The sequence below is a fragment of the Perna viridis genome, chromosome 1 (assembly GCF_037379345.1).
Source record: "Perna viridis isolate PV_CMFRI_1.1 ecotype Kerala chromosome 1, ASM3737934v1, whole genome shotgun sequence".
Classification (NCBI taxonomy): domain Eukaryota; kingdom Metazoa; phylum Mollusca; class Bivalvia; order Mytilida; family Mytilidae; genus Perna; species Perna viridis.
Window position 1 is genome coordinate 46,895,174 of NC_142445.1, and position 142,974 is coordinate 47,038,147.

General features: G+C 31.9%; 4 protein-coding genes across 10 annotated transcripts; 1 reads left to right on the plus strand and 3 right to left on the minus strand.

Annotated features, from left to right (window-relative positions):
- Positions 1-16,329: 16,329 nt before the first annotated feature.
- LOC148629049 (uncharacterized) lies at positions 16,330-20,742 on the minus strand. Of its 4 annotated transcripts, none has more exons than XM_088543026.1 (2): positions 20,503-20,742; positions 16,330-17,662 (listed from the first exon to the last, which is right to left on the minus strand). In XM_088543026.1, the coding sequence occupies exon 2, from the start codon at positions 17,648-17,650 to the stop codon at positions 16,712-16,714; it is 939 nt and encodes a 312-aa protein (XP_088399152.1). In that variant the 5' UTR covers positions 17,651-17,662; positions 20,503-20,742; the 3' UTR covers positions 16,330-16,711. The 4 variants fall into 4 exon arrangements, with proteins under 4 accessions (XP_088399152.1, XP_088399123.1, XP_088399143.1 ...); XM_088542997.1 differs by lacking the exon at positions 20,503-20,742 and adding an exon at positions 20,271-20,461; XM_088543017.1 differs by lacking the exon at positions 20,503-20,742 and adding an exon at positions 18,190-18,313.
- Positions 20,743-23,141: 2,399 nt separating this feature from the next.
- On the minus strand, positions 23,142-51,002 carry LOC148629050 (protein arginine N-methyltransferase 6-like). 3 transcript variants are annotated; one of them, XM_088543091.1, is made up of 13 exons: positions 50,849-51,002; positions 43,916-43,999; positions 38,435-38,500; positions 35,584-35,693; positions 33,490-33,590; positions 29,273-29,320; positions 28,708-28,776; positions 28,399-28,469; positions 27,620-27,702; positions 26,616-26,725; positions 25,232-25,341; positions 24,504-24,614; positions 23,142-23,248 (listed from the first exon to the last, which is right to left on the minus strand). In XM_088543091.1, exons 1-13 carry the CDS (start codon positions 50,878-50,880, stop codon positions 23,164-23,166), a joined length of 1,080 nt encoding a protein of 359 aa, XP_088399217.1. In that variant the 5' UTR covers positions 50,881-51,002; the 3' UTR covers positions 23,142-23,163. The 3 variants fall into 3 exon arrangements, with proteins under 3 accessions (XP_088399217.1, XP_088399228.1, XP_088399206.1); XM_088543102.1 differs by lacking the exon at positions 50,849-51,002 and adding an exon at positions 41,877-41,923 and having other exon boundaries at positions 43,916-44,317; XM_088543080.1 differs by lacking the exon at positions 50,849-51,002 and having other exon boundaries at positions 43,916-44,317.
- Positions 51,003-51,122: 120 nt separating this feature from the next.
- On the plus strand, positions 51,123-67,452 carry LOC148629051 (serine/threonine-protein kinase TBK1-like). The gene is made up of 19 exons (XM_088543065.1): positions 51,123-51,379; positions 52,676-52,821; positions 53,408-53,539; positions 53,884-54,013; positions 54,968-55,058; positions 55,706-55,805; positions 56,148-56,308; positions 57,473-57,583; positions 58,428-58,607; positions 60,356-60,561; positions 61,771-61,921; positions 63,275-63,503; positions 63,740-63,852; positions 64,096-64,212; positions 64,543-64,644; positions 64,975-65,059; positions 65,713-65,768; positions 66,126-66,194; positions 67,082-67,452. The coding sequence occupies exons 2-19, from the start codon at positions 52,726-52,728 to the stop codon at positions 67,143-67,145; spliced, it is 2,193 nt and encodes a 730-aa protein (XP_088399191.1). The 5' UTR covers positions 51,123-51,379; positions 52,676-52,725; the 3' UTR covers positions 67,146-67,452.
- A 2,151-nt stretch (positions 67,453-69,603) lies between these two features.
- LOC148629052 (uncharacterized) lies at positions 69,604-117,288 on the minus strand. Of its 2 annotated transcripts, XM_088543039.1 has the most exons (34): positions 117,169-117,288; positions 116,300-116,527; positions 115,770-115,796; positions 102,805-102,903; positions 102,136-102,450; positions 101,691-101,878; positions 99,655-99,829; positions 98,436-98,669; positions 97,703-97,807; positions 97,412-97,519; positions 94,106-94,354; positions 91,957-92,123; positions 90,730-90,882; positions 88,208-88,352; positions 87,688-87,984; positions 86,752-86,951; positions 84,861-85,071; positions 83,623-84,036; positions 82,741-82,944; positions 82,218-82,296; positions 81,599-81,768; positions 80,717-80,866; positions 80,268-80,381; positions 79,883-79,999; positions 79,366-79,572; positions 78,878-79,193; positions 78,359-78,528; positions 76,154-76,288; positions 74,873-74,989; positions 71,707-73,263; positions 71,221-71,345; positions 70,971-71,037; positions 70,247-70,428; positions 69,604-69,845 (listed from the first exon to the last, which is right to left on the minus strand). In XM_088543039.1, exons 1-34 carry the CDS (start codon positions 117,272-117,274, stop codon positions 69,786-69,788), a joined length of 7,191 nt encoding a protein of 2,396 aa, XP_088399165.1. In that variant the 5' UTR covers positions 117,275-117,288; the 3' UTR covers positions 69,604-69,785. The 2 variants fall into 2 exon arrangements, with proteins under 2 accessions (XP_088399165.1, XP_088399176.1); XM_088543050.1 differs by lacking the exons at positions 69,604-69,845; positions 70,247-70,428; positions 70,971-71,037; positions 71,221-71,345; positions 71,707-73,263 and having other exon boundaries at positions 76,154-76,251.
- Between the last annotated feature and the right edge of the window lie 25,686 nt (positions 117,289-142,974).

A 142,974-nucleotide genomic window follows, 5' to 3' on the forward strand; every position in this document is an offset into this window, starting at 1 on the left:
TGCTATTTATAGACCCTTCACTTCCGGTGACCAGTAATGCATTGCAAGTCTGCTAACCCCACATGCCATTCTGAGGATTGTGAGCTGACATATGTAGAATCATGCTGATATATAGTCCTCTGCAGAAAGTTAAGGTAAAGTCCAGAGAAGCCATTGAATATTGTGACATTAGCATAGAAACCTATGGAAAGTGGAATTAGTGGTTTTTAGTCTTGTAGGCAAAATTACGGCAGGGGGTCTGGGGCTTTAGGCCCCCAGCAGCTCCAGGGCGGAGACCTGTTAGGGGGTCCAGGGAAGCAAAGCCCCCCCCCCCCGAAACTCCGCGGAGACAGAGTTTTAGAGCATCATTTATGCCTCTCCTGGATGTATTTTATCTAAAAAAAAATTGGCAAAATTAAGTGCAGGTAAAAGCTTTTTTGCCTAACGGCAGCTACGCGCCTGAAATGACATTTAATTAGATATTAAGTAGTTCTCAATTCTGACTCAGAAAACTAGCAGTAGGGTTGCTCTGGTTGTCAGTGTAATTTGTGTAAGCAAAGAAGTACAACATAAATATATTTTTATTAATAAGTGCGTATAATATTTGTACTGATAATTTCATTTCGCAAAATGAGCAGCGTTTATATGGGGAGAGGGATTTTCTTTACAAGCGTTTGCTAAAAGCTCAATTCACTTATGTATTTCTAGCCGAACTTTGTAATTATGTAGCCGTCATAAACTATTATTTTTGTTGATATCCTTAAATGAATTTATAAAATTGTTACAGTACGTATTCACAGGTAATCTACGCGATGTTAGATTTGACTAATTGTATGACCCCGGAGTCTTGTCAAGTGTCATGCGTCTTTGTTTCCCAAATAAACGAACGATCTAAGATTAATTCATGAAATGGCCTTAATAAAGTTACGCCATCGATGGAAGTACCATCAAAGGTACCTATTCAACTCTACCTTAGTAGGAAGTCAATTTTTTGATCTGATGTGAGTTTTTTTTAAAGTGTTCTTTCCATGTTGTTAATATTTATTTTAGGGTCAGTTCCCAAACTTGACTATAAATTCATTGACAGTCGAAAACTGTGAATGCAAACGTTTTATCAATAGTTAAACCTTCTATTTCAACTTGTATACTTTGACCACTTTCTAGCCTTGGATGCTGAATTATGTAGATGCTATGATACTTCTTATCGTAAGTACATATAGGATACATTTGTACTAGATGTACTTACGATGTTTAGCCTTTAAAAAAGTGTTTTATTCTTACGACTACAAGAAGGAACAGGAATTGAAAAGCCAAAATAAGCAAATTAGTAGAAAAAGTGTTTATTTATTTATGTTGATTTATAAAGCATTAATTATTCAAAATTTCTCTTCCTATTTCTATATGATATAGCTCGTATCTGGATATTTTGCAATAATGAGAAAAATCTGGACTTGCTTTAATACTTTATTGCGTCGTACGTTTTTTTATCTACAGAAAATGTTCCTTATCATATTCTTGACTTACATTGGAATTTGAGAGACAACAATGATAATGGCAAAACAAAATGAATAATCACATAATACACGTAACCTATTGCCATTTGAAGGAGATCGTTTTAAAGAGTTATTCACTAACATTAAAAACGAACCTCTATTGAACACCATCAATAAGTCCCCTACTTTGTGAAGTCATGCCGAATCATGAGAAAAAAAAACCATATATATATATATATATATATAACGTCTCAGATTGTGACGACTCTATTCGCTACACTGCTCCATCGGATCAAATTGATACAGGGAAGATAACGTAAACTTATAGAAGGGTCTGAAAAATTCCCAACGATGTTGGAACTGTCAAATTTGTGAAGCAAATTTTTGGTCGTTCCCTCCGCGGGACTCGAACTCGTACCGCTGTGACATCTATGGCAACACCGCCTGCACTAAGTCCAGCGCCCTAGACCACTCGGCCAGTTAGGCTATAAAATATAGCTTTCGCTGGCCGGACCATTCCTCCTCGTAGGATTAATCTAGAGCTGTAACTTAGTACACGATGTATGGTAGTACGAGACAGGTCATCTAGGTGTTATTATGTAGGATAGAGGATCAAATTAATGATGCATGTTCTAACAAATCAATATCGTACAACGTCTCAGAATATGACGACTCTATTCGCTACACTGCTCCATCGGATCAAATTGATACAGGGAAGATAATGTAAACTTATAGAAGGTTCTGAAAAATTCCCAACGATGTTAGAACGATGTCACAGCGGTACGAGTTCGAGTCCCGCGGAGGGAACGACCAAAAATGTGCTTCACAGATTTGACAGTTCTAACATCGTTGGGAATTTTTCAGACCCTTCTATAAGTATATCTCATGTACTTAATTGGAAATGATACTTAAACGAATTGGTCGTTGATTGAAATTTTAATTATTGGTCAAAAGCAAAACGATCATGGCTTATTTTGTCCGTTTGACTGTCATTTACTACAAGTGAGAAAGGAAATGAAAGCAAATGATGAAATATTAAAGATGCACACGATTTCAGAATTCCATGCATTTTAACTGATAAAGATGCGCCCTTATAAATCCAGTATCAGGTGCTTTGGATATTATAAAGACTAAATGAGTGTCCAATTTCTGTTTTGTGAAACAAATTGGGTATTTATTATTTTAAACATAAGCAATGTCTTCTTTGACTATACACAAGAAGGGTTTGGGTTTAATGATTTTAATTAATCTAACATATAGACAAAACACACATCCTTTCAAGCATTTTTAATAAGAACATTTGTGTTTTGATGTTACATTACAGTAAAATTCCACAGCAATTCCTGGTCCTGAAGTCGATCGAAATTAACATATAGAAAACACATGATTTCGCAAAATGTTAATTGCATTTTAGTATGACGAAGCTTTAGGGCGAAATGTTATGTTTTACTACCTACTGCACTGAGTATCTTTCCATCTTTTACTCCCCACGTCATCTTTTCTCACTTCTTCAAAATCAAATAGGTCGGATATATATGTAACGAAGGAGGGATGTTATTACAAATTACGCTTAGGGACGTGTGTGTCCAACCGTGATCTATGTAATCGTCGTTTTCATCTTCGTCTACTTCAGATATTGCTTCATCTTCATTTGATGCCAAATCTTCATTTTCCTTTATTCAAAAGAAAATAGATTTATATCTATATCAACATTAAGATTTTCCGACTATGGACAGATATTGTCACATATGAAAGAATTATATAACTTTCACCCGTGTAATACTGTTCATTGATTATCTTAAAGTATGTCTGGGATTACATCTGCTTAAAATAATTGAGTCATACCATTTATAATCGTTGATCCATCAACCTTTCGACTGGGTTTTAGATTCAATTTAATAACGCATAGAAAGACCAGCTTGAGTGTAAATTAAGGCTTTGTTTTAAGGATTCTTAAACGCCAAATAGATTATACATAATTGCTAATGTATGTCGATGTATAAAGTGTACTCAAAATTTTACTTCTGCCTATAGTTATCTTATTTTCGAAAGCTATTGAAATGTTTAATATTTTTTGGTATTTGAAAATACAAGTTCAGCAACTTTACCTTCAAATCAGTTACTACACCAGCAATCATGCTAATAATTATTTTTAACACTGTTGCTAATGATGCCAGCATTGCAGTTATCACCATAACCACGCCAGCATACACACCTTCAAGAAAAAGGCGCGGAGATAAGAACAGAGATGATGTTGCCAATTCTTGACAACTTTGTTTGAAATAGTATGTTTTAACATAGCTAAACATAGTGAGGTTTTTTTTGTTAGCACATTTCATTTTTTTTATGTTGCCTGCATTACCGCAATTTCATGTACAAATATAGTTTGTCCTTACGCTTTGAAGAGGCTGTCCATGTGAAAATCAGACAGATCCTATGATATAGGTGACACAGGGTGAACTGTATCTGCACTCTTAATTTTTGTTCCAATGCAATGTATATATCCAATTTTTGTCAAATAGTATAAATTTTGTTTTAAATCTACAACGGGTGGCTCAGAAATTTACTTAAAAATTCTACAACAAGCAATAATGCAGCAAAAGTTTGTTCAAATTAAAAAGTTATCTCCTTTTTTTAATGAATATCAAAGCTTTCTATGTAAATTTTTTCGATGAAGCTAATAAAAAAAACAACTTTCAACTTTGAGAAAGGATGTATTTGTGATATGAAAATTTTTTTTGAAACAAAATTTGTCATGTGCCACTCACTTCCTGGTTTTTGTAGGACTTCCTCTTACTTTTTGTAGGAAATTGAATTCATGAACATTTTGTTTCAAAACAGCAGTAAAAAATTAAACCCAACATATTTTCTTTTATATACCTTCGGAGGAAAAAGGAACCGATGTTTTGATATTTTGTTTTAAAGGCGTCATTTGGACATATGTAGTTGAGTTATCTGTTCCAAAATTAGATGTCATGGCTTCTGAAAAGCGTTCACTTTTTTCCAATGGCTTCCAACATGGAAGTTGATTTCCCGCTGTCGTCGAAAATTGTTCAACGGCACCTTGAAGTAGCAATGAAATCAATATAAATATCGTACAGTTGAAGTTTAGTTCTAGTAGTTGTTTTTTTTTACAAATCAACTGATTTAGTTTAATTTTTGTTTTTTTATGAAATCATACAAGAATTAATACAAAATTGTTAGATAGATGAAATATCATACTTAATGATGTTAACTCTACCCATAATTTAATTTTATTTTAAAATGTACATGATATCACACTAGTTGTGTTCCATATTATAACAAATTGTTAAGAAATTCAATTTGAAGATTTTGAACAATAAGGACAGAATATGTATTTATTATAGATACTTGCAGCGTTAGTATGTCTGGTACTGAAATATCTTACAAAATATTAAATAAGGATTAAGTCAAATCTATTTTTAAAAAAATATGAATATATAATAAAAAGGACGTCGTCGCATTAAACCCACAACTCATTTCTCGAACAAAAATGGTATTTTGCTGACCTTTGACATGTTAATTAACAGATATGAAGCACATAGACGTGAGTGGAGAATAAACGTCATGAATATGCAAGAGCAGGTGCCATTCTTACTTAACTTGAAATAATAAATAAAATTAAGAGTTATATATTTCAATATATGTAAATAAATCTAACAGCCAGTTTAATTTACATTTATACGAATTACATTGTTTCAAAATGATTTCTTGATGATACTCCAGTTGCTATGCTTCATTCATGTTTACTATTTTAGTAATTATGTATTACGTATTAAAATTTCAGTAGTTATATATAGTTTCTAAAAAGGCAGTGGTATAATATTACTGAAATCGGCAGTTATGCTTAATTCCAAATTAAACACTTCTACTGAATAAATATGAATTTGAATGAATAGGATAAATAAAATCTAAGTTTTAGGAAGACATATACGTCGTAGAACAACGAAAATAAGATATGATGTTATCGAGGTGATGCCTTATTAGATTTATGGATAAATCAACTACCACAACAATGTAATCCTTGCTTATTAATATTTTGTGTTGTCGTCGTATTAACTATATCACAAAATATCCACGGAAATCATAACATTTCCTTTAAATGGCTGTATATATCTTTTTCATATTGTAATCTCAATAGTGTCATCATAGCGATTTACTCAGTAATCAGTATCCTACTTACCGAAATTTTCGTTAAAAGAAACAATATTATACTCTTCATTGTCATAAATATCTCCATTATTTGTAAAAGAGTTGCCATAAAACATGCATGTTGAGTTAGTTTTATGATAATTAAATCCTGGTATCAAATGTCCTTCTTGAATCAGTCTTTTCAGTTCAGATTTGCACTGGGTGATTGTAAATGGTCCTTCATTTTTAAAACTATACCCCTGCCAATATTTATTGACAAGCTCTATAATGAAAAGTGAGTCTGAAATGAAAGCGAGGAGAAAAAATATTTTATTTAGTCGGCATACACAAAGTCCTCATCTAGCAATACAAAAAATAGACTTAAATCACGTAGGTTAAGAGCCGGAATGAGTATATCAATAATTACAGTGTTCCGGTTCTCTTGGACATAAGACATATCAGTATACTAATTTACTGTTCCTGAAATCAAGCATGTTCTTATTTAAAATTCATTTAAAAAATCATTGCAGTATAATTGTACATAATACAGTACTAAACCATACAGAGTGAATTGGTCTTGTGCAATATAGCAGTGAAAACATTTCATACTGTAACTGTTCTATTTGAGCAGTCACAAAGCACACCGAACATTTACAAGTAATTTACAATCACTGACTGAATATTTATAAGTGATTTAGAGTCACTGACTGAATATAACTTTTTGTTGTGACAATACAAACGTTACATTGTTTTGAAGTTGTCAGATTTCGAATCAAAACATTGTTTTTCTTGCTTTAAATGACTTTTGTTTTTACATTTTTATTACAGTATAACGACAATAACAATGCACTCGCACTGACTTGACAAAAAATTTATAAACGAATTAGGCTCGAATAGGTGAAATTGCTTAGCCTCATCTGTATATAAGTTTTATGTCAAGTTAGTGCACTGTTTTTGTTTATTTAATCGTTCAATGTGCATCCTGTAAAAATATATATACTCTGAATGAAAATTCTCGATCAATATCATTTTTAAAGTTAAAAAAAATATATTGGCCTCATCAAAAGTCATCACTGATATTTTTACATATGACATAGCATCATTGTCTTCAATCAAACGATTTACCTGTTTCGGATCGACATTTACATATAAATGGAATCTTTGAAGTGCAATCACTAGAGGTCCATGTTAAATCTGCATATCCCCAGCCTGGATATTTCACATCAACAAATGCACAGTAAATTTCGTTACCATTAGAGGTATTTGGTATCTCCGAGAGTGTTTTATACTGATTTGTTGAATGCAGCGTTTTTTGTCCAACCCAGAAACGGGATACGCTAAAAATAAATATTCAGATTTACATTTTATTTTTAGAAACTGATTTTGTGTTTTTATTTGGTTTGCGATACATTATGATTCTAAGAATATATATTCATCAATTCCATGACAATATTGAGTTTAGAAGGTAATTTTTATCACAGAAATTATTCTTGTAAGGGCACTCAATGGAACAACGATTCGGACGGTAAAAAATGATCCAAAAATAAGAATCTAGAGAAGAAAAATAGAACCAAAGAACAAAGGCCATGAAATAACACATACGCCATTACAAATGTAAATGATGAGCACACTTGGTCTCCAATAAAAACTTGGAGAACAAACCAGGTACGCCTTTAGGGTGAGGAACATCTGCTTTTCTAGAAACACCAACCGAGTGCTACAAAATATCCTATAATATATAATAATATAATAAATATATAAAAAAAACTCTAAAACTATGACATAAATCAGTTATCATGGTGAAGAAGGATGCACCATTATGTCGACCATGATGATTTAATACATATTGAAGAAAAAACGCCCTGTTCTAATAGCCTATATTCGTAGGTAGTATAGTGCGGTATTAAAGTCCGTAAATTTCAGTAGGTATGAAATCCTCTAATCTAGGATTTTTAAAGACAACAGTCATATATCTGGCATAAACTGACATCAAATGACCTCACTTAACCATGTTCTTATTTTTGAATAAGATCAGCAATAAAACCAGCCTCGTAAGATTAGAGAAATAGGTCAACGAATACAAGAGCACAATTTTCCCCATTAAAATGCAGATTGTAGAAAAGAACGTCAATCATACTAGACAAAAATATTATCGATAAAAAATTCCAGCTTCTTTAACATGTTCAGTATATGTAGAAGGTGTTTCGGAATCTGTTTTACACGTAAAGGAAATCTTATGAAGTAATACACAGTTGTATCTAGGTGTCCGATCTTTTATAGAGTGATATCGGTGCATAATACTTTTGTGTTGTAAGGACAGCTGAGTATTCAGAATAGTAGTACAAAGAATCATAAATCAGAGGTCTTTATGCTATTATATTTCGATCATTATCTAGCATTGCGAGTTTTCAGAATATCTTTCGAATTTTGCAAAATCCAATTAGATTTAACCACTAAAGTAGTCACAAAGGGACTAATAAGCCTGAAGACCCCCTTTGACACCTGTTAGAATGGAATTTTATAGTTTTGAAAGAAGCTTGATAGTATGTTTTGATTTCCAGCTATGAAGCGTTGTTTACAATCATTGTCTGTTGTAGAGAGACCGAAAGAGGATAGAACAGATTTATTTTTTTTAAATAATTTCTTCTTTGGAGAGTGTGATTGCAGCATAAGTCTTATTATTGTTAGTATTTTCTACATCGGTCCTAACTTAAGCTAAATGGATGAAATGCGTCTCACAGTTTTGGACTTTGTGTGCAGGTACACACACACTTGTCGTGTATCGTGGACAAATTGATGTAACATTGACGCTCATTGTCCTAACTAGAACTCTGATAAGTTTTAAGATTAATGACCACACAGCTTTCACTCACTCTGACAGCGATTTCTCGGTCTCCTTGTCCTCGTTTTATCCAATTTCTGACCGAGTCCTTTAAAGCATTCATATATTGTAAAGGTATATTTCCAATATATGGTGCGTTGTTCACGGTATTTGGGACCTTAAGCAAGGATTTTACTGAGAAATTTAAATACTGGATTATTGGCCCAATAATAAAACATAATCTGATTTTTACTTTGAACAAAAGACATAAATTTCTTTGGAATTGAATATGATAATTGCTATTGCTATCTGTAAAAGACTTACGACTGTTCTAACCAGGTCTTGGTGTGTAGAAGTTTAAGAAGGTCTACCTCATATACCGATTTATGGTCAATTTCTATTAGTTTAGCGCCTTGCCTTTCGCAATAATTCTGTGCTTCATCCCACGTCACTGCTTCCATAAAAAGGGTAGCAATCCACCTCTCTGATTTCCCTGCAATTTGATGAAAAAATAAAAGTGAAAAGTAAAAGGTTATTCTTAGTTATATAACGAGATGCCTTTTATGGGGTTGCGGGAACCAAGATTCTGGCAGAAATAATTGTGGTTATAAAAAAAATAAAAACATTATCCAATGACAAAGACCAGACAGACAGAAAAAAAAACAGACACACATTACAAAGGACATAAAATAACGAAAATTACACGTACAAAGATGAGTATCGCGAAATCCACTAAAACAGGGAGCATGGACCAGGTGCACCGGTAAGGTAAGGGTCTTTTGCTTTTATAAAGATGGATATAAGAACCAACATTACTCAAAAGTATATTCTCGTAAAGTGCATCAGTCATTAGGTTTTAGAAGCAGAAAATTTCAGGACTTACCTCCACGGTCCAGATTCGCATTATCTACAAAAAGACAGAAAACACCTGAGTCGTCTAGTTGGTAATCACAATTTACAGGTAGCCACGTGACAGTTTCTGTCCAAAGCCAAAGTGTGGCATATATGCATAAAGTATTCTGATTAAAATCTTTGTCGTCATCTTCAAGAGGCAATGTTCCGTTATACTGCTTGTCTTGTTGGAATTTTTCTTTGCTCACACGATGCCTCGTCCACAACTTCATTTGACTAAAATGAAAGTGCAAAATGCATTAACTAATGCACAAATTATGCTTATTTTCTTATATCATATTGGGATCAGTTTCCGTTTTTCATTTGTAAACAAAAGCCGAAAGCTAACAATAATAATTACAATGAAGTAAACAAATATCCAAAACAACCAAGAAAGCGTATTTAAGTAGATTGCTTTTCCAATTCAATCATGACTTCGACGACGTTTTGAATGTAAAATCATCCTAATAATAGATCGGTCACATCTTTATTCTTAATATCGTCATCTGCTTACACTATTCAATGGAGTAATACCAACATTATACTAACTCTGTAGTCTTGTTTATATCTACTGCTATTAAGCGCTGCATAAGATCATCCTTCGTGTACTCTGTCAAGTAAAGTAAACTACCATTTATATCCCTACAGAATGCTTCTGCTTCAAGTCCACTTATTGACTCTGAATAGTATGCAGCAAATTTAAAAATGTACATGTCAACTCCTGAAATTCACAAAATATGTTATCCCATTTCATAAAAATTCAGTTCAGTCTAGAATTTATATATTTAGATCTTAAAGAAGATCTATCTAATTACCCGGAACATCTTTTTGGAACGTCTTGCAAAGTTTTATAGAAGTAAGTATTTTCAGCAGACAAATTTTGTTCGATACTATGAAAGATTTTAATTTTGATCGACAATAACACACTTTTTAGGAAAAGTCAAGATTGTTGACGAGAAAACGATCAGTAGAAACGTTATTAAAAATTTTACTTATATTGCAAATATACACAAGTCCGATTCAGTAAAATTTTTTCTAACATATGAAACATGTATTCTACATGTAATCTTTAAAAAATCACCGGGATTATCTCGAAGTCATGTTTAATGACCTTTGTGTTTTTTAATTAGAATTTCAAGTAAAACACCCTCCCCACCCCCACCCCACCCCAAAAAAAACCAAACAATAAAACTACAACTTCATTGATGTACTGATCTGTTTATTTTCACCTAAGACCACTGTAACACGTAAAAGTAAGTATAGTTGCTATTCAAATATTGTAGGTATAATCCCCTTCAACGGTTATGATATAATACGTGTTTGATACTTTTGAAATATGTTTTTAAGTGTAGGTTAATCCTCAAATATTGATCATTCAAATTCCATTGTTATGTCGAGAGAATCTTGTAGAAGCATCTATAATATATATTGTATCAGTATGCACTAACAACGACCTTTATATAAAGAAGAGCAAATTAACCGATGTTTGCTGTGTATTGTAATGATCGCAGTAGGATTAATGCTTTGGTATATTTTTTGTAATAGTACGATAATGTTTTTGATGTATTCTCTTACCAGTTATATTCAATACTAAACACACGAAGACTATGCTTATCATCTTCTTTAAGACACACCTCAAGAAAATAGGGCATGCTAAAAGGAAATGATTAAGAAGCATTAGTTGACGATTTAAGCTAAGAGTTTGATTTTACTTTTAGATTCATGTAAACATATACCAGTATATTACAAAGAAACCAACATATATACAGCCAACATTTTTGTAGAAAAAAAAATACCACGTGACGGCAAAAAATGTTCTCAAGTTATAGATTTTGAATTAGACATTTAATAAATTGAAGGAGTTATATATTTCGAGATGTCGTAGTGGTTTTAAATTACTCGTGCATACTTATTCGTTCACCTTGTAAAATCTTGGAGAAAATATATGATGTAAAACTTTACTGATCCACCAGCATAGACATTGACCTAGTGGCTATGAATAAAAAAATACCATCCAAATACATTGCAAATCACAGTAATGCAATAGGAATCATTTTTTTTTTCGGAATAACAAGACAAGAGTTCGGTGACTTTTAATATTTTTTGAATATAAAAAAAATAAAATGTCAGATAAGTATTGCTATTACAAATTCTTTACTTTTTTCTAAATTGTAGGCGGAAATGGGAAATTTCTCTGCATAATCTTTAAGAATTCTTTTAATACTAAGGTTCAAGTATCTTCAAATCAAGTCTATTGACCCATGTTAAGTGTAAAAACAGAATTCTCAAGCATGATCATGGAACTTTATCATTTTCGAGAAACATTTTGAAACTCTAAAAACAAACTTTATGACATATGACTATTTTAAATGCAATTTGGTCAACTTTTACAATAATTCGACATTGGAGGAGTATTAGATAATAATTGAAGCAAGAAGAATTGTTGTTTGTACTATATACAGCAAACAAATGCCTATTTTGAATAATATTGTAATATAATGCGCATCATTTGCGGGGAAAAAAATGGGTATATGGATACGTAATGGAAGAATAATTGTTATTGTTTTATTAACGGGAAAATTCATTGGGAAAATTGTGGCGGTGCCGATGAACGTCTATATTTAACGAGTGTGTGGAACTTGGTTCCATGCACGTGTTTTAATCTTATTGCGTTCTTGGCACGAAAGGTTATATCTAAGTTATTCACAAAAATATTGAGTACCCTATTAATTGTATAGATCTAGATTTTTTGCGATTTTCAACATAAATTTTACATTTTGTGATCGGCAGATTGATAATCATGTTGTGACGTCTTGGCGGGTGAAAGTCCGAGAGTTTAATTGCCGAATACATTACACAGTGTGGATTATCGAAACTATTTACACAAGTAACATTCGAAAGCCATTGCTATCTTTACAATAAAAGGTAATTAACCATTGCAAATATAAAAACAGCCGATGTGGTATGGTTGCCAATGAGACAGTCATCACCCAAAAGGCAAGCAACGAACAATTTAACTTCTACAAGTCATCACACGGTCTTCAATAATGGTCAAAACCCATACCTTAAATAAAGCTGTTAAAGATCCCGCAATAAATGAAGTGAAATTGTTCATAAAGGACGAAAATCGTTTTCATAGGTAAAAAACCGCAAAAACGAATAACAATGAACACAAAAACCACTAGACTGCAGGTTCCTGGCCGGATAAAACATTCTTGTGAGTGCTCATTTTTCCCACCACTTCGAACAGTGGTGGGAAAATAAAACAAGAAAACGAAAGTTGTTCCAATAATAGAAGACTCATGAACTTTATTTTTATTTTAAGTTCAAACGCATTAATGTTTATTTTCACCTAAGTCCACTGTAACACGTAGTGGAAAGTAAGTATAGTTGTTATTCTATTCACATAAGGAATTTCCTAAAACATATGTACACTATACTATTTTCCATGTATTAAAATATGGGACAAATATTTTATTTCAGTAATATATAATGGAAGAATATTAAGCGCCACTACCTGGTCTAAGATCGTTATGGTTTACAAAACCATACATTATAAAGTGTAAGGTCTCCAAAACTAAATCTACAATATTCTGTTTTAGTGAAAATGAATAAGAAAACGCATGCATTGTACATACCTAAGGAACAAAAAATATGAATCAACATTGTTGTACTGATCTGTTGCTAAATAATGTCAAGCTTATTGAATTACATTTAGAAAACACTTGTATAAGTTAAAAGTGTGTTTTATACTTAATGAAATGTAATTTTTATTTTTTATGACAACAGAGTACGATGCAACAGTATTTAGTAAAAGTCTTCAGGTCTTAATTTATACAACTTAAATTATTCACCTTGAAAATATTTAGATAAATCCAATAACACAGTATTATTGTTGTATGAGGAAGTTTGCTGTGTCGTTTTATGAGTATGTTTAATGTATCGTTCTATGAGTTTGAGCATGTTTTTTTTCCTAGAAATATTTTTATATCTGTATGAATTTTGTTATTTATACTGTTTACTTTTAAGATAGAAATGAACAAATTAATTTCAATCGCTCTTTTCAGGTCAGGAAATATTGATCCATATACAAAATAAATGGTTGCAAGTCTCTAGTTTTATTTTGACTTTAACGTGTTGTAAGGGAGATGCAGTCCAAGCTAATTTATTCATAAGTTTGGTAAATTGATTTAATCTTTTACTGGTTGTATTACGCTATCTTAACATGTACGTAAAAGCAGACTTTTAAAGACTTTAACAGCTGAAAATAAATATATTCATTGCAAGAAGATTTATAAAAAATGAACTTGAAATTTAAGAGACCACTGATACATCTGTGTCTGCACATTACTTAGACATAAACCTATATATATATACTTAAGATGGCACAGTACGTTTGAAATGGACACTTTAATACAAACGTTTTACTTTTGACTTTCAAACTGTAAAAATCCCCATAGATTACTAGATAGAGGTATGTTGAGAATTTTCGAATTTTAATGATAGCCATCACCGATAAATAGTTTTTATCTACTTAATAAGACAAGAAAACATGCAAAATTTTACTATTCTACGTGGGGATTTTTTTTCTGATCTCCAAACAGTTCTCAAAAAAAGAGATTCATATTGTCAATTATATCTCCTATATATTTTACTAAAAATATTGTATTTATTAATAAAATGATAATTTTAATGATTTCCATAGGTATCCAACCTGACAATTTACACGGGAATATTAAAGCACTGTCAATAAAAGTTAGAATGGATTAGAACAAAAAATGTCGTGGTCACATAGGAAATTTGCTTTCCGGTTGATTATTGCTCACAATGTTTAGAAAAATATTTCATAAAACAAAGTGTTTATTTTTATGTTAAATTATTCTTTATGAAACAATATGGAGACTACTTTTTCTACAGACTCCAGAATCAAGGGTATGAGGAAATGAGTCTTAAAAGGTCTCTTACCAAATCCTTTTTTACCAGTCCTTGGTTGAAAAATACTCAGTTTCTTTTAAAGCAATGAGTAATGGTTGCAATTGGAAATTATTCTTTGTGCTGATATGACCACTAATTTACCGATTATGACACTATCGCATATACTAAATCAATAACGGTATATTCACGCAGAGGGGGTTAGGCGTGCTGTAAAACCTAGATTTAACCCACCACTTCGTTTCAAATACCAGTACCATGTCATGACCTTTGCAACACCAGCTACTCCGGTAATGTATTATCTATATTGTCAGATTTATTTTGGACTTTACTTGACTATGGATCAGCTTAGTTTTCGGTATTATTGTTAATACCCTTATTTATATTTAATTTCATTATCGGTTATTTATTTTCCATTTATATATGATACAAACCTTTGTATAATGTTTTCATCTCAACTCAAATAAATTAAGAGCTAACCACAGCGAGATGAGATCATAAGAATCTAACAGATGTACGAGTACAAGATAGGGAAATCTCAGACGCCCGATGGGAAAATTTTAAATGAGGCTCCGCGCAGTTAAAGAACTATTACATTTTACCTAGCGGGGTGACTAAGATTTCCAAATTTTTCATGGGAAAAACAGGTGTTTAATTTTTTTTCTTACTTTGAGTTAGTGTTGTATTGAAACAATTGATCGTGGCGTATCAGGCTAGTGATACGTCACGATCAGGTATAAAATATAGGTCACTTCAAAACAGTATAAACAAACTGCAGAAAATCACTAGTTATTCTTGGTAAAATTATTAATTTGAAGGAAATTTCAAACAAAAATTGCTGAGACATGATAGTTCATCAATTCCTTATTCAATTAATTCATTTTTACAGGGGAAACGTACGTTTTTTTGTCTCAACCCGTAGATAAGATAAGGGAATCTCGCACGGCAAAAATAGAAATTTTGTAGTCTATTTAGTGATAAATATGTTATTTCAAAACCCGTCTAATCCAAGGATCTAAGATTTACAACGTGTCCCTGTCATCACTTTGAGAACATTTTTGACATCCTTTATTTTATATTATTTCTGCCGATTGTCATCGAGTAATCATGTAAAACTATTTGCACGTAGCATTGGTTCCAAGTATAAATGAACCTCGTGTAGTTTCTAGACTTAATACATTTCTGTTACTTCCTTAGATGTTAAAAATAATTAATTTGAAATGTATTCCCTACATTCAAATTCGAATGGTACTGTAACATGAATGTGACTTTTGTATCTTTTTTTCTAAAAGATAAAAAAAAAGTAATGATATATGTATACTGTTTTCAGTTTATCTTCTGACTGGTGACGTTGAGCAAGCATATCAAATAAATACTTTACATGTAGTAATTGTATGTCCCATCTAAGACATTTGTACTTACGGTTGTTTATCTACACAGATGCAGTAGATGCACTTTTTGTTGCAATTATTCTTTACTCCTACATCTAGTTACAAAATTCCAAGTCAAACAAATAGTAATGTTATAAGAAGTGTTTAAAATTTATATGACATAGTTAGCATCAATAATTCAGTTTCTAGTCCTATCTAATTATACATTAAACATTTATCTATTAAAATATTGAATCTGTGTTCATTGTATCAGTGTCCTTAATATATTGGATTTTTGTAGCTGACTTAGTTATAGTGATCTTCAAGGGAATAAGTTAATCTCGTTTGGTTTTGCAAGGGAGTTTTAAGTCTTTGAAATTTTAGTATAATAACAACATTTTTTTTCGAAGTTTAATTGATAAAACAATTTTAAAAACATGTTGCGATTAAAATGTCAATTGCCCCATGTACGTAAACTAGTATGAACTTCCTTTTTAAAATGCGATACAATGATACAATATTAAGGAATTTTAAATTAGAAATGTGTTACTGAAACTAAAATTTCTCACGGGAATTCAAGTTAATCGGTATCCACTTAGTACTTGAATGTATTATTAAAAAGTTTCATTATTCATTTGATTAAAAAAAATCGGATTATGATGAGTACAAGAACAGATAACAATAACGTGTGTTGTAAAAAAGGATGTATTTCTCTATTGACGTATAAACATATATAGCTGTTTCAAACGTCATTTTTTAAGTTTGACCACAAACTATGTAGTATTTGTTTACTTTCTCGTAATCACAATGTTAAAACTGCACTTTACATGCAGTGATTTAGAGTATATACATACATGTATATAGTATTATTATTAAAATTACACATAACGGTGCTGCTTTGATTTAAACATATATTAATACCCATAGTTGTCACATACATTGTTAAATACAGCAGTGAAATTATATTTAATGTCATTGAAAACAGAGTTGGTCCTGACATTCATTTTGATACAATGTTCATGCTATTACATTGACACTGAAAGAAAATCTAGAGTGCGAACTAATTGGGGAACTCACAGTGCAGTATTTTGATGGAAATGTCGTGTGATATAGTCTATCATTTTCTTGTGCTTTCGCTCTTGTTTTTCCTCTTTATATGACTTGAATTCCCTCACAATGGCGGAGAATGTTCTGTCTCTGCGAATAAGGTTTGGAAGTTGAGCTTTATCTACCATTTTACGAAATTTGTCGTCTTTCTTGTGTTTTGGAGCTGTCATTTCTTGTAAAACAAGCTCCGTCTCATGTTCCATAAACTTTTTTAGGGCTGCAGGGCTTTTACATTCACCGGGAAAAATATTTTTTCTTACTGGTCGTTCAACAGTCAACTTTGCTTTTGCTTTCCTCGTAAGAAGCTCATCTTTTTTTCTTTCCTTCTTTTTCTGCTTTTCCTTATTGAAAAGTTTATGTGCAGCACTTTTCCACAACACAAGCGCATTGAAGTTTGAATTTGCAACACTTTTATTTTCTGTTTCTCTGTCTTTCGATTCCCGAGAAGCGATTTGTGGAAAACTCTTGTTTAAAGCAGCCAATGTTAACGGTTGAGGTAATGAATTAACTAAGGTATCTGGATCGTCCATTTCTGGTATTTGTACTGTTTTGAATGTATCGGGTCTATAATTTATAATTTTTTTCTTTTTCTTCTTTGATCTCCTTAATGATGTATCTAAAGGTTCGCCTTTGAAGGGATCGTATTTCTCAAATTTATGATTCTGACAAGCTTTTCCGTACGCGACAGTTTTGAGGTATTCATCTTTCGCTTGTTCTACATTCCGAGAACAAGCCTCTTCTGCTAATTTCCATCTCAAATTTATTTTGTTTAGATTGTGTTCGTATTTCCAACGTTCTAGATCCATTTTAAGTTTAGTAGCAGCGGCTGTTTCAGGGTTTATGAATTTTACTCCTTCAGAAAATGATGGTACACACGGTGCTATCTCACTTAGCCCATCTGGCATGTTTCAAACAGCCTGTAACATTCAATAAAGAATATATTTTAAAATTATAATTAATCTATAAACTTATTTCTCAACTTTTTATGGTATTTTATATGGTAATGACATTTCAAATTGAACTGAGTGCAACAACAATTCCAAAATAAACACGAACCACCTAAAACACCTTTAGAATAAAATGTTGAACGACGTACAAATTAATCATTTTCAGCTCTTTTTTACATGTAAAAAAAATAAATAAATAAAAACAATCACATGTAAATACACAACGACATATGCAGCAAAACAACGATGTATATAATCTTAAAATATTGAACCTACTGTTAAAAATCATATCTTTCATTTCATCAGATAGACGTTGCTTCTCAGGACGTATCGTAATTGTGAAATTAAATTCTTTCAATCTTGAGTAACAATACTAACAGATTAAATCGTTTTTAGTTTTATTAGTTAATGAAGTAAAATTGCAGTGAATCGTTTCACAACTCGAACTTATCAATTCACAATTCTAGGTTAAAACGTTCAGCATATTATAAGTTTACCTGATTGTACAATACATTCTTCTTTCACGAATGTTAAGAAGAAAAACAAACATCATAAAATTTACTCCACATGGTGACTAATTCTTTCAAATGTAGAGTTTAAATGTAGATAATTTTAGTGTTTAATTGTGAAATCTTATATGTAAATAGGTTTTGAAATAGCTTTTTCAAAGTAAAGTGTCATCGACAATAATTCACATCGGGCACTTTAAAATTACAAAACGTTCAATAAAAGTATCAATTAACACTAGCAATTATGAGTTTGTTGGATCCACGTACTTTGCAAATTTCCTGCACTTCCTAAATGAACAGATGGCGTGTATTGAACGATATGCAATGCAAGCTATCTAAGCACAAACCTTAACTGTCGATTGTATTTCTTATTTGGATGATTTTATTCCGATGAAAAGGGAGTTACACAATCTTATTTTATGGCTCTCCCAATTGACTACCGAAGATTCACAAGTGTCCTTACAGCGATCTATTGCTGAGTAAACCCCTATCCCTATCGAAACACTCAAGGCAGTCAAAGATGGATTAAGTGTTATTATGATAAAGCGTACTCTACAATTGGCTTGAATCAGATGTGGATTCTCAAGCATTCAAGGCAATTATTTCAGTAGCCTTATTTGTTGTAGCATTTTACAAACTTTTCTACCTTCTTCACCGCACTGCTACATGACAAGCTAAAATCGGTTTTTCGTGATATTATTCACAAATGCTTTTACACAAAGCAGGGAACTGAAATATATGTTTATCTAGTACTAGATATTGAAAAGGCTTTTAAAAAAAAACAAAACAACATACTGATTCTAATTAAAAGTAAATCCGGGTCTGATGTTGTTAAATATTGACATTTTTGGTCGTCTACATTTTAATCAAATTAAGGGGACTTCAATTCTAGCGGACCATCGGGATATCTATGGGTACGCATTGTATGCCATTCTTTGCCGATCTGTTCCAACATTCCTATGAGCCAGCTTTTTACAATGGCTCGTACAGAAAATAGAAAAGCGAATAGCCCAGCCCTATAATTTCAGTTTCCGTTATATAGATGGTGTACCGAGTATTGTCTCTGAATAATCCTAGTTTCAAGGATTACCTATATTTTATTAACCCAAATTAACATGAAATCTAATAGACATGTTGATTAGCAAACTTCCCTTTTCTTAGTGGCAATAAACCAACATCTCCAGTCTATGGAGCATCGATTTTACATTGGATTCGTTATTGTCCGTCGAGCATGTGATCTGTACATGGGCTTAATTTGTAAAGCCTGGATATTGTCAAATGAACTTCTCAATCAAAGGTACGTTTAGCCTTTGTTTATATCAACCCTACAGAAGTTTTATGGTCGACATCACAATTTGATCGAGCGATATACGATTGCAATCTTATAGATGCGACAATATATATTAAATTAAGTTCGACGTCTTGCCGGATTGACACCTACTTTCCGCAGTGAAGTAGCTCATTTGACAAAAGTCAAAGTGGCTAGGTCATAGGATTCAATACGGTTCTCTATTACATAATGCAATTTTAGAGTGCGTTGACATTACCCGAAGAGTTGAATGTTTGTCGAGTTTTTATTAAAGTTTACATGCCCATGTCTGGAGAGATGATATATATATATATATTATCTATTTTTTTTGGAAACGTCGTGCTATTGTGTTAGAGCGTTTAGAAAGAGATACATTTCTTTTCTTTAAAAAAAATTTAAGTAATGTTTTGGCACGATGTTAATTTTTATCGCTTGATTTATTGCTTTGTGATATCGAGTTCAAGATCATATGCCGGCGGTTTGGAAAAAGCTTATTGCGTATATTTTATGATGGTTTTTTTATAACCTTATTTTAATTTTTTCAATTTAGGATAATTTTTTTCCCACAATTTTCAAGTTATATACTACGTTTATCATGATCCTTAGTTGAATTGAATGATTTCACCCTAATTAATAATGTGTTTGACACGTGGCACTATTATATACATCGTTTTTATTGTTGAAAGGCAGTTTAATACATGTAAACATTGTGGGTAACAAGAACTGTAGGGGTAATACCAAGAATGTATGAAAAACTTACCTTCTTGACGATGGCCGCAGTTTGATTTGCATGTCATTTTGATGATGTATTTCTAAACAAATTGCTTATTTCAAAAATATCTACCACAATCACGAATATCCCACAAAATTAATTGAATATCGAAGAAAATCTGTTTGTTCCTTCGTGCAAAAGGCACATTAAAATTTGTTCATACGATATCTAAGTTTTAACTAAATAAGGTGTTAATGAAAATAGCAACTTATTATTTTACCTGAGGTGGAACTAATTGTTCCCAATACTAGTTCAAAAGAAATCCAAAAAAACAACCACACCGCTTTTGTTTGTTCTTCAATAAAGCAACAATTAGTAGTATTATTAAGCAGTTTTTATCACTTATGGTATCTATTCCCACACGGGTTTCGCTTTTTGTTGGGTTATTTTAAACGATCAAGGGACCACGAGGCATACCTACTTAAATATGAAATTGTTGTAATCGTCTTATGGTATGAAAAAATATTGAAATTAAAGTTTACATAGAGATCGGACGATTGTCCATGCAAAAAAGTAAAGACTAAGTTTAATAATTTTATAGGCCTAAAATTATGTATCATTATTAAAAGACTAATGTCATTGGGGTTTTAACAATCTTTTGTACTCCTATCTTCAGTTTTAATCAGTTTTATGAAATCTTCATTTATCATACGTCTATCACCAAATCTAAACAAACCATGCTAAGTATATTAGATTATTGAGCTGAAATTTACTGTCACCATTTATTTTGCTATAAAAGTCTGTACTAATCTGAAAAGATAAAATGAGGGTGGCGGTATACTTAATGATGAAACCAATCTTGCCTTATATTAAATAGTGTCTCAATCGTAATATGATGGAGATAAACGTAGGAGGACATAGCTAATTAATACCCAGGCCTCCTTTCTAGAAGATTTACCAGCAAACGGGGGTAAATTCTGTAATATAGAGATAACATAGAAACTATAATCTGTAGATTTTTTTGCTCAAAGTATGTAAGTAATGAGCAAAGAGGTTATTTTTTATCGACTAAACTGAAATATTTAGGACAGGACATTTGACAATTAAACTTCAGAGTTTCGGATTAACCTCATTGAGGTCACATAAGTACTTACTTTGTATTAATATTTTATCACACGGTCAATATTTTGATAATGTTTTTAGAGATGTTTTTGTTTTTGTGGACAACTTTCGGTCTAATTGAGCAGCATAATAGTGGTATATCAAGGCATGTATTAGTAGTTTTAATATTTACTACAAGGTTAACAACATATTTAGGCTTCTTTATTACGGACAGTTTTAAGAAAAATACTAGATATAGTAGCGTTTTGATATTTTAACTTTGCCAATTAAACAAAGAATTTAATTATAACCGTGATATTTACTGTTTAAATACATGCAAAAAAATCATAAAATATATATCTATCTTCAATTAGCAAAGTTGAACAATTGCTAAACTTATCATAATGCATTAAAATTTGTTACTTGGTAATTATGAACACAATTCTTTACGGGCAATTTCATACAAATTATAATTGACAGAAATTAAATAATTGGACGAAAGTATTGCACCAATACGTGGTTAAATAATTTCGCTTTGTGGAAAAAAATAGTGTAGTAAATTGTTTAGATACTCTTCTTGCAGTTGACTTGTTATTGAAAAACAAATACTAAATCCTTTTCACTGACTTTAAATGACTTGAAATTCATATTCAAGTTCCCCCAAAATGGTCAATATTTAGCACGTTACCTAACGATTATCAATGATTTCGTCTCTAAAATATTTATGAAACTAGAAGTTTGCACTAAAGTTCAGCAGATGAGATGTTACAAAACTGCAGATACTCTGCCTGAGGTCAATTAAATACAGCAAACTATTTAAAAACACAAATATGGTCGCAGACTTTGTTTACAAAAGATTCGCCGTTTTAATATAACTTTTAGTCATTTAGGTTTTATTTTGTACTGAAATCTAAGATTTAAATGATAAATTCAGAATCATTTAACTTTGGTTTTTACTCGGCAAGACAAACACATAATACATACTATAATATTTCGAAAATATCGGCAAATACCGCATCATAAAAAAAGACAAAAATACAATGAATAAGGGGGTAAAAAATATGGCTGAAAACAGGAAACGGGGACAATTCACATACAGATTTAAATAAATTAAAGAAGAATCCAACAGTTTTCGAAGACTTGTCCAACTGCTTTACAGATCATAATTTTTTTTCACATGTGTGAACGAACTTCTTGTTTCCAATATAAAATAAACGACACATAACAAACTGCACAAAAGGCCAGATTGTCCACTGCAATTGCAATTAGCATAAAAGGAGATATGGTAATAAAATCCTCCGATTTGCAAATATTTAAATTAATAAAATACTGATGTTGCGTGTTGTCAATCTATTTGTTTGAAGTTCAATGTACAAATAAAAGTATACAAACAGAGGTGATAATCAAACCAACGGTATGTTAGAGGGTACCGCAACATTCTTCAAGTAAGTCGACCATGAACATTTTTGCGACAATTTTAGCAACTAGAAGAAAAATAGCTATGATAAAAAACCCTCCAGTAGCAAACACGGGGAGTCGAGAAGGTGCGTCGATAGCGCAAAATTAACTTAAAACAAACTGCAATAGATGTATTAGACGTAAGACATGAAAATTGACACCTGTATAATTGCGGGTGAAATGATTGCTTTACTACGAAAAATGACGATATACATGTATGGAACGGTACCACCAACATCAAGTCTAAAACAAATTACAATATTTCATTACTTTAATAAGAAATTTATTAATTAATTAAAAGAAAGTATTTATTACTTTGAATTGGCTAGAAATTCTTAGTATTAAAATACAAAAACTAAATGAGGAAATGTATAAATTTTAATCATGTGATAAAATCGTTCATATAATAGTATTTCCTAGTTTCCGGTCCACTGTTGACTCTGTATTTGACACTGATGTCCAAAAATCTGAAGCAAATAAATTAGAAAACATTATCAAATATAAACATCATGAAAAAGGAGCATATGCGGATGCCCAGGAGGGGGCTGTTCCCCTTTATGCTCGAAAAGGTGGGTTGGTTATAGCGCCATCATTAGGCAAGTCAGCACCTAACTATTGGATATTTATTCTTTTGCCTGTGAAGGAGATAAATGAAAACTTCTAACTACGAGAGTGGAGAGGTCTATCGCATGCGGAAAATAGCGGTTACGGAATGTGATACAGAAATTAATCGCCTGGAAGTGATATATCGCGGAGAGAATATAGTCACTAATACTTTTTTTTAAAACAGAACAATGACATACATATATTAAAATTGAACTAAAATTCTAATTCTAAAAGAGGATAAAAAACATTCAATGTTTATTCGATAAACTGGATGGTCACAGTCAATGTCGCACCTGGTCCATGCTCCCAGTTTTAAGTGGAGTCCGAGTTGCTCATTTGCTTTTGTTATTTTGTATGTATGATGTTAGTTACTTTATGTTCTTTGTTGTGTATGTCTGTTTTCCATGTCTTGTCTTTGTCCTTGGATTACATTCTTTTGATTACCACTATAACCTAGGTTCCCTTAATTACTCTTTCAATTTGATTTTCCAACTCGGTTCGGATGATTAACAATATCAAAATGCCATAATTTTTATATGGTTGAAATGTAAGTGAACAAATACACTTGAGGTCAAGAACGTATGTATGATTTATAATACATTTTAATAATACTTTGTATATTTTATTGACCCTTTTTTTCAAAGAAATGCGAATATTCGACGATTTCTGCTGCTTAAGCAACTAGAACTGTTTGTAATCAATAGTGATACTCAATACAAATACACATGTTGGTCACAATAGAAATGCTGTGCTGGCTCATAGGCATAAGCTGACCTTAGTTTTCTCGAAACACTTTAAAATAATATTTATTTATGAAATGTTATCTTAAAAACCATCGCATGTACATGCTTACAAGTTCCTTTTAGGCGGGACTGAATAGCATTTTAAACTAGCAAGGGAATAAACTTGTAAAATTTAAATTAACATTAGATTTGTAATCTTTGAAAAATCATCTTCATGGTAAGTATGACAAGATCAATTAAACAAGACATTTTAATATTAAGTGACCAATTTACAATAAACGTATTTCAAATACATTCAATAAATATCAACTTAAGAGAGAAAACTGAGCTTTTTTACTATGCAACCATAATCTTCAATAACACAAAAGCATACCTAGACTTTTGGTGATTCGGACTGAGAGAAAAGTCCCCACTAAGGGAAGTACCTTGGTGTACATCTACAGGATTATCTAAGTAAAATATAGTCTGTCCCCAATGTGTATCTCTACAAAGAAGAATGACAGGTACACGCAATACTTACTGATAAATGATTGTCCCAAGAGTAGAAACTAGAACTACCGTGAGCAAGCTTACAAAAAATACCTTCGCTACTAACGCACTCGTTATGTTACTATCAAATAAGCATCTCCCGCAGTAACCAGACAGTTCTAATCTTTCTGCATTTGACGTCTAACATTTCTACCAAATTTCACAAAGATTGGAAAACACGTTTAAAAGATATGCGGAGAAATTAAAAAATTAAGAAACAGACCGGCAGACAAACAGAGCGAATCCTATATACCCAAGAATTTTGCAGTAGCTTTATTAAAAGATACGTCCGATTTCAGAAATTAAAGTGACGAAAATGTTATCTCATCGATAGTCATTTATAATTATCATATGCTGTTACTGTCCTATTTTCAATCATTTAGTGGAAAAGTGCCGTCCGATGTGTGACCTTATCCCACTGAGATGGATCATTTAAAGATAAAGATATATGAGCTTTCTCGAATCTATACATTAGTGGTCTCCATGTCTTCTGCAATGTAGAAATAGCTGACTTACTCTAAATATATTGCAACAATAAGTAAATGAGTAAAGACTAACGGAAATGCAACCTACTCCGTGTAAGGTGACGTTGATAAAACAATATCCCCTGGAAAGGTTACAGTAAACCACGTTATAAAACCGTGTACTGTTGAGGCACCAAAACATTCTAAATCAAAGTGCTTCTGAAAAAGAGGTTAATGTATTCATTTTAATATAATTGGTAGCTACGTAAGTCCTATCACTGCCCCGAAGTAGAACCCAAACTTACATAAGAATTTACAAAAGCTGAACTATCTGTTATATCACAAAATTCTTTTAAAAAGAACGCAATTTAATTAAAGAAATGTAAACCAGATGAAACACAATTAACGGCAAGGTGTTACTGAGAGAACAACGTCTCCAAGACAATTATGAATAACCACGATAAGGATGAAATCAACGTTCCTAATCCAAAGGATACTGACGAAGCAAAGAAAATTACTAAAACAGATTGAAAATAAAAAAAATAAAAGGTTATACATGGGTGTGTCTGAAGGATAAATTTGAAAGAAATTGCTCAAGCGAGAAAAAACGAAAGACAAAGAACAGTGGATATTCTCCTCTTCGTATTGGTTATCGATCGATTGGTCGGGCAATTCTATTCATACTGGGATAAACGTCAAAGGGTTAAATGCAAAACGGACAAAGAAAATAATCATTGTTGAAGAAAGATCTATTTCTTGAGTCACCTTACCGTTTTGGTATAAGTTCCACAAATACGGTATTAAACCTAGTTATTTTGCTTTTTTACATTAAGTCTAAAGAGCAAAATTATGGCAAATAAAAAACACAAATAAACAGTCATGAAAGAAACAGAATTATACAATGCATTTCTTGTCAAAATACATTCCTACACTCTCGATAGTTAAACTTTTTGAAGAAGAAGTCCATGAAAAAACCAGCTAATGGGTGGCACATGACAAATTTTGTTTTCAACAAAATTTCATATCACAAGTGCATTCTTTCTCAAACTTGAAAGCTGGTTTTTGATTAAGTTTGATGCTTAAAAAGAAATTGGTTACAAAGAAAGCATTGAAATTCATACAGAATGGGAGAACACTCTTTAATATTTACAAAATTTGGTTGCCTTGATATGGAACTTTAAAATCATTTTTCTGAGACACCCAATTTCGATTTAAAACTTTATACTATTTGACATACATACGATATATACATTACATTCGAACAAAAAAAAAGTGAGATACAATTTACCCTGCGTCAACCATATAACAGAATCTGTCTGATTTTTAGTCTCGTAACTGGAAAATTTTCGCAGAGCCTAATGCTTCAAATTCGAAAATTTAACATTAGATGCAGAGTAAGATTCTATATTTAATGGCTGTTAAAACAAAAACCTATGTCATATTACATCATAATCCCTTTAAACAGTAATCGACTTACAAACCATTACATTTACCTTGATATACAACAGATCATTTGTTTTGACTTTTTTCAGATCAATGGAACACACAGGGTACCCATGGGAAAGGATACTTTCTGGTGGAACACATCTAACACTGACGTTTCCTGAAAAATGAATTGTAATTGACAAATGAAACAATCAGATAAAATGTTGGTGGGACTATGATGCATATGCTTACGTAACAAATTTCGGATGAAGTCGTTCATAGATAAAATTTTGTACATTTATGAATATTTTAATTTGACTGGCAACAAGCTTTATGATAAATGGGTTCTCTTTGAGCAAACCAGTTTATTTTGTGTAACATTACTTGGAACTGTGACGTCATTAATACCGACTTGTCCGCAGTCCGCAGTTCAAATAATCCCAAACAAAATATCGCTTTGATTACTAATTGGACTCTTTTTCTTTAGAAACTACATTATAAAGAATGTTTCTAATTTTTGAACAGGTTATACTCATTAACCTGGTTTTGGCTCTGCGGGAAACTGGCCCAAACCACATTATTTCGTATAAAAATTAGAATTATTCCTTAGATAAATTTTACTCATTGTAAATGAATATCCATATAAATGTGGAAACTTTTTATATATCTGAAACCCCAACACTAAACGCAAAGTTTTGAAAATAAAATGACAAATGGCAATCTATTTGTAAATTTGTTGATCATGAACAGACCACCTACCATCACAAATAGGCATCAGTCCTGCTTAACAAACCAAACAGGCATTAAAGACAAAACAAAAACAAAAACGTTCAAAACAAAACCCTATATTTCATGATAGAAAATGTGACATCCTCACAAGACAAACATTTATATCAGTAAGTAAAACATCGATCTTAAAAATATAAAATCTTTTCTGATGCTTTAATAGAAGAAAACTTAACTTTGAAAATTATAAAAATGTACAAATATAAAAAGAAACCCATTCAAATTAGAATTAGATAGTATTTTTACATATGTAGTAATGCTAGTAATTAAAATAAAAAAAACATACTTGCTATACATCTTTTTGCACATTTTTTCATTGATTCCATTGAAACTTTGTACAGTGACTTAAATTCATTCCACATATCAATTCTACAAAAAACACAAAATAGGTCAACAGTGCTTTAATTAAAAAAATATCAGAAATATGTTATCTTTGGACTATTAAACATGGTAATTTCCTTGACCAACTTTGGAAGAACCTTTTGCTGCTGGATTTGGCTTCATATTCTGGAATTTTTGGTTTAGCGTACTTTTTTTTTAATAAACTCGACTTTTGGATCTTAAACTTCCATAGTATTTGGTTCTAATACAACTGATGAGAGGCGACTCCTCGTAGCACGTGCACAGCATATCGAAATTTGCCATATTTAGATGATTGTTATTTTATTATTTGACTATAGGACCTATCTTGAATTAATTCTTCATGTTATACAAATATTTGAGCCGTATAATAAAAACATTCATTTACATTTTAGAACAATCCTTAGATCGTTTTCCATGGATGTAAAATTTGATTCTGAAATTAATAAGTTAAAAACATTCATCACAGAGAGTAACTGCAAGTTAGTAGCAAATGTATCTCTTAATTTGCATCATTCGAATAGACATTCGCAACGGTTAAAAGCTTCAAATCAAGAAATATGTAATAAGCATTTTGAATAATCTTACATATTTGTTTTAATGTTTCACATGTATGGTCATTACATCTGCATACGTTGGCTTGAGAGTGTGATATCATTTAATTTTATTGCATTATTTAGACACGGAAACAACAATGTAACAAACCTTGCATCATAGTCTCCATCGTGGTATGCTGCTATATACAGTGTTGCTTTTGCTGGAAACATTAGACCGTCCTATAGTAGTAAACGATAATATAGCATATATAAATGAAGACAGCTAATCGATCTGTAACTAAAACTAAAGGTGTGGAATCAAAGAAAAAAGTTACCTTTAAATGATTACAAAACTTACTAATTGTCCAAAGAGAGATAAATCAACTTAGATACCTGTGTTGTTTGCATAATAGATATGTGTTACCTTTAATACGATGCAATAAATTAATACTTATCAAAACAAAACATGTTTACAAACCTTTTTTAGCCATTTGTCTCTGATATCTAGCACTGATGGTAACATGGACTCATAAAATAAACAATATCCCTGAAAAAAATGTAACTGAAGAGTTAACTAGCACAAATACTCACCGGTAAAAAATGGAACGGATATGTAGTTTTTGAATTTTTCATTTTGGTGACTTTGCACGGATTCTTATGAATATATACATCAATGTGTTTTTGTTATAGCAAACATCTGTTGTCTCTTTGATAGGTTTCCCGTTTCTCTTCTATTGCGTTTGGATATGATTTCGAGAAGTGACAAAATAAGTTAAAAAAAACATATAGACAGAGCAGACCAGACGACGCACTTTAATTTACAGTCTTAATTGTTTCAACGCTTCCATAAATAATGATTAGCTACTTTATCAATTCGTAACGTAAGTTTTAGTTGTTGTCCATTGATGATAAATATTCGACTCTAACATATCATTCTAATTGAGAAACCATTCAAAATGCACATTTAAGAAGAACAGCATAAAACCATTACATTATGGCACATTTGTTAAATGAATGAATGTGCTTGAAGAGTGTTATCTTACCATCCATTCACTAACAATCGCGTCCAACATTTGTGGAAATTTTGCATCCTGAAAAACATAAATGAAACAATTATTTAAGCTTTATAGCAACACCGATAAAATGTCAGCAAATGCGCCATTGTCGTATTTTTTGCCAGCGCATGAATATCTTCAATCGATACATAAATACTACGTACGTTAGCAAACTACAGTCAAACTATTTTAAGCATGTACGTTTGAAAGCATAATCTTCTGAAATAGTAGCCAAGTTCATATGGTTAATATTTATATTAAACTAGAAAAACCGTGTCCTCTCCTGGGAAACAATACAGGAAACACATGAAGTCATTTAAAGCATTCAGATGAAAAAAACAAAAAAAAGTAATGTATAATGGCACCATGAAATAATAGAACCAATAATTTGTGACAGTCCAATCAAATTCCATTGTGCGGATTCAGAAGAGGTGTGGATAAGATTACTATCTCCCATGGGACCGGTGACAAATGCATCAGGAAACTCAAAAAGTCATTGAGATGGATGGTTGGATGAACGGGCGGATATCATGATCACTACATACCTTCCCTTTTACGCGGGAATATAATCATTGTCAAATTTGTCCCATCATCAACGGTGTCCTTCTTCAATATGTAAAACAACAACATTGCATAAGTTTGAATCATATTTGTTCAATAACTCATTATCCAACTGATTACACATAGTAAATACATTTGCATCTCAACATAAAAAATTGACGCTAAAATGCAGAGAAAAAAAATATTTCGCCATAAAAGACGTTGTATAGTGCAATCTTCATTATGTATATGAGCACTTTACAAAGTTTGTGTAATACTGGTTTAATACTTTTTGAGTTACAGATTACAGAAAGTATCTACTCCATATGTTTTACAGGACAGATATAGAACATGCACACAGTATCAGTTAAGTCTTTCAGATAATGCATCGTGTATATAATTCTACTTTAAAAAAAAAAACCCAATTTTTTCAACCCTTAAAATGAAGAAAGATGTCATATTTTTTCATATTACTGAGAACAAATATAAATTGACTGAAAAACCATTTAAATTGAAACAAGACAATGTTTACTTGAGTTAATCGAACATCTTAATCCAAGCAAACCAATTATTGACATTGTTATGAGTGTCCTTTAACCTAGGAATAGAGTGAATAATTTTCGCAATTTGTCCAATTTACACAGATATTATTTGTCATTGATTTCCAGTAAATTTATTTGATTCATAGATTCTAAACTAACATTAAACTGAAATATTCTCCATTTATTTAAAACATCAAACAACTCTAATGAGGATTGAAAAGTTTAATCAATGGGATACATTGATGCGATAACAATTAACAGGGGTTCTGATGCATTCAGGAATTCCATTTAAGTTCACACAAAAATATTGTCACAAGCTATAAGAAAATTTAGCTGATTTTTGGTCTTTGAATATTAAAAATGTTAACACTAATCAATTTTCCATGGTGCAAATTAAGAAAAATACAATATGGATACTAAATTGTGGTCTTGGTAAAATTCTAAAAATAAATGAATTATCAATTATCTTATTGAGCAAGAAGCTCTAGAGGGCCTGCATCGCTCAACTGGAAGTTAGTTGAAACATATATGTAGGTTTCACAAACGTGCCCGATAATACGTCATATAAACAGAAACATTGACTTCATAGTCGTGATAAATAAACGATGTCAGATGTTCAGACAGGCTTCGGAGTATAGTGTTCCCGACGATAGTACAAAGTTTAGCGGTGCCACGTGGTTGGAAATTGTAGGGTTATCTAAAAAAATACATTACGGTAAATTACTAGTTTCTGCAATATAGGGAAAACTTTATAAAATGACAGAGGGCAAAATATTTCAGCTAGCAACTAGTCCTGATATGCGTTCTAAAGGCATGAACAAACCAACATACAATTAAACATATACAAAATCAAGCCCTCAATATCTTATCATTCAAGAGTATCCATAAGTTGTCTGCAAGTGTCGGCAGGTTGTTGAATAAAGTGTATTAATTTTGTGAGGAAAAAACATCGGAATACAAACTCCGATGCTTGGACGTTTACAATTATAGTGCACCACCGGACATGCCCCAAAACAAAATAACTTAGATTAAGTGTCAAACTGAAATCTCGGAGACAAACTTTTTAATCTTGGGTTCCTTGGTTACTCTTTTTAATTTTCATATCAATCCCTTGTAATCGTTTATGTTTTCTGTTCGCTGTTTCTGCTTGTGACTTGTTGCTTCCTGTCCATAGAACAAATTTCATGAGTGAATAAGAGCTTCCCGGAGCACAGCATGATACGATTGCATGCATCGTTCTGGTCACACACTGTCAGGGAAATATTGTCTATCTAAGCTCCAATAAAATAAACGGATTTGTTTGATATTTGTCATTTGTTTGTGCGATCGAATTTACGCGAAAGATATCGCAAAAGTTACGGTGTAAGTTACCGTGTCTTAGTACGATGCACATGCAAGATGTTTTTAAATAACCAAGACAAAAAAACGTATATATATTTGATCTAGGAAGAACAAAATATTCCAACAATTGAAAAAAATATATGATTCGGTTCTTAAAATAAAATAGAATAGAATATTTGTTTTCCAAATTACAAGGCCCATACAGAGCATATAAATCAAGTACAAAGGTTGTCGTAATTAAGTAACTAACAATAACATTATACAGTAGTATGTATGTATCATTATATCGTCAAAAGCCTTAGTCAGAACCATAATAAAAACACATCAAATAATAACAGTATCAAGTCATGTTCTTCTTGGATCAATGGAGCTATTATGAGCCAAAAGCTGGGAACTGGATATTTTTTACCTTTCAAGGGCAGCAACTTCTAACAGAAATCGTTTCATACCTAAACTTAGTTTATTAGTTTGCCCTTGTCCAAAGGATCTTTTCATTAACTGAAATTTTCTATCTATCCATTATGGAGTTAAATAGTTTCGCTAAAAATCAAACCAAAGCAATTATTTTGCCTTTCCATAAATAAAATATAGTCCTCCTACAAAGGAGAAAGGTCGGTAAAGACTCCTTTTACCTCATAATTCGGGCACTTTTGAAAGTTTGATTAAAGCTGATTTCTAGGTAGTAAAAGTATAACAAAATGGTCGCAAACACTGAAAATAAGGCGTTTTGACAAGATTTATGACGTTAATCCAGAAATAAAAGTATGCATTTATGTAATTTTACAAAAACCTGTAACATTTAACATTTCTGCAATTTTAGGATGGTTTTTGTGTGGAACGGAAGTGGCCGCACATCTGTTGACTCAAGATATTTTTTCTCGACTTTAACTATAACTGACAATTATACACAAAATATATGAAGCACGAGAATCAACACGCATGTGGCCACTGTTAAAAGAGTAGAAAACTGCACAAATTTGGTGTTTTCATCCATTTTAACAGATTTCCCCAATCTCAGCCAGGGTTTAAGGGCATATATGACCGTATATATTCAAATAATTACCAAAAACCAATCAAGTCAACTATAAAACACATTAAAGAGCTGGAAAAACTACATAAAATTTTCTTCATGTAGACGTGATTTTTGGGGCCAAATTTTGCCCTTACCCAACCAACTTCTTTGATCCAGTGTTAGACTTCTTCCGTGTACTTTACTACATGAATTATGTCTACAGTTGTAAGCTCGTTTCTCCACAAAAGACCTGCTAACTTTTTAAAACCAGAATGAAAACCACATAATAATTTGGTTCAACCCAACAATTTTATCACTTGAAACCAACAACCTCTTAACTTGCTTAAAACCAACAATTTACTAACTTGATCGAAACCAACAATCTACTAACTTGATCGAAACCAATAACTTACTAACTTGACCGAAACCAACAATTAACTAGTTTGATCGAAACCAACAACTTACTAACTTAATTAAAATCGACTACCACTAATTTGATTAAAACCAACAATCGGCTTACAAGATTAAAATCTAGTGATTGATTGAAAGTCATAATCTATCAACTTTATTTGGAAAAATCAATTACTTGATTGAAACCAACTTTAACTTTGCTACCTGGAGGAACTTTATAATCGATTGTACCCAATAATCTACTAAATTGATTAGAATTAACAATTTACCTAACTGATTGAAACCAATAATCAACTTAACTGATTGAAACAAACCAAACCTATTTACTTAACATTCTGATAAGCTGGTGAATTACGTACCTCTGCTTTTTGATTGATGATGGTTATTCTATCTGACATCTTGTTTTCCTCTACTATCCCCCTAGCTTGGTCAGCCATGCTGCTAGCTTCTATTGCATAAACTATAAAATATTATTATATCTTTAATGTGGTCATTTGTTAAAACCATGATATAACATTGCATGAGTTTTATATTTGCATAGATTATTAAACAAGCAATGCATTTTTATTATGCTTAAATGATTTTGTTGTTTACCACTAAATGATACTGTAAAGTGTTCTGGAGACAGGTTAACCAAAACATTTGAAAATACACTATATACACATCCATTTATTGTTCCCTATCGGCTGCAATTTTTACCATAACATGCCTAAGTAGGGACGCTTACCTATATCTCACCACTGCACCACGTCCATACTCTCAGTTTTTTTTGTGGAGTCCAAGTTGCTCATTTACTTTTGTTTCTTTGTTCGTGTTATTTTGGTTACTTTTATTGTTGTGTATGTCTGTTTTCCCGGTCTGGTCTTTTTCCCTAGATTACATTCTTTGTTGTGTATGTTTTTCCCGGTCTGGTCTTTGTCACATGATTACATTCTTTGTTGTGCATGTCTGTTTTCCCGGTCTGGTCTTTGTCACGTGATTACATTCTTTGTTGTGTATGTTTTTCCCGGTCTGGTCTTTGTCACGTGATTACATTCTTTGTTGTGTATGTCTGTTTTTCCCGGTTTGGTCTTTGTCTCTACATTACATTCTTTGTTGTGTATGTCTGTTTTTCTCGGTCTGGTCTTTGTCCCTAGATTACATTCTTTGTTGTGTATGTCCGTTTTCCCGGTCTGGTCTTTGTCACGTGATTACATTCTTTGATTTCAGCAACAATCTTAGTTCTTTAGATTACTGTGCAAAGCTCTTAATTTTATCAAGGATTTCTTTAAACATAAAAGCGATTGGAAAAAAATCATTTTATCAAACCATTTCAGGACAACTGAGTGATGTGAAATGACGGACGGACAGAACCTAATCTTCAGTCTCTTGTCTTCCGGTATCATTTTATGTTGATAATCAAGCACAAAAGTACATCACTATCACCGACAGCGAGAATCAGTGTATCAAGTCCCTTTATAAAATTCTTATTAATAGACAGCGATATCTCCCCTCTCATATACTTATTCTATAGTATCAGTATATATACAATGACAATGGCAGTGGTGATTCATGTTGCATTTTAAAAAAAACACCAAATAAAATATGCCTTTTCAAACAAGACAAAAAAAACTAAGACGATCATGTGAAGGTTAATCACGAATCAAAAGAAAACATCCTATTATCTTAAAAGTACTAGCAAGTGTCAATGTAAATTGTTGTGTGGTAGGGTTTCCCAACATCAAATCTTCTGACTTCCGTCAGTTATAAAATGCATGACTCAATAATACTTTTTTTTTATTAAAGTCGAACCGATTACAACGATAACCTAACCAGTTTAAATTTCAATAAGATTCGACATGGACATGATTCATAGCATCCATTTGATAACATATACTATTCACCATTGGTTAAATGGCTTAATCAAATATAATAACAAATACAACGACAAGATGGAACAATAATGCCATATTATTCATGTCTAATCCATAAAATTGGCTAAACATTATTGTGTATTGACGTAAGTTATTGACACATCATTATTTTTTTATTCATATATATTTTTTGCACTGGTTAAACAGAACACAACTTACTTATCATTTACATAAAACAATGTCATATTGCCAAAACGCCCTCTTTTGTCCTTTATCAAGAGTCTCTACTCGGAAGTAATTTTGTAATTATGAATAAGAAGTTTTACATGGTTTAGAAATAACTATTACAACTTCATTTATCCAACTTTTAACTATACTAACGTTGGTAGTGGTTTTACCGTTTGTTAGGTAAACATTAACGTCATTTTTAGGGAATGGGTATGAAAGAACGGAAACCCTTACCATTCACCATAAACGTCATGTGTATAAAGTAAAATTGGTTTTAGTCGATTTTCAAAGAAAATGACCTACCACATAATATAACGTCAATTTCTTGTTATAACACGGAAAGGAGGTTTGATTAGACCGGTCCCAACGTACCTGTTTTAGCACCGGATTGTACACAAAAGACACTCAGTATGCCCGTTCCTGCTCCCACATCAGCAACAGCTCTACCTCTTAACTTTTCAAAGTTCTTTAATATTGCATACCTGTTAAATGTTAAGATTTTCAGGTTAAGAAGCTCAGAAAATATCTACGATAACATTAGACAAAACAGTAAGATCGGTAAAATTATTGGAATGCTTTTATGATTGTATTGAAATAACTTCCCCCATGCATTCATCATGTAGCATTATTTATATACTTCTTACTTATTTATTTAAACACACTGAATGTTAAATTCTTACCGATTTTTTAAATTCAAAAATTAATGGAAACCGTTGATGTGTTCGCGAGTTTTATTTGGCGAAGTAGACTTTTTACCTACTAATGTAATACAAGAGTGAAAGAAATGGAATGGACCAAAAAAGACAAGAATTTTTCAAAACAACGAAAATGAAGAGCTTCGCGGAGCGCAGCATTTTGCACTGTTCACTTGGGGAAAATGAGGACACCATATTAGTTTCTGACACACTTAAACATAGAGATCCACGCTTCATTATGTGCACAACAACTGGCCTGAACACAATACAGCATAAAATTTGCAAGTCAATTAAAGGTGAAAAAAAAGTTCTGCTTTAAGGGTACTAATCAAAGACCTTTGCTTTCAATCCTTATAACTAAAAAATCGTAAGTGGAACCCGATCAAAAGAATTCAAAATTGATCCCAAAAAAATTTGGGTGTGACTCACTTCGGTCAATTACAACTCGAAAACCGTAAGAAATATTTCGATAACCGTATGAGAAATCTGAAATCTGATTTAAAAAGGTAGGCAGGGATTTTCTTGTGGCATTCAATGAAAAAAAAATCAAAATCGGACGTTAAATAAAGTAGAGGCTCTAAAGAGCCTGAATCGTTCACCTGATAATCTTTTTAGCTTTTCTGAATATTGGTTTTAGAGAAAGAGATTTTTGAAATAATAACATCAAAATTAGCCCAAAACGTTGGAATGGGGCAATAACTCAAACATTAGTTGATAGATTTTCACGAAAATTGGCACACAGGTAGCTCTCATCATGCTAAACTCTTTTACCGATGACAGAATTTGGCTAAAGGTAACGGTTTTAAGATTTATGCCAAAAACTGCTGTCTGACCCCTATGTCCTTATTTTATTTTTATCTTACGACGGCCTTATGTTTCGACGGATCCTGCATCGAAGCAAAAACTTTGTACAGGACAGTCTAAGAAACAATCATGCTGTTTCACCAAAATCCATTAAGTAGTTTCAGTGGAGAGAATATTTTAATAATTGTTAACGACGACGACGACGACGACAGACGCCAAGTGAAGGCAATAGCTGACATGGCCTACGGCATAATTTTTAAATTATAGTTCAAGCTTTTCTAGTATTAGTTCTTGTATGCTGAAGATAATGATGACTCTCTTATCGCAAAACATGCTAGATTTTGCCAACAACAATATCAATATAAAAATGTATTTGCATTTTAATATTCAATCTTTGCATGTTAAACAAAGCTGAACAATATCTAGAATACTACTGTGCACGTTAAAACAGACAATAATGATCGTGGTTTCATCGGATAGTTACTAATAGCTGAGGTTTTCTAACACAAATGCGAGGTGTTCAAATTGCACTGAAGTTGAAATTTAAGTATAAGCAGTAATAAAGTTAAATAAATGCCTGAAATTACCTAATGGTTTGAGGGCATTTACATTAAAGCATCTTATTTTTTTTTAAATGTTTTGATATAAGTACCATTCTGTGTAAAAATCGGGCAATGGGTGGCACATCATGGATTTCAATTTGGTCTTTTATGACTAAAATACATACAATTCATCAAGAAAACAGCCGAAAAGTTGTTGAAATTTGTGCGGAAGCATCTGTTACATAGATATTTTTGACTAATTATGTAGGGGAAAATTGTAGGAAAATTTTCCCATTTTATTCATAGTGCATTTCCACTAATTTTGACCTATCAATATCTTAAAAAGGCAAAGTTTACAAACACTTTGATGGTTATTTTCTGGAGGGTATGAAATACCTGGGTAATCTTTGCGCTTTTATTCTTCATGTGCCAAACCTAATACACACTTCTTAGACAGAGAAGTACTTAGAACAAATTAAGTCATCAAACGTCAATTCACAGACATAGACAGCAAAAAATGAAGAAGATACTATTATATAGAAAAAAAACAAAAATAACGTGACGTAAATAATAAGCAACAAGCATCCCACTATCGGTAAGCAGTAGGCTGTGCTTTCAACTTTTGGTGAGATCAGGCAAAGTTGCTGAAATCATCTACCTTATAATATTAAAGCTAAACAAGGGCGCATAGAATCTCTCAATCCTTATGGTGGACACACAACCAGGTCGATGGCATTCGGTCGTAGAACCTTTGCGAAGTAGCGGGGCGGGTCCAGACGTTTTGAAAAGGAGGGGTGCCTGCCGGGGTTTCTCGGAAAAAGGGGTGTGCTAGGACATTGTTTACCACTTTTTTACCATTTTACACATGAAAATGCCAAATTTTCCAGAAAAAGGAGGGGTGCCAACCCCCTGTAGATCAGCCACCGAGTAAATAACCTAATACTGCTTTGAAACCTGGTTTTTTCGATGATTAGTACGATTTAGTTCGTGTTATATTATAATCACATTGCCCTTGATATAGACGGAAGAAGAATAGTATAATACCATGTTAAAACTTCAACCAAAGTTGAATATAACGTTACGGCTAGCAAATCATTTTCATTAATTTCTGTTCGCCAACTGAATAGAAGCCATGGCAGTGATTAATGTCATCAACTGTTTAATCTGAACATGAAAGTTTACCTATAAGCGTTGGTACGTACGACGTCAGCCAACATTTCTTCGTGGATTGATATATCTGCATAGCTTCTGAAATTTCAAGAATGGAATGTAGCATTTAACAATTGCACCAATAGATATATGTATAATTATTATATTCAAACAATAATTCGTTCCTAAAAACTGTGAATTTCAAATTCAAATCAAGTACACCTGATCATTTTTCTTGTTAAATAATTCTCAATTTGAAATGCAATATGGGCTTCAGATTAATTGCAACGTATTCTGGTGTATTCTAAAAGTTTATAATACATCCTGTACTGATGCACTCGTAAGAACTGAAAATAAATGAAAATAAACTCGCTTATAATGAATCAGAGAAATGAATAACAAACCCAAAGGACCTTATATTAATTAAAAAATATTTAAGTCTCCTCTAGGGGAATCCATATAAGTTCTAAATAATTTAAAAGAGATTTGTGCAAATTAAATCTTAGAAACGTTATAATGGGTTACATAGTCGTATCATAAACATCGTCAAACGCTTATATATGAAATCCCTTGTTATTTTTGTATTGAAATGTTTCGTAGGTCGCAGCTTGATACGAACGTAGTGGTCGAACCAAGAACAAATAGGGCGAAAATGAACAATATCTGAGATTAGTGCAGGTCAGAGTAAAGGCTGTGATTTGATACTGCGCAAGTTTTTGACACAGCATGAACTATTCAAAGAAATTAAAGTTTGCATTGAGACATGTGCTTAATTTGATCCGATATCCATAATTTAAATACAGTGGAAAATAAAACACGTCAAAGACGTTTAATTTTGTTACCACATGGGAGATAAGAACGCCTAACAGTGTTTAAATAATACCATTAACCAAACAAATTCATTGAACTAAATATCCCTTTCTGAGTATTATTCAAGTTTTGATACCACATAAAATCTTGAAGAAAAAAAATAGTCACATATGATATATGACAATTTTTTTTTTCAGAATTTATAGGGGAGAAGGTCAGATCACTACACTTGGAACCTATCTATGAGAATATCCCTAGTGATAAAATAAATAATGTCAAAAACTATTACATTGAACTTGTCTCAATCATACTCAGCTGGTTGTAGAAACTGAAAATTCATTAAATTTCTCTTAACACACTATACATTAATTATATTATTAGTATAATACATGTGTACTCCTATCAGTTAAGTAAACGCTTTTCAACAAACTTATGAACACTATTACATATTATAAATAGAATGTAAGAAAATGCTCACATCAATTAAAATGAGATTCATTCGATTTTCTAAAGTTATTTAGTTATTTTCAAAGCAGTAGGAAAATGCTTGGTTCTGGTCACTAAACAGCTCAAGTTAATACTTCCTTCACTCCCACAAAAGAACACAACAAAACAAAAAACAAACAAACCAAAATCCCAACCTTCCTTTGGCAATGTAAAACCTTGTAGTTACACAGATATCTACAGACTTATATGCAATTTATTGTACGGACATAAAAATTTACGAACGACGACAGCATTATACCACCGCATTATTTACAGGCGTGTAATAACTCAGACCCACGAGGGCCTATACAGTAAAAAGTAATTGATGAGGCAAGTACACTCCCTAAAAACGAAAGAAAGAAGCGCGGAAAGAAAATACTGATATGAAGATGTATGGTAGCGACACTATAATACATTCATCATTTTCGATCAGAGAAAATTGAACAATGAAAAATTAAAATGCATAAATTATCACCAGTTCATATTAGGTCACGAAAGTAACATTTTATAAAAAGATAGTATTTCAAATTCCATAAAGCTGTAAAGGGTTGATTGACTTACAGAGGATGATGAAGGAACGGACAGTTGGGTACCATTTGATTTCATATATGATAGTAAAAATAACATAAACACAATAAATTACTCAAAAATTTGAAAAGAGTAACAAGTTAGGCTACATAAAAATGGTGTGGAAGGTTTTAGTTTATATCTCTTGATAAGTTATGTATGAACATTCTGAACTGGATAACCAAACAGTCATTTCCTCTCGGTATAATGAATTCACTGTATGCATTGCTCATGATTTTATCTATGCTGCATATCACAAGGCCCGCAATGTTAAAGTAAAAGAAAACATTTACTACATTTCATATTGATAGAAATCGAGCAAAACGTAGATGATTAGCAGGAAACAGAAATAAATATTTAACCACTTTTTCTAAAATTGTAAACGCTTGAAGATAATATATGGCGCCAAGCACATGTATATCAATTCGTTTGTAATTTAAATTAATGAATTCACAATCGACAGTCAAGGCATGGAAAGGAGATGGAGACAACAACAGCCACTAACAACCTTGTGAAAACGCAGAAGACTCTACCAAAGCAACACAGAGCATGGGTATGAAAAGCAATAGGTACAATTTGATAAAATTATTTTGAAGGAAGAAATTATGATGTTATGGCAGTATAATCTATTGCATAAGAGTTTCATAGAGTATTTAACGTACCAGATATTATCTCATCTGACAAATAATGTTATCTAGTATCATCATACCTAAATTCCTCTTTAACAGAGATACAACGTTATATATAGAACTATCAGAAGTTTAGCTCGTTCTGTCCATAACAATGCATCGCAGTTTAGTGTCACATAAATATATGGAGGATATTTAGTCCGCCAATTGAGTCGAGTTGAGATTATCGGAATATTTTCGCTACAGAGAAAGACTGTTTGAAATAATTGCATAAAACTTAAGTTTCTTAAGCCCCAATGTTCCTTTATATCTTTGATTTTTTCCGTTTAGGTTTCTCAGATATTTCAAATGAAGGAGTGCTATAAAATCTTTCATTTTATTCTAAAATAATAATGTTATCTCTACATTTTTCACTTTATTTCCAACATTAAAACCGTTCTGACGTAATTATTGCATCATATCGACCATACCAAAACCAATTACAGGATACACTGAATCGCTTCAAGTAAACCGACACAGAATGATGCTTCTATGTACTGACAACTGGGTTTTGTTTTGTAGGAACTATATTAATTACCATCTTCTATTTTAAGTGTCTTACACGATCTTTTGTTACTAAGTAGCATTAGAAGGATCTTTATTAAATTTACATAAGAGACATGAAAGGACAATTCATTTCTTTTTTCTTAAGTACATTTCTGAGGGCGGTAGTTATGACACGATCGATTAACCTATATCCTATTTTTTAAGCTAGCTTCCTGCCTAGTATTTCATTGAATTCGATGGCAATACACGTAGCTTAGTTTAGTCATAAATAATTTTTTAATCATATTTGAAAAAATATGTCCTTACTTGTCTCCTAAAATATTCTGGGTATGTAATTTAAAAATACTTTTAAACCTTGACAAAGAGACATTCCCCTTTCTAAAAAAAGAAACAAAGAAATATTTTTCATATGTGTAAATAAAATAATTCTCACTTACTTCAGTATGAGCTTCTGGCAAGGAAGAAAGTGGTCAAAGAATTCTGACTATGCAAAAAGACAAAACAATTACGACATTGATACAAAGTTGAAGAAAATGTTTATTGCTGATCATTCTTGTCCCCAAGTTTTCAAAAGATAGGGCAGCAATTTTTTGCTTTTGGTCATTGGTCACTTTTTGTTCCTATATCTTTGATAATCAGTCTTAAAATCAAACTACGCTTTTCAATTGTGGTATGGCACCATATGATATCATTTCAAAGGACATCTATACACTTTTACTCAAACTTTACCCATATATACATGTAAGAACAAAACTTATAATCCATTTCAGGAACCTTATTCTTCTTAAGTTGAAGTCGCTTTGTGATAACGCACATTTCGATGCAATTTCAAGGAGATTCTACACTCTAACTCAATGTATTGTTCTGACAACAGAAATCAGCCTATTTATGAGCCCTTTTTGCCCCTTTTCCCTAATGGTTCAAATCACATATCCCAATCTCAAAATTTAACTCCAGCAATTTAATGGATCTAAATTAAGCGCAATGTTGTATCGTGGTGTTAAGTCTTAAATGTTTTTTTCCGGAATACTGCTCTATTCATTGTTTTCTCTTGGTATGTTTTCCATAGAAATTTAAGAAAAATCACCTTCACAAGAACAATTATATTACAGTACATAATTACTGAGCCAAAACCTATGGCCTTACAATGTTGTTCAAAACGTAACTGTACTTTAAACATTAATATTAGCCTTTAATTTAATTAACTCCAATAGAATGAAAACAGATGTTTATCTATTGAAGCTTCAAAATATCATCCACATCAATTAAGCTCTGTAACTCTGTAATCTGAGTTATATTGCTTCATTGTTTCTGGTCCTTGTTAATCACATCGTAGAAATGGTTTACAGTTGTATTATTTTAGCCTGCTTCGAACAGTTATCAAAAAGAATACAATCAAAGGACAACGACCAGACAGAAAAAAACAGGCACATACAACAAAGGCCTTGAAATAATAAAACAGAAAGAAAAAACACTATCAAAGTTACAAGTTACAAAGTAAATGAGTGCCCAGAACTCCACAAAAAGCCTGGAGCATGGACTAGGTGGATCGGTAGGGTAAGCGTCATATCACTTTTAGAACACCCACCGATAAAATGTCACATCCGGGGTAGAGAACAGAGAAAAGTAAACCTTTGACACGGTGAACAAATCTGTTCTCATGGTACGTATGGGTACGCTACAACGATATATGAGTTCATAATAACGACCATGAAAGTTTTGTAGCGATGACTTTAATATTGTAGCAAAATAATCCTGTTCCAGAGGCTAAATGTAACGAGTATAGCACGGTACAAAACATCTGCGTAGTTTCAGCAAGCTCTGCCATCAGGTATGAGTCGTGAAGTAAAAATTTTATACGCAGGTGCTGAAGGGATTTCGTCCGTTGAAGATATGGAACGTGAAGCCATGGTGATTGTCGATTAAGTTTGGTCATGAGTTTTCACTTTCCATCGAATATAGAAGATCATAAAAATAGATCAAGAAATGAAGCTGATTTCATATAGCGTCTGTAGTGAAAATTTTAACACTTATAAAATGTTACAATTTATTTGGCCACAATGTTTATTCTGATTTGATCTCTTGATTTCCCTTTTGTGACTAAATTACTGCATTTGATTGGACATTGAGGAAACATTCCCTAGACACCAAAAATATCTAAAATTATACTGCATTAAGACCAGTCTTAAGCAGGATACCTGATACCCTTCATATCTACCTAGTCAATGGTTCAACGTTTTGTAGGACAAACCTAACACAACATGTGGAAAAAGCTAATTAGATGACAAAGTAATCGAACGTGGAGGTTTACGTTGTTTTCAGAAAGATATCCTATAAAAATATATAGCTTAGTTAAAAAGGAATGTTTGCCCTTCTATAATACCAGGGCTAGATCTTTTATTCAATATTTGATCGGGGCAAACCCATTAAAAAACAAGTAAAGCAGAACAAAATATAAACTAAAATCACCACTTACTTGAAGTATTCTTCATCTTGGTTGTCACTTTGATCTATACACTCCTCTCCATTCTCTTCTTTCAAATGAAGGTGCAGCCGAGGCCTAAAACAATTAATTAGATAAACTAATAACTCCATTGTTGTATCTGTGAAATAGTATGTCAAGACAACAAAGTTTTATAAAACATATCAGCTATATTGACAACACATTGTTCCACAGAGTCCAAATTAATGGTTATTATCACTTCCTAATTGTTATTGTACATGATAGCATGAAAATTTGGAATCTCCGTAGTTTGCCAGCAGCAATTTTCTGGATCATTTTTCACCTCACTCCTGATGGATTATCATCATGTCATTGTGGAATTATAATTATATATCAATACACACAGAAATATCATAAAATTTCATAAGCAAATCCTCTTACAGTTTTATAGGTTGGTAGTTCAATTGAACAATATAGAACTACCATCGATAATTGACTGCAAAATTAATAATTAAAGGAGTTCTGCAGAGATCCAATCCATTAAGTAATGGGTGTTCTTGGAACAAAGTAAATATTTGTAAAGTAGTAATTAGGATCATATGTTAACCAGTAGCCCTTTATCAGTAATTCTAACATCACTCTGCACTACTTCAATGAGCTCAGGTGTTATTAACAGTTTTTAAAGCTATAAATATAAGTTTTGTTTCAATTACTTTTAATCTATTTATATATCTTTACTGCAATTATAACCTGGTTAGGGAGGAACTTTCAAACTTTGTTTACATAGCAAATGTTGTATGCTTACAATAAAGTACTGTGTAGCTTCTGTTGTTTTTTTTAATTGCCTTTGTATAAGGTTTCAATTAAACAAAATAAAATAGGAGGAACTGATCATCAGTTTAATATGGATTATAATGAGTTCAAATTTGAAGTACAGGTCAAATGGAACTAAACTACAGTACTTAAGTAAGATGAGTAAGTAAATACATTCTGTAATCCAAAATAATAAAAAAAATTATAAATAACTGAATTACAGGTTGCAAGTATTGTCCAAGTAACCAGACTTTATAATGTTTGAAATAATAATAATAAAAACAGCTATTTCTAAAAAATCAAGGCAGGTTCCAAAAGAAAAGAAATAATAAAACCAAAAATATCCTGTGGTTTTTATTTTTCTTATTTATTCCTTGTATGATCTTGTTTAAATTGTGAAGTCAGTTTTTTAATGAATTGGGACAAGAGAGGTACTTATATTTTTTATACTTTCTATTGCATTTTTATACTTAATAACAATTTTTCTTAATTTTACTAAATAACATTCTAAAAAAAATTATTTCTCTTTGCAACCATCTGAAAGTAAACACTTGTTTCCTGCAAATCTACATATACGGCCAAAACATTATATGAAGTTTCATCCAAATCCAATGAATAGTTTAGGGACAGAAGAGATTACAAAGCTATTGTACAGAGGAATGAACAGACAGACAGACTAAATTTGTTTGCAGTGGCATACAATTTCAGTTACATGTAACTATTGATGCAGATGAGATGTCCTTTAACAAAAGTCACAGTGGTCTTATTTGAAAAGATATCTACATAAACATTTAGATACTAGTATAAATAATAAGTTTATCATTTCATCCTATATCATCATGTATATTGGGTAATCAGCTTTGTTAGTGACAGTGATCAAATTAATCTATCAATGCCAAGACAAGAAACAAATATAGCCACTTCATCAATTAATAACATGCAACTGTACATTGCATTATCTCTTATTTCACTGCAAGCACTAGTACTTACAATCAGTTTAATTATATATACAATATCTGATTGTCATTTTACTAACATAACTGTTAATAATGCAATATGTAGACCATTTTATATCATTCTCCTGACACTAATATTCTTTGTGCAAATCCAGATGTGCAGGACTCAGCTTAATTTAACTCCAGAGGTTGAATCCTAAGAATTTGGGGCAATTATATACAGCCCTAATTTTTTATTGTGATTAAATATTTGACTCAGGATATGACTCTGACAAGAGCAAAAGTGGCCAATTTTAGACCCCTTAATCATGATTGGTTTCATTAGCAACCCCAAAATCAATCCCAATCTTTTCCTTTTGTGGTATGGCACCCTGTGGAGAAAGAAGTTTTGTTCAGAAAGGGCAAAATATGGCCTTAAAAACAAAGTCTACATGAAGAAAATTTTATATTGTTTCTCAAGCTCTTTGATAATTTGATTGCTTTATGGTAATGATTTGAAAAATACGGTCATATATGCCCTTCAAACTTGGCTGAAATTGGGAAAATGAGTTAAAAAGGATGAAAAACACCAAATTTTGTGCAGTTTTTCACTCTTTAAACAATGGCCACATATGTGTTGACTCTTGTGCTTCATATATTTCGTGTATAATTGTCAGTTACACCTCGTGTAAAAATATCTTGAGTCAACAGATGTGTGGCCACTTCCGTTACATACAAAAACCATCTTAAAATGCAGAAATGTTAAAAATTAAAGGTTTTTTGTTAAAGTTACATAAATGCATATTGTTATTTCTGAAATAACATCACAAATCTCGTCAAAAACAGCTTTTATTTAGTGTTTGCGACTATTTTCCTATACTACTACTACCCAGAAATCAGCTTAAATCAAATTTTCAAAAATGCCCAAATTAAGAGGCCAAATGGGGTCCTTACCGAACTTTCTCCTTTCAAAGAGATCCATTCGCTGAATAGTCAAAATGTTTTTGCCCTTGTATAAAAAGTATTTAATTCTAGAATCTTTTATTGCAAAGTCTTATAACAGGAATTCTTACTAGTGATAGCTTTTGATCTTTTGAAAGATACTAACCAAAATACAGTAGTATTGTCATATTTCAAAAAAGTGCATTATAGGCCCATCCTCTCCTGGTAGCTAACTAAACAACTGCCATATACATGATAACTCATAAAAAATTAATATTAAGTATACAAACCTTGAGATCACCATAACAATATGTAACATTTCTGTAAACTTATAAGCAATTCCAATTATGCATTATCAAAATATGGTGTGACATTTGAGAAACCATTGATTAAGGGGAAATCAGCATTTTTGTTGACCTCGAAGAATGAATGATGAAATTTAGGAATGGACTAGAAGCTAAACAATTTTTAGTCAGTGAATTTTAAAAGTACATTTAACCTTGGTAGCACAAAAACTCTAAAAACAGTTCACATGAAGAAAGATAAAGGCATACCTGCCAACTTTTGAAAATCTCCAAGGGTTTTTTTACACGGGACAACGGGTGAACTGACATTTTCAGAACATATTTTGCAAATTGCATGGGTTTTACTGTAGTGATGTATGAATGAGACAATCACTGTAGCATTAAAGGGCCTTTTTCAGATGAACAACATGTGCATGCACTATGATAGAGTGAAGTTTGTAAGCCCTCCCCATTTTGTGATGGATTCCTTCAAATCTGATTAAAAGTCTTAAGCTCTATCAAATTAGTAAATAAAATAAATGAGAACACTTCTATTTACATTCAAATTCAGAGAGAAGGTTACAGGAAACTTGGGCAACTCTTACTTTTCATGAAATGCATACCATGAGGTACAGTATATGAGGAAATGTAACAAATATTCAATAATGTTGCTACTGAATTTTCAAAATCATCACTATTTATAAGGAATAGTATTTCTTTCAATTATTGCAAACACAACTTTTGGGAACTATACTGCACTCTTGTAAATACAGGAAATGTGAAGACTGCAAGGGAGGTATATGTAACTCATTTTGATAATGATAATTTAAAATTTTTTTTACATACATGGTTCTACAAATTTGAAACCTGTTAAAATGACAGTATTGGCAAATTAATTGTGGAGTAAAAATTAATATTTAGAAAATTCTAATTAAAGAAATGAGATTGAAACACAAATTTACGGGTTTGATTTCAGAGTTTTTAGGTAATTTTGACAAAATCAAGTTTTGGGGCAAATTTGACCTGAAAAATCGTGTTAGCGGGACTAATGGTCTAAATCATGAAAACATGATTAAATCTTGTAAGTTGGTAAAGGAGTCAATATTGACAGAAATCTATTAAATACATCCAAAGTCAAGACAACAAAGCCAATCAAATTAAGATTTGTTTTAAATTCAGGTCATTGGACTATAAATCTTTCTACTTATTATTCAAAGCTCTGTTCAGACAGCATTCAGAATACACAAATTGTGTGTGGACATCTTACAAAAGCAAAAACATTAAATCTATCAAGAATGGTCAAAGAGGAGCTACAAAAATGTTACCATACTTGTTTGGAGAAGATAAAAAAATCTTAACAAAAATGTACATGTGGGCATGATAGGAATGCTTAAAATACTAACTGGAATCTACAATAAAACCAAAAATTCATTATTCAACTTCAACAGAAACACAACTAGAGGCCATGGTTCGAAAGTCACTAAGCAAAGATGTAAACTCTTTGTTTGCAAGCTTTTCTTCACAATCTATGCAGCTTACACTTTGAATAGTCTGTTAGATCTGATCATGTTGTCTAAACCGAAAGAAATTCAAATAAAATACTTTCTTTACTTTTGTCTGATATAACTGCTTGTTCATATAACCTCATATTGACCAGTAAGAAATTAAATGGACTGCCTCGCTTTTAGAATTTAGAAGTTGCGTAAGTTTTCTCTTTTTTCCACATGAACTATACATTAAAAAATCCAAATCTAAAATGATTACATGTACCTGTACACAACTGAAAAGTACTCACAATTTTAAAATAATGAACTTCAAAATGAAATGAAACATAATATCATAAGCAAAACAAATGAACTATATCGCCAAAATTACTATTTTATATGTAATAAAAAATTCCCCATGAACTATACATAAAAAAGTATATAATATGTTTGTTTGTTTGTTGGGGTTTTAACGTCCGAGCAGCAATATTTTCAGCTATATTCAGACAATGAACATGAAATGGATGATAAAATGAACATGAAATGATAAAAAAAAAAGGATGGGTCACAAGGATAATAGGGTCGACAAATTTTTGATTGCCACTAGAAAAAGGGGGGATGGGTAAAGTCGGGCAATTTAGCCTCCTGTGGCGGAGCGCAAAGGTTCCTACTCCTATCGAATACCACAGCAGGGTTCTTTAACGTGCGAGGAACGTGGCATTTTTCCCAACACGGTGCACCACTATGGTTTGCGGTCAGGTTTTCCGTATTATAGCCTGACAACCCCAGCATGTAACACGCCAGGGGTACCCCATTCCACCACCTGGGGCACACATCCCAGTTGCTCTGTGGGCAGAGCGCCTAGCCCCCGGCTAGGTTTCTGAGCACTATGTAGTCGCCTTTTACGACAAGCTTAGCGCTGCTGCAGGCCTATTCTTTTAACACCCGGACCTGCACGGGGCTATATAATATGTAATAATGTAGCAAATAGTTCCTGCTACTTCAGGTCAAATTGCAATATATGGACTAGTTGGTCACCTCAAAAAATTAATGGACCTCAGCAGTTCTGATACAAGTCGTTTCGGCCATACTACCAGCTCGGCCATAGTTATCTCGGCCACAGTATATTTCATACACACACTGAAAAATATTGTCCTCTGTTTTAAATCTTACCCCAATTTGTATATATAAAGTCATTTCAGTAAAATTAAGATGGGTATAAAATAAAAATTGATTAAAGAAGAGGATTAATCATTCTAAAGAAAAAACGTATAATAATAGATATTGAACAGATTATCACTAATTATCATTTATGTCATTAATGAACATTAACAAATAATTATACAAACTTGTAAGACGTCTGTTATCTAAATCATTGCAATACTTTCAAGTTTTCGAGCTGTATATGTCTACTAAAAAGTAGCATCTACTATTTAAATTTTGTGGTTTAATAAAAGATATATAAATTCTGACCAAGCAACATAAATAAGAAAATTTGAGTGTTCTTACTTAAATTACAAGTATATTAATCCTGCCCTTTGGTAACTAAAACATTGGTTGATATAGCATAGACCTGTAATTAAATATACAGGGCATTAAATGCACAGAAAACGGTACAGCTGTAATCAGTTTCACCTAATTTCAGCTCAGTCTACCATAAAAATCCTTGAAATCATCAACAGAAACTTTTAAAATTAACATAAAGAGTCCTCTTAAGTATGTACAAGTGGTATATTATTTTGCTCTACATATCATTCTTTACAAAGATTTGCTGTTTGTTTATCAATGATTCCCTATAAGACACTTAACTGTTTTCTTCCAAATAAATGACAATGATAAATATATACACAATGAAACCAATTAAATCTTAATTTACCAATGATATATTAATTGAATACATATGGACTATGAGATGGACTATGGCCGAAAAGTACTGTGGCTGAAATGTTCTATGGCCGAGGTGACTAGAAAGCAGCAGTTCAGCTACATTGTATGCTTCGGCCTATATAATTTTTTGGGGTGCCAACCCAGACAATATAATGACCCTCAGAATCATGCCACATTCACTAATTAGACCAGACAACTATTGTAAAACCATCCTAAGCAAACAAATATAGTAGAATGTGGACTAACTAGAGGAATATACAGAGTTGTAAACCAAACAGAAACCACAAAGACGAACATTGTTCAGGCAAAAGCCCCTGTGGTCATTTACACATTACGAACATATGCATGATTTTGATGCATAATTTGCTTATTTGTAACCGGTGACAAAATGCATGCCCACTAAATTTTGCACCGAAATTAGAACATATCGAAATGTTTGAATTTTTGACACCATTCTTGTTGTACGTCTATACTAGAAAACAAACACGTTTAATTTTGTACCATTGTGTCGTATAATTCTCAATTAGGTAACAAATTTGTTCAATACGATTATTGGAAAATGGAAATTGATACTGCAGATAAACAAACAATGTTGTCAAAAGATAACAATTCATAAACCACCTCTTCTCTCTACTTTCACTTTCAGAGCTCATGTTTCATTCCAGGGAGTGCAAAAAAGTTAGAGTCGGTCTCGGTCATGAAGTATTTTTAAAAATACGTATGTTTGTAAAACTGCTCAACGAAACTGCAACTTCAAACTCCACTGGAAACTAATAAGTTGGCTTTAATTGTTTTATTTATACCAGCAGATAAGTTTAAATCGATAAATGACGATCTGTTAGATAGTATTTAAGAGCTCATATTTATAAATACGCATCCGGGAAAATCTTGTTTCTATTTTTAGATAATAACGGAAAGTCGTAGTTAATTAATGTAGTTTTGCCTCTAAGAAAGGGGTTTAAGATTTCATCAACAAGTTTGAAAAAAAAATGTATATTTATATTAATTAACAGAGGTAGCATTCAGAAATATATAAAAGTTGTAGTAAGAATTGGTTCAATGCGGGTTTTCCGTTCGATTCACGGTCATAGGAATTCCAGTTTTTTTATTTGTGATTACCACATAGGGGAAGTCTTTCAAGGCAAAATTAAGGTAAGATGCTGCTTAATGATATGGTTAAACTTACTTTTTTAAAATTACGATGCATACATATTGTCGCCTCTATGTAATGGCTAGTCTACGATCAAAAAGCTAAAGAAGTTCATCGAGACTGGTACTATAAATGATTCATATTATGGTGACGAATGCAGAATTTTTTTAAATTATCTTTTCTTTGACATAAGTAGCATAAGCGATAAATGTAATATATCCCATTGTATAAACAAGAAAGTCAATAGGGAGAGGGTATTTGATGGGGTTATAGGTAGATTTTCAGGATCCTTTCCTGCTAATTTTCTGAGCAATCTCGATTGGTAAGTGCTACAATTTCCAGTATAACAGATTTCTACAAATTGTTCACCTACCTCGCTGAAAGAGCAATTGAGTCTGCTCAGAAAATTATCACCAAAGCGTGTAAGGGGCTTCAAGTTAATTAATAAAAGGCCTCATATGTCTACATAAAACAAACAAAACAAAAGGCAAAAACCCATACCAAAATATGATAAATAATTTTCTAGCTATAAGTTTTGAAATGAATAGTAAAATAAACAAAACGAAAAACAACCCCCCCCTAAACATATGACAATAATATTTTTTTTTCCTAGCTATAAGTATTGAAATGAATAATCTGACCACCCACTAACAATCCGACGGTCGTCTTCTTAAATTAAGTGTAGAAACCAGATAGGATCTTTTGAAATCTTGTGCTGTCTTCTACATCAATATCGAACTATTTTAAACATCATGTATTTTCCTTCCGACCTCAACACAAGAGAGTCTGAGATGAATAACACTGGAAAGACGATTAATGATTATACTAAAAACACGCTGGGTATACAAAAGGATAAATAAAAAACACACTGGATACAAAAGGATAGATAAAAAACATGCTGGATACAAAAGGATAGATAAAAACACGTTGGGTACAAAATGAAAGATAAAAACACGCTGGGTACAAAAGGATAGATAAAAAACACGCTGGATACAAAAGGATAGATAAAAACACGCTGGGTACTAAAGGATAAAAAAAAACACGTTGGGTACAAAATGATAGATAACCAAAATACAAATTTATTAACATCCTTTATTTTACATTTTAAACTAAATGCATTGATTCTTGAAAAATAAATGAATGAAAATTTTCAGTTTTCGAGGAATCGGAAGTAAAATTCATTCCGTTCATGATTGTTCTAAATCAAACAATTTCCTGAGTGAAAAAGTAGTACAATGAACTGTCAATAAAAACACACAAGGAAATAACTATGAAAATCATTCTGTTTTTACTTATAGAAATTAGTTGCAGAATACCTTAATTGAGATGGCCATACATACACTGAGGAATGGACTATGTCGGAGATACTGTTAATCATTACTACAGCTTGAGGGATAGATTGGGACAAGGGGCATTCTCCTGTGTTTATTTAGGATTTAATAAGGTATGTTCTGCAACTGTAATACTATAATTATTTTTCTTGGGTATACAGGTGTCAGTCAGTCTGTCCGTCCGCCTGTATATCTGTCTATCTATCTTTCTGCCTGATATCCATGACATTGTCCGCAACTCCTTCATTACTGACCGAAAGTTCATACAGTGTTAATCATTAAATGGAATCATAATGCTGTATTGCTAGAAGTTTCTGTCTAAAAAGTTGCGAAAGATGTGTTTGATAAGCGTAGACATCAAATATGCTGTAACAAGGATATAAACCCCCAAGAGGACAGTTTTGTTTTGTCAAATTTAAGACGATAAAAGATAATACTTTTTAATATTGTATCAATCTGAACTGATATAGAATAAATTGGGCTTTTTCCGATTTCCTCATTAATAATTCATTTCCATTTTTTTTAATTGTGTGCGTTTATTGTATGTTTTCGTTTGTTTGTTTGTTGTTTTGTTTTGTTTTTGTTGTTCTTAAAATACATCTAGTATATTTTCATCATTAATTGTAAATATATAATGATTAGTGTTGTAAGAAGTTTGGCTACTTTTAGTTGGTAAACTGCGTTTATTTCTAATTGTAGATAACTGGAGAGAAAAGAGCATTGAAAGTTCCAAGAAGAGTAGGTATAGACAAGGCAACTCAACGAGAAACAGATGCTTTGCTGTCATTGAAGCATAAGAACATCGTTCAGTTGTATGGCATCGAAGATGAGGTAAGTTCTGATTTTTGAAAATTCGAAATTTCTGCTTATTATTTTAAACAAAGCTGAGAAGTTAAGAAAGGGAAAAATTAACTGTAAAATAAAGAACGGGGTAAATACATGTAAAATATTTCCATTAAGTTCTTGCTTTGTGTTTATGAAACTTCGATGAGTAATATAAGTTTAAAGTAATCTCAATAGTTATAAAAAAATCTGTCTTTAGAGAAAACTAAACTTACACAATGTTACATGGCAAAATGCATAAAATATGTAATATTGATTGATATTCAATAAAGTTTTGAGACACTTATATTGGTATGCATGCAAGTTAACTTCTCAGTTGTTTTTCTCTTAAGATGGCATCGAGTAAAACAGTTATTGTGATGGAATATTGCTCTGGTGGGAGTCTACAAAACATGCTTCAGGAACCAGAATATATGAGAGGGTTACCAGATATCATATATCGAATTTTACTGACCCATCTAGGTGTGTTACTAGATCATTGTTACATGTTGTAATTCTATTTTTAGACGCCTATCTTTAGTGACATGAATTGCTATTGTTCTACATGCCTCACACGTCCCGGTAGATAACTACTTAAGTTACATCAACGACAAAAACATACTGATATTTTTAAGAACTTTTTAATTGTCATTTTTTAATTTGCCAATCATGCGTTTCACTTCAGATCTACTTTAATATGCTTTTAAACTTGATTACAAAGTAAATCAATTACACCAATGTATACCTGTCAATCAGTGTACTTCTTCCTGATTCTTTCTTTTCACTAAGGTTATCAGATAAAAGTCAAGTGCTTCCCAAGGTGTTTCTTAAAAGAAGATCTGATATTGAATGTACAGGCATTAATTGACATTTTGTTTAGATTGGATCCTTGTTTTAAATTTATTAGGGCATTAAATTATACAATTTTTGTGGCTAATCTCCTGTAATAAATATAAACGGATAAAACTCATGCAGTCGTGCTCTTCTGTACTCCAAGAGAATCTACGGTCTGTCCCTTTTATAGACGTTAATGTGTTAAACCGCTATGTTGGTCTGAGCCAGCTCTGGAAGAGCGAATCCTGATCGATACTGTAGAAGGACAGATTTTATGAAACCTGACTATACTTAATTCTTAATCTTTCTAGAATCATTGTGTTCTTTGTTTCTTTTAAGCAAAGCATATGAATTTGATAGATCACTGCACCCAATTTTTGGAACGATTCTAATCGCCAAAATGTAGAACCCGTCCCGCTTTAGGGTCTTCAAAGAATATTAGATACTACTACTGTGGAGTTTTTTAATGTCCTTGACTACCCTATCGGGTCTCGCTCGGATGACCAAATATTAGATAGATCTATATCTACAATATATACACTTTCAGGTTACATGTAAATTTAGTGAAGTTTTTGTAACACAAGATTTTTCGAAACTTTTCAGCTGCTGGTCTGAAGGAATTACACTCTAAAGACTTTGTTCATAGAGATATTAAGCCAGCTAATATACTTATTACCAAATCAGTGCCAAATGTGTAAGTCTCATAGTCACCCAATATACCGTTACATGTGTACCACGTGTATAATGTTAGACGCCTTATAGATGATTACATTTTTTTTGTCAAACACAGTATAGTGTGAAGCTAGTAGTTTTCTCAGTATACAAAATTTCGTAAAATACACACCAAAAAGACATAAATAAAATAAAATAAAATGAAAATAAATTGAATAACTAGAAATAAAGTGCGGAAAATTGTACACGCAAAAGTCATTTCTCAATATAAAACTTATCTTATTCTTTCTGAAACGGCGAAATAAATTCGATGAGCTTGGCAACCATAGGATAAATAAAACTTTTACGTTAAAGAATTTTTTTATTATGACTTAGTATTCCGTCAACAACTTATCTCATTCAAAGAAATGCATGTACTTGAACCATATACAATGTCCAACTAAAATATAACATCTTATGTCACACAACAAATAATTAAGTGTATGCTATATTGAATCAATTATATGATAAAACAAAACATATCTAAAATATCAAAGTAACCAGATGCCTTAAGCGTTTCACGTAAGCAGATATATATGTGTAGTAATTCTTATTTCAGTCTGACATATTAAAATGAATAAAGTTCGAGTACAGGTGTATTATTTATATAATCTTTTATGTACATTTTAGACTAACCTTTAAAATCTCAGATTTTGGATCCTCGAGACAAAATCATTCTCAGATAGATGAAGAAATGTTCCTTTCGTTGGCCGGAACAGAGGAATACCTGGTAATTTTTATGTATTTTGTTAATTGAACTAAGATATTCGATGGATTTCTGCTATTATGAACGAGTCTGAAGACTTTGTTATAGTATTTCAAAACTAGAATATTTTTTAAAAAGTTCAATTTTAAAAAGTGTGGGAAAATGTTCACTATTCTACAGTCTATATGACGCTAAATTGGATTTTATCAATGATACCTAAATTAAGGTTAGGTGTGTGTATATATTGAGAGTTCAGAAAGTATAAAAAGTTAACTGTTTTACACAGCCACAAGAAGAACAGATCTTCATTATTACATGGTACGTCTCATTCATTAAAAGGTACTGTTTTTTTTTTAATTTTTGCAGCATCCGTTACTGTACAAAGGAGCATTTATACAGAAATCACCCCATGTCAAAGCTAACTCTTGTGTAGATAAGTGGGCATTAGGAGTAACTTTGTTCCATGCTGCTACAGGCGATGTTCCTTTCAAACCATACGGCGGAGCAAGGAAAAATAGGCAAACTATGTAGGTTCTCAATTTATTTTTTCTAAAAACTGAAATATTAGAAAGATGTTGCGGTAGTTAGGCAAAAATAAATAATAAAAAAACTAAGGCATAAATAAGTTTCTTAATTGTCAAAAGTAGTTTAAGCTTATATTTCTGAACTTTAGAAATAAAACTCTCCCGCAAACGAAGTTTGGGGGTTTAAAGTTTCACCATGTCTGTCTGTCCGTCCGTCTGTCTGTCCTCCTGTCCAAACTATTTTCTACGCAACTTTCATAATTGTAATGAAGCTTTGTGGAATGTAATATAAACAGATTTAGATGTACATATTGTCAGGAAATGACGGCTAATGGACTTCAGCGTTTTTTAATAAAAGATTAATCAAGAGAACCAAGATTCTAGCGAAAAAAAACTGGGTAAATCTTGGTAAGATGCGTTGTCCGCAACTCCTCTCAACGACTTGCAGGATTGTTATGGAACTCAATAGAGTATTAGATAACCATATGGAGATGTGTAATTGTGAATTTGTGTTTGGACAAAAATTGTAGAAATGACGACTGTTGGATTTAAGCGTTTTTCAACAAAATCTGTTTGATGTGTTGTCCGAAACTCCTCCTCAACGCCTTCAGGATTGTTATGAAACTTAACTGGTTGTTAAATTACTATATTGTGATGTGATATAGTCAGGAATTTTTGTCAGAACAAATATTGTATTCACGACTTGCATGATTGTTATGAAACCCAATGAAGCGCTAGGTTACCATATATAGATGGTTTTGTACATACTGTTAGGAATTTCATATTCTGTCATATTCTGTTATTGTGTTAAAAATAGTACTGGTAGCTGTTTGGAGTTAGGTGTTTCAGAAATGGCAGCAAATTTTGTGTCGAAAATGCTTAGTCTATCCACCATGAAAATTGTGTCAAATATGAATCATATGTCATATTTGTTCCCAAATATACAGGGTACAACAGGCTTGGGGTATTAGTCCGTTTGGAGTAATGTCTGATTAAATGGTTTTTTTTCTCGAATGTGCACATTTAAAAAGTATATTGATGGTATTTGACAGTCACACTTATTGACGACAATTCGTGTAAATTCATTGTAAGTACAAACATGAGGATGTCAGTTATAATGGTAAATCTTAATTCTTATAATGAAGGTATTTTTATGGTTTATCATAGGTTTTTAATGATTAGCCAAAAACCGCGAGGCAGGATAAGTGGAGTTCAGGAAACGGAACACGGAAAAATTCAATGGAGTTCTGAATTCCCCAATACTTGTAACTTGTCAAGGTAATATAAAAATAAACGAAATCTTTTAAATAGTAAATGAAACAAAAGGCGAACTAAAAATAAACTCACAAAAACTTTCATTGCAATTAAATTAATATGTTTGAGGTCAGTGGTGTTCTCGGGAAGTTAAAAAGACCTGTTAAAAATCTTTTTTTTTTCGGAAACTGCAAGATAAAATTACGAATAACGGAAAATAACTTCATGTTTTGTGCAAAATTGTACATATAACAACACAAAATAATTTTTGTTATTTATTTGAACTTCCTCGTATATATGTATACAATATCCTTAATAGATTTGATCATTTAAATATAGAGAATAAGGAAGTTTCTGAAAAACATCCTAAATCAGGAAGTCCATTGAATTAGGTCATCATGTTCAAAATTTGTATTAGCTACACCTCATCAAAGAATATGTGTTGTACTATTGTTTTAGAATGAATGGACATTTTTATCTGGTTTCCCCGTCTTTTCTATTTTTATATACATGTCAGTCTAAATAAATTTCTGTTAATAATACATTGTATATATGTAAAATAAAAACACACCAGATATGGATATCTTTGAATAAGGCATATGACTTGCATTTTTGCATTTAATTTTGAGGTGGAAGGAGGCATTTCCAAAGAATTCAAATCATAATTAATATCAATTTGTACGATTTTATCCATTACAAAAAATGTATGAAGAATTGCGCCTCAATTAGATTTCAGACGCGTCTTCTGATTTTACGTATAAACTAAACAAATATTTGGTAGGGAAAAAATCAATGGTTACGGTTATTAAACTTTTTTTACTACACCGCAAATATAAATTAATCCAAGGTAATATACATAAATTTACAGTGGAATGAGGGGCAGAATGACACCAATTATGTCAGGGCTGATGGAAGGTGACAATTCTCACCAATGGTCATATGAAACATTTTTCCAAGAAGTAGATCTGATAGAAAGAGCGGTTCCAGTTCATGTTTTAAATATGTGCAATTTTCAATACAATACTATTTACCTGAACCCATATGACCGGTAAGTATTGAATGGTTCTGGTTCATTTTCAGTAGAGTATTATTGTAGATTTAATTTAAAACTGGAGAAGATTCGTAAGGCTACATAAAGTATAGGACTTTAAACTTCCAAATTAACACTAGGAAAGACGACTTTCTAACACTTCTTTTCGCTTACATTTGAAAAAAAAAGCCTGCCTTTTCATTTTTGATTTTTGAATTGTGAAAAAAATATAATACGTCCACAAAATATTTGCGGTCGAATGATGGGATCATGCTGTCGTCATCGTTGTCATCGTCACCCGTAGTCACGTGATGTTCTGACAATAACTTGGGTAAAAGAGACATCGTTGATTATGTATTAAAAGATGTCAGATCACAAGAGGAAAGCTGGAATTGGTTTTTTTTGGTTTTTGACATAAACCTTTTAGGAATGAAGGTGCAGAAAGGGAAGGACCGGAAATAAGCATTTTCTGGATGTCCTTAAAGTATAAAACATTTAATTGAGATCCAAAAGCTGTGCTGTATCAAACTAGAATTAATGGTGTATTCATAAATTCCTTAACTGTTAGGGTTGTTACTGTGCGGTCCCATCAAGTTTCACCGTCCAAAATACTCCAGTAAGTATGTGACTTTTTTAGCCAGCAAATGTTGTTTAAAATAATTAAAAAAAAATGTATGTTAGTATGCGAGAATGAAGCATAAAAAACGGCTAAGTTGAAAGTTAAAGCACAGAGGCCACGGTTAGAACGGAAAACGGGATACGTGTACTCATGACCCACATACAAAAGACCAGACTTTAAAACATACACAAAATACCATTAATAACACTATTGAGTAAGAATATACACCCAGAACTAGAACCACTTTTATGGGGCCAGTCTCTGTAAGAATCAGGCAGTGGGTGAAGCATGATATGAAAAAGACCCACCAATATGAAAGTTTATTTTTAAATTGCACCAAAGAAAAGAGACGAGATTTTTCATATCATGTTCGTAAATTGAGTTATAGTTTCATTGAAATGCAATGAAAATGAACATTTCAAAGGTAGATAACTCTGTCAAAAACCTTAATTTTCTAACATTCTATTGAAATTTTCTGAGCAAATCCAGTGGTGCTGAGATCATAATGTTCTTTTCAAATAGAAGAAGCGTGTCAGATTTGTTGGGTTCTGATATGTATGTTTCTGATTTTTTCCCACTTTGACTGATTCTTACAAAAAAACTTACACTTAGTACAAAGAATGCAAAGATAAAGTTTCTGCATTTAAGTAGCAGTCTTTATAAAAATCAGACAGGAGGTGATTCATGCATGTCAAAAACCCATCAAATTCAGTTTTATTTCTTGTTCAGAAATAGTCTTTGGTCACATAGTAGTAGCCCGTATTAGTTTTTCATTTGGTGGTTGCGCTTTTGAGATAAAATTTATATAGATTGTACATGAAATTGGCACTTTGCAAGAGTTTTCGTTCTTGATTTTAGTGGGAGATAAATGTATGATTTTTTTAAAAGTGCAGATCTAAATACAGAAATAATTATCGCTATGTGAAAATATTGCATGATATAGACTTAATAAGCATTGTTTGTTTGGTCGGTTTTTCTACACCATGAATTACTTTACCATAGGCTGTGTCTGAATGAGACTGGTACTTAAATATGTACAAGAATGTTGGTAAAATGCTGTAGAGACTTTAACCGATGAAATGTGCAATTTCAGATTTAATTAGATTAGGTCTACATTTGTTTTATATGTTTCAAATTTTCTTGTTAGGTTGTCGTTATTATATGAAATGATAGCAACAGAGACAGACATAGCAAGGCGTTACCAAGTATTGTTATTTGAAAATAAACATCTGGACAATATAGTCAACGTCGACACTACTGTTAAACAGTTACCTAATACTACGGAGGAAAAACCAATTCTTTTGTTTTCGACTATTGATAATGATATTTATAACTCTTCAAGTATTCAAAATGGTAAGTTTCAGTCTTAGTTTCGTATCAAAACGAACAAATCGTGATCACTCATACTATAGATTAAATATAAATGATGTGTTTCAACAAATAGGAAACATTTCCTAGTTCCTTTTTACTACTAAGTGAATTGATACCGTTATTTCCATAAATTTCATTTTGTAATTTGAACATCACGACTCATTTATAAATGTAAATGCACGTGAACATGAGACACCAGGCAGTGTATTTTATGCAGAAGAAGCGTTAGTTTTAAGCAACATTACTGAGATTGATCGTACAGGTCAAATACTTACTTACCATGATACAAATATTAAAACTGTTACAGTAAATGATCTCGTAGGTTTTTCAACTGACAACCTTCAAAATTTCCACATGCACATTTATGAAATTTGTCCGTTTTTTTTTTAGAGATTTTGAATTATTTTTGCAAACTAATATATTAAAATTAATGGCTCCGTGATGTTATTCCTTAAACTGGAAGGAACAAATTTACCTTGTTTTATTGATTAGTAATAAATCAATTTATTATAATACTACATGTCAATTTGCCGTATTTTGATTTCTATTTAGTTTAATTCGAGGGTAATACGAGGGTAATATTCTGCTCTATCAGAGGATAATGCTTTTATCTCTTATCCTCTCGTGAAAATGGAACGTTCAGTATGATAAATTAATCAACATATAACTAAGATGTTGATAGAGTAGTTTATTCCCCCCCCCCCCCATCCCCTGAAAACACATTGTTCCCCCTCGGCTACCCCTCAGGTTGACAATGATTTTCTCGAGTTAAAAAAAACTGCTCTGTCACCTTCCTAAGCTTTATGTTATTTATATAATATCACACAATGCTGATTATAGTAGAGACTTATAATTTCATCGATATCCACTAAAAATGAAAATACCGAGGGCAGATAACTCTGTAAAAAAAATCTCATTTTTCTAACGTTCGTTTGAAAAATTTCTAAACAAACCCAATGATGGAGAGATCAATTAGGGGCATTTTCAAATAAAGAATGCATACTTGGGTGATATTATATTGTCAGATCGGTGGGTTTTTGACATGCATGTTTCCGATTTTCCCCATTTGCCTGATTCTTTCAAATACTTAGACTATAAAAATACAAACAAAAATACATAATGACTATGGTATTAATCATATCAAAACGGAAATGGAAAAAAAAATATTCTTTTGTATGTATATTTTGAAAGAAATATCGTCTCTTGACAATGCCAATCTAAGAAACGAAGTTCTAGTCAAAGTTGGCAGAAGAGCGGCATGTATTATAGCAGATCTATGTAAAGCGGTTAAAGAAATCCATAGAGCAAAGCAAAGTGTTCACAAATTTATTGATATTTCAAGGTAATTATAGACTATGCATTTATGCAGAAATTAATGTTAAATGTTGTAAATCATTAAGGCACATCAACAGAACTATTGAAAATGAAGAAAAAGAGAAGAACATTGGAAAGTTTATAATGTTATATTTTTCTCATATTTGCTGACTGGAGACCAACCAATTGCAATTTAAACCAGTAATTTTCAAGAGGTCACATTAATAAAAAAAATATATTTTGAGTTGAATTACATCTTAAAAAAAATACCCATATTTTTTTTTTATTAAAGATCAAAATATATCTAGCATCAACCGTTTTTATTAGCGAGGGAAATCTTGTCGCGAAAAAAAAATAAATGTTCCAAATTTTGGGAAAAGAAGATATTCACTCATCCATTGAAAAAAAAATTATATTTTATTATAATATTATATTTTTCTCATATTTGCTGACTGGAGACCAACCAATTGCAATTTAAACCAGTAATTTTCGAGAGGTCACATTAATAAAAAAAAACATATTTTGAGTTGAATTACATCTTCAAAAAAAATACCCATATTTTTTTTTTATTAAAGATCAAAATATATCTAGCATCAACCGTTTTTATTAGCGAGGGAAATCTTGTCGCGAAAAAAAAAATAAATGTTCCAAATTTTGGGAAAAGAAGATATTCACTCATCCATTGAAAAAAAAATTATATTTTATCCATTAATTTACAAGACATATTTTCAAGTAGAAATATTAATTTTGGTTGCTGCTGAAATATAAATAAAAGTTTTGAGCTTGCGCAGAAAAATTCTTATTTGACATCAAATCTCGGCTCCCTTCAGAATAAAAATTGTCGGTGCCTTACTCCACAAATAAGAAATTTGACAAACGTATTGACTTACCACCTGTTTAATTCTTTGGTGAATTTGAATTGTAGTAATGATTTAACTTCATGATAAAGATAGTGATTTTTCGAGTGTTACTTGTGTTTTTTTTATTATTCACACTGTGAAATAAATGCGGTAATTTCTCCCGCAAAAAAGTCCCAACACGAATATCATCCTGCATATTACAATCTTTAAAAATCTGTTGAAAATGCACCCAATTAGGGAAAATCTATGCGATAAAAAAGATAATCAAAAAGCGAATAACCAAATTATAATCACTCGTGCCGAGATCGCTTAAGTATTTAACATGCAAAAATCCGCACAATCGTTACGTTCTTCGACACTGGTGATCATGCTCGGTTATTCACTCTTTCAAATTAATATCTTTATTTCACACCTGCATCTTTTTCAGTCAATTCAAGATTTAGCGTTTCCAACTTTAGCAGGTAAAGTAATATTGATTACATTGCAAAGTTTCTGCTCTTGACGCCTACTTACTATTTCAGAGACAAAAATGAGGCTAAACATAAAGAAGTAAAGAAAGATTTTCATTTAATGTCTTTAATTGCCGATGAAAAATTATCACGGTTGACGACAAACTCCGTCTCACTGGGATCAATTCAACAAGACTGTCCTCTAAAATTAAGAGAATCTTCTTCCTATAGTGCTTTGTCACCAATCCTGCAAGGTTGTTCGCTGAAAGCAAGAGGATCTTCATTCAGCTCAACGTCACAGGTAGATAAAAACTTATTTCATCAAAGTAAGATTTGAATATAAAATGCTTCATTTTGCAAACTGACTAAAGAAGAAAGACGAAAAAATGTTTCGAATTGCATGTATGAAGAAATAAGTAAAATAAATACAAGTAAAGATACCCTGTTCGATTGTTGTTAATTTATCAAACAATATTATATGACAAAACTTGTAAAATAATAATCATAATAATAACAAATGAGTTTTTTTTCTTGTAGATTCATCATGTAAAAGAACATATACGCGATGCTTTATTAAACACTGATAGGCTGCTACGGGATAGCTTGAGATCGAGACAGCTTGGACATAAAACATTGTGTACACCTGAATGGTAATTTATTAAATATTTTGACGGTTACCAAATTGCTATAAGAAGGAGAGGAAAGAAAGACATCACATTTATTTAAGGATGGGTTTTAAAATATAGACCAAATGAAAACCACATGTTCTTATAAATATTTCTACTATGTAAACAAACTTTTCTGTTCAGATTTATATTAATTAGATAACAATAAACAGGAAACAATGCTTTAAAAATCTGAAATGTATATATTAATATTTATATGTTTTTTAGTGTCGACACCTTGGCAAACTATCTCAAGAGTGCGAAAGAAACTCTTGCAGATATTCTTAAGTACGGTGCATCACGGGAAAAATCACAATTAGACGTCATTCGTAACAAAAATTTACGGTGAGTTATCGTAGTCAATTGTTTTCTCTTACTTTGTGTATTGAGATTTACTTAATTATGACTAGAGAAAACCTTTTCAGAAATTCTATATATAAAAGAGATACGTGTTGATATGGTAATATACTTGAACTTTGGAAGGCTGGTTATGACATAAAAGCACGAAGAGAGTTCACTAACGTGCAATTTATCAACTATATCACAGTTAATTTGCGCTTCACAAACGGTTAATTGATTATGCAAATAGAATTTGATTGAAATTCGCTACAAACCTACTATGTGTACTTGATTTATGAACGACCCTTGTTCAAACAAAGAATTGATTATTTTCAGGGATACCATTTTGAATTTAGTTTATAGAGCTAAAAATCATTGGACAATAAATTGTGAATGTGATAAAAGAATGTACCTCAATAGTGTACAGGATTCTTTAAGGTATATGTGCTTTGTTATGTGTAAATACATATTCAGATTACACGTACCGGAGAAATGCTTTAGAGGAGAAAACAAATTATCTAATACATTCAATAAAATCGGCAGTCAACAAAGGCAGATCAGAAACAATAAAACAGCAACAAAAATAACAACAGAAATCGAATAATTAAAATTCCCCTGAATGTACATGATTAAGTAAACATTCAATTTTCTTTAATCAAAGTAAATTACTGAGTGTACGTTTGTATAAATATTTTAAAATGCTATTTTATTGAAATATTTTAGAAAACTTGAATCCATTATAATTAACTAAAATATCTTAAATTTCAGAATGGAATTGAATATAAGTGAAAATCTCCGAGAACTAACAAGAAACTTGGAAGAGTTTAAAGATGTGTTAACAATTAGAAATGATGTATGTATTTAATTAAGGCTTTAAGACTCCGTGTTTTAAATCAGAGTGCCAAACAGTGGTCAGATTTTTCTCGTCCATCAATTAGTCCATTTGTTCGTCCTTCCATCTGTTCATTTTAGAAAACATAAACTTCTGTATGCTTCAACTTTAATCTTGTCGCTCACAAAAGCTTGTATTGTTTGCTCATTCAATTTTTGGGTACCTCCACCCTTGTGATTATATTTTTTGTGTTGTTTTTAATCAAATTAATTATCCTGTAATTATTAAGCAACTATATGCACACTTAGTGATATAACAGAATTCATTGCAAAGTCTACATAGGGAAAAGTACTCCAAAAAGGATCTGTAAAAAGCATATTTTCCGGATGTTTACGGATCAATTGAGAAAACATTTCTTTTTTTTAAAAAGTACCACTAAGTGCCATACTACAAAATAAAGCCTTGGATTCCGTGCAACATGTATTGATATCAAGAATGTTAACGAAACGTTATGCATTTTAGGAACGAAAAGTTTGGCAAAATGTCGGCAGATGTGTCACCATAAAACTGATTCTAAGATGGACGCGTACTAAAGAAATATCTCCTGTTTATGTTGACAACTTTGCAGTTGCATTAACTTGTAACAATTTAATGCTAGCTTCGTTATTTTTCAGGGAGTAGATGGAGATACTCTGAAATTTTCAGTCACCTGTTCGGAAGATGTACAATCGTAAGTGTCTGCCTTTATTGGTTTTTTAGGTATTAAATGGTACGGTTTATACTTAGTAAAATCTGTCAAAAGTATTTAAGTACTCGGTTTTTGCAAGTTAAATCAAGCATAATTGGTATTTGGATTATATTGAAGTGACGATTATAGATTTACTCATCAAAACAGCTTTTTGGAACTAATATATCCAAATTGAGATTTCCTCAAATCCTTGTTCCTCAAATTTTCATTTCATAGATTAGCGATCTAATTAGTTATAATTTGAGTTGAGGAAAAAAGTTAGGGAAAGATTCAATTTGCGTTTTTTTATGAAACCGCGCCTTGTACTGCACTATATATCAATACCTTATGATTTTTTAGAATACTCAAAGAAAGTACTCACTTAGACACAGATGTCTTAATTCATAGCGGGAAGGAATCTTTGAATAGGTGAGTATTTTGGTATTCAAACTCGATATTTAGCTTTATTCAACACTTTGAAATCAACCATGGCTTTTCATAAGAAGAAAGAGAAAACAAGGAGAAAAGAAATGAACATAAAAAAGAACTGAAATTACGAAACCTTAGAGAAAAGTTCACGTAATAATATTGGCATTTAGTAACGCCCTTTTGCATAAAAGCACGTGACCATTGTGCCTTGTTTTTTATTTTTTGTTTGGAAGATGATCATGTTTAAGTGCTAGATAAAGAAGTTTTGATAAATGCCGAAATTTAAGATCTTCATTGATGATGTTTCAAATTTCGATATAAATTGATATTTTTGTATCTTATACGAGTAAAAACAGGAACTCGCTTAACTGCTTTATATTCTAATCATTGTTCGTTGCATTCCGGTATAAGATCCACACAAAATATAACGTGATATGCATCCCTCACACTGTCACGTGAGAGAAATGATCTACAATGGTGGTGCACCTGGTCCATGCTCCCAGGTTTTAGTGGAGTCCGACTTGCTCATTTGCTTTTGTTACTTTGTATGTATGATTTTAGTTATTCTATGTTCTTTGTTGTGTGAGTCTGTTTTCCATGTCTGGTCTTTGTCCCTTGATTAGATTCTTTTGATTACCGCTATAACCTTGGTTCCTTTGATTACTCTTTTATATTTATTTTTGCGGTCTGGAATACGAGAAGTATTACTTTCAACCTCATATTCTATGTATGACGCATTGGCGACAAGGGTTACATTTTTTACATTTTTTGCTATCAAATACATGATATACATCTAATTACACAAAAACACAAGTGTAACATCTACTTTTGACGACAATTCACTGAAGTCATTTCAACTGAAAAGTTCAATCTTTGCTTTATTTTAGGTTTATAAAAGAATCTGACGATTTTGAATCACTGCTTGAGAGTATAAAAATTACAGAGTCCTGAAGATAAATTTTTGTTGAATACGAAAGAAAATGTCTTGTACTGAAATTTGGTGCTAAACTTATGTCTTTCATACGTGGGTTGTGAGATTTCAGATGTGTGTCAGTGTGCATGTCTTGTAGTGGTAGAGAACGCGAACTTTATAGGAATGACACTTTCTCCTTTAACCAAAGCCATATGTGATATGTGTGTGATACTCTTAAAGTCGAAACAATGCTATTGAAATTTTGTCGTCGATTGTTACCTCATTGTCCTAATTTATAGATAAAACTCATTAGATGATATTTTGATAAATGAAATTAAGAATTTATATGATATTTGACATTTTTTACTTATTGTATACCAAAGTAATATCCTACCCAAAAGTACCCGAATCGGGAGAATAATGGTTCTTGTGCAGATATGATGTTACCTCTGCACAATCATTTAAGAGGCTTGCCATGTAAAATCAGGTAGATTATATGGTAGGTACATCTTATCCCACTAAATGTTTATATGATATGTGCGTCAAATAATGAAAAGATTTTGTTAAAGCAACAATATATGAGTCGGAAAACGGTTTTAAAGTTTCCTTAGAAAGTTACCAAATATAGCACACAAATAAAAGAGTTGTCTCCCTTTTTCAATGATTTTCAATACTTTCTATGTCCTTTTTTTCTTTAATTGTTACAGTCAATCAAAAACAACATTCGACTTTGAGAAAGCATGCATTTGTGATGTGAAATGGATTTTTTAAAAATCAATATTTGTCATGTGCAACCCACTGTCTGGTTTTTGCATGGACACCGTCTTAAACCAACATTACTTCTATGCTGTCATTTAAACCAAAACACCATGTATTGATATATATACAATATAGGTATATTGTCGAAAATCTTTGAAGATATGTGATGAGACGACGGAACGGGTAGGAAATGCGAGGCTCCGCCGAGCTATTTCCCCGTTCCAAGCCGAATACACATATTTTCAATAATTTTCGACAATGTACCTATATTGTTTTTATCCTGTTATAGTAATAGTTCTGTGCGTGTGTACATTTTTGAAATGTAATTTTAAAATGCATATCCCCTGAGGAGCCCGATCGTTAAACCAGAAGAAAAAAATTAATACGCATGGCGCATGACTCAGTAAACATTAAAATTCAATCCGCACCATATAATCCGTCAAAGCTGTTTTAAGAAAATAAGCAATGTATCAAAATTTATTTAATTCCAAGAGACAAATAAGTAAAATGAACCATAAATACAAATATTTTGAATGTTGTAAAGTCGATTTTAAGACCATTAAAGTTTTGAATTTCGCGAGGATGCTGGAAGCTGACATGTTTCTGTTTGGTATATGGCAGTAGAGTTCAGGGGTGAAATTTGTGCACTAGTTTCTTTTGGATTTGAAATATTTGTTTGAGATTTTTGAAGAAGAGGAGGCAGTTGTATGGGCAGATATATAATGTAGTGTTCCTCTGATTCATTATCTTGGGGTGTAGGCAGTAATAAATCCAAAACCATAACAGTTACCTGGCCATTTGTCTCTTCAAGAGTTTTATCATATTGTAATGTTTCAATTTCTTTAAGTGGGGACCAGTTTATGTTAAATTGTGACGGACACTCTGGCTCCGAGTCCGACATGACTGAAATGACAGGGAAAGTCATCTGCAAACTGATAATGAATCAAATCTGAACGAGATTTGGGATTTGCCATATACATGACGGTGAAAAAAATACAAAAAAAAATCATTATTTGGTTTACATAAAATCTTTTATTTCATTCAGGTGAAAACGAAACAAAACAGCAAAAAAAGAAAAGATTAACCGGATACGTAATTGCAATTAGTTAATATCGTATCTATGGTGGCGGCCATGCTTAATTTACGCATACCAGAAAAAAATAGTTCTGCCGATCACGCGAGTGGGAGGAGCCAGAAAGTCGATAACCTGCTAATGTACGGATACAGCAAAAAAAAAAATAATAATCGTTTACCTTTATTTGTTTAACAAATAACATCATTGCAGGATAAAATAAGTTCTGCATATAATATACCATCACACTTAGTAAATAATTGTGTTTGTTTATCAAGAAATAATCCATTATATAAACACATATGAAATTTGTCTCTGTGGGTCGAAAACTTCTTTAGGTATTAAATTCCGGAAATTATGGTTGGGTTGAGTAGAACTTATATTTAATACTTATTTATATTTAGTTAATGATGTCTTGTCTGAGAATGAATGGTGTGAAGGTACAACATAACAAATCTATTAAAATACTCTATTCATATATTGCCAATTAACGAATACCATTAAATGACATTTTCTATGCGGTTTGAACTTTTATTATATAAATTAAAGCTCGGAAGCGAAATCACGCTTTAAAACAATTCTATGGATGAAGATACCAATCACATTTTAGATTTATGTAAGTAAGTACATTTGCTATAAAATTCGGACAAAATAATACTACGTAATAGTGCGACAGATATTATTTATTGCACAAAACGGAGAAAAAACAATCAAAACTTTAAATGTGACAACAATAAGAATAGTATAACAAATTAATTGTACTTTTTTTGTCTTACAAGATCGTGTTCAACACCCAATTTACGAGTATTGACAAGCCCTATAATTAATGTAGGATTGTAGAAAAAATTCAAAATCGGTATGTCTCATTTCCTCCATTTCCATCAAGCTTGAGCAATGAAACTTCGACCTGAAAAAAAAAAAATATTTTTACTTAAATTTTCATTCACAATTAAAATCAAAGCGTGAATGTTATGATAAATTACTGTCAATTGACTACTCTTACAAGTATCGTACAACAATCTTCAATTTGTTCAGTTTGTATTTTGATGTTGGGCGATGTCTTCTCGTGTGCTGTCGATGGAGGGGCAGCGTGCTGCATATTTACATCTCAATAGCTTTTATGTGTAAGGTGACAACTATTAAGGGGGTATATGTTAAATATTATTTAAAACATTTTATGCTAGTTGGTTTATGTGCATAGTATTAGATAAATTATAAGTCACTTAACAGTACTGTTAACATTAAGAAAAACATATTAAGTTGTCAGAAATCACATCTGCAATACCGTCATTCCATTCGCCTGCTTACTTTCTTGTTATCCTTTGCATCATTTTCATGTTTTGTACTAGACAAAGCTCTGAAAGATTCGAGTTGTTTAATCAGGTGTGGTATGTCATCAGGTTTTAGTGAACATTCTGTTATAAGTTTTTCCACAATACTGTACACTGTATCTTGGGAATCACTATTACCATTGGTTTTTCCAGCTGAAGCTAATATGTAATGGAGATATCATTTAGTGACAAACAATACGCCAGTAGCAAAAACAAAACGACATTTGTTGGAAAGAGTGTTTAATGGAACTAAGATTCGAGCAGGTATCAAAGGATATATTCCAAGGATAGAGACCAGACAGGGAAAACAGACACACACAACAAATAACATTAAGTAACAAAAATAACAAGTACAAAGAAACTAAAGTAATTAAGTGATACCGACTCCATTAAATTCTGGAGCATATACCAGATGCAAAGGTCCGGGTGTTCGTCTTTTGATTATAGCCTTGTTGGTTACTACGGAACAAGTAGGATGTCATTATGGTCGGAAAAAATACGTCCGTCATTACTATCACTACAGTACTATTTGACAGATACTTTGTTTTCGAAACACAATATAAACTATCCACTCTCGTTAAATGATCAAACTCCTTTTAGTAAGGAATATATATTAACTTTAACTAATGCGTTTCTAAGATTTTGCGTTTTTAAAACAAATTTTATCCTATTGTTACCTTGTAAATCAAAATTTTACTCACCAGTCGACAGATTCGCCGATACCAATGAATGAGCGGTGTTGGAACTCTTTCTTGAAGCTCTCCGTCGCTGAAAATTTTCTAAAAGTTACGGAATCGCAAACAGATTGTTTTAACAGATAAACCTTATTCAGAAAATGTTTCAGTAATTAACTAATCTTGTAATAAATGTTTAGAAGGTCTTATAACAATTTCAAAACCCGATTAAATTGAACAACCTAGAAAAAGATGTTTTTAATCATAAACAACCTACCTCCCGAATTATAGCAGAAAAAGTGTACAAAAATGGGTTCAATGCAGAATTAATTGGAAGAATAAACACTGCAGTCCAAGCATAGACATCACCTGGAACTGGATGACCTCCCATCGCCATCAACCCTAAAATATGAAGACACAATTAGTTTTCGAAAGAACAAAATCTCAAAAGCATTTACAGCTACTAAGTAACAAGAAAAAAATGAAAGAAAGAAAAATAAATTATTGTATTCCTGAATATTACAGAAACCAAGAGTTCTCAACTTTCATAAATATCGCAACAAACAGCATTAAGTCCATAGATTATGTTTAAGTTAAGAAAATACGTAAAAATATTTACTAGAATAATGATTCTTGTGTTGCAATGAAGACTGCTGTATTGACAAGTCGAATTAAATTAATTTTGTCATGGTTACGTACTCGTGTTAAAAAGGAAATATTTGTGTTTTGTGTAAAAGAGGAAATTATTTTCTTTTGAACTTACCCATAACACCAACTGGAAACCAGCAGAGGAAATCACTAAAAACAACCACAAATAATGATCTGGCAATGGTTAAATCTTTCCTTTTCTGTGTTGATCGTATACGTTGGGAAGTTGATTTTACCTCTCTGTATATCACAAGCTGAAATGCCGCAATTACGATGAATAAAACAAAATTGAAGACGATGAATATTCCAAAAGAGTACTCCCAACCTTTTGGTCTGTCTCTAGTAAGTGGCATTGCAAGACAGACGGCGGACCTTGAATAAAACTCACCATCAAAGTAAGATCCTGGTAACAATGGAGCAATGGCAATGAAAATACTTGCTATAAATAATCCTGAAGAAATAAATCCAGATAGCTTTCGATCGAAACGGATCTGACCAAACGGATACTTAATGGCACAGAAGCGATCTATTGTGATCATGAAAAGAAACATCACAGAACATTCACTTGAAAAAGTAGATAAAATTCCAGCTACTTTACATGTTTTACCATAACGCCAGGATAAGTCATTCCAGACATAGTTTCCCCGAAACATTACATCTGCAGTTGCAATCATTAATAAGTATATACCCATTATGAAGTCAGAAATGCATAGACAACTTATGAAGATTCCATGACCTTTTCTTAATGAGCTCCTGTCATAAACAAAACGGTAACACAAAACAACAAAGTTACCAAGAAGAGCACTAAACCCAATAACCCAAAGACAGACACGAAGTAAATCATTTCTCATCATGTCTTCACAGGACGAGAACTCATCTCTAGTCGGCATACAGTTTTCTTCTCTGACAGAAGCTGGTCGTAAGCAACAAAATACAAACGCATCAGAATATATTGTTTCCAACTTTTCTAGACCAAGGAAAATACCGTCTGAAAATTTTACAATTTTGTTTTTTCTCATGTCTATAGTTTTCAGGTTTATTAAGCCATCGAAAGTTCCATCTTCGACACTGTTTAGTTGGTTAGATGAAATATTGAGAATATCAAGACTTTTCAGCCCATTAAATGTTTTGTATTGTAGACTTGATATTCGTGCATTTTGTATAGCAAGACTAGGAAGACTATCAAGACCGTTGAATGACTGTGGGAAAATACTATGGAGGTACCCATTTCCTCTCAACAGTAAACTTGTAAGATGACGAAGTCCCTTAAACGCGTTACTTGGTATATATCTTATTTTGTTGAAACTCAAATCTAACAAGTACAGATTGTGCGAGGGTCCAAAGTCCAAAAATTCTACATTATGCAGCATCGTGGACGATAGATTAAGTTCTGCCAGAAGAAAATTGTCATCTAGTTCTAAAATTGACGTCTCCAGTGAGGAATAGCTAAGGTCTATTTTTCTGACTTCAACAGGGAAAGTTAACGTTGAATTATTTTCTATTGAGCATTTAAGCTGAAGACCGGTGCAAGTACAATTTTCAGGGCAGTTGTTATGACAAAGGAGCTCATCGTCGAATAGTGGACATTGTGCATGTCCATCACAACGTTTTGATAAATTAATACAGATTGAGCTTCTGCGACATTTAAACAGGCCAGCACATTTAGGTTTTTCTAAAATGAAAAAAGAGGAAAATATTTACTGTTTATACATTGTTATCAAATTTTGTATACTGTCTTTCAATATAGATACATGTAATTGGAATCGAGTGATGCAATTTCAAATTTGTACTAAATTGTTAATCTATTTTTATCGAAGTGCTATTCCAACCATATCGTAAGATAGTACTAGTATAAAGTACAAAAAGTACCCATCTTATGGTTTTGAGTACTTCTTGTAAACTTTTAATTCCTGGATTTAGATTTTCCTTTTACATAATTCTAATGCTCTGACGAGTTATTCATTGAAACACGTGAACAGCATATCAAAATTTGCAATAAATATGGTTGGTATTTTCGTATTTATATAAATATTTCACGTTTTGTATGATAAACACGTCTTAAATGCAGTAACCTCTCATTAACAATATTAGAATACTAAAAGAAAATTTGCTTTTTCATAGAAATAAAATTTAATTCCACTCGCCCGATTCTATTAAAATTGATAAGGGCAAATGATTTTCATTTTCAGGAATTACTGTAATATTTCTTTCGTTCTATACAGAAATAACCTCTATCATGTGATGTATACTAAATAAATCGCATATTTGCAAGTAGTGCATCACATGCTTTGAGGTTATTTCAGATTGACCAAAAATAATTCTTCAATCATTCCGTATAATTTAATGTATAGTTAAAAATTTAACAAACGACAAACTACGTTTATCTGATGATAAACAAAACAGTGTCAACCAATCCGCAGGGACGTCACATTCAAAATGAAATTATTTTATTAATTAGAATGATAAACACGTGTTAAATGCAGTAACCTCTCAATAACAACATTAGAATACTAAAAGAAACTTTGCTTTTGCATAGAAATAACATTTCATCATACTCTACCGATTCTATTAAAATTGATAAGGGCAAATGAGCCTCATATCTTGACCTACACTTAGAGATCGACGGTAAAGGAAAACTATTGACCAAACTTTACGACAAACGTAATGACTTTTCATTCAGAACTGTCTACCTTCCTTTCATCATGGCAACATCTTTTCAGCACCTGCATATGGAGTTTTCATATCACAACTCATTCGTTATGCCAGAGCTTGTCGTAGACGTTTGTTTAGCGCTAGACTTCTTACAGTTAGGCTTCTGGAACAATGTGATGTTGCAACAAGGTTGAAGTCATCACTACAGAAGTTTTATGATCATCATGATGAACTCGTGGATCGTTACGGTGTATCCATCTGCACCATGGGAACTGATTTGTAAAATGTTTTCCTTTCCTCTTTTGTCTACTTGCAGACATGGACTTGACATTTTATTAGCAACTCAGCGGGTGTTTCTAGAAAAGCAGAGGACGCTTACCTTACCGGTGCACCTGGTCCATGCTCCCAGTTTTTAGTGGAGCCCGAGTTGCTCATTTACTTTTGTTATTTTGTATGTATTACTTTTGTTACTTAATGTTCTATGTTGTGTTTGTCTGTTTTCCATTTCTGGTCTTTGTCCCAGGATTACATTCCTATGATTTCCTCTAGAACCTTGGTTCAACTGATTACTCTTTATTATACACAACATATCTTTATCACATATCACAATATTTCTATATGTCGAATACCGCATTGCATTTCGTCTTCACCAAGTGGGCAGTCCTTTACATGGTTACACAACATTCTCGGTGGGATACAGAAGCTTTTAGAACATTTCAAAAATCCTTCTGGGCAGTCAAATTGTTCTATAAAACAATATAGAAAAACTTAAACATGATATATGTGTTTGGTGTATATTTCAATTTAAACAAGAGCACTTCATAATCAATGAAATGTGAATATCACCAAAAATCAACTTTTTTTTATATTTTCAACGTCATTACAAACATGCGTCGACGAGATGGTAATGATGTTGAAATTAAATAAAACGATTTGATATGTTGGGATATGAAAATTTTACGAATTATAATAACATTTTCCCCTCTGATTTCTTTGGAATTTTAGGTCGTTTGACATTCGACTTCTGTTATGGTAGAAATTGTTCCGATCGTTCGTGTGTGACTTTATTAAAAACCACATTACCGACTTTCAAAACCAGATTTTGAAACACAGATTATACGATATGAAATTATAACTAATATTGGTGAAAGAAAAACGATATTCAACAGAAAACCTGTGAGTGATGCGAACGATTTTTCGGCAAACAGGAAGTAGATGTCACGCAAATACAAAAAGGAATCCCACGAATAAGTATAAACATATTAAGATTTTTAAAAATATCAACATCTTGTGATTTACAGAAGCTGAAAAATTTGATGCAAAAATTATGCACCACCTAAAAATTAATAAGTCAAACGGTAAAGAGGAAGTAAATGACCAACGACCGAAGAAGAAATACATACTACAAGTCAAAATGCAAAAGCAGCATACAAAATTCTAAGCCCAAAAGAAGCTGAGAAATCTGTTACCGAAATTTCCATTATACACCACAAAAAATACAAAATCAATCGTTAAACATGGAATAGAGAAACCCAAATAGAGAAACTATATAATTCATTATGCAAAAGCAATATACCAAATGTCTAAGCAAGCTTAGAAATCTGTTAGGGAAATTTCCATCATGCACCACAAAAAATTTACATAGTCAATCGGTTATAAGGAAGTAGATGAATAAGGAACCAATATGGGAGAAACACGGTACAACTCTTCATGCAAAAGTGATATATTGAACAGAAGAGCATTCCAACTGATAGAAGCTGAGAAATCTGTTTCTGAAATTTCCACCATATAACACCAAAAATACAAAATCAATCGTTAAACAAGAAATAGATTAGCAAGGTACCCGAATAGGAGATACAGACTACAAGTCCTTTACAAGCACTTTAATAAGATATTCTAAACATACATACGGCAATCGTTTAGATGTGACATATCTCTACATCCAACTAACTCGCCTCTTTCGTCATAGCTAAGAAGACATTTAACATCTGATGGAACCGTTTGACCACTGTGACATTGAAATACATTTGATGATACTTGTACATCTGGAAAAGGGTCATGCCTCTTTCAGAACTCCTTTATTACAGTTGTAACCCATTACGACGATTTACAGTGCCTACACTTCCTACAACCATTGTTATCAATCTGCTGAACAATATAAAGGACTGAAAAGATATTTGGACATTTAAACTGACCAGTTGCTATTGGAAGAGTTCATGAATATTCCCCTGTGAATCTTTTCATAGTCAGCTCCTGATGTTGGTTTCACAAAAAGTCGTAAGTGTGAAATTGATCGTAAATCATGACGTCACAATGCTATTTAAGTTTATGACGTCAGTACTTACGATCAATTTACACTTACGATTTTATGTGAAATCGATACCTGGTTATTAAAGTCTGAAGCAGCAACCTGGGTTCTTTTAATTGGTGCGGGAGTTAATATTAAATGAATTAAATTTTGTTCGGTAAATTGACAATATTGAAAAACATTATTTAGAATAGTATATCAAAATATTAAGTGCTTTACAAAATAAGAAGGATTTTCATTGCAATTGTACTGTTCCGTATTAGCTGCACTAGTTTGGGAGTATGTGCCATGATATTGGCAATGTACATGTGTGATATAGTCTGGGATTAGGTGCATCGAGATTAAAATTGCTATTTGGGATTATAATTCCAATGACTTTGTATGAAATTTTAGATTTGCTTTAAGTGTTACTTACATTGAAACTTTGGATTAAATGCGTGTAGTGAAATGGATTTCATTGAATTAAATTTAAATATTAGGATTTAAATGTTGTTTTCCCTGAAATTTTGGTGGATTATTAAAGTGCAATGAAATTAATTAAAATAATAATTTGGGGTGTAGTGCAATGGTTTTCATTGAAATAAAAGATTTGGATTAAAGTTGTTGCAATTGGAATTGCATTTTGTGATTAAGTGTAATGATTTTCATCAAAATGTAGTAGGTTGGAATTTCAAAGTGCAATTATTTTTACTAACATAATATGTAGTTTGGGAAGTAGTGTAATGGTTTTTTTAAATTAAAGATTTGGAATAATGCTATTTTCATTGGAAATACAGCTTGGAATGAATTAAGTTCAATGATATAACTGGAATTATATAGAGAATATTTCGTATTTCATTGTAATTGTTGTTCTCGTTTAAGCGCTACGATTTACAGCTCTGATATGAGTGTTTTATATGAAAGATTTTCATATGAATTATACTTATTGATTAAGTGCAATAAATTTCATCAGAACTATATATACATGTATATTTTAAATAAAGCATAATGAAAACATGCACAAACAATTTAAAAAATCGGAACTAGTTAAAGAAGATACTTTGAAGGAGTATATCTCATTGCATATACTTTGAATAAAGCCAGATGATTGACTCAGATAGGACGATTCAAATAAACAGTAGGAAAAGATTGTAACTTATATTGTTCATAAAATACTTAAAGAAGTTTAATGCTTTTTTTAAATATTTTATACTTGCTATCCACCTGGGGACCTGTGGGTAAAACTTAAGTTTTCAACATTAATACATTTCCTATGTTTAATTCACCCAAAGCACTTTGTGAGTAATATTCATAAGCGGAGAAAACGTCCATATGATCTGAGATATAGAGGGTACTGGCTGCCTTGCACCTGTTCAACTCAATTTTCATAGGTGAGTGTGCACCTATTCGTATACTCTGATCAGATTAAATATCCAAATAGCGTTTTATTGTTCAAAAAATTGGTAACAAAAGATTGTCATGGTTGTAGGGAAGTCACTGTAAGTCAATTAATTTCAAGAATTCCAATCATGACCTGTTCAGACTATTAGGTTCTATTGAGACTTTCAAGTTTTAATCTTGATAGTGTCATTTGTTATATGAACTTTTTTATTTGATTATTGCCAAGAATTTGCCCATTAGTTAGGAAATTTTGTTTTAATCCTTTATCATGTAAAATTTAAAACACTATAAGTTTCAACAAGAGAGCATGCAATGCCTCCTCAAATAAATATAAAACTGACTATACGGAATACGTATAGCGATGTAACATGACCATGTAAGGTATATAAATATATCTCAATATTTTTCCTATATTCCAGTTCAATACCTTGTTCGCATACCAATGGTCCAATGTATATTCTATAAAACTGTAACTCAGTTTGCAATGTAAACTGGATGATAGGTATTTCAGAATGGTTTGTGAGTACACCTCTGTCCGATCTAATTTCATTATCTCCTGCAGTATACCAGTCCTCGTTTTCAGTCGCACAATTACACCTCATTTAAAAAAATGAAACATGTTATGTTACCAACTTTGTCTCATTTTGTGAAAATTGAAGGCAATCAATTTAATAAATTGGTATATACCTACGATGTTGATTGCTCAGTTTTTCTGTTGAGTGGTAAGTACCGATTTGAACATGTCCATATCAATTAATTTCAATTCGCAAAGTTTTGCGTTTCAAACTTGAATACAATGTATTAAAAAATACTTCTTTTGCGTCCATAACTTCAAATTAATAATTTTAAGAATTTCGAAAACAGTACTGGTTATATTGCAAATTAAAATCTTATATTCAAATGCTAGAAATTGTACCTTGCACATTTTAAAAAAGAAATCTCCTACCTTCCAACATCTGTGACACAATTTCCAACAAAAGGACAGCTACAGTTGTCAGACGTAAAATCAGAGTAAACCTCTTCCATAGCTGGTGTTACTCTATATGGCGTTTCCCAAGCGTACGAACAGAATATTTCTAGGGACTGACTACATGTAGCCTTATCTTTCAGAAAAGATATGTGATCACCTTTCGCATAATATCTTGGAATAAAGTCACGAGACGTTCTAAACAACAACATATCTTCTTTGTTGTGGTGTATTATTGTAGAAACATGAAGTAAATTACTGCGTTCTTCAAAACTACATTCAACGTTTGCTGTCTCTGAAAAAATAACGAAGATCTATGATGGTTATATCGTCAATATAATGACAAGTAAGAAATGTTGTAATTTCTCCTTAAAAAAACAGTGCAATTTCTAAACTTTATAAGTAAATAAAAATAGACTGTTGGTGCTGTCAAAATAATATTGATCAAAACAAACGCTGAATCGTACCATTTGTATACAAATCAATTTTGTATTCCCCATTTTTTCTTTTTCCCACTGACCACCAATCAGCACATGTATGCTGTGAAACTTTGTGACAGTGGTCTGGTTCATCCTCATGAAAGAGTCCACTACAATCTATAAAACCGTCACATACTCTAGACTTAGGTATGCATGTCTGGTCGTAACATTGGAAACTTTCAGGGTCACAAAAATCTACAAATTTTTCGAAAGCATATAAAATTTAAATACAAAAACAAAGAGCACAAAAAGCAAGAAAAAATACAAGAAAACATTTTCAGTTTTTCCCAAAGTAAGACTACAATTATTCGTTTCATTGTTATTTCTATTTTTTGGGGTTTTTTTTCATTAAAATAAGGCAAGGAATTATTTCAATCCTTTATGTCAACGACATACCTGTTTAATGGATGGTAGAAATGGAAAGTACAAAAACATTTTTGGAGATTTCTAATTTGAAGTTTTTATAGTTTTGTATAATAATCATATTCAGGTATAGTTAACAAACCGCAGTCATGTTCATCAGACATGTCAAAGCAGTCGTTGACAAAGTCACATCTTGTAGACAATTCAATACACTGTTTATTTGTACACTGCCACTCGTTACCAGTACAATTTCTCCGTTCTGTAAAAAGAAAACCTTACAATTTGAAGTAACTATTACGGAAAGGATAGACAGAAAAAAAATTTGAGCATATTGTTGCGTAAAAATATTTTAGTTAATTCTTCTGAAAAACTAATATCGTCATTGATCATTTTGAATATTTCTTTAGCTTCCAAATCAACGGCATAGAGTAATAATAATTATCCACAAAAATACAACAGGTTATATTTATAGTTTATATCTAGTTCATTTGTTGGTAGCAAATAGAATAAACAAAGAAAACAAATACCACATGACAGTTCATCTGATCTGTCCCGACAATGGTCTATAAAATCACAATGTAAACTGATGGAAATACAACCACCATCAGTGCAGGTAAATTGTTCCTCCGTACACTGACCCGCTGGAAATGAAAATAACGTATATTGTATGATTATAACTTGTGATATGTTATCAGTTAAATCAACGTCAGATTGCTTTTCTTATATTTACTTTGTTTCCTTTTACAATTTGTTTAGTAATACAAAACTATCAAAGCTACAGGTGTTTCCGTATCCATTGTCAGAACGATATTTCGAAACCTGAAGAAAAAATCATCCATTAATGAACTTAAAATAATTGCTATAGTAATTACAGTTAATAATACTTATATATTGATTTGAATATGTTCGAGAATCCTGTATATAAACATATATTACTGAAAGTCAGAGAATTGTTAAAGCATATTATATCACTTACCACAGTGTTGTTCGTCCTCTCCAGAAAGACAATCCTTTATTTGATCACATATAAAGGCACTTAGTATGACTTCACCTGATTCACACTGAAACAATGTCGTGTCATTCTGGAATTCTATTTGTCCGGTCAAAGAATCTCTTATACTATATTCTGAAAAACAAATCTCAACGCATTTCCGTTAAAGTAAGATTTTTTTGTGAAAAGACCAATAGAGGAACAATCCGGCGGCAAAGACTTGAGCATCATGTCTATGACATTATGAAAACAAAGTTTTATGGCAAACATCACTATTCGATCAACGGGTTCTTTAGTTTTATGGCAATATAAACATGTTCAAGTATCGTACACGATGTTGCTTCATGGTTTTGTTTTGGAGCCCTTGGTGACTCCACCTTGGGGCCTTACATTATTGTAGCTAGACAATTGTGTATGTAAATGACACACTTCTCTCTCTGCCTTGTTTTCACGTTTAAGCCATGTACATGAATTTTGAAGCATAAAAAATTGCGTATTATTGACGCCTCGGTAATTTTAATGCTAATGTACATGCACGCGGTATTTTCTGTAAAAATGTATTTCTCTACTGAAACAAAAAATAATTAAAGGACCAAACGGTTGGTCGTATACACTCCAATAGAAATGAAATATAAGGATTTTATATGCTGCTTTATTTGAAAGGTTGACGAAATTATATTACCATTTTCTCAAAATGTTTATTTTATACATCTTTGTGTTGATCAAATTCCTATGGCGTCACCTTCTTAAACTATTCTGTGTGGTATCCAGAGCGTAAGTCGTTTTTAGTACCCAGATTAAAGTCATATTTAAAAAAAAATCAAAATACTCGTCAATATTTTAGCATCATATGGAACAATAACTTACCTTCTTTCAAGAAATATCGTTTTTCACATATGAAGTTTGATATCTTATCGTAAGCGCATGCAACATCATGCCAATTGTTCATATTATGGATGCTGAATAACTTAAGAATTGAACATTGTTCGTTCTTAAACCCATCCGGTTGTGGTGATTCAGATGAGGAAGAAGTAAACCTAAAAGTTGAATAAATAACAGCGAATTTCAAACGACTTTCAGTAGTTTTATACATCTGTAATGCCTTTTTACAGGAAATATATTTTTCTGTTGTTCAGTCTATGCTCGGTCACATTAATACTGTGAAACCTGTCTGAACAGAATACTCTTGTTCGGTATAGACAGGTTTTCGGTTTAAAAAGGTTCAAAATCATTCAAATTGATTTAAAGGGGGTTTTAAAAAGTGTCTGGTTTAGACAGGTTTTCGGATTATACATGGTCCTACTCTATATCAATTTTAGATCTCGCGAAAGATAAATGATGCCTAAGAGTCATTTGAAGCTTCATTGCATTATTGTTTACATCATCTTTGATGTGTATTATTGAAAGTCTTGTAACTTTAATAATTATTTTGTAGAACCGAAATCGAGTAATCAATTAGGTTTAGATAAATGCGTTCTTTACTTACCATGCAGTATACGTCAATGGGCTACCATCTGACCAAACAAAGTCGGCAACTGAATTACCGTCCGTCTTCTTTGTCAATCCTTTAAAAAAAGTTCACTACAAGATACGTTATGTAAAGGTTGGAAACAAAGAATCTTATGCATTGCTTATGGTGAGGAATATATATTTACCACTGACGTCTAAAAAAAATCAATGGTACATTCATGAAAAACAATTAACATCATAGACTGATAACGAAGTCAATGCAATCAACTAGGTCTAGTGGACTTCAATCGAAGCTTGAAGCTCAGGTCCATACCAACTCCGTATATTATAGGTTTAACAAATCACACGTTCTTATTTATACTACACATTTAGAAATATATTGTTCGGATTTTAAGATACGACAAAGTCGACATAGCTTTATCTCATTTATGCTCTTAGTATTGTGAGATCAAGTCCATAATCAATATATGTTAGTGATCATCTGATCAAATCAAGAAATGCTAATAAAGGAATTACAAAACATTTGTTGTTTTTTTTACCAATATATGCGCTATCATCGTCTAGTCCTTTGACAATAACAGTCACTAGATAATGTATGTACTCCATTTCATCTATGTTTCCTATACTGACAAGATGACCTCCGATTGTTTTACACCTTCTCTCTGCCTCAAGCCATGTTAGTTTCGTTTCTTTTACTACTGTGTAACAACTATTTCCAAAAGTATGCCAGTCTGCTCCGCACGCTGAATTCATTGAAATAAGACTGTTTAAATCTTCCAATTCACAAAGGCAAAATGATGTATGTTTAAATGGGGATGGAATTAAAATAGCACAGCTAAAATATATAGGCTGATACATTTTATAATATATCAAAAGTTTTATTTCAACAAATCGTACACCAGTAGCAGTACATCAGTGTGTCTGAAATCTCACAATTTAAAGGGTTTTTTTTATTTAAGAATTGAATGTTTCATTTTTGATGTTTCATCAGCGTATTAAAGAATTGACCTTATCACATTTTCCAAGAAGTGCGTTAACACTTCATGTCCGAAATGTGCGACCGATCAACGCATTTTCAAAACAGTGTCAAGAAGTGTAAAGCAAATTATCCAATGATATTAGCGTATTTTAATGATGTGAACAGTAAGTGGAATTATTAGAATAAATTTCGTTTGGTATACAATGAAAAATTATTTTCTGACCCATACAACATTTGAATTAAAATATGAAAAAAGTCAAGGGATTAATATGTATCATATCATACAGAATAATCAGTTGTAAAAAACATATACAATGTATCTCAAATTTGTCTTTTGTCAGTTTAAAGGTAATACGAAACCTTCTAACGATACTTAATATAAAACTGCAAGAGAAAGTGTTTCTTTCAGTTTATACATTCAAACTAAATATAATATACCTACTGTTATTTTCACTCGCAAACGTTTTCTGGATAAATGATTGCATCAGATATTTGCCTTTAAAACCTCCACCCGTCGAAAACTCACGAGATGCTCGAAATTCAATATTAAGTTTATGCCAACTAGAGATAATCGAATTCATGGGACGATTTTCCTTACAGAATCTTCCTATTCTGTTAGTGTTCCCATGTAAATCGACATCAGATATGATAACAAAGGATTTTTCACAAGTCGAGTCATCAACAACATCGAGGCTAAGGAAGTCAAATGTAATGTACTGTCCGTATTCTCCCTCTATTTTCCAGAAACAAACTTCATCATTATTGTATGAAACCGGAAATCCTGGGGTAATAATGTATGCAGCTTTTTCCTTGCATGTCTTGAAACACGTTCCAAAAGAACCACAACCAGGTAAATCTATGAATTATTAGTTTTTATCATTATCAATTGTTACATTTTTTAATGCAAATAGTTATGAGAGTTTTTAATACAAATCATTGTTGCAGCTTTTAATTAAACAAAGATTGACACTTGTATTTTGCATAACAATTTCAAGAGGAAAGACTGTATATGACTTTTCTGACCCAAAAATGTGTTGTTTTTTTATTTTAAGAATAATATAGAGTATTGCATAAATATTCACCAAAATTTATGCAACATCCTTTTATTATCTATGTATTTTTTCAGTCATACGACAAGTATATATATATATATATATATATATATATATATATATATATATATATATATATATATATATATATATATATATATATATATATATGGAAATGGAGTGACATATCAGCGCATATTACACATTTAATTTCTACTGAATTAAATAGACACAAAATATTACCATATACTATATACTGATCTATTGCTAAGTGTTTTAAGGGGCTGTAAATGGTTAGATTTATTACATATTGTGAAATTTCATATTTCTTGTTTGATATCTTTTAGATATGTGGTATGTATCAAGGAACCCTATTTCTTATTTTCCCATACATTCATCTAGTAAAATCGTCCGAAAATATTTGTGTAATGTAATTTAATCATGAAGTTTAATAAACATATAATTTTTATACAATATATTGGCAGATTACAAAAAGATGGAAATAAGTGTCAAACCTCTTTAAAGAAAAAAATATGCCCGCAGATTCGATATCAAAGTTACGGTGCTCCGGCCCCTTATATTGGACCCTATATAAAGTATACAAATTTCTTTGTATCTCTTAGATTACCAGAATTCGTCACTTTTAGTTCAAAAGCCTGATCCGTATATTTATGAAGCTGGAAACATGATGATAGTTCCACTACAGCTCTACTGGTTGTTGATATCATTTTTTGACCTTTTTGAATTGTTGTCGTTGGTGACACTACTTTTTCGTCATTGGCATTTATTATCTTCAGTCTGTCCACACAACTGCCAGGATTGATATCAAACACACCCATCTATGAATGATAGTAATTTATTTAATTTAAAGGTTTGTATTCTTTTTCCCCAAAAATGCCTAACGTGCAGTTTACGCTTGTGTTTTGAGGGTACCAATGAGAACAGTGTTAAAATATTCACTATCAATTGTTAATGTCGAAGGGGCATAAGGGTTATAATAAATACTCCATATCTAAAACGGTATAAAATCAGAGCAATTTAACTCTCATCATTGAAAAGCATGCTGCCTCGTCCTACATTTTGAATAATTCTCATTTTTTATGAAACTGTTTCTTAGATAAAGATTTTTAATTTGTTATATACTAAATACTTTCACAAAAGTCATTTAAATTGCTTTATCTCATATCAGAGATAATAATTTTTCGTGAAATGAAAGCAAATATTTCAAGAGTATTCAAGGGAAACAAGATTATAGTGGTAATCAAAAGAATGCAATCCAGGGACAAAGACCAGACATGGAAAACAGACATTCACACCAAAGAAAATAAAAGTAACTAAAATCATACATACAAGTAACAAAAGCAAATGAGCAACTCGGACTCCACTACTCCAAAACTTGGAGCATGGACCAGGTGCACCGGTAAGGTAAGCGTCCTCTGCTTTTCTAGAAAAATCCGCCGAGTTGCTAAAAAAAAGTCATGTCCGAGGTAGACAAACGAGGATAGGAGAACTATGACCCGTTAAATAAATCAGTGTTCATGGTGCAGATGGATACAACATAACGATCCACGAGTTCATGATGACGACCATAAAACTCTGCTGTAGTGATGACTTCAATCTTGTAGCTACATAACCCTGTTCCAAAAGCCTATTTGTCAGAGTTCTAGTGCGATACAAAAAGTCTGCGTAGTTTCGGCCAGCTCTGGCATAACCTATGAGTTGTGATTTGAATACTCCATACGCAGGTGCTGAAGGTATGTTGCCACAGAGGAAAGGAGAGTTGACAATTTAGAATGAAAAGTCATCACGTTTGTCGTAAAGTTTGGTCAATAGTTTTCCTTTACCATCGATTTCTAAGTGTAGGTCAAGATATGAGGCTGACCTTACAGTGTCTGTAGTAGGCTTTATCTCAAGTTATTTGGGGTAGATGCGATGTATCAAATCCCCGAAATTAGGATTGTTTAAAGATAATACGTCATCTATATAGCGGAAAATGAGATTGAAGGATCTAGCCAAACGATAGTCAGCCTTATAAGCGTGAAGGAATACGTCAGCAAGTAAAGGGGCACAATTTGTTCCCATTGGAATGCCGACTGTTTGTTGAAAAACACGTCCACCACACTGGACAAATATGTTGTCAATTGAAAATTTAAGCATTTTTAAACATCTTCCTCTGTATATTTGGAAGATGATTTGGAATTATTTCTTACAAAGTATGAAGAATCTCCACCAAGAACTATATATCTTGTATCTATGTGTACCATCTTTTTTGGAAAAAAACAAAGATGTATAATGTTTTTAAGCCTGAGTATGAGGAATAGAAGTATACAGTGTTGAAAAATCATAGGTTTTAATGCTATTATATTCAGTTAATAGTATAGAAGTTAAGTTTTGAAAGAGGTTTGATAATACATTTTGCAGATCCAGCTATGAAACGTTGTTTGTATGGATTCTTGTGGAGTTTAGGAATCCAGTGCATAGACGGTAAATCACAATCATCATCCTTAAAAATAACTTACCCTCTGAAGGTCACTGGCTACCAAACTGTCCGGCAACAATGTAGAAATAAATTCTATTTCAATAAAAGTCGGACTCTCTATCACCCACGAACATTCCAATCCATTTCCATAATGTAAGGGAAAACTGGGAGAGAATATTGTTGCCGAATCTTTATTTTCTAAGTAAATTGTATGGTTACACGTCTTAAAATCTGAAAATTCTGCAAATAGTTTAAAAAAAAACAAAGTTTTTCTTATTACTGCCAAAACTAGAAATAAAAATAAAAAATTCACCTTATTTTTTAAACAAAAGTACTCAACAAAAACAAGCAGAGACAAAATATCAAATACTTTGAAAGACATTAACTTCGCATCGTTTGGAACAAGCTGTCGTAAGATCAAATAAGTATACTATACTGATCAATACAGTTTTAAGGGAAATTGATTGTGTATGTCTGTTTTCCATGTCTGGTCTTTGTCCCTGTATTACATTCCTTTGATTACCGCTATAACCTTGGTTCCCGTGATTACTCTTTGATCTGATCAAGTAAGTATACTATACTAATCAGTACTGTGGTACTAAGGAACAGTAATCAAAAAGAATATTCTCAAGTATAAAAATTAGATAATAAAAATATATACACAAAACTATTAATATGAAATAACCAAATTAACACGCACTAAGAAACAAGGTAGATAAGGCATCCGGACTCCAATAAACACTGAGTACAATGAACAGAAGCTTCGGTATACAGAAAACTGTATAATTGGCATCCATGTGCATCTGCAATGCACTACAATATTTAACATACATATTAAAGAGAATAGCTCATGACTATATATAAAAAAATTTCCATTTTTGCAGGATTGACGAACAAAAAAACATTTCGTTAATTTATATTTTATAGTTATCATTGCTATCACAGTATATGGCGTACATATTTCTATTCCATTTACCTTTAAAACAAAGTCTTTGGTAACTTATACGGTCATGGTCAAACCCTCCTACCCACCAAAGTTTCCAATTTGGCGTGTAATGGTGACCATAATGCATGAAACACTCCTTGTTACTGTTTGTATACGTAAATGTCAAACAATTGATATTCTGACAGCTTTCTATGCATTCCTTGTTATCTTTTGTTTTGATAAACATTTTGTCCAAATTGTGATCTTGTTCCATCCAGAATACGTGGTTCGGTTGTACTTCATACCCAAAATCATACTTCTTCTCTTTACAAAACAAATCTCTAGTCACTAATAAAACACACATATAATTAGAAATGTATAAATTTTGGTTTTTATAAGTTTTATATGTTTGTTTGTCTGTTTTTGTTTTTGTTTTTTGTTTTTTGTTGTTTTTGCTTTAAAACTTTACCACAACCTGCCGCTGGGAAAAAAATAAAATAACTTTTATTAGCGATAAGTTGTTTCGATATTACATTGAATTCCACTAATTTTGTATCGATTACATTTTTACCTCTAACTGGACAGCCAATGATCTCTATTTTTAAGCATGGTTCACTGTAGCCTGCCAGTTCTATCTTCAAGAATCTGCCAAGTATTTCTTTGTTAAATCTAATAGTCTGCACCGATGAACCAACATCTTGATCTATTTTAAACACCTACCACGTATAAACAAAACTTAATTGCCTAAATCGTTTCGAAATATTATTAAAAAGAAATCATGCAGGTTCGTGTACCATAACGTATTTTTCATATGTTTTTTTTTTAAATTAGGAAGATCTAAATGCCTGACAATTTCATTTGTAAGTGATGCAACCAACAAGTATGAAAATATATCTTCAAAACTTTTTTAAACAATTTTTTTCCGGGTAATGAAGACAATTATGAAGAAATCGAATATATTATTAGATTTACAGGTCTTTATCATGATACATAATTGCTATGTAAACATTTTTGAATTTCAGTTTCCGCTGTGTAGAGGACGTATTATTTTTAAACAATCCTAATTTCGGGGATTTGATACATCGCATCTACCCCATGGAACTTGAGATATAGGATACTACAGACACTGTGAAGTCAGCCACATATCTTGACCTACACTTAGAAATCGATGGTAAAGGAAAACTATTGACCAAACTTTACGACAAACGTGATGACTTTTCATTCAGAAATATCAACTTTCCTTTCATCTGTGGCAACATTCCTTAAGCACCTGCGTATGGACTAATCATATCACACCTCATACGTTATGCCAGAGCTGGCCAAAACTACGCAGACTTTTTGTATCGCACTAGAACTCTAACAAATAGGCTTTTGGAACAGGGTTGTGTTGCTACAAGATTGAAGTCATCACTACAGAAGTTTTATGGTCGTCATCATGAACTCGTGGATCGTTATGTTGTATCCATCTGCACCATGAAAACTGATTTATTTAATGGTCAATGGGTCATAGTTCTCCTTCCCTCGTTTGTCTACCCCGGACTTGATTTTTTATGAGCAACTCGGCTGGTTTTCCTACAAAAGCAGAGGACGCTTACCTTACCGGTGCACCTGGTCCATGCTCCAAGTTTTTAGTGGAGTCCGAGTTGCTCATTTGCTTTTGTTACTTTGTATGTATGATTTTAGTTACTTTTATGTTCTTTGGTGTGTATGTCTGTTTTCCATGTCTGGTCTTTGTCCCTGGATTACATTCTTTTGATTTCCGCTATAACCTTGGTTCCCTTGATTACTCCTACTCATTAAACTTGGCGGATTTCATTTGCCCTATCAATCTGTAAAAAGACGACTTCAAATTGCAAAGATTGCAGAAAATCTGTAATTACAAATTTATATAGTTTAGCCTTTTTTAATTCTTATACATAATACGTGCGTCATTTGTTTTGTTTTGTTTTTTGTTGTTTTTTTTTTTTGGCGATAATACACAGTAACAGAAACATAAAATTAGTAATAATAGTTCAACTGAAAGTGTTACAAAAGAGAAACTAGTGGCTCAAGAGAGCCGGCATCGCTCACTTGAGTAACCCTTTTGTTATTTGAAAAAAATTTATAAAGGAACAGACAGGCTAAATTAAAATCAACTGAATTGTCAAATGCAGAAAATGCTTTCAATAGCATCTTTTATGACTTGAACCAGAAGTTTGCGAAAGGCAAAATTTTTTTTTAATTGTGTTCAAAGAGTAATCTATGGAACCAATATGTTAGCGGAAATCAAAAGAATGTAATCCAGGAACAAAGACCAGACATAGAAAACAATCACAACCCAGAACATAAAGTAACTTTAATAATACATACAAAGTAACAAAAGTAAATGAGCAACTCAGAAGTCACTATAAACTGGGAGCATAGACCAGGTGCACCGGTAGGATAAATGTCCTCTGCTTATCTAGATATACCCGCCGAGTTCTTCATAAAAAGTCAAGTCGGAAGAGGAAAGGAAAGCTATGATATGTTGTACAAATCAGTTTTCATGGTGCATGTTCCATTTTTAGTATAGGCAGCCATATCTATTTAAGGATTATAAATCATCACGACAGTCATTTTGAGTACAATACACTAAAGAATAAACATGCTTATTTTCATTATATGATCTAAACAATCACAAAAGCTGTTTCTGGGCCGTAACTCCTACATCAGTCGACAAATGGTTTTGAAAATTTCGGCATAAGTCGGTCTTATGATGCAGAACAATATTACCTCGCACAAAAAATTGCTCAAGGCAACGGTTTTTGAGTTATTTGCAAATTACTGCCTTCAGACCACTATGTTATATTTATAGTAACGACGGCCATGTTTTTTTCACGGATTAAAAAAATCCAAGCGTCATTTTGTGCAGAACACCATAAGGAACAATCATGCCGAGTTTATATTTTGTCGGTCTAGTAGTTTCAAAGGAGAAGATTTCTGAAAATTTATCGACGATGACGACGGACGCCAAGTGATGGCATAAGCTGTCTTGAGCATTGGCCAGGTGAGCTAATAAAAAGAAGAAATATTGTTTTACTTTTTTGGTTTTGATCTGAGAATTTAAAACCTAACCTTTTTATGCCCTTTTGGATTTTCGTAAAACACAAGTTTGTTCCTGTCAATACCGTAGAGTACATAAAACGATTCGATGAGAATAACCTTTTGTCCACTTTTAATACCTTGGAACTCTATGCCTTGTATTCTAACTGGAACAATTAAATCAATCTGAAAGAAATTCATGTTATTATTAGATACAAAACCTTTGAAAATTTAAGCACAATAATAGCTATATCGGAGATATAACCAAGAGAGAAGAATGCCGGCAAAACCAATAGGACAGAACACGAAAGATATATCTTACAACACTAAATTTTCAGATTTTGCATGATTCTTACAAAGACAGCTACTTAAGATACATTGTAGTATGGCTAAAATAACTTACATTTGTGTAGTTTGGCTGTACGATATCTAAAAGCTTCACTCTATAACCTGCTTAACAAATATTAGCTACCAGAATGGTACATAAATCATAAATAATTAGTCAGAAAGTAATCAGACATGATAATTCAATTATTATTGTGGAAAATTTGATTAAAGAAATTTTAAGGTGTCGAATCTTCTGTGTTTTATTTAAAAAATCTGATTGGCTGAAATAAGTTCTGCTATCACATTAGCACAGCATGCCCAATTATATTACTAAAAAATAAGTTTCGTCCGAAAGTCCAAAAATGGTGGAGTTTAAAAGTATGGCCACAAGATCATCAGGTCCAGAATACTTTGGAAACCCACCTTTTCTTGTAATATATATATATTGATAAGAATAAAACTGGCCACAGTAGTTGATCCTATGATTAATTTCAATATTATGTAAATTTTACTTTAAAACCAAACAAATATTTCAAAAATACAACAGACTTGATATTTATTAGAATACAACGAGTTTACTATTAAATATATTAAAAAAGCTTACATGTAGATCTCTAATTATTACATAAAAAAGTTTATCTATAGTCATTGTTCGTGCCTTTGGTGGTATCTACCAATTTTTTCAATAAAAAAAAACTGATTATTCGCTTAATACCGACAAAAGACAAAAACTTCAGCAGTGGAAAAATCCACATACATCAAAATCCAATAACATGGCCTAAATCATCACAAATGAAGTATAAAAAATATTTTATAATGACATTCTTTGATCAAAATGTTTATTTTGAAATTCAACATGACAAATTACAAATGTCTCTACTGTTGAATGAGATCGGTTCTATTGTTATCTTCCAGCTAAAATATTAATGTTACCATTATCCAAGGATCTTCATCTTCAATTGACGCACACCAACCGTTTCCAGAAGCAAATAATCTACCAAGTTCAGGAGTAAAAATATTCGTTTTACTTGACGAGGCTTCTATTTGGTAATCATAAATATCTCCTGTTACCATGCCAAGTCGTCTACCGCACGTTGTTGCTGATGTAAACAATAAATTGAGTTTTCAAGTCATGTCAACAAGATACATAAATAAAATTCGTATTAGGTTTCACATCCTTTAAGTACATAAAATTCCTCATGTTTAGTATCAACACTGTTCCGATTTTGATCCCTGGTTTGTATGTACTTGTTACTTTTTATGTCATTTCGTCTTCAGTTTTTTTGTGACATCTCTCAAAAGTTTGAATAGTTTACAACGCATTACCAAAAATTACTTACTTAAAAGAACAAAGATATTTTGTTAGATACTTGTGTTTGCTAGTAAACGTTTGTTTATTTAGATACTTTCATAACAGTGTTACATTGGTAACAAAAGAAAAACTAAAAAACAAAATACCAAAAAGAACCCCCCCCCAAAAAAAAACAAAAAACAAAAAAACAAAAAAACAAACAAAAAACAAAAACAAAAAAAACAAAAAAAACCCAAAAAAAAATCGCTCACGATACATGGGAGAATTATTTATTTATTGCTATCCAATCATTTTTTATATCTTTTTTATATCATTGAAATTCGTATGTAGACATCTGTTGTTATGAGACATTATCTCAGTTACTACGTTTTTTTATCAGGTCATGTAATTTGAAAAGTGATCATTTTCGATTTGGCAATCAAAGAAGAAAAATTTAAGATTAAATTAAAAACAAAACCTGCAACGGAATTTGGAAAGTTGAACGAAGAATAGGTACGATTTTTTCTGTTTTGCACTTGTGGTTTCAAGAAGTCTTTATATTTGTATGTTTTTTTTCCCGGTTTTTCCCGAGAATAGAATTCTCTAGCAAAGGAATGATAGCATTTTCACAAACAGGTTGCCTGCTACTTTTCGAAAACTTGATATAAACTAAGGTTTTCGGCGACTATGTGTCCCGTGGCTAGAAGCTCCCAGGTACATATTTCAGGTTTGTAGTTTGAAGTGAGGTTAATTAAGCTGGATTCATTGCATTGAAAATAGATTCTGTAAAAACAGATACAAACTAGAAAACTATGGACATTGCTCACTAAATTAATACCCCACTTCCCCATGTGTTGACATGCACATTTTGGCCTCCAAATTGATTTGGATAGAAAAATAAATAAGATGCTGCACAATGGTAATATGTAAAAACTGATTCTGTGAAAGGTTCAATAAACTCAACAAGACAAAACTTGGACTAGCGGATAATAGATCCGTCTCCAATGTCCTAACATTCATAAATGATAAGTCCATATTTTGTTGTGTTAAACTCCTAAATTGAGTTTTAATAAAGGGTACACAGTGGGGATATGTAATAAAGATTCTGTAAAAGAACAATCAAGGGAACCAAGGTTATAACGGTAATCAAAAGAATGTAATCCAGGGACAAAGACCAGACATGGAAAAAAGACATAAACAACAAATAACATGAAGTAACTAAAATCATACATACAATGTAACAAAAGCAAATGAGCAACCCAGACTCCACTAAAAACTGGGAGCTTGGATCAGGGCATCGGTAGGGTAAGCGGTAGGGTAAGCGGTAGGGAAAGTTTCATTTCATTCACTTCAGCAGTGTAAGAGCACTTAAGGATAAGAGATTGGTCCTCATCTGCTTAACTGAAGGACGTGAATGAAGGACGTACACCCTCATCGCTATACCACCTTCTCCCACTTTGCAAGTTAAGGTATAACAAGTGATATTGTTTAAACCACGTCAAACACTATAGAATATTTTTTCGGTAATGGCATACACCACTGATTTCAGCGATAAAGTCGACAGGGATAGACATAGTAAATGACTACTGAAACGACTTTATTTGTGTATATCTAATGAGAGGCATGTGGTATTAGTCAAAAGTATTTGAATTTTAATATAAAACGGAAGCATTTAATATAGAATATAAGGCAAGTAATCATATTTTCATTTCAGATTTATGCTGCAATAATGCTACATTACTTTAACTACAATATGATGAAGGATTAGGGGATAGGTCATATGGTACTTACGCTTCCCAATCACCTGAATCTCATTTAGTTCAAAATAATGGAAATAACCGTGTCTGTAGTCATCAGGAAAGTCAAAGTTCCGCACGCTGACATATTGGCCGGTTATCGGCCTTTTACATTGGTATCGGAATATAGTGTTCCATCGTGGATTACGAATGTCGTCACACCGTAATGCACCATGAGATAAAAAATCCCATCTGTTAGTACTAACGTAAGTCCCCAAATATCTGTGGTTCACAGGGAAGTATACTACATGGTAAAATAGATAAATTAAGTTAATAGGCAGTGACATGACCAGATACATTGATCAATTAGTATATATGAAGATATGACCAGTGAGTTTCAACAATAGCAGTTCGTTGAATCCATGTACTAAGTTGATTTATCGGAAAGAGTGAATAAAATATGATTACAAGTTCAATCTCTCTCTGGGCTCTTGTCATGAGTAATTATATTTTGGTTATTCACGATCATCAATTTATTATTATATTTGCTGTATGTATTTCCTCCATTATTTATTGCTATTTTTAACAGAAATTTTGCGATGGGCTGATGGAATTTGTGTTGTTACGTTTTGGCAGGAAAAAGTCTGAGAATGAAATCACCGAATTGATTTCAGATAGAACGTATCACAATTTATTTTACTAGGAACATATGATAAATCATTGCTTTCTTTATAAAAATTACGAAATACATTGCAAAATAAAAATGAAATTTACTATTCTACTTATTGTCTTGTTTCTTTGTGTTTTTTTTTTAATTTCAACTTACCTTTGCTTCAAAGGAATAATCAAGAGAACCAAGGCTATAACAGCAACCAAAAAGAATGCAACCCAGGGACACAGACCAGACACGGAAAAAATACACACACAACAAAGAACATAAAGCAAATAAAATTATACATACAAAGTAACAAAAGCAAATGAGCAACTCGGACTCCACTAAAAACAGGAATAGGTCAGCAATTTGTTTCCAATGAAATGCCGACCGTTTGTTGGAAAACTCGTCCACCACACTGGATAAATATGTTGTCGATTAAAAATTTCAGCATTTTGTAAATATCTTCCTCTGTATATTTGGAAGATGATTTGGAATTATTTCTTACAACGTATGAGGAATCTCTTCAAAGAACTATATATTTGTATCTAGGTGTACCATCTTTTTCGAAAAAAAACAACAATGTATAATGTTTTATGTCGGGATTTTAACTATGAGGAATAGAAGTAAATCATAGGTTTTCATGCTGTTATATTCAGATAATAGTCTTGAACTGATTGTTTCCGAAAGATCTTTCTATTTTTTCAGGATCCACATTGAATTAATACCACTACGGGAGTAACAAGTGTTTTGGTAGGACTGCAGTCCCTCTTTGAAATATTGTGAGTATAGAAGTTAAAAGTTTTGAAAGAGGTTTGGTGGTATATTTTGCAGATCCAGCTATGAAACGTTGTTTGTATGGATTCTTGTGGAGTTTAGGAATCCAATACATAGACGGTAAATCACAATCATCGTCCTTAGTAGAGAGACCAAAAGAGGTTAGCAGAAATTAATGGTTTTCCACAATCTCTTCTTTGGAGAGTGTGGAAGCAGTATAGGTCTTATCACTGCTATTATATTCTACGTCTACATCTGATAATAAACATTAGATGTAAAACGTTTTGCAGACAAAAACAATGTGGTTTTGGGCTCTGTCTGCTGGTACGACATCATATTTGTCCAGTATAGTAGACAATGTTTTTGCTACATCGGGGTCTTTGAAAACTGATGTAATCTTGGCACTCATAGACCTACATAAAACTTTCATTAGTTTCAAAATTAAAGACCTCACGGCCTTTAACCACTCTGACAGAGAATCAATGTCTTCTTGTTCTCGTTTTATCCATTTTCTTGCATAGTCCTCCACGGCATCCGTAAGAACTATAAAATTATAATTTCAATTTATGGAGCACGGTTCACGGTACTTGGGACATTTAGAAAGGATATAACGTAGAGATTCGTTTTCTGATGGTTAAATCTCCAGGAACGACGTGACCAGAAGGACCATATTTGAATAGAGAGTTTTTGCATGAACAGTCAGGTGGTTTAGCCTTGAAATCCTCAATCTCGAGGTTATGGAATAGCTTTTTATAATGAAAAATTTTGGATGCAATGGGTGAAGTATAGGAATATGAAATAATTGATATGGATTTGTCTTTGAAATATGGGGGAATTTTGTTGGTAACGTTTTTGTGATGGAGGATGTTAGCCAAATTAATTGCATCTATACATTTGTTGACAAACGATAGTGGAAGAAATGGTCGTTTTTCTTCATCTTGACTTTTCACACAAAATGGCTTAAAGAATCTGCGGAAACCAATATCCAAAATGATGGCAACAAGTCTGTATAATGATGAGATGGGGTCAGAAACAGGAGTGTCAAGACTTGTTTTAGAAAGGGAGTGTAGTAGAGTGACAGGTAAAGAATGTTTGGTTCCAAAGTGATGAAATCCAAGGGTTTTTTGTATGAACGGAAGAAGACCATCTATTTTCCCGTCTTGGATTTTTGTCAAATAAATTCATCACATTTATGCTATTGTTATATTGGCTTGAAAGGTTTCCTATACTTTTGATGTTGTCATTGCATCCATAAGGTATTGCAGTACCTAGTCTGCGGATCCAGTACTCCTCTCTGTCCATAAGATAGTTTTTACTTAGAATGGGACGTTCGTAGGACGGTAATTTTTTTTCTAAATAACGAACTTTCATAGAAAGGATTGCATAATTTTGTTGACAAAAATGTTGATAAACTGTCGGGAATTTGGTGGCGTTTATTCCCGAACGATGACCGCACATTCTTTTGTTTAATCGTTCTTGTGTTTCTCCGACATATACTAAACCACATAAGTTGCATTCTAATACATATATTACGTTTGTTAATTTGCAACTCAAGTTATCGTGACTTCTTGAATGGAAGGTTTTGTTTGTAAGGGAACTGGAGAATTAAGAGTCGGTTATAAGAAATTTGCATGTTTTGCATTTTTTATACCATATTTTGAAATGGTACAATGTGGTTCGTCATCGTTGCAGTCAAATATGTCATTTAAAGTGACAGAACATGGTTTGATAGTTTTCAAATAGAATTTTTGCACTGGAATAGATGGTCTGCAGACTGAACGTGTGATTGGGTACTTTTAGTTGAGTTGGTCGGGGCACTTTCCATACCAGATGTGAGTGTGCTAAGATTCCCATCTGGGGACACCACATTCTTACAAGACAACAGTGTGTCCGAACTGCTGTCAGGTTTTTTTTTTAATTTCTTTAACTTACCTTTGCTTCTGTAAAGGATAATGGCATGTACTTCAATGTCTTCCTGTAAATTTAGCAAAAACCATGGCTTGGTATATAGTCTTGCGAAAGAGGCAGTTGCATCCGGACCTAGATAACCAAAATAAACAACTTTTAAGGTATAAATCTGTGTTAAAATCAATGTTTAATTCCAATATGTAACATGTAGACAAATCCTAACATTTTAGTTCAGTTTATTATTTCATTTTGAACATAAAGACTTGAGTTACGAACCAGTAAAATTGCAAGACGCTTTCTCAATCAATTTATTACCGAATTTGCCATCTACCGCATATCCTGCAAGGCTTCCCTCCAGTGTCGGTGGAGCATTATAACTCAAACCCTCTCCAAAAATCTTCAGGTCATCGCCATCTACATCTAAAAAGGTTTTAAATGGATGATTAATATCATTTATATATACTTTAAAACATTACCATTTTCATTTAATCGCAAATAGTCTATCTTATATCATTATCAAATTACTGGGATATGGAATTGTTATCACACTTAATATATTTAAAGTTTATAAATGAGCCATAACCATTAAATGGTACTTATTTCACAGACTTCGTTTATTTTGTTTAAGTGTGTGAAAAAGTGGGAAGGTTGACAAATGATTATCTTTGCCTACTTGTTAATAATTACTATTAAGATATCTCAGTTTATAAAAATTGTTTGGAATTTTATCAGTACAGTAAGCATATGTCTTCCAATCAGTGTTTCCTGATTGTTGTATACAAAGTTCGCTCATAGCTGTTTATTGGACTTAGTAGACAACTATAACCTTAATCATCAGTTCTTTTAGTTGCTTGGTAGTCTTTACGTTTCATGGTTTTTCCTGGAAACATGCAATTTACTAAGTCCTTCCAAACAGAAATTTACGATTGATTATAAGAACCAAATATCGTAACATTATTTTGATATTTTGTTATGAAATACATATTTTACCGGTAAATTAATAGCAAGCAACCATTGTTTTGACTTTCTTACTGCACTATTTGCTTACCGCATTCAGGTATATCACAAAGTTCCCATTCATTTTCACTGAGTTGACAACCAGGAGGTGTTTGCCACCATGCTGTGCGACAATAGTTATACTCAAACTCGCCTATCCACTGTTTATCGGTCGTAAATTTTCCAACGTCCTTCCAAAGCTGACATGGTCTACCTGTCTTTGTAATATTTAAACGACCATTGTATGATGCACCATTGTCAACCTTGTACATGCATTCCCTCCGTTCTGGAACAAAACCATTATGTTAAAATAGAAGCAATCGAAATACTTCCATATTTAGTTTTTCTACGGGAGTTTTGCACTGAACGTATTGTTTATCCGCCATCTTGTTTCTATGGATATTTTGAGATTTTCCCTATTACCTCACAATTAAAGAGATGAAATACCATGATTTTCCGCCATATTTTTGGTTCCCTGCCAATTCAATACTATATGTGGTTACCAGTTGTAATATTTTCATTCGGAACTTCGGGTTTTTTTTTCTTTCATTAATGGTAAAGAGCAGAAATATGGTGGGAAATCATGGTATTTCAGCTCTCCAATTGTGAGGTAATAGGGAACATCTCAAAATATCCATAGAAACAAGATAGCGAATAAACAATACGTTCAGTGCAAAATTGTCGTAGAAAAAAAATATGGAAATATTTCGATCTCCGAGGTGAGAACGAGAAATAATTGTATGAGAGATGTGGTACAGAACGACATGAATAAAATGGCAAATTTTTATAAAGGAACTTATGAGTAATTTACAAGATAATTTAAGAAAACTGAAAACAGGCTGAGGTGAATTCGAGTATAGAAGAAAGTAGGGTTGTCTCAAAACATTAGTTGACATATTAATGCATGTATACAGAACTACGTTAAGTCTTAAATTCGTTATGATTGTTATACCACAAGACAGCATTCCTGTTGAAGTGTGTATACTTTTTCTAGAATCGGGAAAAAAAACAACGAAACAAAAACCTCATTATTCGACTGCCATAGGAAAATGATGAATGCGTAAAAAACATAATAAGTGTTAAAGGAAGAATAAAGTAAACAAAATTACATGAATATTTTGCTAACATTTAACTATTTCAGAGAAGCACATTTAATTAGTCGGTGTTATCTCTTAGTTCTGTACTCTTTCCTTTCCTATCTTTGCTTTTTATTTGTCCCATGACTATCGACTTTTTGTTAAAACATTCAGATTTCCTCTAAATTATACAACCTTTTGGAGAATAATAACAGAAAGCCATTCCTAAATGACCAGCATATTTCGGTGGTGTTGAAAATTTTGGATATATTCCTTCCATGTGGAAGTCGTCCTTTGGTCTTGTTAAATAAAATAGATCTAACGATGAATCCATTCCCTCTACTGGCTGACAAGTTAGTGAAGAAGGTCCCTGTAATGTTTAAATCGCAAACTCATATTCGTTTTTGTTTTATAATATAAGTAAAAACTCATAATACGTCGAAAGCCTTGTATCAATACATGAAAGACGACATATTTAGTACCTACTACAAAGCAAAATGACCTTCCAGTAACATATTTAGGGAAAAATCGTTTCCTTGGAGCAATGATCAATGATTCGGTTACGAAAAGCTCAGCTATCCGTTGCAATAAAATAAATTCCGTTGTAATGATGGTACGAGAATTCAGAACAAGTATAATCTGTTCAAATAAATCATTCAAACAGTCTTCTAAATTCATATGTCATGGCAAGAATGCAAAATCCTGAAATGTTTTCAAAATTCAAACATTATGGCAAAATAACAATATCCTAGATTATAACATGATTTACCAGACAAGTATTAAAATACAGTAAACACAAGTAAACATAAAAAAAGAAAATAACTGTAAATTGACATGAAATAAAAATAATATACGGATGAGGTTTGGAATCGGGATAAAATGCGAGGCTCGCCGAGCGTTTTTTTTTCGATTTGTGCCGAAGTCGTATATCGTTTTTTATTTCTGGTCAATATACAGTTATTTCCTTTATACTGTAACCCCTTCTATTTTTTTTAATCCAGTTATATTTTTAAACGACGTGTTTTACATTTATTTCCTACTCTCCTACTTGTGGCCTCGATAGTGACGCTACGATAAACAGGTAGGAAAGTAGGCGTGGCCTAAGTGTTATATAGTGTCACTGACCGTATATCACCATTATTCATTCAACACATTCTGTTTGCTAAATAGAACGATTGTGGTATAAAACAGTTTAAACCAACAAGAAAACGGTACAAGTGCACTCAAGGATGGTGTACTTTCCATGAAATGAACAATGCGTTGACCGAAACTATCCTCATAAATTGATGCAGAGACGTACACCGCAATGATACAGGTTTTCAAAACATAACTGTATTTGAATGTGTGTACCATGTTCATATTCATAATGAGTCTTCTTTTTGGCTCTTAAATAATGTAAGTCGATTCAGCAGAATCTTGTTATATATTCAAGGACACTTTTATAAATATATCATCTCTTGCTTCATATTTTGGATCATTTACATGCAAAGAATGGACAATTTGTTAAGTATTATAACTATATCCTCATCATGATTGTGTTGAAGACTCCAGACACTCCGTATCTCTACCTCCCATTTCTTCGTTAACAATGAGTCACTTCTGTGAATACCTGTCGTATTGTGTTGTATAGTGTTCGCTATAATGTGTACTGATTATTTTCATTAAGTATAGATATCTTCGATCGATCGAAACTTCTCTCAATCTACGCTTTTTGTTATTTTTTTTCATTAGATCTTATTTCAAGATTTCTATATAACGTGTAAAGAAACTCTCGGGATGGACGGAGCTATGTAAGGTAAAACCAAAATATGTTTCTAACCTCTTTTATCGAAACCTGGTCTGTGTCGATATCTGAAAAGTTACTCTGTATAGGCATGTTTCGGCAATCTATATCATATTGACAGTTTTGATGTTATCTAAGTGATACATTGCACAGTGCATGTATGCATATACGTAATAATAAAGGATTGTGTTTTAGATAATGAATAATTAACATCCAGTTTTATGCAAAAGAACAAATATATCATTGATTTAATGATATATTTAAATTAGTAATATACGACTTCTGATGGATGTCTTTTTTTCTCAATTTTGTGTACGTTATCTTCATTTTCAGCTGTACTAACGCGTAAATAATTAACAAAAAAGACTTAAGTGCAATTTGATTGATTTTATACTCGATTCCTGTAATCTTAATAGAAAGATAAACGGATTGGTGTAACTAATCTTACCGGAAATAAAATAAATGGAAACTCGGATACTAATTGAATAGGTTTGTCCAAGTCACCGTCTTCACGACAGCAATATTGAAGCGTTATATCTGTAGTAGAAGATGAAAAGTTTGTCGAAACACAAAAGGGGAGTTCTCCATCGAGTTCTAGTGAGAAACTGTCTATTGTCAAGTTTCCTTCTTGGAAACCTAAAATACAATAAAGAGAGATCAGGCAAAATAAGCAACTGGAGGAAAAAAGTGTAAATGATTTTATTTTTGCATGTTTTTGGTTACATTCATTATTTATCATCATTAATCCTCGTTTTTTTAATCATTTTTATGATTTTCAATGTTTGATTTGTAAAAGGAACAAATGTCAATGCCCGGATATCATTTTTGAAAAGTCATTTTACATTAAAAAAAATGTCTTTTTCTATAAAGTTAAGCCATACTACCTTACTAACCATTTGGACAGTTTTTTCCTGCTTTAAACACACAGTAGTTTCCTTTTGGCCAAGCTTTCTTTGTTTGATTTGCATCAAGTGTTTCTTGTTTCATTATACAGAAGTTAAAGCGAAGATTATAACTAGAAAATGGTCCCAAAATATGAGGTTCAAATGTATAGATATCATCATCATTCCAAATACAATCTTTATAACTGGGATCAACTGTCAAATTGACATAGCCAGTCGTCCAGCCGTAATTACTTGGTTCAGGACATCCGAACATCGAGGCAAACAGGGCATAACTTCCTTCCGGCCATGCTGACGTATGTAATGCTGTAATAAATTTTTAAAGATTTTTTTATACTCTTATACATTTATACAAATGCAAACTTAAGTGGTCTTCTTTTCTATGAGTAAACAAATATGTTTATATTTGAAATGACGGATGTCCATTATCACGCCTATTTCATTGTAGAATTCGGCTGGAAAATACCTAAAACATGGTACTATAAAAGAGTCGAGAAGTATTCAGTAACCGAAAATAAAGTATTAGTATTTCAAGTTTGTTCTCTTGTCAAATTAAACGCTTTAACATATTCAAAGATATAAGAATTTTATTTTTTACATATTCAAATATTGCAACTCTATACTATTGAAACAGAAGAATTGAATTCAAATATAAAATACCCATTTCGCAGAAAAAGCCATCAAAGCCTTGTGGACAGCTACACAAACACGTTTCGATATCTAAAGTTCCATTGTTTTTACATTCTATGGCATGACACTCTGTAAGGAAACAAAAAATGTTTCTTCTAACAATTTTGTAATCAATATTGAAATAACTCACTTCTAGACGAATCCGATTTATAATAGGTAGTAGTAAGATAGTCACAGTCAGTTGTTCAAAGCACAAAGATGAGTTTTATTGATATTTTGCTTATATCTTCAATATTCGCTGTATGTAAGAAAGAGTTGAAAAGACAAAAGTGCCCAGGTTTTTACTTTTTTTTACCACATTTTGCAGTACTCTTACAAGAAATGTAAATGTAATTCAAAAAAGCATAAGAATGAAGTAGGAGTTATATTTCCATCTTGTTTCAATTTAGCAATTTGACAAAAAGTAGATATGCTATCAAACACAGTGCAAAACAAAAATTAAACATATGTTGGTAACTGTAGAATTATCAATTCTGTACACTTCACCGTTTGAAAGCTCCTTTCAATTTTAATTTTTGAATTACTAATTGTTAAAAAATGTTAAATAAATTATACGCGTATTGTTAACAATAAAAAGGTTTAAAAATTAAGAGAGAGAAATTACAACAATATGAAAATCTTTTTTCCAACTTTAACGAAAACTTGACGCTTACCTTACCGGTGCACCTGGTCCATGCTCCCAGTTTTTAGTGGAGTCCGGATTGCTCATTTACTTTTGTTACTTTGTATGTATGATTTTAGTTACTTTATGTTCTTTGTTGTGTATGTCTGTTTTCCATTTCCATATCTGGTCTTCGTCCCTGGATTACATTCTTTTGATTACCGTTGTAACCTTGGTACCTTTGATTACTCTTTATTGAACTTTTAAGATAATGTGTAAGGCATTAAAAAGAAAAGAGAAACTTAGTTATCTGAAAGACACTTACACCAAATCTTTGAACTAAGATGACAGTTGAAAAAAATAAGTTTATCCAAACTACAGAATATTCTCTATCATTAATAACTGAGAAAAAAAATATCTTGAGAAAGATTGATTCTTGCTTCCTTATGATGACACATGGCAATTTAGATAAACAAATGAAAACAATATAAAGTCATTGACAACACAGTACATAAGCAAGAAAAGAGTTAATGATTAAATATACTAAGACACCTAATCTATACGTCGATGTATATTAGAATGTCTTAAGGTTGTAAGACTTCAAGACAGTGTCTAATAAAAACGTCAGTTCATAACCGCAAGGCGTCGTTGTGGTGTTCAGAACTAATGTAATTTCCAAAACAACTAGTTTTCGTGACGTAGTCTAGTAAAAAAAGTCAACTGGACCTCGTGACGTTCTCTAGTATATACGTCAGTTTTGAGGCAATCAGATCTCGTGACCGTGTCTACTACAAGGTCCAATATCAAGGTAAAAAGGCTTCCTAAAAATGGCTTGTAAATCAAGTTCACACGAAGTTAAATTGGCCTCCTGGATATGTCGGTACAAGTGTCATAACTGAAGCAGCAAATAATTCGTCTATAACAAAGCTAGGTTGCTACACAAACATTGTTCACGTGAAGTTAACGTCGTTTTCACTTGAAAATTCATGTAAAAACTGAAAATCACGCGAAATTCTTGTAAAATGGTGTGAAATCATTTTGGCTGTGTAATTGAATTATATGTTATGACTGTCTTGTACAAAGGTCCATTGTTAGGCAAGCGTTCTTAGAACAATACCCAGTAGACAGATCAATACTAAAGCTTCGTGGAGATGTCTGGTACAAATGTCAATCGAAGACAACTAGGATCCATGACTATGTCTAGCACAAAGGACAATAACTAGTCATCCAGGTCGCATCTGGGTGGTGTTTAGTATATAGGGGTCATTTCGACGTTCCATATTTCATGTTATGATTTTTTTCCATCTTTTTTCAATTTATGGTATTGAATCCTAATCAGCTGACCCAAATATACTTCTTCGTATTGAAGTGTAACATAAAATATTCTTTTGATTTTTTTTTATCTTTATTTATTATTGTATAATTTTATATAAGTTGAAATAAATCATCAGATTTAAATAGTAAACCTGAATAAAATTAATACAATACTGTTTATTTATAATTCATCGTACCAATTCAAATAGTACTGGTGGTCATTACTAAGTCGTAAACTTTGTGTCAATAGGGTACTTTCGAGTCATTGTAAAGTTGTAAATTTTAAATATTAAACGAGTGATATGTAAGTCTAAATTAAAAGTTTTATTCTCAATTGTTAAGCCAACAATAAATGACTTTTAAATCAATGAATCATTTTGGTTATTATTATTAACTCTATAGGAAAACCCCATAGGCGTTAACAGACGAACAATAACACATGAACCTTCCCTCCACCTGATTACAGAAAATAAAGACTTTTATACCCTCAATGACAAAATCTCAGTAGAAATTGACAATGTGTATCATATTTAAATTGCCGCATGTAAGATCTTGGAACAAGGTAGTAGTTTAAAATTTTTATCCATCCATTGAAAAGGTCAATGTTTTCATCTTTAAAAGGTCAATGCTTTAATCTTTTTCTTTGTCTTCATGCATTGGTTTATTCTTGTTTTTATCATAACAAAATCCATTACCTATTTAAATTTAAAAATAAATATTCTTTCAATAAAAAAAAAAAAACAATTCATTACTACATTCTGTAAAAACATGGCTTAACCTGTTTAATTTGTACTCAGAATCATGTGTACTTGCCTTAGGTAATTGCAAAACAACTATCATCGCTAATTTGTCAAGTATAGGTTTTACAATTTGGAAAATAAGTGCATTCGTTTGGAATCATTTTCATGTCTTATCAGAAATTATATTTGACATATTAAGGACATGATAAGCTATTCGTAAATACAAATTTAGCTAATTGTTTTGCAATATCAATGAAAGTTAGTTTCAGAGTACGAAAAACGGTTTTATGCATTCAACTGAGGTCTGTGAATATCAGTTCTATAAGGTTGTAGTCATATACTTTACCATTAAGTCATGGGCTGCCTGAAAATTAACGATAATCAGAAACAAAATGCACAGATATTTGGCATTTTATACGTAAAAATTGAATTATTCAGTAATTGGTATATTTAAGGTAATAACTTAACCATTCTGAAATCATGAAAAAGAGCAGCATGAGCAACTAACAGTTTACAAATTATTTCATAATTGTTTATCTCTTTTTTTATTTGTTTTCGTTTGGCCGTTTTTTTTAAACATTGGAAACAATTTAAATTTTGGTTCTTTATCAGATCGACAAACAAAAAGTGAATGTAACAAACAGTATTATAATACTAATACTTTGTTCCACATCACTATCTGAAAATTAAATTCTGAAACAGCTGAGCGTGCGATACAAAGAAATCGCAGGCTCCAAAGGGTAATATTTCAAGTTCTCAAACGAGGCTGCGTGCAATTTCTAGGGTGTTTGATTCATTTTCTAACGCTAAACATGACGTAATAATACGTGTCATTGTGACGTCAAAAACGTTGCATGTGTAATATGTTATCACGGCTTTTTTCATATCCACACTCACTGTAAACCACATCAGTGGTACATTATATACATTAGTTTTTAATTGCCTCAATTCTTACAAAAATGTGTAAAAGAAAAACGTGTCAATACACGGATGTCACGATAATGATTTTAAAATGTTTCATCCCATTTTCCCAGACATTCAAGTTAGGGCTGCAAATTCTTCAAGAATGAAATTTGTTTTGGCAAAAACGAAACATTACATCAAAGAAAAATCAGCTTCAAAATGCATTTAGTCTCACGTAATGTGCGTGAGATTTGACTGGCCTGTCAAACAAGGGTTAACACAAATAATAGAAATGTGTAAAAACCAACACTGATATAATAAATGAGACTAACGATTTGGATATAAAGACAAAACCGAGTGAATATGGCGAACAAGCGTCTCTTAAATGGTACCTTGAATCGAGTTAATATAAAACTGTTTATCTATAATTCACAGTACTTATTCGAGTAGTACTGTAGGTAAATACTTAGTCATAAAATTAATATTATATAGGGAATTTCAGTGTCAATGTTAGTACAATAGACAACTTTAAATATTAAACGAGAAATTTGTAGTCAAAGTTCAAAGTCACATTTTTCCCAACTGTTAATCTAACGACTTACAACTATGAAATTAATTATCAATATTTGGTCGACATAATCTCTTCCGAAAAACTTCATAGGCGTTAACGAGCAATAACACATACAACTAGCCTCCAACTGATTACAGAAAATAAAGGTTTAGGTTTTTATGCTCTTTCAATAACAAAATTATGGTTAAACTCGGAAATGTGTATTGAATTTCATTTGTGGTAGGCAAAATTTTAAAACAAGGTCAAGTGGCTTAGTTATGACATATTTTGTGTCGAACCCCAAGGATCCACTTTTTCTGTGATGACATTTCGCTTTCTCATTAGTATTTAGTATTAAGTTTCAATGTGGTGTTTGTTAATTCTATCTCCGCTTTCTTTTTTGTTTTGTTTTGCCTATTGTTATGTCTTGTTTGAACAAGCAGGTATGTTTATCGATTTTTCAACAAAAATTATATTTGTCCATTACAAAATTTACCAATATAATAGAAAAGTAGTTCAATTATATTCGGTGTCTTATTCTTTAAAAAATATCAAACGGTAATATAATACCAGCATTTGTTAATGTTTTATAGTGTTTGGGTCATTGATTAAATGATTTTCAAAATCAAAACACATAAGAGTTCTTTAAAGAATATGTAACATTTTATAATATTGATACCTCCGCACTTTTACTTTAGTTTACGGTCAAATATGAACTGAGTCGTCAAACAGGTAGTTGTTGTCTGTCACCAAAGCCCGAAATCAAATCCCACAATATAAAGTGGCTGCAACAAGAAGATGCAGCAACTAAGAATAATAAACTTTAAAATCTTTTGAATTACAAGAATTACATCATTTTATCTTTTAGCTGGTAGTACGTAAATTTGTTTATTTTTTTTTTACTTTTGTCGTTTTTATTCTTATGTGAATTTACTACTATAATTGTGACAATACAACAAAAATCATGTGTGATTTGTTCATATTTATAAGCACACATAATATCAATAATAGTAGGAGAGAGACAGTTTAAATATGATCATGATATAATTGGTAAATCAATGAAACATAAAATTGGCTAACAGACTGACTGATGACTACGTCTCAGTGAAGTTCAAGTTAACAATTTGTAAGATTAAATACGATTAAGGCTTTGAATTAACCAAAAAAAATCAGTAGTTGGAGCTTTCAAAATAGAAATGACCTTGCAATGATCAAATGTTCAAATGTTGGTACTTGTATGGGGAAAGCTTCCCATTCTATGATATATAGCGGATGGTGAATGGGGATGGGGATGGTGTATGGGGGGATGGCAATTTCGATTGGGGAGGATGGAGAAACTAGTTTTCATTTTATTGTTATAAAAATATATTAAATTTAGTTAATAACAATGAGAATTTAAAAATATATAATTTAAGTTGATAACGTAAATATTTGATTTAAACATGCAATGGGGATTGTACGGGGGTGGGGAATGGGGAATCATCAATAGGGAATAGGGATGGTGATAATGAGGAATGGGGTGGTGGAATATGGTATAAGTAGGAAGTTATACCATTCAATAGCTGTAAGCATACAATGCTTACAAACTTTTGCAACTACTGAAAAAAACATAGTAAAAGACGGGGTATCCATGTCAATTGTATTTTTTTTATTTTTTTTCTGTTTTTTTTGTACTTTGTATGATTTGGCCTTGCGCCTGTGGATAGAAAAAAACTACCTTTTATCATAAAGTAAAGGTTTTACGATTTGAAACACAATTGCTTACGTTTACTTTCTATTTAATTAGACGTTTAGACGTATTTTTGTCCAGAAAATTATAGCATTGATAATCAGGATAAGATAACTATCAAAAATCAAAAACTTAGACTCTTATGCACATATACGTGGAATATTGGACATGAAAGGTTTCATAGAAACATCAATTAAATTATTCCGTGATTGGTATAATTAGGGTGATATCAAACAATTATAGACTCATAAAATAAATCAACATGATCACTTAATAAGTTTCAAATTAATCGTTTATGTCTTTATAAATTTTATTTGTTTTCGTATGACCATTTTGAACAAGGTTTGTTTTATTCTTGAAACGATCAACAAACAGTAGATGTAACAAAATGTATTACAATTTTACTACCTTATTCCCAACTAATGATAAGAAATAAAGAATTTAACACCCCTGAATAGGTCAGCAAATAGACAGCATAATTTGTTCCTATTGAAATGCCGCCCGTTTGTTGTAAAACACGTCCACCATACTGGACAAATATGTTGTAAAAAAAAACCTACTTTTTACAAAGTATGAGGAATCTCTACCAAGCACTACATATTTGTATCTAGGTTTACTGTCTTTTGTGGAGTAACAACGATGAATAATGTTTTTGAGTTTTGGGAAAAGAAGTATAAAGTGTTGAAAAAAATCATAGGTTTTAATGCTATTATATTCTGAAAATTATTTTGAATTGAGGGTATCGAATTTTTCAGAATACGCATTGATACCAATACGGGAGTGAATACATGTACATCACATCGACATTTGCAATATAAACGATTGGTATATTTGTACTTAAACTTAATTTTTTGTTCAGTACGACAGTTCAGAATGCCCGATTTACCGAAAGTCTTTTGTATTTAAGAGACGTTAAAATACGTGTCATTGCTGCCCGTTGATGACACAAGGTAATTTCATGATTAGAAATAGGCATACCCCTGTCTCTTTAGTGAGAAAATAATACTTTCGACCGAGGCAGTCGTATATCATAGAGGATAACAATATCGTCACAGCTTTCTCTATATTCATTTTCGTGGTAAACTAAATCGGTGGTACATTATATATAATAATGTTTAATTGCCTCAATTTAAAAAAAATTGTCGGAAACACGTGTCATTATACGTATGTTATTAAAATAAATTAATCGTTATTATGATGTTTTGTTGTTGTAATGGTTTATCCCAATGTTCTCAGATATTAAAACCCCTGGCAACAATGATATGAATGATGTGTAAGAACGAATCCAAATACAAAGAAAAACAAACGTGACTCACGAAATTACTGAAATAAAAGCAAAGCACCAAGTGAACGTGGAAAACAATATCCTGTCTCAATCCTAACAAAACACACAAGATTGAAGTCATCACTACAGAAGTTCTATGGTCATCATGAATTTGTGGATCAATACGGTTTATCCATCTGCGCCATGAAAACCTATTAGTTCAACGTGTCATAGTGCTCCTTTCCTCTTTCGACTACCCGGAATGACTTTTTTATGAGCAACTCGGCGGGTGTTTCTACCGGTGAAAATCAAAAGAATGTAATCCAGGGACAAAGACCAGACATGGAAAACAGACATACACAACAAAGAACATAAAATAACTAAAACCATACATACAAAGTGACAAAAGTAAATGAGCAACTCGGACTCCACTAAAAACTGGGAGCATGGACCAGGTGCACCGGTAGGGTAAGCGTCCTCTGCTTTTCGAGAAACACCCGCCGAGTTGCTCATAAAAAGTCAAGTCCGGGGTAGACAAACGAGGAAAGGAACACTATGACCCGTTGAATAAATCAGTTTTCATGGTGCTGATGGATACACCATAACGATCCACGAGTTCATGATGACAACCATAAAACTTCTGTAGTGATGACTTCAATCTTGCAGCAACATAACCCTGTTCCAGAAGCCTATTTGTCAGAGTTCTAGCGCGATACAAAAAGTCTGCGTAGTTTCGGCAAGCTCTGGCATAACGTATTAATTTATCAATTGATTGATAAAATTTATTAATTCTCGTTCGTTCGTTTGTATGTTTGTTAGTTTGCTTGAAATTCGTCTTTGATTTTGTCATTGTTTCTCTTGTTTTCGCTGTTGTTGCTGCTGTCGATGTTGTATTTTTATTTTTAATTTCATTTTTTTTTTTGTCTTTTGTGAAATTACATAAAACAATATCTTTGGTTGGACAAATTATTTACGTTAATATAGTCGAAACAAGCCATAGACGATGCAATGGCGGTATCAGTATATTCCCTTTGCACAGTCATAATTTTTAGATTAAAACAAAATGACTGTTTTGAAAACAATCATGCAATCGGACTAATAAAACATAGAAATTTCGAATGGAACCTTTATATCTCTAGAGATTGAATTTTTGCTTTTATCATAGAAGGAATTTCTAATAGGATTTCTAATTCAAAGAAATCTATATAAGCATCAATAACTAAACGTATTATGAAGAAACATTTTTATTGAAAAAAACATCTCTTAGGGTATATTGTGGAACAATGCTCAATTGAAAGATACACTTTACAGAACAAATGCTCACACGGGGCAAATTAATATTATTGACAAGAAACAGCAAATTATAGTTGCCGATAAAACCTATTTCATCGGTTAATTTCTAGAAATACAACAGAAGTAAGAAAAAGCAATAACAGTAAGACAAAAAAGTTATAACAAAATCGTTGATAGAAAACTGATTCCCAACATCAACAGAAACAACAACATGAAAGGGATATACACTTTTTACATGCAAATATCACATGCCTTTCTAGCATGAAAATCGAAATAGAACACGGGTTGCGTAGCCAAAAAAATAGTTATACGCATGGTAAACTTATTCTGGAGAGCCAATTGTTTGCTAAAAATCCAAATGCATCGGCATTTACTTAGAAAGCATTTTAGAATAAATAAAACTTAACTTACAAACTGTTAAACTATTTTCTATTGTAAAGGAAACCCACAAGGTCGGGTGGACTTCGTTTTCCAATCGTTACTTAATAAGTCTATATGATGAAATGTACAATTATTCATTCCAATCTGTCTGATCTTATGAGATAATCCACATGGAAAATCCAATAGAATCTATTGTATTTTATTGTCATTTTCAGAGTAATCTCCCTTAATTTTGAATTATACAGTACGTTCTATATAATTTTTATTTCCTATGAACAAGGGTTTTATAAAAGCGACATATCACTTTCCGTTTACTATGACATTTTAAAGAAAATAAAAAAAAAATGTAGGCTTTCCACCCATGAATCAGTTTTTGCATGATTCTTGTGTGGAGTACTACTTAATATATGCGTATTCATTCTTGTATCGACATTTTATATTGCACCGCCTTGCATGCTATATGTCTACAGGGTAATGTACTAACAGATAGATAGAATATTTTACCAGTAATAAACAGTTCATCGTATGTCAGTTTAAATTAATTTTTCAAAAACAGTTCTAGCAACAGGGTTAATATATGTTCTAGATATGAATTTAATTTTGTAGATTATAAAAACAGGTTTTAAAAAGAGGTTCACCAATCTATTTTAGCAGGTATTTTAACGGTGACCAACACTGCATTTTAGTACATTTAATTGTCATGAAATACATGCATATGATAATTCAATCGAAAATTGACAAATCGACAAATTGTCGGGTTTCTTTTTATAAAGCGAATTCAAACGTTCGTCACAACAAAAGTGCAAATACTAATCCTTATTTAACGTTGAATATGAAATGAAAGGAAATCATCTGCCACTTTCCCCTGTTATTTTGTTGGTCCTTTATGTCAGGTATAGACCACTATTTGTATATTGTATATTATGATACCGGGTATTTGTGCAATTATTACATTTTATTACAGTATAAGTAGATGGTGGGTTTCTGTGAGGTTAATATCTGTCTTTTTATTATATAAGATCAGTGCAGAAGTCGAAACGTGCCATTGGAGAACTTTAAAAAATTGCTTGTGTTATGGCTTTCAAAATCTTGCGCACGTATTACAAACTTGAACACAAGAGTTTTGTCAAAATTTGTGCACACGAGTTTCAAATTATGCACGCGAGTAACTTCTGAGCACAAATTATTAACAACTTGTGTGCTCAATTCATTTAAAACTTTTGAAAAAATAGGTTGGAATATAACTTGTGTACAGAGTGATTGGAAATTCAAAAATAGGAGAAAATTCAATTTCATACATCTTTAGATGAAATATCTGGAAATAGTGTGGAAGCATTGTGGTTGGACAAAATAGTTATTTTCAAAACATGATTACCGCAAAAAATACAATACGACATATCATATTACATGTTTTAATGTTATTGACTGTAAAAGTATACAATGTATTTTAAGTCCCACCGCGTGATTTTTCAAAACCCAAACTTAAATTAAAACATAGTCATTTGCAAACATGCCAATTTATACGTAAATATATGAATTGAAATAAATCTCTTTTTTATTTAGAGTTAATTACTTAATTATGGTCTGTACAATAGTTCATGTACTATTATCTTTTTATGATATGATTCAAGAGGGACAAATATTGACACTAATGACTTTGTGGGTATTTATTCAGTTTCTTTGATACAAAATTCAATATATCCCTTCAATTAACTTTTTCGTCGTTTAAATGAATTGAACAATGGCTTTAAAACATATTAATATCTTCTGTTTAAGTTCTTCTGTTAACAAATCTATCTTGAACAAAGCCTGCTACTGTTTCTCCGCCGATCGTTTTTAACGTTATTAGTTACAACCTAAATGACGTTACAACCTCTTTATCAATGAGGGAAATTATCAAATATTTGAAGACCTAGGGAAGCAGAGGCAAACAAGAATAAAAAAACCTATATGTCAGTTGTTTCCTAGAGCTCAATAAGAAATCATAATCTGAACTAATTTAACATAAATAAGATAAAATTTTAACCCAAAATAAACATTTAAAGCAGGCAATACATGTTGGAAAAGAATAAATTTAAGTTGATATACTATTAAATAATGTCACGTGATATTTTTGACATTCAAAAAGCAAACTTGGATTATAGCAGCAGAATCAATGAGATAAGAAAAAAAATCATGGTTCATTTATTGACTTATTTCTTTGAACGTAAGGAATACAATTCCAAAATGTTGATAAGGGAAAGTTAAGGATAATTAAGGGAACCAATATTTGAGCGGAAATCAAAAGAATATATATTCAAAGAGAAAAAACTATACAGGGAAAATAGACAAACATTACTAAGTAAAATGAACCAACCAAAAATAACTCGTACACAGAAACAAAAACACTGAGAAAATCTAAACTACACTTAAAAAATGGGACCATTGGACAAGTTCACTGTAATGTAAGCGTCGTCTGCTTTTCTAGAATAAAACCAAATTCACCAAACTTTTCCAATTTGTTGCGTGTAATATAATAAATATTCTGCAATTAAAATAGTAAAACGATAAAAATAAAAAAACAAGCTTATATTGTATAATGTTTACAGATAAGTTTTGTTTAGTGTTCCTTTCCTTTATAAAAACATTGTAAATCATATGTACCAAACAATCAGGAGTTTCAACCAGAATTGATTAAAACAAGAGATATCTTCGAGTACTTTATATTAAGAGAACGTCACTAATTGCAAAGTATCATATTGTAATCAAGGGAACTAAAATTCTAGCGGAAATCATAAGAATGTAGTTCAGGAGCAAAGACCAGATGTGGAAAACATACACACACAACAAAGAACATAAAAAAGCAAAATAATACATACAAAGTAAAAAAAGTTAATGAGCAACTTGGACTGCACTAAAAACTTGGAGTATGGACCAGGTACACCGGTAAATTTACTTAGCACTATCTTTTAAAAAAATGAGTAAAACCAAATTTGTTTTATTGATTATATAATTATCATTTACTATTGCTATCTCTGATTAGCTTTCTACCTTGCGATTAATTGAGATGTAATTCCACGTTTATAACTAAATATTACTTTTTTCAGATTGCATTGAAATGAAAATGTAATATTACAAAGGGTGGTTGATTCCCTTCGTCCCTTTGTAATTCACATTAATCAACAATCTGCTATTGTTTTATCTAGAACAGGCAAAAACTGGGGAAATGGTCAAAATGACATTTTCTGGCGCCATAACTTAGATTTTTCTGAAATTTGCACCAAAGATAGATATTGAAATACTGAATGTTTGATCAATCGAAACTTATCATCAATCTCCTTTCGTTTTCTAAATAATAGGCAAAAACTGATAAAAACCTCAAAAATGACATTTTCAAAGGATCAAAAATGGTCAAAAGATTTGCACCAAAATTAGATTTTGAAATACTGAACATTTTAAAAAAAACATTTTGAAATCAGTAAAAAAAGAGGAAATAACTCGGTAAATCGATTATCTTTAGGGAAGATAGATTTCTTTGAGCCAAAAGGACTAAGTTTTCTTCAATCTTTTATGGTTTTTGAGATGTAAACAAAAGTATATGGTGATATTCCCTATGTTCTATTTTAAGTAACATCGGTAATGTTTTGGCGCGAAAGGGGCCATAACGAAAACAAGTTTGTGAGTAGATATGCCAAGGATGATTGTCATCAACTTTAATAAAATTCTTATCATTGGTTTAAGAGGAAAAGAAAATAAAAGCTAATGACGGAGACAGACGACGACGACGGGCGCTTTTGGGCTAGGTAAGCTAAAAAGAGAAACACTGATAAACATTGAACCATTCACGACATACGTTAAATGAGGTTTACATTAAAATTGAAAATTGAACATTTAGAATTTCACCCATTTCTATGGCATATTATCATTGAATGTTTGAATGTTGGCTTAAGGGGATGGTCAAAGTATGTAACAATATTTCACAATCTATATAGAAAAAAACATACACTATAAAATACAATTGAAATGGATCATTATTAATCCAGTAAACGTGAAGACATGAAATTCAAATAAAATGTTAACTGTAAAGTTTTAAATTATTAATAAGGATTTGGCGTAAAAAGGCCGACACATCACCAGGAACATACATATATGACTAGTAAGGAAAGTCTATTATTACATACCCGTTCTGTTCTCGTATGGAAATCCAGCTGAAAAGATACAAATGAATAAAATAAGTTTATTTTCATATGCGAATGGGATAGTTATTACTTCTATATCTAATTTTTCACTCAAATAAATGAGTTTGTATCATTTTCAAGTGTTAATGATTTGTATTTGTATTTTATATTTAATTACTCGTAATTATCTTATATATTATAAAAATATGCAGTTGGTTGTAGAATAAAATAAAATAATGGTTCATTAAAGTGTACAAATTATGGGGTTTTACGCAAAAAAGTGGGAAATGTTTATTAAATGAGTATTGCATTATTGATACGAAATTTGTTAACTAAATTAATAAGTTAAGTCGTCTGGTAAGATTGCATTAAATATCAATAAAAGTAGTTTTTTAATGCGATTACATATTATTAAGAAGTATATGCAGTGTAAAATCATAAATAGTAACTTAGTATATGCTTATATTATTTTAACGTTTTACATAAACCGCGTATATTTAACGAGAAATTAGTTGATATATATATATATATACCACAAAGTGGTACTTCACAAGCTCCCTTCTTGATTTGTCCGTTTAACTCGACATAACACCATGGTCCTCTGACTGACATATCTGGGTTACGGCAGTAATTATGGTCCCACCTGTAATTTTCCATACTGTTTTCAACGGATGACCAGTGTAAACATAGCTGACCTTTAGTGGTTTGGTTTAAACTGCCATGGTAATTGTTGCCAAATGGATCTGTTTTACAGTTTGTAGCTAAAAATACAATACATTGCAACGGACCCTTTCGTTTTAATTTGCTGATCAGGCACAGTTAGTACGCGTTAGTTCCGTAAAAAATAATTAAAAACTCTCAGGATTTTCATGGGTAACCGAGCAACTGAGCCTGCTTGGTTAATTATCGAAAAGAGTTTTTACAGATCTCTGGGAGAAACATGACAACAATGTCTAAAGTATTTTTTTCTCTTTTGTTTTCTTCGTAACTCAATTCTTCCACACCATATACCTCATACATGCACATGTATGTTCTGTTAATACATCCTATGGAAAATTAGGCGATCATGATAATTTACTTACAACCTAAATTGATATAAAAATGAGAGAATCAAATCTATAGAGCAATAGGTATTGATGAAGAAATTATCTTGCCTAAGTAAGTTTGTATATATGTAAAGTATATAAAATATGGAAGTAAATTTTTGATGCTATCAATAAATATATGGAGTGTAACAGAAGATGAATTTACTCAATGATAAAAAGTTAGTGGCGGGCATCCCAGGATCAGTATGATGCTTTAAGAAAGTAGAAAGCTTATAAAGATGAAAGACTAATGATACTTTTAATATGATATTTTCTTCTTAAAATATACCATGTAGGAATTATATAAATAGTCTTACCATTTTCCTTTGGAGCTGGCATGATAAAACTATTACTATACGTTATTGTCCAGTATAAGATAACAAGTAATACGAGTGACACTTCCATTTCATTACCAACTGTCATTTAGAAGAGCAGTGATGCATCTCCCCGATTTAAACTTTATTATCCACTTATATATAAAATCATGTTGAATGATAACATGTGACCAATACGATATACTACAGTAAATCAATTGTTAACGTTGCTATTGATTGTTAGAACTGTCCCCTTCAATATATTGTCGAAGTTTTGAAACTATACGATCATTTTGATCAAGATATGATTGTATGAAAATATATTGTGTTACTTCGACCGTACACATTAATCAAACATTCGTTTGCTATCATTATTAAAGGTAAAATTGCTCCAGCAAACAAAGTCATCCTTGATAATGGCATAAAACGGAAGGATATCTATGTATATTGAACAAAAAGGAACATCAAAGATTTACATTCACAAATTAAAATTCATTGTATAGTCTCCATTACGATATACGATTCGCCCAAGTCGGTTGGCTCTTCAAGTGCTCTTAAACTATAGAGAATTGCAAACGAACAGGGTACGAACTGCAATGTTTAAAAACGCTAAGGAAACGCACGTGTTGGATCGGAGTTCGTTAAGCATCACTTGCAGAGTCAGATGTCTATAAATCTCCATACAAAAAACTACATATTTACAAATTTTTGTATGTTTTTTTTCGTTTCAATAATCGAGTAATTGTCTTGACTGTTATCTGCAGATCTTACAGGAAAGCATTAGAGATAATAAGTTTTGATTTTTAACAAAACAAAAAAAAAATGTTGCTTTGGTGAGATTGAGAGTGAAAATAGACTATAGATCCAACACCATGACATCTGATAACGAACCTTTTAACTACAAATTGAAATATATCTCTTTTTTTACTCAAAATGGGTTCCTTGGTAAGTAAGCCTGGTTTCCTTTGATTTACTGTTTCATCTTAAATTCTTCTTAAATCTATAAGATGAAAATGCAAACAAAAAATCAAAAAAACAATATGATACGTTAACAGTACCTACCGACGCATGTTAATGTTGCAGAATCGAGATAAAGCGGAGTTTGGGAAACAAAGGAAGCAATCATATTCTATATAACGTATGGGCAAGCCTAGTTGACACACCATGACCTTCCTTGGTGTAGAAGTAAATGGGTTAAGGTCTTGATACTGAATTTTTATACTCTGATTGTACATGTATGTAAGTGTGTCTTATATGGACGAGTTATAACAAAACTATTCTTGTAAAAGAGTTCAGCCATAGTATCAATCAAAACTCCCGCAACTGATTTCTAGCAAATAAGACAAATATATAGGGGAATTGTGCATGATGCAACAACACAAGCTGTTAAGAAAATAAAATCTACAATGATGCCCTGTCCAGCAATCAGCATATAGTAGGACTTTTGTTGTGAGCCTAGTTCTTATAACTGTAATATCAAAAATAAACGACAGCAAACCAGAAAGACAATTTGGTATAAAAATAATTTCTCGTCTTTTTTTTTAGTATTTCGAGCGGCATGCATTGAAGATCCTGCAATTTCTCTTAACCTTATTCACACTTACACCATAAAAAACGTCTTGCTGTTTCCTCTATTTTATATTGCTTCATTTTCAAAACGTTCTGTTTTTATGGATTATATTTCCAAAATACAATAAACTTAATAAGATTCGTTATGCCTTCGATATGCGTTCGTTCCTTTCGTTAACTACGCGTTTACAACGCATTGAGTTTGTAAGGGATACGTTAATAGAACGTTGGAGTTCCTTCTGTAGTCGCTTTCCTGTTCGTTCCTCGTTTGCTAAAAATCGTTCTGAATGTTCTTTACTCGTTCATTATTCGTATTTAGCTCGTTCAAATTTTTCACTCTTTATCTGACAGTTCAATTTTCCATTTTTCAATTCGTTAAAAGTTCGTTATAGTGTAAGAACCCATTTAATGACCCCTATTAAACATTTACAAAGTTCTAAAATAATAATGATATACGTTAATATGAAACTAGAACAATATGGATATTGACTAAAAAATGGGGCGGACTTTTATGGCTTGTGCGGTTGATTTGTATATGTGTGTTTAATCTAAATAAGGACTACACGTGGCACTAATCTTAAACCAGTTCTTACATATGATACATGTATATTTTACCGTGGGTAGTGAGGGGTGAAAAAAAATACAAAAAGGATCTGTGGACAACAACTTACTTTCTCATACACATATTAAACCACAGACAGTTTTGTGCATCTTTAAACAATGAATTTTACAAGTATTTACAATTTAGGATTTATGTTAAATGCTGACGATGTGTTGTGTTTTACCTAATCCGTTCTTTTTTACCATGACTTTGTTTATTCAATACAGTTTTTCCCTTTGTTTTTTCTTTTCTTTTAAAATTTATATTTAAAAAAAAACAATCATATCAATATTGAAAATTCGATTATGATGTTCTCTAATCAACTGCATTAGAATCGAATACGAAGGAAGATCCAAATCTAAAAAAAAATATAGTACTCAATATTAAAACTGTTGAAATAGGAAGCCAAATCTATCAACAAGGTTGCAAATAAAAGGACAGAAGTCTCAGTGTTTTGGAATTATTTTAATAGTTGTTACACTGCCAAGTATGATAAATTATATTTGATATCATTTGGGGGACAGAGAAGTTTGACTACTGGGATGTTTAGTGGGTGTCAAATAAAAAAAACAATCAATATTGCAAATTTATGAATGCTATACCCGTGTTTCAAGGAGTAACCTCTCATCTTCATTATTAGAATCGAATGCAAAGAAGGTCTTAATCCAAATATTAGTTGTGGTAAATTTAAAAGGCATTTGTGATACGTTTGTTTGTTTTGATGTGTTCTATCCAAATGTGATTAAATACTTGTATAATATGCAGTCATGCCAGAACTTTCTTTAGGTTTTCTGTGTATTACTATAATGCCAGGAATAACAGGGATTTTTTATGTTGAAAATGAATGGATCAGAACATATATCCAAAGTTCCCACACAAAACAAATTAAGTATGTATAGATCAATAAGTTATTTCCATTTATTCTTACCATTTAAGTAGGTACATGTAGACCTAGGGTAAGGGACATAACTTTTGAAATCAATGATATGTTTGTATCACAACCAATTTCGCCAAAGCCTATCAAGCTTTCATTTGAAACAGAACTTTGATTCTTACATAAGATTAATGTAAAATGCTGAATACAAACGTTCCAATGATTTGTAATAGTTTCCCTAACCCTAGGTCTACCACCTTAAGTTTATTAAATACCACCATTGGATTCATGTTTAAAAAATAATATGCGTTAGTGATCTCTTATGGAAAACAATTTTTTGGGCAAAAAAAATGGCATATGCCAAAAACTGCCAAAGACTTCGATGGACTCCCTTAAATCTTACTTTACCGACAAACGAAATTAAATATCAAAACTAAAACAAACAATAATAGGATAATTCATCGGGTAGGGTGAATAACCAAAATAAACCACGAGTGTGTCACGTGACAGTAACAATTTATCGATAAACTCGGTAAACCAAGATATAGCATTATACAATAATCTAAGCTTTAAAGGCATCAATAAACAAAACGAAATACAAGTTTTGGTCATATTATTCAGAGACAAAAACTTATAAATATAAATGCTAATATAAACATATAAAAATCAAGACAATAAATCATGACAATATTATAGCATATACATTGTAACATACATATGATAACACAACACAGCACATATTTTTGGCTACAACGTCCGCTAGAATAATACAATTTTACTCCTGAAAATTTCACAAAAAGGGCGGTTTGGAGGGAAAATAAATTTTCAGTGTCCAATCATTACGCATAAACTTTTCAAAATAAAGAAAATTTACCCAAGTTCTCAAATAAGTACCACCCAATAATGAATCAATTTAGAAACCAACCACCGTGAAAAAATGGTATAATTATCATCTGTGTGAGTTTATCATACGGAAAATATAGTTTACGATCGATATATAGTATTATTGCGTAAGGTTTTTCATTTTGGCTTATTTATTGGTCCGAGGCTAGCCATATTGGAGTGGGGCGTTGTCGAAGTTTAATATTGCTAGCCGAGGGCCAATATGGAAAATCTTACACAATCACATACCTTTTTTGGACAAAAATCGAAAATTATCATAAATATGACCAAAACTGCAAATAAAATACTAAATACAAAAATGCGCCAATACGGGATTTAGCCGTCCCATACGGCTTTTACCTGTCCAATACGTTATATTGGCCTAGGCCAATATGACGTATTGGATTAGTTATTCAATAAAGGTATAATTGCGAAAGGTTTTTCATATTAGCTCAGTTATTTGTCCTCGGCTAGCAATATTAGATTTCGGCTACGTGTCAGTCCAATATGGCTAGATTCAGACCAATAACTAAGCCAGTATGGAAAACCTTACCCACAATAGCATTTTATTGACAACACCATATTATTGACTAATTAGTCCTATACGACATTTTGGCATAAGCATATGGCTTTTTACCAGGCCGATATGACGTATTGGAAGGGTAAAAGCCGTATTGAACGGCTAATTCCCGTATTGTCTTTGTAACAGCGATCACTAATATGAGTTTTGCAAATTGCTCATAGTATTCAAACTTGACTAATCTAATAGTATAAAATTGTGTTTCTGTATCACTAAAAAAGGAGCTTTACATACATTTGTCTTCAAAAATACATTCCAATATAACTCGTTTTAGCAGGGCCACGTTCTAACCAAGCAACGTGGTTTTGGTCGTTAAACATAGTTGCACGACGGTAAATACGGTTTACGGGTAGTTATAAATGCAACTTTTTGTTATATAACTGTTATTAGCGACCCAAAAGTGCCAAGAAAAGCCCAGATTAATAATGAGTGTGCTGAACTTGTTCAGCGCAAGAGTTAAACCTTTAGGCATTCTTGGCACAAAAAAACTACGAAGAACCAAATCAAAATTGTAATTGTATACAAGGAGTACTCAAAACCAAATTTATCAAAATAGGAAGCCGAATCCATCACCAAGAGTGCAATAAAAGTTGAAACAATGTTAAAGAAATTTGAAATTTGTCACACCTCAAGCTTTCTTAAAAAACAGTAGTTAACTTTAATCATTTGAATATTTGTAAAAATATTTCATTTTTAGAAACTGCACATTTTCAATATTTTGAATATTGTAGTTTTAATTCATTTTAAGTTACATATATTCGTACTCAACATAAAGTGGCAAAAAATAGTAGAACATGTTAAAAATGCAGGGGTATATCTCCCATATAGTAAGTGCACATTGTCCACATGTATTCAAACACTGTGTAAAATTGAATAACATTGGTTTCCACACCTTTTGATTTACATAGAGTAAATATGTTTAAGTGTGACAAACTGTCGGTGGAGCCGTTCGGCTACTAGACATGCTTTCATTTTTACTTGCTGTATTAGTTATAAGTGCATATGTTTATTAAGAACTTAATCAATCAACATTTTGAAATTTCATTAGAATGTAATCCAGTCATCAATGTTTTTTTCAAGAGCCTGCATGTGCTTCATTGATTCTTTCGTGGCAAATATTTCTACACTGTAAACATAGCGATTGTACTCACGAATATCAATAATGACTATTTACCTGACTGAATTCCGAATAAATACGTAAACAGCTAACGGAAATTCTGAATCAAACAAAGTCATTGCAATTTTTTTTTCATTTGGAAAACGTTTTTTTTTTTTTTTTTACTAAAATTACAACAAACAGACAACACGCACAAACAAAGCAACAAAACCTTATAGAAACTTCTTCATTACTAAACCTCTATACTTGTTACCATTTGTTTTTTTTTAGTATTTGAAAATATCATTTATATTTTCAACATTAATATTAGCTTTTATTGAAATAAATCAGACCACCATTCAAACATGCTGAAGTAATTTTACTTATTTTAATCTTAAAGTTAAAATCCACATCTTTATTTTTATAGCATTTTTTCCTGAATTCCCATCAATGATAAGGGAACAAAATGCAAATCATGCTACATTACCAAACAACATGTCAAGATGAATTGTACATATAACAAGTCGATGTCTATATATATATTTTTTTTCTAACTATGGATATTCAAGTCGTCTAAAGCTATATAATACTCAAAAAGGGGTATTTCACACTCAATACCATAGAGACTTGAATTATTCATTTTTCATATCCATATGGAAATGAAAGCAGAGGTAATTAAGGTATATTGAATGTTCGAAACGCCAAGGCAGAACCAATTGCATAGAAAAGAAAAGAAAACAATTAAAACAAGCGACACAGTAAATAAAAAAAGAATAATTAAAAATATATAAAAGAAACAGCATATAGACTTATCAAACATCAAAACCGAATCAATATCCTTGATCCGTAGCTATAATTCTTCTAACTTTCTCAAACGACTCAATATGGTTTAATATAATCTGCCATGTACAAACTTCGTTGTCCTTTGAGTCTTTGAGTTATTTACCTTTGTTCTTATGTAAGAGGTAATGGCTCAGTCATTTCAATGTTTATTAATGAGCTCTAATTAAGCGTTATCATTACCGTTCAGCAAATATGGGTTCAATTTTACAACAAATTTCACTTGACTAAAGGCAAACCTGTGTGACTAGAAAATAAATAAGGTACATCATGCCATATATATTATATGTTCATAAATACGTAATTTCATATTGGCCCTATTATAGGTTTGAGGTCTGTCATATTGGTCGAGGCGGTATTGGTTCCGAGGCATTGCCGAGTGCCAATACGACTGTCGAGGCCAATATGAAATTACATATTTATTGACAATTTTATTAACCAACTGAACTAGATGATTTTCGTGTTTAACGAAGAACATGTAGTTTTATTTGCATTAATCAGTCTTAAATATCCGTTTTGTATAAAATGGAAGATCTTTTTTGTGTTTCTGCAGCTTTTAGATCTGATGATCAAAGTTCATTAAATCCAATTCTAGCTCAAAATGGCGGTGTCAAACGATCGGAAATTATGATGCCGTCTTGACCCTATTTGATCCATATTGGCCCTCTTTTTTTTTCATATTGGCTCCGTATAGATGCCCGGTTTGAATTCATATAAAATTGGTCAGTTTTTTTTATATATTTTAATGCATTTTGGGTAGTTGGTTAATAAGAGGTTGTTATAGTTTAAAGCAGAAAATGTATTTGAATTTTAATAATCTAGGTCCAGCAATGCTTTGAATAATTCCCAAGTGCACAGGTTTGTCTGAAAGTTGATAGAAAATTATGGTAGAATAAAGCCTATATTCAGTAACTTTTAGATCCTTTGAACATTTTTGTGGGCTATTGTCAGGAACGCCTTGACTGATTAAGAATCTTTCTAGTTTATCTCTAGTCAGTGATAATGAAGCATGTGTCAAAGTGACATAGAATGTCAAATTCTTGAGTTGGAAACTGATAATTGCCAAAGCATTAACATGTATTAAAGAATGGTCAGTACAGGACAATTCCAAAAGACGTGTTTAGCAGTGCAATAAAGTGATTCTAGATAGATTTTGGTTTACACATTACATGTCATAACCACTCCCTTAACGTTTGTCATTTCATTATTGGTGTGTAGTATTTACAGTGTGTTGTGGTTTTGGAATTTGTTGAACGGCGGTGTATATATAATTATACATGTAGATTGAGTCTAGCTATGGTCTCAAAATGGGTTTTTGGTTCTTTCACAGGAGATGGTAGAAATTTATCAATCTATGGTTATCCCAACCTATCAAAATCTCTAACATATAGCTTAGAACATCAACAGTATTGACACGGGGAAATAATAAAAAATAAAACTTTGACTTATTAAGAATATGGTGAAATATTGTAGAATTATAATATGGTATATTTAGTGTCGAAATTGATGTGAGAAATAAAGAAACTTTAAAGTACACTGTACATGGTATCCAGAAATAGCACATGTTTTACCCTTGAGAGCTAGTTCTATTGTTGAAAAGATTTTGCTCAACGAACTACGAGTGATTAAAAACAGATGTATTTAACAAGATTCTTATTATAGGTTAATAACCAATAGAAATGTTGGAATATTTAATGGGATTAATTGAACGCATTGAACGGTTATGAATTATACAGACAATATTTTGTGATATCCAATAATCAGAACAAAAGCATGGATTAAAAAAAATTCAGATATGCATATCACTCTGTAGATCTCAATAGTCGGTAGGACTTATTCGTTACACAAAATGCTGGTGACCTTTCCAATAGCCCAATATGAAATGTACTGACATCGTGTTATAAGGTCACTTACACTTTGCATAATAAATGACATAAATACCTATGGTCGAAGCAAATATCTTTTAACAACTGCTGCTATGTATCTGTATCTTGGCAAACGTTATCCTTGTAATCGTAACAAAATCAACGAATACTCTATAACCAAACCCTTATCATATGTTTAAAATGAAAGCCCTAAATCAATGTAAACTTTTAAAAATTAAAGTATAAATCGTTGGAAGAATCAGGCAAAACGAAAAAAGGAAACATGTATGTTTAAAACTAACCAATATGACAATATAATTTTACTCAAGAATGATTTTTCTATTTAAAAAGACCATTATTTGATCTCTGCATGAGTGGCTTTGTTCAGAAATTTTACAATAGAACGTTAGAAAAATTAAGTTTTTTTGACCGAGTTATATGTGTTTGAATGGTTCACTTTTTTTGCAAATAAATCATTACTCAATTTACCAAAGAGATATAATAAACGATGTCCTTTTATGTGATTCTGATGGTGCAAATAGGCAAATTACACTTTCAAATAGGTGTTTGTTTTTCTAACCATGTTTCAGCAACTGTCTGATTCTTACTGAGGCTGACACTTAACTTGAACTCTTTCTTATGCCTCCACTTTATTTCGTTAGTTGTATCCTGAATATTTTCAATATCTTGACCTTCTTGATTACAAATACGTGTTATTGTGTGTCTGTTTCCACCCAGTCTTTTACTTATTTCCATTTGTTATCACAAAATGTTTAATACCCAATTTCAGTCTAGAGTCTAGAATTTCTTGTACCAGTCAATACAATCAATCAGCGGATCATTCATTTAAACAACTGATATTTTGAAAACAGGAATGCGCTTTATTTTAGCATTTACTGAGGGGAAAATGCTATTTCATTTCAAACTGTTTGAGCTTAAAAAATGTTCTATCTAGTCTTACAATATTTGTTACTGATTTTGGAATAATGAATTCCTACACTTAGGTCGAAGATCATATGAAAGTAAGATAATTAGTTATATTTATACAGTACCTGGACCGATCCGTTTCCGATCAGTCATCGTTCCGTCCAATCGATCCGTTAAACCAGCGATCACATCACTTGACCACTGATAGATAAATATATTTTACGGATCGGATTTCCATTAATTTGTTTGTCAAACTTTACACATATTTACTAAATGAAATAGATTCAAATATCAATTGTTTATTTTTCTTTTACATTTCTTTTATTTTTGACAAAATATAAAGTGTGAATATTATACCTTAAATTTATGATAACTTTATATGGTATTATATTGGGTTGATTCCATTTAAAATTCTGAAACGATCATCGGTCATTTCACATAACAAAAATGTGAACAGATCGATTGCCAGTCACCCATCATCAGTCAGTCAGCGACTATTCAGTCAATGGCCATCAATCCATCAAATAGTCGCGCGGATCGGTTCAAAGACTGTAGTAGGGTAGTTTCCGAGTTTGGGTTAATAGTATGACACATGGGTGTTTTAGTCTCATTCGAATGATAATATCTCTAGTTTTTAAATGTGTATGTCGTCGTAATCTAACCTGATCACGTTTTCTGAATTTTGAGGTTGATGGGGATACCCTCATTGCGTTCTTACGACAAGGACTTTTTAATGCGAGTTTTACAAAACAAAAGGTATCTCAGTAGGTACGTCTGTATTAGTTTTAGAAACTCTATTTCCTAAATATACCGTTAAAACCAAATTGAGAAAGTAATTTCGTAAATACATAAGTAGTTTTTATAACTTCTTCCAGGACAAAAACACCCAAATTTTACTAGATTTTGGAATAATAGCATGGATATTTATTTGAGTTATCTCTATCTCTGACTAATGATAAAATTAGTGAAACTTGATTAAGTTGACACTAGTTGAAATTTCGAAATAAATAATTAAACCGTTCACAGGATATAACCGACTTATTACATGTAAAAATTGTCAAATTTGGTCTGTGCTTTTATGGATCGTTACATGCCCGTGCACACTGTCCATACATTACAGCAGGTGTTTTTATGCCAAAACACTTCATGTAAAATAAGATATAATTCTCTGTTCAGTAAAATTAGTGCATTTGTCACTAAAACTGTCTTTTTGTTATAATCGCATATAAAGTTGCATGAATTATAAAGCCAGGACCGGACTCGATTACTAGTAGCTGTTTTAATCCGGAAAATGTAGATTTTGAGATAAAGGATACTACAGACACTGTGATGACAGCCTCATATCTTGACCTACAGTTAGAGATCGACGGAAAAGGAAAATGTTTTACTGTTCCATGCGACAAACACGATGACCATTCATTCCATATTGTCAACTTTCCTTCCACTTGTTGCATTATCCCTTCAGCAAATGCGTATGAAATGTCATATCGAAATATATTCTGTGAAAGTACTATTGTTAGTGGGGTACCAATTTTCGTGGTTTTCGTGGGTAGGCCAAACCACGAAATTTGGTTTCGAACGAAAAGGAGATTTCATTGACGTGTCAACTGAAAATCTCAAAACCACGAATTTAAGAACCCACGAATTTGAGTTACTTTCCTAATCACCTAAAATTGGTATCCACGAACTAAAGTACGTACACAGTACATTATGTCAGAGCTTGTCGTAACTACGCAGACTTTTTTTCATCTCGCTAGACTTCTTACAAGTAGGTTCTGGAACAACGTTTTAATACTACAAGATTGAAGTCGTTTTATGGTTGTCAACGTGAACTCGTGGATCGTTACGGTGTATCCATCTGCACCACGAGAACTGATTTGTTCAGCGTGTCAAAGTTATCCTTTTATCTTTCAACTACCCCGGACTTAATTTTTTATGAGCAACAAGGCGGGTGTTTTAAGAAAAACAATGGACGCTTATCCTTCCGGTGCACCTGGTCCATGCTCCCATTTTTTTATGTAGTCCGAGTTGATCATTTACTTTTGTTTCTATTATTTCGGTTATTTTATGTTCTTTGTCGTGTGTGTCTGTTTCCTTGTCTTGTCTTTGTCTTTAGATTGCGTTCCTTTGATTTCCGCTAGAATCGTATTCTTCTTGGGAACTCTTAAACATATTCTGGCTGTAGGTGATTAGTGTTGTATATTGTCTTTATAAAGGCGCTAAAAGAGGAAAACAATAATAACATCTTCGATGCTTATTTACTTTATAACCTTTGTCACTATAATATGCTTTGCTTATAACTGAAAAATTGACTGGCTAACATTCTAATATTTCGTTGGTTGCAAGCCCTTCTGAATATAGATTTTATACGCCATTTTTTTGTTTGCAAATGATCGTTTAATATGCAAATGACAATGTGACCACAAAATGTACATGTATGAAACTGAAAATAATCAATTATATATTTACCAGGTATCCCCTATTCAAATTCCTGTACAAATCCGGACAAATAAGATATTACTGCTACTAACTATTCAAAAGAGTGTGAAAATGAGGGAAATCCATCAACAAAATGAGGCGCTATTCAGGCGACAGCACCATATTACACAAATGACGGACACTTAAACGTGACAAAAAAGTTATACCCCGGACCATGCGGGTTTGAAATAAGATGAAATATATCTGATATTCTTGTCTAACTGGGATTCAATTCTCCACACAAGTTTGTCCAAATTCGTTACTCAAATTGTCCAATAATTTCAGTAAATCTGGATGATTTTGTTTAATCTAACTATTAAAACATTAATCTGTTAAAGTTGTTGTTTCATGTAATAAATGGCAGTATACATGTACTTCGTAAATTTCATTTTCGCCACATATGATACAAGCAATTTCTTATCATTTTGCTAGTTGCCAACGGCTATTACTAATAGAAACTTCCCGATCTGTGATATTTAAAATCATGCCTACACAGAAGAACAAACAACATCGACCTTTCCGGGAAAGAATTATACATAGAGTGGTACTTAGCAGTGGTATTTAGTAACAAAATAAAGTGAACAAAAAATACATGCAATGAAATAGTCTAATATGGTCACTTGTAGTTATGCCAGAGCTTCCCGAAACTACGGAGACTTTTTGTATCGCGCTAGAACTCAAACAAATAGGCTTCTGGAACTGGGTTATGTTGCTACAAGATTGAAGTCAGCACTACAGCAGTTTTATGGTCGTCATCATTAACTCGTGGATCCTTATGGTGTATCCATCTGCACCATGAAAACTGATTTATTAAACGGGTCAAAGTTTTCCTGCAACTCGGCGGGTGTTTCTAGAAAAGCAGAGGACGCTTACCCTACCGGTGCACCTGGTCCACGCTCCCAGTTTGTAGTGGAGTCCGACTTTGCTCATTTGCTTTTGTTACTTTGTATGTATGATTTTATTTACTTTATGTTCTTTGTTGTGTATGTCTGTTTGCCATCCTACCAACAGTCCCGTTCTAAGTAAAAACTATCGTAAGGAAAGAGAGGAGTACTGGATACGCAGACTAGGTACTGCAATACCTTACGGATGCAATGACAACATCAGAAGTATAGGAAACCTTTCAAGCCAATATAACAATAACATGAATGTGATGAATTTATTTCACAAAAATCCAAGACGGGAAAGGAGTCATGGCCATCGCCACTATACGTCACCTAAGTTACATGATGTCTCCATAGATGGTTTCCTTCCTTTCATACAAAAACCTCTTGGACTTCATCACATTAGAACCAAACTTTATTCTATACCTCTCACTCTACTACACTTCCTTTACAAAACAAGTCTTGACACTCCTGTTTCTGACTCCACCTCATCATTATACAGACTTGCTGCCATCATTTTGGATATTGGTTTCCACAGACTCTTTAAACCAGTTTGTGTGAATAGTCAAGATGAAGAAAAACGATCATTTCTTCCATTACCATTTGTCAACAAAGGTATAGATGCAATTAATTTGGCTAACATCCTCCATCACAAAAACGTTACCAACAAAATTCCCCCATATTTCAAAGACAAATCCATACCAATTATTTCATATTCCTATACTTCACCCATTGCATCCAACATTTTCCATTACAAAAGGCTATTGCAGAACCTCGAGATTGAGGACTTTAAGGCTAAACCACCTGACTGTTCTTGCAAAAGCTCTCCATTCAAATATGGTCCTTCTGGTCACGTCATTACGGGAGATTTAACCATTATCGAAAACGAATCTCTACGTTATATCCTTTCTAAAGGTCCCAAGTACCGTGAACCACGCTCCATAAATTGGAATTATAACTTTAAAGTTCTTATGGATGCCGTCGAGGACTATGCAAGAAAATGGATAAAACGAGAACAAGAGGACATTGATTCTCTGTCAGAGTGGTTAAAGGCCGTGAGGTCTTTAATTTTGAAACGAATGAAAGTTTTAATTAGGTCAATGAGTTCCAAGGCTACATCAGTTTTCAAAGACCCCGATGTAGCAAAAACATTGTCTACTATACATGACAAATATGTTGTCGTACCAACAGACAAAGCCCAAAACAACATTGTTTTTGTCTGCAAAACGTTTTATATCCAATGTTTATTATCAGGGGTAGACGTAGAAAATAATAGCAGTGATAAGACCTATACTGCTTCCACTCTCTCCAAGGAAGAGATTGTGGAAAACCATAAATCTGTGCTATCCTCTTTTGGTCTCTCTACCAAGGACGATGATTGTGATTTAGCGTCTATGTACTGGATTCATAGTTTCATAGCTGGATCTGCAAAATGTACCACCAAACCTCTTTCAAAACTTTCAACTTCTATACTCACAACTGTCAAAGAGGGTCTGCAGTCCTACCACAACACTTGTTACTCCCGTAGTGGTATTAATTCAATGTGGAACCTGAAAAATTCAAAAGATCTTTTGGAGACAATCAGTTCAAGACTATTATCTGAATATAATAGGATTTAAACACTGTATACTTTTATTCCCCATACTCACTTAAAATCCCGACTTAAAAACATTACACATCGTTGTTTTTCCAAAAAAGATGGTACACCTAAATACAAATATATAGTTCTTGGTAGAGATTCCTCATACTTTGTAAGAAATAATTCCAAATCATCTTCCAAATATACAGAGGAAGATGTTTACAAAATGCTGGATTTTTTAATCGACAACATATTTGTCCAGTGTGGTGGACGTGTTTTTCAACAAACAGTCGGCATTCCAATGGGAACAAATTGTGTTCCTTTACTTGCTGACCTATTTCTCTTATGAGGCTGACTTTATAGCTGATTTGATCAGAAGGAAAGAATATCGTTTCGTTAGATCCTTCAATCTCAGTTTCCGCTATATATAAATGACGTATTATCTTTAAACAATCCTAATTTCGGGGATTTGATACATCGCATCTATCCAAAAGAACTTGAGATAAAGGATACTACAGACACTGTGAAGTCGGCCTCATATCTTGACCTACACTTAAATCAAATCGATGGTAAAGGAAAACTATTGACTAAAATTTATGACAAACGTGATGACTTTTCATTCAAAATTATCAACTTGCCTTTCATCTGTGGCAACATCCCTTCGGCTCCTGCGTATGGAGTGTTCATAGCACAACTCATACGTTATGCCAGAGCTTGACGAAACTACGCAGACTTTTTGTATCGCGCTAGAACTCTAACAAATAGGCTTCTGGAACAGGGTTATGTTGCTACAAGATTGAAGTCATCACTACAGAAGTTTTATGGTTGTCATCATGAACTCGTGGATCGTTATATGTATCCATTAGCGTCATGAAAACTGATTTATTCAACGGGTCATAGTTTACCTTTCCTCGTTTGTCTACCCCGGACTTGACTTTTTATGAGCAACTCGGTGGGTGTTTCTAGAAAAGCAGAGGACGCTTACCCTGCCGGTGCACCTGGTCCATGCTCCCAGTTTTTAGTGGAGTCCGAGTTGCTCATTTACTTTTGTTACTTTATTTGTATGATTTCAGTTACTTTATGTTCTTTGTTGTGTGTGTCTGTTTTCCATGTCTGGTTTTTGTCCCTGAATTATATTCTTTTGATTACCGCTATAACCTTGGTTCCCTTGATTACTCTTCCAACGTAAATGCTTCTTAATATTTTCCTTTTTAATGTTTTTGAAGGAAACAGTGCTCGGTCTTTACAATATGTTGACCAAGTCATTTATTGAATATCTCGAGTGCTTTTTTAATCGTAGAGGGATGCGTCTATTCTGTGAAATAACCTACCCCTTTATTTCGACTGTATTAAAATAACGTTATTTGCACATGATTTGTTTCGATATTAGTTATGTTTTATAATTGTAAACCATCCTTTCCCAAAAGGCGTAATGTTTCCCCGAAGTGGCACTTTTAAAGTAATACATTTGCTCGATTATAAAATGTTATAAATTCAAAAAAGTATCTTTGGTCTATAGTGTTTATGACTTTATGAGAAAGGAAAAAATCAACTTCGTAAAATATCAAGGCTTCATTCCATTTTAGATGTTTAAAACGTCAAAATGTACTACTCAAAGGAATCAAATAATTTTAAAGATTGCCACAGAAAACTAAAATTTAGATCTTAAGCAATTATTGGAGATGTTAATGTTTATATTTTTTCAAAAATAAATGCAATATACGCATTTGGAAAAACAACTAATTTTTTTTTTTTTTTTTTTTTTTTTTTTTGTAGAAATACGAGTGTTTGACATTTGACCAGATATTCATTGTCCCGTTACAACGATGGATAGCACCGACATCGATTTTCCAATGGGGCATCACCTGCTCTATCCAACGATATATAATATACCCATGTATCAAACAATTAAGGCAAATCGACGAAAATCGGTATCCTGCTACCCTACTATTAGTGGTATTCAAACAAAGAATACTAAATAGCAATGTTCGCATTTACTTATAGTGTCCCTGGTCTCAATTTAAAGAGTACGAACTTCCCCGTTATCTATGTTTCAATTTTACTTTTTACATTCACAAAGTAATGTTTTCATTAACTTCAATATAAAATAATTCATGGCCTGAGATACAAATCAAATTATATAAAATATTTTAAGTAGCTTTATCTTTGGAGGATGGTGAAATTTACTGCTTCACTCAGATATAAGAAGAACTATTAATTACTATGAACAAGTATACAGCATTTTTATTGTGACATCTTTTCCCGTAATTCCTTCAGTACAAAACTCCCATTTTGTTTTTTTAGAAAGATCATACCTAATACTTCTAACATATAGACTCTTTTTTACAGGCGACATGGAATGAACATACTTTAGAATTTTATTGTACAAAACAAGGGTCAATGAAATTGATTTCGAGATAATTAATCCCCAATGTAGGCAATTATCTTACAGCAATCTGTATGGATTCTATAGGGATTTTTATCTATTTTGCAAATATTAAAAACACGGCTTATAGAATTTCTGATAAATTAATGTACAGAGCACTTCATTGACATTTTATCATAACACAAAAAGAAATTAGGGGTCATAGGTTTTTTTTTTCTTTTAATATTCAAATAATTAAAATTTCCATTCCATATCAACAGAACTTTTTTCCGCCAATTATCTTCCCTTTAAAGAGGCTTTTAGAAATTCATGAAATATTTTGTCCATACAAAGTTTTATGTAAAACATTCTTTAAAAAAATTGTATTATTTTTACATCATTTCATACATATTAGTTAAATGATACTAAATGTTTGTATGATTTTACAAGATGACAGAAAGAAATGATCGGTGTAATAGTTGTAAAATACCGCAATTCAAACCCATTTCCAAGACTATGTCTCTGGTAAAAATAAATAAACTTAAAAGAAATAATAAACTGTTTTATATTTCACTGTTAAAAGTTCATAAGTTATATTTTTTCTATAATTTCTATAATCTATAACTTTTATAATTTCTAAACATTAGATCAAGAGGCAATCATTGGATATTATCATTACTTGTTTACATACTGTATTACGTATGGAAAAAAAAGACATTCAAGACATAAACGGTTTATATATTGAAGTGAGAAAAGCGAAATACGTGTAGATTTTAAATCATTTTTGATTGATAAAACATAAATCAATCCCATGACATCATGTTTCACTTTGTGAGAAATTTCCTTTGTGGCGTTATACATATTAACTGTATTTTTACTTATAGTTATAAATTGTAAATTCGTATACTTTATTATCATAATGAAGGCATTCGTATAGTTTTTAGGTTTGTAAATGTTCCACAAAAACATAGATTTTGCTTTAAAAAATCTAGTTCTAAGTTTCTCCCTGCCTCTAAAAAAGTTAATCATAAAAAGTGTAATGTTGAAGGACAAGAACATCTGTTTGTCGTTGAAGAGCATATTGTACCAATACTGTAGAAATAAATTCAATTAATGCACAAGATGGTTTACCAGTATGGTAATAGTCCTTTTTCATATTCCCGAATTTGACTTTTTTAAAATTTAAAGCAAAGGGAAGTAACTCTCAAACCCGAAAGACGTTTTTACTGTCCGATAGGAGCAATGGACAGTTGAAGGCTTCAAGTTTAAATTATTGATTAATTGGGGCTTCGGTGGTACTTGGATACTTTTAAACAACTTTTTTCAGACCATTTTGGTACTTATCGAAATGAAGATAGTTTAAGTTTCAAAGAAAAATGTTTACTGTTCTATCTTTTCCCAATGAGACTGCCATCCCGGATGTCGTGTGTTTTTTTTTTTGTTTTTTTTGTTTTTTTGTTTTTTGTTTTTTGTTTTTTTTTATTTGTTTTTGTTTAATTCCCTTTGAAAAACTTGTAAAAATGACTTGTATCATGAAAAACGACTATTGAGTTATCCCTCTGCAAATTATGTCAGTCATTATACATCTAAAGAAGTTTTTGGGGGACAAAATTTGAATTTTGTTCATTGGTTGATTTAAAAGTACATTTGTGAAATGTTCCTTTATGTATGAAAACAGTTTAAAGGTTTTACCAAAACAAAAAGTGAAACGCAGTTGCCGATTTGTACTTTTACTATTTTACCAGGCGTGTAGTTTAAGTGCAAAAGCCGCAATTTAAAACAGAAACTTAGCATAGTATCACACAATTTTTATCATAACAAAGATGTTATATAACTGATTGAACGTAAAGATATCAACACCGGATTTTCCGTGCGTAGGTATCTTTTTTCTACAAACAAGTACTCTTATAAATGCAAATGAGCAATTTAAAAAAAAAAACATTTATGTATATTAGTAGATATGTTACAAGTAACAGTTAAAATTAAAGCACCTTTCGCAACTAACTCACACCTATCGTATGTTTAGTTTTCCTTACTACTGACACTGTATTTTTACTTTCTCTATATATTGGATATAAGCCCCAACGTTATTTATAAATCATGACGAAAAGTAATTGATGAAGGACGCGAGGTACGACAAACCGACATACTTAATCGTACAAGTTTGTCATAATAAAAATAATACAACTTATATTTCTTAGTGAGCAAGTGCCATTGGTATAGAAATGTTTTTTTTTATAAAAAAAAAACCTGCGTACATGATGTCACTCCTTTTCTTGATATTGAAGTTCTTCAATTGTTTGTGATTTCGTGTTCTCCTTATCTTCAGTTTTTTGTATTGTTTTTTTTTATAATTATCATTCTGATCGTTATGTAGATCGTAGCTATTTTCTATTTCATCTCCCACTTTAAGGGTTGGAATCCTCCTCATTCACAATATGTGTCCAACAGAACTATACTTATGTTTTTTTTAAATTCCCTGTACCTTACTTTAAAATCAACGAATCAAGAAAAGAACTGATGCCTTGTCAATTATTTGTTATACGTCCAGTTCTCTGCTTTGTGTAGATTTTTTTTTAATTTGCGTTTCAATTTCTTTCAAGAACTTGTAAGTCATAAGAGCTTTTTTACAGTACTAAACATGCTAATGACAAGGCTTTTCAGATGTAAAGATTGAAGCAATCCATTCAATAGATAGAATTATCAATGACTTGTCGATAAGTTTGATTTGGCCATCTCTGTTTATCGATATCATTCGTTACATATTTCCCCTCTTTGGCAACACCGCCTGCACAAAGTCCAGCGCCATAGACCACTCGGCCAGCTAGGCTATAATATATATATATATATATATATATATATATATATATATATATATATATATATATATATCCTGCAAATTTTTACAGACTGTACACGTGTTTCAATGATTAACCACACATCAGTAGCGTTAGAATCAAATATGAAGATATGAATACAACAATTAATCGTATACAAGAAGAGCTCAAAACCAAGACTATCGAAATAGGAAGCTAAATTCATCAAGGAGATGTTATACCATGTGCAGTACAAGGAATAAAGCCTTGGTGTTTAAGGTTTTCTGAAATTAGTAATGCTGCAAGTTTTTAATAAATATGGTAAATATTTTGATGTATACCCTCGAGGTCCATCAGCAGTGGCATCGACCAAGTAGTTATCAAATAAATACAAAAATAATTATATGTATTGCTAATTTCTATATGCTGCACACATGTTTCAATGAGTAACCTCTAATAATTAGCAGCATTAGAACCAAATATATAGGAATATAAAATTTTTAAAGAAAAATAATATTAATGATGATAATAATTATAATTGTAAACAAGAAGTACTAAAAAAACTATCAAAATAGAAAACAAATCCCATGATGTTCTACCATGTGCAATACAGGGAAACTTCAGTATTTTATATAATTCGGGGACAGTTTCCACGTTCGTTTACAACGGACATTACATTTTATAAGCATTTGGATAGACGTTTCTAAAAAGCAGATGACCATAGCACTACCGGTGCAGCTAGTCTATGTTCCCATTTTTAGTGGGGTCAAAATAGCTCATTTGCCTTTTTTTTAATGCATGGTCTTGGTTGCGAATATCTATGTTGCTAGACTAATTGTATTATTGAATTATGTTCTTTTTCTATTACCATCCATATTTGTGGTTCATTTGATATCTCATACGGCTGAAAAAGTATTAGTTATGATTATTGTTTCATTCAACTTAAATGATTCAACGTAGATATTATTGAAAAGCGTCAAGATAAAAATTCAAATAATTATTTCCCAAATTCAGAATGTATAGTTTAGTACTCTACGCATTTGGAGCATATTTAAATACTGAAGTTATTTAATTTTTTTTTATTTATCCGAAGAAAACAAATTCAATGAAATAAAGGACAAAACATAAACGAACATAAACGCAAAGTAAAATGACCTTAGTAAATAAAAATAATAGGTTTTAGAAATTTTATTTCTCTTATGTCTAAAATGTATGGACACAAAAGTTACTTCTGGCAATTGACAGTTGATTATTTGCCGAATGCATATACCCTATATAGAGTACTCTTCAAACAATTAGAAGATAAATTAAAATGTCGTGCCAATACTTTAAAGTCAAGAAGTCACACACACTTGTGTCTGATACAAAATTAATCTAACAATAAGGACAATGGAAATCAGTGGTTGAATACCTTACGTAGATTAATGTTTGTTTTTAATCGTTATCGTATAATAAATGATTAGTGTCTCGAAACATATCAGTTTGTCATAAGATAAAATGTCAATATTTCATTGATATTTTCGAATAGCTTCCTGTTTACTTCCAATACGATATATTTATTCGAGTTAATCACATACTTTTGTATGCAATTGTAACATAACACGTTATTTGGAAGTGGCATCAAGAAAGTAGAAAACATGGAGTTAAGCTATAATTTCCATATTAGGCGAAAACAAAATTCATAATGACGAGAATTTTTTTCTGCATTTAATTTATTTTATTTTCTGAACGATACATTAGAGTTTTTCTGATGGGAAAATGATCTTTTTCAAATACAAATAATCTAATATGATTTGTAACAAGCTTTCTGATTGGTTAGTACTCTTGAGTAAACCAGGTTATTTTGTATTATCTGGCTTTTTACTGTGACGTCATTAACGTTGATTACATTTTGATTAGTATTTTAGAAATAAAATTATAAGGAATAATTTTAACTTCTGCACAGGTTGTGCAAAATAAACTTGATAGCGGCAGTTTACCCTTATAAACTGTGAACAGAAACATTCCTTAAATGTCTAACATATATGCCAAAAACCAAAGAAATGAGATAAATAATGTGGAGTTTGATATGTTATTATATCGGCTGAGTATTGTTGTTGTTGCAGACAATGTTAAGAAATCAAATGTAAAGTAAAATGTGAGTGGTTACCAAATAACTTAAATTTCTTCGATCTGCTTACCCTACTGGTGCACCTGTTCCACGTTGTTAGTGGAATCCGGATTATTCATTTACTTTTGTTTCTTTATATGTGCTGTTTGGTTATTCCATGCTCTTTGTTGTGTGTGTCTATTTTCCCTGTCTAGTCTTTATCCTTGGAATATATTCTTCTCATTACAGCTCGAAGTCTGTTTCCTTGACTTCTCATTGAATATAGCGGGTTTTTTTTTAATGGAAACAACAGCAATCAACATGAATATTTTCAAACATCAATGCCTGTACTTTGAAGGATACTTGGATAGTCATATCTATTTTTATATTATGTTAGAATAAATACTAGGGTTATTTTGTTTTAATTGTTCATCTAATATGAGAACGAAAAAGACTTGATACAAAAAAGATGTTTCGTTTATTGTGATGTTTTGTTTTGTTTTTTAATTTCAGGAACTGTTTTTTTTCTAATTTAGGTATTTATCATGAAATACTGTGTGGTTAATTTAATTTATAATGTACAGATCTGGGCCTCTCAAACAAATATGTCTAAAACTATGAAATGTCTTGGAATGGTCTTATGAGTATCTTTGTCCTAAGCCTGTTTATCGAGAATATTGACATCTCTTTATTTTGTACATAACTTAAGAACATTTTTAAGATAAGACATAGATCTCTGATGTCTTTAAAATCCACATTAAATCTCGTAGGAAAACATTGTTACTGCGTTATTCCACATCAAACATCGTAGGCATATCATAGGAAGAAACAGAAATATTAGTTTTAATGCAAGTTCCCAAATTTGTGGTAGTGTTTAAGCTTGACTTCATCGAAAAGATCCTAAAGTCTTGTTAAAATTTTGATTCCTTTTTTTTTCTTTTCGCAAAATGTGTTGAAAATAATATGAACATGGTGCATTCCAGTATTCAAGGACTAAACACGGTCACGTATGTTTTTTCTTCACGTAAGAATCTTTATCATTTTATTTTATTGACACCAATTGTCAATAATAGTGTATACACAGTTAATTAGAGCAAGACCGCCCTTTTGAAAATGCGATCCTACCTGAAATATTACGAAGATATGCTAAAACTTCTGATTCTGATTCTGTTGTACTTGTATGTTCGCTTCCATTTAAATTTAAATATTAATATACAAAATAAAATATAATAGTTAGATGTCCACATGCTATCTTTTTTAGCTTTCTAGTTTGTTAACTAAATTGAATACACTACTTCTCATTTACATAACATGTAAAATTCGTCCCTTTCTTCAAAAATAGTTATAGTTAAATACGTACGTTATAACAGCTAACGACCATCATAAGACTGTCGTTATAATGAGGTTTTAAGATTGCTTGTTGTAAAACAGGCCTCTGATGTTTTTCCTGAGATAATTACGGTAATGTCATGTTCAGTAAATATATTTTTTTTTAGATTAATTAAGAAAGTAGCAATTTTAAGGGGGTAATAAAGCTTCTAAAAAACGACACCAGATGTTTTAGTGCCTACAACGGTAAAATTTGATAATATCGAAAAAACCTCCGAAACGTCAAAAAAATGGACAATTCAGTTACATCCAAATATAAGATCAGAACATCAGATCATGGCCAGAACATGAAAATAGGAAAAAACATCGATCTAAATATAAAAAATGAACTCCCACAAGCGACATCAGGTCCTCCGGGAGGCTTATCATACTCTGCTCAGTTAGCAGCATTCGTCACATTGCAAGTGAATAACATCCGGTAAGGGTAAAGCTGCAAAAAAAAAATAGCTCTCGACACAATGTGTGAATATTTCTCTGATTTAGAAAATTATTCGACAGTATCCGCACTTCATAAAGATAATTGACAGGAAATAGGGACATAAGGGAAGATAGCTGCGTAAAACAAAACTATAAATAAATAATAATTGACAATCGAATATAGAAAAAAAGACAAAATCTTTCCATATAAATGTCAAGCAAATAGTATACAATATCATAAAAATGTCAGTCACATAGAATATCCAAAACAAAAATAATAATAACAAAAAAGAACATAAAACATTTTTTTTAAATAAACATGTTACATATTCTGTCAAAAACCTAATTTTTCTAACATTCTATTGAAAAATTTCTGAGCAAATCCACTGATTATTCAGGGATCCGAGATCAAAAAGTTGTCTATTCAAATAGAGAAAGCATTATTGAGTAAAATTATATTATCAGATCAGTGGGGTTTTGACATGCATGTAAACGATTTTTACCATTTTGGCTGATTCTTACCAAAAAATACACCGAAGATCTAATGAAATTAACCTTCGTTATATATAAAACTACAAGTACCATCATGTAAAAGAATTACAAATAACTTTTCTTTTTGTTTTGCATTCGAATTCAAATAAAGCATAGATGTTTCTTTGTTTTAAAAATAGATATCTACTATTGATAGAACAGTTACTACTGTTTCTAAAAATCGGTATAAATTGGATTCTTTGTTGTGATACTGTTCATATCATGAGTGCGTTAAGTTCAACATGAACGCAAATGACATGAAGGAAAAATCCATTTATATTCTTTTGCCTTGATATATCACATGTTTACTTAATTGTAAAGTAAAAAAACAACAGAAAAAGAGGTCAAATACTCACGACTCCGATTAAATATTCGAATACGTACATTATCGGTGAAATAGAAAGTTGCTCCTATTCAAACGAGTGATGAAAAATTCAAGCTTTTTTTTCCTACAAGGCAATGACTTATGTCTGTGATCGTTTTTTTTTTGCATTTTGTATTAATAAATTTTCTACTTTTGCCATGTGAAAAAAATATTGTCGCGTCTCGCATGTTTGCAACCTAAAGTAAAACTGAAGGAAAGTTTGAATTTGACGCTATTGTTTTCTAAATGCCAGTGTTTGCAGGTTTTAGTACCTGGTAAAAGACCAACAAAATATTTACTCAGATATTAATAAATGTAGCCCAACAACTATATACTAAAACTTCAGCTGCTATTATCTTACAATTTTAAGTTCATGTACCAAAATGAGCTTGAGAAGGACAGTACAGACTGAAGTCTGCTTATTATTCTAATTTTCATATTGACATTGACCAAAGAATAAAAAATCCAATAACGTTATTCCATACTATTGTTTCCTTTGAGCTAAATTCCGGCAGGAAACGCACATTCTACGCGTTTGTTTAAAAAACTGACGTTGGGATTTCAGGGTTTAAGAAATGCGGTTGTCAATATGATCTGACCAACAATATAAACGAATTTATATTTAGATATGACCTTCAACTGTCATGAATGCCCATCTCTTTCCTTGGTCGTGACGTTTTTCATATTTATTTTATCTTGACATCACGTTTAACGAATTATGTTTTCGGAAAAAAGTGCTTACTCTGAACTTAGATGCAGAAGTTGAATGTTAAAAGAATTTTTCTTAATATTAAGAGGCATATTTTATCGAAAACGGATTTAATAAACAAAAAAGACATGAACGTTAGCGCAGTACTTTATTTACAGCTGTTGCTGTACACAGGCAAATATTTTTCACGTGAAATTCATGTTAATCGAGCTTTACGTGAAATTCATGTGAAATTCATATGAAATTCACTTAACACGAATTTTGTGTGAACATTTCGCGTGAATTTCACGTGAAGGCTCCATTCACCCGAACTCTGTCACTTAATTTATTTGCTCAACTCAGGTGAAAAACATGTGAAATTCTTGTGAAAGTCATGTGAAATAATTTTGCTTTTGCCTGTGTACAGATGATAAAATTTATTACTCGATTATCTATTTTATTACCCATCTTCATCTCATATCCCAAAAAAATACGGTATCTAGCCTCCCTCTTATCTTGATCGTCACATAGACTGTTACAAAAAAAACCGCTTTCTATATAAATTTTAACTTTAAATATGTTGATTTATCGATCTTCAGTTTTAACTTGTAGGTCCAATTATTTGTATCTAATGATGCGACTGTATACGGTTTAAAAATCTTTACATGTCTCATTACGAATGTCCTGTGTATGTATCAAGGTCAAATGTTAATTTTCTTAAATCTCGGTTTGTTTTTCTGTTTGGCCTTTTAATGTTTGCAGTATCGTATACACTTGGTCACTGGTACAGAAAAATGTTAATTCGTTTTGTTAAAAGCTTTCATTTAGAATTTATCTGTCACGGTTGACCTCATATAGAAGTTTAGCTCATGAAATAATATCAAGTAGTCTGTTTATGTTTGTTATGCCACTGTTTTCAAATCACGAAACTTTATTATTTTATTATTACAAAAATATATTTCATTCCCAGATTAA

Excerpts from the sequence above, each read along its gene's own strand:
- LOC148629051 (XM_088543065.1), top strand. The coding sequence starts at position 52,726 with ATGGACTATGTCGGAGATACTGTTAATCATTACTACAGCTTGAGGGAT. Across the intron at positions 52,822-53,407 it reads TTTATTTAGGATTTAATAAG|ATAACTGGAGAGAAAAGAGC; the intron begins GTATGTTCTGCA and ends TTCTAATTGTAG. Across the intron at positions 60,562-61,770 it reads CTCTTCAAGTATTCAAAATG|AAATATCGTCTCTTGACAAT; the intron begins GTAAGTTTCAGT and ends ATATTTTGAAAG.
- LOC148629049 (XM_088543026.1), bottom strand. The coding sequence starts at position 17,650 with ATGCCAGATGGGCTAAGTGAGATAGCACCGTGTGTACCATCATTTTCT.
- LOC148629052 (XM_088543039.1), bottom strand. The coding sequence starts at position 117,274 with ATGACAGTTGGTAATGAAATGGAAGTGTCACTCGTATTACTTGTTATC. Across the intron at positions 84,037-84,860 it reads ACTAAAAGTGACGAATTCTG|ATTTACCTGGTTGTGGTTCT; the intron begins GTAATCTAAGAG and ends AATAATTCATAG. Across the intron at positions 80,382-80,716 it reads AGAGGACGAACAACACTGTG|CGGGTCAGTGTACGGAGGAA; the intron begins GTAAGTGATATA and ends TTTCATTTCCAG.
- LOC148629050 (XM_088543080.1), bottom strand. The coding sequence starts at position 44,034 with ATGGAGTTATTAGTTTATCTAATTAATTGTTTTAGGCCTCGGCTGCAC. Across the intron at positions 35,694-38,434 it reads GTACGTACCAACGCTTATAG|GTATGCAATATTAAAGAACT; the intron begins GTAAACTTTCAT and ends AACATTTAACAG. Across the intron at positions 28,470-28,707 it reads GAGACAAATGGCTAAAAAAG|GACGGTCTAATGTTTCCAGC; the intron begins GTTTGTAAACAT and ends TTACTACTATAG.